Raw genomic sequence first — 135,738 nt, 5'->3', positions numbered from 1 at the left:
GTGGTACTATTTGTTGAATAAACCAACATCACACCAAGCACTGAAGCTGGGCCGGGACGAGAACCCGGGTCTCCCACATCCCACTAGGGCATCACCAAGTCCCCAGCACACCAGCGGAGGGGGAGGCAGTCCGGTCCCGGTGGTGTGTGTACAAGTGCTGGAATGTGAAACCGGTGGGGATCGGCATGGGCCCCAACTATTTCAGGGAATGGCGGGTGGCTTCTCTCAGCAGAAGCTGAGATCTGGCCATTTTCAGCCCCGAGTGGCCACACCCCAGCACAGCTGCAACTCCGGGCAGGGCAGGTCCCTGATTCACAGGCTGTCCCCGGGGAAGAGGAGGATTGCCCCCTTGCAGGCATGTTCCACCCCGGTCGGCTGACACGCCCTAGAGCTGGACGTGAGCAGCCCTCCGGTCCCTGTGTCCTCACCGAACCTGGCGTGCTCTCCAGCCGCCCGCCCCACCCTGAACCAGAGCTACTGGCGAACACGTGACTTCCCTCAGTGAAGAGCAGGAGTTGGGAGTCTGGAGGGGGCCCAAGGGGATGGGGCCCCGTGCTGGCCTCTGGCCCTGCCACGGGCTCGCTGGGTGGACTGGCAAGTCCTTGTTCCCTCTGGGCTAGTTTCACCATCTGAGTGATTCTAGCTGTGTCCCCACCCCAGGCCTCCACTGCCCAGCCTGGCTCCTGCCTCCCGGGTCAGCCCAGGCCCGCAGCTGCCCCAGCAGAGGGAGGAAAGAGAGGAGACTGAGGAGTAAACACAGGTGCCTGCAGCTGGCACGGCCTGCGGATGAATGTGGGGCCACGGCTGCGGGTCCAGTCACCGGGCTTGGCCCAGGTCCACGGAACCAGGGCCACCCACAGCCGAGGAGCGCCATTCAAAATTCCCGAGCAGCTCCAGGGACAGGGAGGGGCCCCCGGGACTCTGCTCCCAGAGGCTCGGAAGAGAACAGCACGAGGGGTCCAACTCAGCTCTCCAGCAGAACTGGCTGGCCCTGAGGTCCTCAGAGGGAGAGTTTCAGAGACGACCCTCCCGGCAAGGAAGAGCCATAGCGAAGGCACCAGGGGGTGGGGTGGCGGTGAGGAGAGCATCTGTAAGGACAGACTCCTGTGGCGGGGAGGCGAGGTCCTAAAGCAGGGGGACCAAGGAGACTCCAGGGGGGCTCTGGGCCCACCACGTGAAGGGTTAACCCTCAGAAGATGGCACTGGTCAGCACTGGGTGGGGAAGGGGAGCCGGCAGCCTTGGCAGAGGGCAAACACGTGTGCACCGGAGCCAGTCTGCAGAGCCGGGGTTCCCACTGGCCTGCGTGCACACAGGTAAAGCGGAGTGCTGGTTCCGGTGGCCCAAGGACAGCCAGACACGCACCTGACACGCACCCCACCCGCAGTTCCCAGGCTCCTCCACTCACTGCATTCCTCACACACCGTAAGCGTATGGATGAGCCTGACCCGCGTCTCCTGGACACGGGGGCCAGCAGGTCCACCCAGGACAGGGCGCACTGCAGGCCACACTCACACCTCCTGCACTCCACCAGGGTCTCAGGACCACCCCCCCCGCCCCCCCCCAATATGCAGCAAGAACCTGTGGGTGGGGTTGGGGTGGGCGGGTGTTTCATTCCCTCTTTGGAGTCATATGACCCCCAGATATCAGTCCTCCCAAAGCCAGAACGATAACCCCATGGGAAGGGAAGGGGTAACCAGCCTAGATGTGGACTCGGTTTACTGTGGCCGGGGAAGGGAAGGGAGGGGAAGGGATTTTCATCCTGCATCAGATGAACCGGGTTTAAGAGGAGTGCAGAGCCTCCCGTCTCTTACCCCCGCCTCCTAAACCCAACCCCAGGCCAGAGGAAGGCGGGCAGACATGCAGTTCGGGCTCTCCTCCCCCTGCTGGGTCAACTGTGTCCCCTCCCCACAGCCCCCAGCCCTGGCTTGACAACCCTGCCTTTCCCTTCCCCTGCTCACTGCGCTTCAGGTTCCCATGGCAACCTCATCCTCAGCTCCAGGCAGGAGAGCGGGGAGAGCAGACAGAGAGAGAGGGTCTGTGGGGGTGGGGAGGAGACAGGCAGCTAGGGTGTCCTCAGCTGCGGAGGACCCCTGAGGACAACGCCAGGAAACTGTCTGCAGACAGTGAGGCGAGGAGGACAGGTTTCCAGGGGTGGACACAGCAGCAGCAGAGCTGCGCCCCTCCCCCGCCAGCATGGCTGCCCTGGAAAGGGCTCCTCTGACCTCCTTCCAGAAGCAATTGCTGGGAATTTTACCTTTTCCCTCCCTCTCCGTCCTCAGGTTGAAGCTCCGCCCACCCCACTACCCGCACATCCCAGTCGAGATGAATGGATGTGTGTGTATGCCATTGTGGGCACCGAGGCAGAAAGAGGGCCCCCCCCCCCCCCCCCGGCCCCAGCGAGTGACCCCACTGGAACCCCAGCCCCACCACCAGACGAGGGAACAAGGGGCCAGCATGGGGAGAGCCAGGCGTCCTCACCCGGCCCAGAGCGGGGTCCAGAGCACAGCTGCTCTTTGTCCCCTCGTGGCCAGCCTCCCTGCTGCTCGTTCCCAGCGGCGGCCCTCCGCAGGGCCCTCCCCGCCCTCGGTGGCAGGATCGGCTGCTCGGAGGGAGAGAGGCTCAGGGACAGGGAGTCTGGGGGACAGGGGACGGGATCTTGCATCCATGAGGGCAAGAACAGGGACGGGGCAGGGAAATCAGGCAGCTAAGCCTCCCAGAGAACCGACAGGCACACGAAGCCATTTCCGGATGGACTGTGTCCCGTGCACATGCCCTCTTGAAACCTGCCACAAGGCCACGGACTAGAAACGTCAGTGTGATCCATGTGCCCATTTCACAGGGAAAGAAACGGAGGCTCTGCCGAAACCAGTTTGGTTCAGTGGATAGAGCATCGGTCTGCGGACTGAAGGGTCCCAGGTTCGATTCCGGTCAAGGGCATGTACCTTGGTTGCGGGCACATCCCCAGTAGGGGGTGTGCAGGAGGCAGCTGATCGATGTTTCTCTCTCATCGATGTTTCTAACTCTCTGTCCCTCTCCCTTCCTCTCTGTAAAAAATCAATAAAATATTTTATTTTTTTTTAAAATAAAGAAACGGAGGCTCCGAGTCCAGGAGCACCGCCCAGTGCCTTCTCCCCTCCACCACAGCTACCCGGCCAGCAAAGGGCCAGCGGGCGTCTCTCTCTCTCAGGGGGACCCGTCCAGCCCCCGCTCTCAGGCCTCTGGGGAGAGAGGTGCTTGGCAGGGTGGGTGGAGAACAAAGGAATTCGTCTTTCAAACCCAACCTGTTCCCAAGCGTGGCCATGATGAGAGACCCTCTGGGGTCTCTCGGTCTCCACCAGTCAGGAGCCACCTTCTCCTTTTCTAAAGAGGGTGTCTGAGGCCAAACAATGGCCTGCAGGGATGCAGGACCCGGGGCCTGCCCCGGAGCGGGGTTATGCCTGAGGACCTCTGAGCCACCTGTGAGGACAGGGAGGATGCTGCGAGGCGGCTGGGCTCCGGCCCCGGGCCTCCTAGGGACAGGGACCGCTTGGCGGGCACCGCCCCACGCCCAGGCCTGCCATGAGCTGTGTGTTCCAGAGGCAGAGCTAACACTGACCCGCGCCCCCTTCTGCACGCACCCTCGCCTCTTCCAGCCTCAGACTCATTCAAAACCACAGCTTTTTGTTCAAAGAGGAACAAAAATACATCAACAAAAAGCAACAAGGAGGCTTTGGTTTTACCAAAAGGGGGGGGGGGGGTAAAACACCAGTCCCGACATCCTGCCTCTGGAAGGAGCCGCTGATCCCCAGCTGGGAACACTGCCCAGGGGCGGCAGGGAGGGCTCCCCGCTAACCCAGTTTCTCACCAGTCCCCCAGGCCTCTGGGCTGAAGTGGTGGGGATAGGAAGCAACAAGGAGGCATTGTCTGGCCAGAGGAGAAAAAAACGAGCAGCCAAGAAGATCAAGGCTAGACATGAAGAAGAACTTACCAGCCCTCAGGGGCTGGAGACGAACCGTAAAATCAAAGCCAGCTCCTGCCCCTGATGGCAATACATAGAAAGGAATGATTCTGCCAAGTTGGCCAAGGGTTGGAAACACGGGGCCTCGCTTTCCTCATCTATGAAATGGGAGTATGAGGAACCCTGAGCTTCCTGGAGGCCGTGGCGTCTCTGAGCGCAAGGATTTGGGGGTGAGAGTGAGGGGCCGGGGCTGCCCAGAGGCTGCATTTGGCCGCTGTGGATGCCCCTTTGAGAATGTCTCCCTGTCCCAAACACACACCACACAAACCCTTCCCACTCCTGGCGCTAACCTGGCTCCCTAAGACATCTGATCCCGTTTGGCTCAGTCAGAGGCAGAAAATTCTGGGGAGATGGGAAAGCCCCACGCCACGGACCTCGATTTCCCGCTACTGCCCCCTCCCCTAAGAGCAGCTGGGAGTTGAGAGTCCGCTAGAATCCGACACTTGGAGTCCCACACAGGCCCGCCCCACTCCCTGAGGCCTGGTGGGAGGCGAGGGCCACAGCCCCTTGTTCCCCAGAACCAGGCACATCTGCATCCTGCTCAGCCCCTCACCCCACAGCTCAAGGACACGGAAGGATGGGCCCAGATATCTGCAGTCCGTGAAGAGGGGAAGGATACAATGGAGCACCCCTCCTCCTTCCCCAGCCCATGTCTACTCCCCCCCTTGACACCCCAAAAGCTGGTTCGTTCCCCTCTCGGCCTGCAACTTCACCCCCGGTCTGCAGCCTCCATGAGTCATGCCCCCAAGGAAGAGAGAACAGCACATTTCTCCCCAACCCCCACCCTGCCCCTGCCCCTGCCCTCCAGACTCTTAGACTATTTGCCTGAAAACAAAGCAGCAGGTTTGTAGTGGGGACAGATCTGCCACCTTTCAGAAAATGTAGCTTAGAAAACAAAGCATCAAGGGTGTAACGATCCCTCTAACCAAAATGGAGCAGACGCACCCCACCTACCTAGACACGTCAAGAAAGAATTCAATTAACGGGCCTTCCCGCCGCTGGCTGTTGTGCAAAACCTGGCATGCACGCCTCTGCCTTGCCCACAGCACAGCAACGCCGGGGCGGCCGCGGCCTGGGAAGCGTGAACACGAACACACCCTATCCAGTCGACCTCCCTGGCTTTTCTCCCCAGCCACACGTCCGGCAGCGCGTGCGTCTGGATACACACCAGGCACATGTGTGAGTGCATGTCCATAGGGGTGCGCCACCGCCCAGCAGCCCAGCTGGGAGCTCTGGCCTGTAGGCTCCCCCATACCTCACCCTAAAGCAAGGAGAGGAATAGAAGAGGCCTTTCTGCTGCTCGCAGTCCCTTTCCAGAACTTAAATTAGACTTGAGGTGCCTCTGGGAAAAGACAGACAGTCTTCTTCTGTCTTGACCATCCCCCCCCTGCAAGATCCTGGCCGAGGGACGAGCCAGAGCCGGGCAGAACCTCGGAGGCCTCACACTCACTCACTGGGTGGGCCCAACTCCCTGGCAGCGTGCCAGGAGAGACCACCTGCCTCTCTGGCTTCTGAGCGGGAGGTGCTGCTGAGAAGGAAGCCAGCCAGGCCTGGTCCACAAAGCAAAGGGCAGAGCTTCACCCTGGACACCCCAGGATTCGGAACCTGGGTGTCCCTGGAGGATGGGGCCAGAGGCAGGAAGAAAACAGGAAGGAAGGAGAGTGAACACCCAGCACGGTGCCTGGCACAGGGCAGGTCCTCAGGAGCCTTTGGTGTCTGGTCCCAGGGTAGGAAGCTTGAACCCTGGGGAAACCGAGGCTCGGGCAGGTCTACAGGGAGCTCTGGCAGGCCAGGCCTGCATCTGGTTTATCCTGGAATTCCCCTGTCTGGATCGCTGGCACAGACAACTGCTCGGCAGAAGCTGGCTGAGGAGTGCGAACGCCTCGGGCAAGGTGCTACTGCGCTGCGGCAAAACACAGCTGGACCACAAAGCCCCCACCATGTCTTCTCCTTCCCAGGTAACATCCCAGCGGGGCCAAAGGTCAACTGGGCCCGGCATAGGCCCAGGCTGTAAAGGCTGGGGGAACGGAGAGGGGTCAGCCGCTGCTCTGGCTAGAGGCCAGGAGACAGACCTGCCGAGGCAGCTTGGAAGCAGCATCCAAGCAAGGAGGGGCGTTTAGTCCTCCGCCTCCTCGGGAGCCCCCCACCGATGCAAGGAGCCCCTCCCCCCCTTTACGGCAGCCTCCCCAGAAGAGAGGGGGAAACGTAAGCTGGGACTGTGGCACTAGGCTGAGGAAATACAGAGGAAACAAGGACACGCCTCTGATTTCTTTCTCCAACTCCCAACGCTCCCTGAATTCTAGGCTACTGCGGTCTGAGGGAAGAGCCGCAGAGAAGCCCCGGTCCCTGCCGCCCACGGGGCTGCCTGGAGAGGCTGAGGGTCAGAAGCTGCCCCCAGGGGAGCCTCAGTGCCCAGAATCCGGCCTGAGGTGGTCCAGCAATCAAGGGGTTAAAACTTGCCCCAGCCTCTGGCTTTGCTGAACCCCACCCCACTCCCCAACAGAGGGAGGAAGTGGCAGAGAATCAGGGCTTGTGTGAGTCCTTAAGAATTCGAGGAATGTCCCATTTCCCTGGAGGGGGAGAGGGGGGAGGCTGGGGGGAGAGGGCCAGAGTAAGTTAATAGAAGAGAAGGCGCAGCTGAGGGAAGAGAGGGGGACCCAGGCGGCCTTCCCCGTGCCCCGAGCCCGGAGCCCTCCCAGGAGGGAGGACACACATGTTGTTTCTTGAGTGTAAGATTTTATCAGGAATCTGTCTTCCCGGCACCTGGCACAGGTTAGAATGCCGCAGCGGGCAGGCCATACTCACCTAATGAGTGAAAAGAACACCAAGGAGAGGAGGCTGTGGAATTAGCAGGGCACTGGGGGTGCATAAAGGGAGAGAGAGGCAGCCTTCCAAAGGGGTCTAAGGCGGCCACCGTAGGAGGGCCAGCGGCCAAAATGAAGTTCAATCCCTTTGTGACTCCTGACCGGTTCGGAGCAAGAACCGTAAAAGGCATTTCAATGCACCTTCCCACATTCGAAGGAAGATGATGTCGTCTCCTCTCTCCAAAGAGCTGAGGCCGAAGTACAATGTTCGGTCCATGCCCATCCGCAAGGATGGTGAAGTTCAGGTTGTTCGAGGACATTACAAAGGGCAGCAAATTGGCAAAGTAGCCCCGGTTCACAGGAAGAAATATGTCATCTACACTGAACGAGTACAACGGGAGAAAGCTAACGGTACAACTGTTCATGGGGGCACTCACCCCAGCGAGGCGGTGATCACCAGACTAAAGCTGGACAAAGACCGCAAAAAGATCCTTGAACGTAAAGCCAAATCTCGCCAAGTAGGAAAGGAAAAGGGAAAATACAAGGAAGAAACAATTGAGAAGATGCAGGAATAAAGTAATCTTATATACAACTTTCATTAAAAACTTAAAATGAAAAAAAAAAAAAAAAGGGAGGGTTTAAGACCCCAACCCCACTTAGACAAGTCCCAAAGCTCCCCTCCTGGGTAAACTTCAGCTGCAAAGAGCCTCCTGACCAGGAATTTTAAAAGAAAAACTGGACTCAAGTCAGAGTTTTGCTGAACTGTTTTGAATACTGATCTTGCCACCTACGTGAAGGGACGTGACCTTCTAAAACCCCTACCTGGCAGGTGGCTGTGAGGTGCCGCATGCGCCCTAGACCCCGCAGTTTGCACCTGTTACCCACACAAGGTCTCCCTGAAGACGGAAGGTGTTGCACTCTCTGGAGCAGCATGGGATGAGGGACCCTCCCCTCCCCCCGCTCCCCGCAGCAGGCCAGGCTGCAGGTCCCAGGGCAGAGGGAGCAGAGTCCCAGCCCACACCGTTGGAGAAGACTGGAGGTCTCCACCGCCTCCTCACCAGACAGGGAAGAGCTCTGCCCGGAGCCAGGCCACCCCTTCCGGCTGCCCCACCAGGAAGGGCTCGGCCAGGAGCCCCCAAAGAATTAGTGCCCAGGCTCTAGCAGGCGGCAGACAGAGAGAGGGAGACAAGTCAACGGCTATTCTGAGGAGAGAGAGGAGGAAAGGAGAAGCAGAGAACACAGACGGGCAAAAACAGGGCCGCTCGCTTTTCCCTCTGGATCCCACCCTCCCAGCCGGGGGCAGTGGGAGAAACATACTCATTTGACTGGGTTTGAACTAGCCTCTCCCCAGACATGTCATCTCGAGGAAGTCCCTTCCCTTCCCCGAGCCTCAGTTTCCTTCTCTGTGAAATGGGAATAAGAGCCCTTACTTCATCCGGCTGTGGTGAAGGTGACACGGGACTGACACTAATCAAGCAGAGAGCATGGACGCGCTCGGCGACGTCCCCTTGTGGTTGTGAGCACAGAAGGAAGAATGAGGAAGGGAGTCCGGGGATCCGCCCGGGGACCCGCCCAGCCCCCTGCCCCAGGCAGGACTCACGCGTTGCAGTAGGGCTTCTTCTCGTAGCCCTTGTAGTTCTTCATGTTGAGTGTCATCTTGCAGGTCTCGCAATGGAAGCATGCTTTATGCCAGAACTGGGGACAGAGGCAGAGGGCGGACACCCGTCAGACACAGGACTTCAGGACGGGGGCTCAGGCCCTGGGAGGGAGCACTCCAGCTCCACCAGGTGAGCTGGGGACATCGCAGGTCACAGCTCCGGCAGCTAATGACACGCTCCCCCTTTTTACCGCCCCCCCCCCCAATCAGTCATTGGAGCTGTAAGGATGGGGAGAAGAGCAGATGTGTAGGGTGAGTGGGGAAGAGGCCAGCGATAGTAGTGCTAAGCTGTCCCCAAAGGTCAGCTCCACCCCCCAGACCACTCCTGCGGCCCCCAAGCTGGAGTAGCCTCATTGCTTGTGCGAAGCTGGACCAGGGTTGCTAAGAGACCGCTGTTCAACACGAGGGGCAGTTCCTCAGCATTGACAAGGCCTGGAGAAGAGGAGGAGGAGGGCCTGGCCCTGAACCCCCAGGCATTCCCAACTCCCACCCCAGGGGCTCCAGCTCTGACACCTCCCACTTCCTGTGGGACCCCCAACCAGAGGGTAGGAGTGGGTGCTCTAGTTCTATCCACCACTCCTGCACCCTTCCTCCCTCCCTCACCCTTCTCCCAGCCCTCACCCGGGAGAGCACCCAGCAGCTCTCTCTCTCTGAGGCCCTGAAGGGCTCTGCTTAAAGCCTTGGAAGGGGAACCCCCATAGTGGACATCGGAGCGCCCCGCTGACTGGATATGTGTGGCCTTGGTCAGGGACCACACGGCTGAGCCGTTTCCAGATCGGTTCCTCCTGGGACTGTCGGGGATTCAATGAGAAATCACCTGCAAAGCCCGCAGCGCAGCACCTGGCACCTCTAAGCACCCGGATGTTAGATGCTGGGCACAGCGGCTCTGAACCTCAACCAAGGGGGCTGGGAGACACACACGGGAGCTTTCTGTGTGTGGGCGCAGGTGGGGCTTCACTGTGCCCAGCCACAGCTACAACACGGGGGAGGGTCCGTGACAGGGAAGACTCCAGCAAAGCCGAGAGACCCAGACCATGACCCACTTTCACACACAGGCCAATCCAGGAAGGCCAATGGACGGGATCGGGAGGGAGGGGAAAGGAGGCAACAGAAGGGAACTCCTCCTCAGCAATGGTGACCTGGGCCAAAGCCATGCACCTGGGATCGAAATCTGGCCCTGGGATCTGCACTGACCGGGAGTCCAGCTTCCAGGACCCCAGAATCCAGGCTGCCTGGGTGACCCGACCAGCCGGGTTCTGCCCCATTTCCCAGAAGTCACGGGAGACACTGCTAAGCCCTCAGGGAAGGCCAGAAGCCAGGGGAGGGCCCAGGGAGCTGTTTGAAGGTGACCAGCACAGGGCTGGCTCTTGGCCATCTGCCAAGGAATTTCCCCCAAGGCAGTGCCTTTCCAAATGTGTGTTCCTGCCACTCCATTTCCCTGGGACACCTTGGAGGAGGGGACAGGGAGAAAAAGAAGCTGGGAGGTTGGGATACCATGGCTCCCTACCCTGGCCCACTTCAACCAGAGGCCCAGGGGTAATTTGGGAGGTAATCACCTTCTAATACAGGGTGCTTCCCTGTCAGGGGGAGCCGAAGGCATCCCCAGTGGCACAACAGTAAGTGAAGTGATAGGAGAGCCACTGTTCTGGGAAGAAGGCCAGCTGGAAGTCTGGAAGCAAAGGGATGGCTGATCTAAGCTTAGCCCCCAGCCCAACCGAGGCCTATCCCACAGCCCAGCCCAGACTCCAGGTGCAAAACCCCAACACATATAGCCCACCAGGAAAACTAAAAGAGGGTAGTCCTTGTCCTAGCTGGTTTGGCTCAGTGGATAGAGCGTCAGCCTGTGGACTGAAGGGTCCCAGGTTCGATTCCGGTCAAGGGCACATGCTTGGGTTGCGGGCTTGATCCCCCAGTAGGGGGCGTGCAGGAGGCAGCCAATCGATGATTCCCTCTCATCATTGATGTTTCTATCTCGCTCTCCCTTCCTCTCTGAAATCAATAAAAATGTATATTTTTAAAAGTAAATAAATAAAAAATGAAGGAGGGTAGTCCCTGCCCAGTCAGTGCCCACAGTGGCAGCCCCTCTCCTTCCCCCAATACCTGGGAGGCACTGGCAGAGCGCCCCGGCCCTGTCACCACCCAGCCTGCTGGCCTCTGCCTGCTCAGCTGCCCAGGCCCCTGCCTCCCCCCACCCCCACAGGGGCCTGCCAGGAAAAATATTCTCTGGAATCCAGACCATGACCCACTTTCACACACACACACACACACACACACACACACACACACACCTGTAGGAATACACACTGTCCTAGGACTGGGGACCTCCAAAGCTGCCTCCTGATGAATTTGGGGGAGACAAAGGGAAGGAGACAGATACCCCCCAGCCGATGGCTAGGATCTTACCCTGGTGTCAAGCCCCTTGGAAAGGGACAGGGTATACTGACTGGGCTGGGGGTTCAGGGCCAACACCCAATCCAGGGGTTCCTTCCACAAGACCCCTCCCGGCTGCCATTTGAAGGGGACCCCCGATATGAAGGGATGGTACCCATTTCCATCCGTAGCTCTTCCCCACCTCACCCCCAGACACCCCTTGCTTTCAGCTAGATAGATATACTAGGGTCTGGGGGTGATGCTCTCTGTTCCCTAACAGGGGCTCGAGAGCAGAATAAGAAAAGCACAGGTGGTCCAAGTGGCTTCAGGGGCATGAGTAAACTCTGCAGCTGTAAAGTGGAACTAAAACCAGGGTCCCACAGAGGTGCGGGAGGAGTAGTGAGATGACTCACGCCCCGAGCTAGAGCTAGCTGCACTCCGAGCTACTGCGTCAGGTCACTTCCCTCACTGGAGAAGGGCTCCAAGGCTCAGGACAATCAGCAGCGCCTGCCCCTGTGTCCTCTTTATAGTGGGCAAGTGGAGGGCAGGGAGGACAGAATATGGCGAGTCACTCAACAGCCCCTGGGCCCAGCCTGGACCAGGAAACCCCCTCCCTGTCTCAATCAGGTCGGGTGAACAGCTCAGTCAGGGACCTAAGTCAACAAAACCCCACAATGACCCTCTCGGTCTGCCTTCCTCCTGTCCCCCTTCCCTAGAGGCCCCAGGAAGATGTCAGGGAAGCATTCCTGAGACTCTGGGACTCAGGATCTGGAGCAGAGTACACCTCTGGGCAGGCAACCCTAATCCTTCCCACTGCCCTGAAGTCCACAGTTCCCCTTTCACAAAAAATCAGGCCTCTGTTCGAAGCTTCTCAGCCCTTCCCCCAAGGCTCCAGCCTGCCCTCCAGTCTTCCTCGCCTGCAGCTCCAAAGCTGAAGCCCAGTCCACAGAAAACCCACTCCACAGAAAGACAGACAGAGGCTGGCGGGCAGAAGTCAATCTCCCGCGCGTGGGCGTGGCTTGGACCAGCTCCTATCTCTCGGTAATCATGGTGGAGGTGGGGCAGGCGCTGCTCTCAGCTCTGGGTGAGGGGAATGTGGCCAGCTTCAGGTCACTGTGCCTGCAGCCTGGCAGCGTGCCCTCTGCACCCAGGCTACCTGACTCAGGGTTCGAGGATGAGACCTTCCTCTCCTTTCCTGTGCCCCAGGGTTATGGTTTTTCCCTTCTCTGGGGGTAACACCAGCTCCACCCTGGCTGGGTCACCAACCTAGTTCAGTTGGTCACCTGGGCACGGGTTTAAAGTCATAGACTTTGGCTGCATCTCCACAAATTCCCAGGGGAGATGATTATTCCTCGTATCCCAGCTCCTGGAAAGGCCCAGGCCCAGAGCATTCCTCAGGCCAGGGTCAGGGACACTAATGAGATAGTGTAAATAAAGGTACTTAAAAATGTATATATATTTTTGTTAATATATATATATTTTTTTACCTCAGAGAGGAAGGGAGAGGGGAAGAGGGATAGAAACATCAATGATGAGAGAGAATCATTGATTGGCTGCCTCCTGCATGCCCCACACTGGGTGTCCAGCCCACAACCCGGGCATATGCCCTGCCCGGCAATCAAACCAGGACCTCCTGGTTCATAGGTCAACACTCAACCACTAAGCCAAGCTGGCTGGGCAATAAAGTACCTTCTTGCCAACATAACAGGCAAAAGAGCGGAGCACAAAGAACTTCAGGTTTGAATTCCACCTCTGGCTGAGAGGGAAATGAGCCACATACACAGTCTGAGCCTCCGATGATGGGGTTCCTCATTGACGGGAGCAGCCACATCTGTTGTGTGGAGCTGCTGCGAAGACCGAGCCTGGCACCTCGCAGTAAGTAGCAGCTGCTATGAATGGATGGCCACAAGGTGATTGTGGGGCACTCTCCGCGTTAGCCAGTAAAATGGGGCACCTCCGCTACAGGGACTTATCTTTTTAGTGTGTCCAGCCCCGTCTCCTTCCATCTTGCTGGCCCCTGTGGAAGCGAGGGGGCAGGGTAGGGGGGGCAATTTAGACAACCAGAGGCAGAGAGCCCTCCTCCTGGGGGATTCCAGGGAAACTGGCACGCCCAAGCCCTCTACACTTCCAGAATGACTGTCTCCGCCTGCTTTCAGGAGCCCAGGAGAGCAAGCCCAGGGGCAGGGGCAGGGCAAGAGCCTTGACCACAGAGGCTCCCAGATACAAATGCTTCCCATCAGGGTCTGGGATACAAATCCTCCTCTTTCAAAGCCTAGAGGACGTTTTGAGACACAGCTCCTCTCGCCCTTCCCAAAGGCCTTGCAAGGGAAACCCTTCAGAGTGCCTGGCACAAAGCAGGTACCCAATAAATATTTGTCCAATGAATGAGCCAATGAGGTCACCCTGTTTCTCCTCCCCCCCCCCCCAACTTTAATCCCGGAAGTCCTCTGGGGAAGGAAACCTCGATCTCCTTGCTCAAACACCGTCATCAGCAATACATATTTATCCAGCGTGCAGAACACACTGGGTACTGCACGTTGGGGGCAGGGTGGCCATCAGGGGTAACATGGCCTTCACTCACCTAAGGCTTTGGGAGATAAGGCTCAGGGAGGAATAAAGGTTAACACCAAGGATATAGCTTGTGCTTTGGGTCAGATTGTGGGCTGAGTGCTGTAGGGAAATTACAGGGAGCTGGGTGGGTCTAATTTGACTCTCTCCTATTGTAAACTGAAAGCCTGGGGAAGTGGGTTAGCAACCCTGCCTATGGGACTAAATGTTCTGGAGGTCTCAGCCCTTGGGGCACCAGTTACCCCAGTAGGAAGTGCCAATCCTTACTGCCTGGAGAGAGTTGGGAGGAAGAGGTCTGATACCTGGCTATTCCAGGCCTCCAGCTGGGTGCAGCGGGTGAGGATTCCCCAGGACCACCTCCTCTAGGGAAAGCTCTAAAAGAGGGAGGATGCCCGGCAGGTATGGCTGAGAGGTTGAGTGTCGACCCAGGAACCTGGAGATCTCAGTGTTCGATTTGAGGACAGGGCACATGCCCAGGATGCAGGCTCGATCCCCAGAAGGGGATATGCAGGAGGCAGCCGATGGATGTTTCTCTCTCATCGATGTTTTTCTCTCTCTCTATTCCTCTCTCTCTAAAAAAAATCAATAAAAGCATATTTAAATCCCCACTTCCCAAGGCAACCCCCACCTGACTGTCCCCTTCAGCTGGGACAAGAGAACAGCTCCTGGGAAGGACACCTTGCAGGATTGCTGCCCTCCTCCCCTCTGACACACAGCACCAACGTTCTTTACCAGAGGAACCAGGTGTGGGGCTAGAGAGAGTATCCCGGGAAGACAGGGAAGGCACAGCCCATACCACATCCCGGTGCTTTAGCGCCCTGCCCCTCCCCCAAGGAAATGACATCATCATGCCCATCTGACAGATATGGAACACTGAGGCCTAGAGCCATTCATAAAGCTGGTGGGAGAACACCTGGAATGAGGATGGGCGAGCCATCTCTTCATCTCATTGCTTCTGCCTTATATGGGAAAAGTGCCCACAGCCTCTTGCCAGTCCGTGACTCTGGAGGAGAGCAGAGGGAACGCAAGTTACAGAGGCCAAGATCCCCACCACCAGGGAAGGGCAAATGGACCTGTGTGCAAGGACAAATAGTTCCCCAGGTAGTGCCTCCAAGCTCAAGTCCTACCCTCCGGAGCTTGGCATGGTCGTGGGGAAGGTCGGGGCCCACATCCTTTGTGTCCACAACAGGGCCCTCCTTTCCTCCTGTCTGGCCAAGCCCACGAGAGGCAGGGAAACAGCAGCAGCCCCCGATGCCCCTTCCTCCGAGAACAAGTTCCAAAGTATTTCAGAACCTGGGAAGCCCACACCCTTTCACCCTGACTCAGAGGCCAAAGGTCACTGAGGAAGCTCCAACCCCACGCGGGAGAGTTAAGTATCCAATGAACTGTCCTTTCCCAAACAAACATGGCGTAGGGTGAGCAATGAACTTGGCCCTGGGGCTCTGCACCCCTCTTCCATCCCATGCCCCCCATTCCTGCCATTTCAGGAAAAGAAAAAAAAGAAAAAAAGAAGAGGGAGTATTTGGACTTGGAGCCAGCTTTCGGAAGTGGCCCGGATGAGGAAGGGGACAAAAATCACAAAGCCCCTCCTCCAGACCGAAGAGGGACGCAGAGGAGACACATTTTGCCTCAGGATCTAAGGAAGCTAAAAAGAGGACCAGATCCTTCCCCAAGTTGCTGGAAACACCCAGTTCTACTCTCCACCCCCACCCCCTCCAAAAGCATAATGGCAACCAGATGAACAAGTCCAGCATGGGTGGGGGGGGGGGGACGACATCGTAAGGGCCCCAGGGGACAGTGAATTTCCAGAAGGCCACCCTCCCCTCCCCCCACACACCTCCCCCTGTTCTTGCCTTCCCCTGAATTCAGCCAACCCCACCCTCCATTGGGTAAACCTGCTTTGAAAAGTTGGCTCTTTGTTCTACAAGCCGGTCTCAAGCTCTGAGCACAATTTCAGGAGATCTCCGCGAAGCACCCGCCACCCGCCCCGCTCCGGCACCCGACCCCGCCCCGCTCGGACGGAGCAGCCCCGCACCGCGAGGTGGCCTCTCATTTGGGGTGGGGGCTGGGAAGCTACCATTAACCCGCGGTCTAGGAGCCGCTGAACCGCCCAGGGGACCTCAGATCGTCCAAAACAGGGGGTCTCGCAGCGGGGCTCAGGTCCTCATCCGCAGCCCAGTTCACCAGAGGCAACACTCGCCCGCCGGAGCCCCCAAACCCAGTCTCCGGGCCAGGAAGCCCAGCCATTCGCGGCCACAGCGGACAGTTTCGCGGGGCCCCCCAGCCTCTGCCCCGCCCCCCGCACCGCCGCCCCCTCCCCCAGAGCCCCGCGCTTCCGCCTACTTGGCGTTCCGGGCGGCGGGGAGAGGGAGCGGCCGTCTCTCTCACTCTCCCGGGCCTAGGGGGCGGGACGGCACCCCTAACCTTCCCCCAGCCCCCACCCCGTGGCCTGGCTTCCCTACCCCTCTTCCTTCTCCCAACCCCGGGGCACAGAGCCCACGCTTCAATCCTGGCTGCCCGCCACGCGTGGACTCCTTGCCTCGCCTCGGGTCTCCTGGTTTCCAGACTGGGGTCTGTCCCCCAACACCCCATGACACCGCCCTCCCTCCTCCTCCTCCCGGGATCGCGGGGACGAGGCGGCGTGGACCCGGCCCCTCTCGCTTCCCCCCGATCTGGAGCACTGGTCCGGAATGGCCAAGACGCGTCTCCCGGTCCCGGGCTCACCTTATCCAGACAGTTCACCTTCTCCGTGGGGTACACGATCTTGCCGCACCGAGCGCAATTGGGATTCATGGCTCCGGGAAAGGCTGGGGCGGGGACGCCCGGGCTCGCGCGCGCACTCTCTCCCCGGAGCGAGCTGGCGGGAGACGGCCGCGGGTGCAACTACACAGGCGGCGGAGGCGGCGGCGGCGGCGGCTGGAGCAAGGGAACTGGCCTCCGCCTCCGCCCTCCTTCCCCTAATAAACACCGCGGGGAGGAGGGGCTGCACCGGGGCGGGGACGCGCCGCGGGCGCGGGCGGGGGCGCGCGCTCGGCCAGGCGCGCTCCCCGGGATTCGGGGTGCTGCGCGGAGGCGGGTTCCGGTCGGGGGTGTGGGGCGCGGGGAGCGTGCCTAGGTGAGTCCCGAGGGCTCCAGGCGCCCGGGTACTCCCAAGCTGGAGGCGCCCCGGAGAGACGCCGGCTGTGCCCACGGCCCTCCCCGCGCTGAAGGCGCCTCGGAGCCGGGGTGGCGGAACCGCTGGGGCAGCCGGGCTTGCGGGAGGCCGTCGAGGGTGGGGTTGGCACCCTCCTGAACGCCCGAACTGATTCACCACATTCGGGGACTTTCCTTTGTACCCGTCGCTACCTGGCATGAACCTACGGACGGAATGGGAACCCCTTGCCCCACGCCTACGTTAGCCTCCCTTCCCCCTCAGATCTTTCCCCACTTTTGCGGGGCGGAATCTGTCCCTCCCGCCTGTTCTCCGCGCCTCGCAGCCCGGGCTCGTTCTTCCCTCTCCGCGCAGCTTTGCCGGAGTTCCCCGGAGTCGGGCACCTTCCGCTTTCTGCCTGGCCCCCTTTTCCCCTTTATTCCTTTCTTCTTACTACCTACCCTCGGTGTATCCAAAGAACCATCTCCAGGAACCAGAACGGCGCGGGGGTATAGCTCAGTGGTAGAGCATTTGACTGCAGATCAAGAGGTCCCTGGTTCAAATCCGGGTGCCCCCTCGGTGGTTTTTCTTCCCTGTAACTCATAGAGTCCCATCTTCCTTGATTCTTTATTTTAACATTGAGTCCTGGATTAAAAGGAAACAGAAACGATTTTTCAAAAATGCATTGCTCTTTCCAACCTTAGCGGAAAGCTTTCGGTTTTGCTTTGTACCTAGCAGGAGGAGGAAGGGTGGATGTGTGCGCAAATCAGGCGCGATTGCTGGCGCCAGAGGTGTCGGGATTTCCGCGGCCACGGGTTCCGGGGACAAAATGACTACCCCCAGTTGGCGTTCCGTTTCGGATGGGGTGTGGGTGGGTCAAGGGGAAGAAACCCACAGCCTTTCTCCAAACTTCCACTTTTTTTTATTACCGGTGACATGAACGTGCTATTGCTCATAACACAGGTAGAGAGAGAGAGTTAACGCACTTTTGAGAAGGTTAAAATGCCCCAGGCACATTCATAAGCTCATTTTAATTTACAAAAATAAAGTGACCTCCTAATACAAACTGACACAAACTAATGCAGTGGTTCTCAAACTTGAGTGTGCATCAGAATTACCTGGTGGGCTTGTTAAGACACCCCCAGTTCCTCATTCCTTAGGCCTGGGGTGGGCTCCCGAGAGAATTTGCATTTCTGACAGGTTCCCAGAAGATGCTGATGCTGCTGGTCAAGGGACCACACTTTGAGACCCACTAAACGAGTAATACAAGGCTATCGAGTTCCATAGCCTAAAGGTAGGGACAGATATTTGTTGGTTTCGTCACTGACGGTATCATTGCTAAGCCAGAGGAAAACAGTACATGTGAAGGGAGTAAGGACGGCCCGTTCGACAAGGTTTTGCCCCAAAAAAGGAAAAATAAAGGAGAAAGGAAGAGGCATGCTACTGGGGTCAGAGGGCACCTGCGATATTTTAAACCCGGAATTTGGTTGTGTCATCCCTCCAGGCCCCTGGGGAACACTCCAGTGCATTTTTCCCCAGGGCTCCCATTACTGTTCCATGTGTCTGAGGCTGGACATGGGCAAAGCTGTCGTCCTGGTGCAAAACCTACACCCTCCTGGACACTAGGCCTCAAACTTACCCCAGGCCTAAGGCTTTTCTTTGTACTAATATGAAGGAGAAAGCTGTCCACTTTTCACCTTTTATCTGTGTATGTCTTTTTTTTTTTTTTTCCAGAGGGTAAGGGAGAAGGAGAGAGAGATAAAACATCAGTGATGAGAATCATCGATCAGCTGCCTTCTGCACGCTCCACACTGGGGATTGAGCCCGAAACCCAAGCATATTCTCTGTCCCTGAATGGAACCAAGACCTCCTGGTTCATAGGTCGATGCTCAACCACTGAACCCCGCTGGCTTGGGCTATCTGTGTATGTCCTGTTAAACTTTGCAGTTATATAAACCTACTGAACTTTGGATTCATTCTCCTAGTCTTCCCTGTCAGAGTATAAAGTAGGCAAAATAATACTGCCCTGCCCACCTCCAAGACCAATAGCTATTGAACGGTCTCAAAGAGGGGGAAGAGTTGGTTGCTTTTTTTCCACCTATTGAGAGTAGGCTTCTCCCTAGTGAGTGGGGGGGATAGCTTGGAAGTGCCATTGCATTCATGTTATTATGGGGTTACACCTGAGTGAGGGGAGGAAAACGTCAAGGATATGTGAGGGGGCACCCGGATTTGAACCGGGGACCTCTTGATCTGCAGTCAAATGCTCTACCACTGAGCTATACCCCCAGGACATGCTTTGTGAGTCCTCTTTGTCCACTTGTGGTGACTCAGTACAATTAGGTTCCGCCCACACCAGAGTACTGGCAAGCTTTGTGTTCTAAAGCCCCACCTTCTTTTGTTGGTAAGTGTTTGATAAATTCTTTTTATGCCAATCCTAATTTATTGTACTGAAATTGTTTACTTGTTCAAAATTAGGTACTTCTTGCTAAATTATATCGAATTCACTTATGATGGGGAACAAAATTAAAAGACCACCTGAAAATATGGCCCTTTGAAAACATGAACTTAGGTACCAAACCGCCTTTTCTAGGTATGGAACATGCTTTCAAAAGAAAGACACAAAGGTTCTGACTCTTCACTGACAGACAAGAAATAAGTGTACAAGTGAATAAATAAGAAAATGCACAGTAGTGATAAGGGAAATATTAAAACTATTTTTTAACCCTCCCCGAGGATATTGTTTTTTCCATTGATTTTTAAGAGGGAGAGTGAGTGGATGGAAGGGATGGGGGAGGGGGAGGGAGAGACATGGATTGGTTGCCTCCCATTGGCACAACTAATCTGGGACAGGGATCCAACCTGCAACACTTTGGTGCGTGGGCCGACCTTCTAACCACTGAGGCACACCAGCCAGTGCTAAAATAACTTTTTATTTATTTTTAAAATATTTTTTGATTGGTTTCAGAGAGGAAGGGAGAGGGAAAGATGGAAACCTCAATGAGAATCATTGAACGTCTGCCTTCTGCACGCCCCCTACTGGGGATCAAGCCCCAGTACGAGCATGTGTTCTTGACGGGAATGGAAACTGGGACCCTTCAATCTGCAGGCTGGCACTCGATCCACTGAGCCAAACCAGCTAGGGCTAAAATCAATTTTTAAAAATTACGAGTCTGTATTAGGAAGATATAAGGGGTGCTATTTCAGGTTGGAGAGTCATGGAAGGCCTCTCTGTGCAGGTGAGTTTGGAGTTCAGACCTGAATGAGGGCATATTCCAGGCAAAGAAAATGGCTACTACAAGGGCCTTAGGCCTAGAGGGGCTGGAGGAAGGCGGACAAGCAGAGGGCAATTCAAGAGAGCTGGAGAGGGCCTTGTACGATTAGAAAAAGAATCAAGCATTTCTTTTCATTTATTTTTTTAAGATTTTGACATTGATTTTTAGAGAGAGAAAAAGGGAGAGAAAGAAGTGTCCATGTGAGAGCAAAACAGGGGGTCATCTGCCTCCTGCATGCCCCCTTACCAGGGATGCAGCCCAAAACCTGGGCATGTACCCGGCCCGAGAATCAAGCAGTGACCCTCCTGCTTCATAGGCGTGATACTCAACCACTGAGCCCTGCCAGCCAGGCGCCAGTTGACTTCTCTTTGGTAACTTAAACCTGACAGGTAGGAGTATCTGCACCGTGGGAAGTCAGGGCCCTCAAGACTGGTTCTTACCCATTGACCACTCTACCATTGCTTCTGACTGGTTCTGACTTTCTCTAGAAAGGAAGAGTCAAGCTCTTCAGCTGAGAGCGTGAGGAGGAGAGATAAGGTGTGGAAGATTTGAGACAGGAGAAAGTCTGTGAATTAGTCACTTTGGAGAGGGGGAAAGTGAACCTAATCAGCCGTTGGAGTACTAGACAAGAGAGAGCCTGGAGGGACACAGACTTGTAAGCTTTCTTCCAACGACATCCAGCTGCTTTGGGCGCAGGCTTGGTGTAGTCAGATAGCTGAGTTTAACTAGGATTGTGGTTTGGCCGGCAAGCACAACCCAAGGCTTCCTAGTAGAGTGAACGAGGCACTGTGCCAACTTCTGTAGGGAATACAAAAAAGAATGCAACATGATCCTACCCGAAAGAAACCTACAGTCTAGCCCTAGCTGGTTTGGCTCCGTGGATGGAGTGTCGGCCTGCAGACTGAAGGGTCTCGGGTTCAATTCTGGCCAACATGCTGGGGTTGCAGGCTCGATCCCCAGTAGGGGGTGTGCAGGAAGCAGCCGGTCAATGATTCTCTCTCATCATTGATGTTTCTATCTTTCTCTCTCCCTTCTCCTTTCCTCTCTGAAATAAAAATACTTTTTAAAAAAGAAACTTACAGTCTAGTTGGAGAAACAATGCATATACATACAAGCAGGGGAGAAAGAGAACTGACACTCAGCACTAATACGGAGAGCAGCAGAACTGCCAGACAGGTAGTTGATAATGAGAAAAATGAAGTATAGACTTCCTTAAAAATCGGTGGTGAGAAAGAAGAAACGGACAGGCAATCACAGCTAAAGGGAGAGTTTTTTTGAGGAAGGATTTTTTTTTTTAATTTAAATTTAGGGGAAGCCTGTTGAAAGTTGAAGGACTGGAGGAAGTGACTGGAGAGAACAGGAACAATAGGGGCACCGCTGGCACAGGGGCAGAGAGGGTCTGGAGAAAGACAAGGGAAGCACTTCCGCTTGGGCGCAGCGGACGGGGCTGCGACTCAGGTTGCAGGCAGGCAGGATGGAAATTCATCTTCAAGAATTCCCAGATGCCAGAGGCAGAGAAGGCTGTAGTTGATGTAGGAGAGGAATCCCATCGCACACCCCGCCAGCACCTTCAAGCACGGGTCAAAGCGGACTTCGCTCTTTTCTCCTAGCACTTGAGTCCTGATTGCCTCTGGAATCTTTTCTTAGTTCTTTAGTATCTCTCGGGGAAAACCGAAGCAGTTGATCATAAATACCAGACTGCTGTTAATCAGCTGAGACATGGCTGGTCAGTCAACACTACAATTAAGCTGTAATCTCATACCTTCCAGCAGAGGGGGTATAGCTCAGGGGTAGAGCATTTGACTGCAGATCAAGAGGTCCCTGGTTCAAATCCAGGTGCCCCCTCACTGTGTCACTTTTAAACCTTACCACCCATTAAGATGGTGAGAAGTAAAGGTAATGTTAACTACTAATTCATAATTCATTCTGGGATGAGTCCTACAGATTTCACAATCAGTATCAGGGTCAATTTGCAAACAAAAGGAGTACTACTGAGCAATGTGATATCCACAACTTTAGATCAGTGGTTCTTATACATCAACTTTAAAGAGGTGACAAGACATTTGATATCACAACAAATGAAATGTAAAAACACGAAGATCCAGCTGTCATTCATTAAGCCAGATATTAGAGGGATTTTCAAAAGCATGTCATGCAAAGCCATTCTTCTCATTAAATTTTATTGTTTGGGAAAGCATAGTTATTTTCCAGGCTTATTATTTTAAATAAATTAACAAATAATTAAACATTCACTATTTTAATTTCTAATCTGGTAAATGTCAACAGATAGAACCTATCTAAAAAAAAAAAATTGGGGGGGGGGTTCCTCGATAATTTGAGAATGTAAAATAGTCTTCAGATGAAAATATTTGAGAAGCACTGCCCTCAGTAAAGAGGTGGCTCAGGCCCTAGCGGGTTTGGCTCAGTGGATAGAGCGTCAGCCGGCGGACTAAAGGGTCCCGGGTTCTATTCCAGTCAAGGGCATATGCCCAGGTTGCTGGGTTGATTCCCGGTGGGGGGAGAGCAGGAGGCAGCCAATCGGTAATTCTCTCTCATCATTGATGTTTCTGTCTCTCCCTTCCTCTCTGAAATCAATAAAAATACATTTTAAAAGAGAGAGAGAGACAGAGAGAGAGAGAGAGAGAGAGAGAGAGAGAGAGGTGGCTCAGGCCAGAGAATGTTGGGGTTGTGAGATGACCCAGAAAAAGATAACATTTGAACAGAGTTTTAAAGAATAAATAGTGGATAAAGCAAGAAAGAGTCCATAAATCCAAGCAGTTTGATATTGTCGAAGTGTGAAGTGTAAGAGGCAAGGTGACAGCAGATGTTACCACTTAGATGCTGTTGCAATGGCCTCTAAAAGGCAGACGTTTGGATAGAAAAACTTAGGAAGTAGAGTTAAGTCAGTAGATCTTGCTGATTAGGTCCGTGAACTTGGGAGAAGAAGAGAATGCATTGTGCCCTGTTTTCTGGTTTAGACTCTGGTGGTAGCACCAACCCAGAAAACTAATACGGGCAGAAGAGCATGTTTTCTGAGAAAATTATGGTTTCTGTTTTGGACAGCTTGGGTTTCAAGTGCCTGTAGGGTGAAGGTAATCCCGATCATCAGTTCAGATGCAGATGTTCCTCCACTTACAATGGGATTACCTCCTGATAAACCCATCATAAGCTGAAAATACTGTAAATTAAAAATGCATTTAATACTACAATTGTAGCGTATGGTTGTTTACCCTCATGAGCACACGGCCCAGCATCCCTAGAGCCTCATACTGCATATCGCTAATCCAGGAAAAGATCAGCATTCAAAATTCAAACTACGGTTTCTACTGAATATGGATCACTTTTTGCACCATTGTAAAGTGAAAAGAAAAAAAAACTTAAATGGAACCATTGTAAACATGGGACAATCCTTATTGGCCACAGCTAAGCAGAAATGTCTGGGCTGGAGCTATAGACTGGAGAGTGATCAGCATATGGACAGTAATTGAAGCTATTGGGTGGGTATTATCACCCAGAGAAAGACAATGAGAGGGGACCATGAGTCAGGAGGAGAGAGCAGTAGAGCATAGTGACTTAGTGCCTACGCTTTGGAATCAACCAGATTGGGTGGCATTCCCGTTCTGCCTTTCAAGATCTGTGTGATCTTGTACTCCTGGCTTGACCTATTGCTCAGTTTTCTCATCTGTAAAATGAGAATGATACCTATATAACCGGGTTGTTGGGAGGATCCAAGAAGGCATCCTCTATAATAAGAGAGAAATATGCAAATTAGGCCAGGACATCACGACCAGCTCAGGAGGCTGCGTCACAACCAGCTCAGAGCACGCCCCCAGCCCCAGCAGACACACACCACACACCAGGGCTGGGGGCGGGCTCCAAGCGGCCGCGGCCCCAGCCCCGGCTCCACCCAGCTCCAAGGCCATTGCCTCCTGCCCTGGGAGCAAGGCCCCCAGCGGACCCAAGGACCCACCCAGGGGGGAGGGCTCTGAGCTGCAGAGGCCAGACTGTGGCTTGTGCCCGCTCCCGGTGAGGGCTCCCAGACTGTGAGAGGGGGCAAGCTGGGCTGAAGGACACCCACCCAGTGCACGAATTTCATGCACCGGGCCTCTAGCATTCCTATAAAATGCTAAACTCAATGACTGGCACTTATTAACACTCCATAAATAGTATTTTCTATTATTAGTAGTATCATGGAAACCATGAGTGAAGAGTGTTAAAAAGGTGGGAATATTCTCAGTGTGAAATGCTGTGGGTCAAGTAAGATAAAGACAGAGGGGTGTCCTTGGGTTTTGAAAACAAGTAGGTCATGGTGACTTTTCTAGTACAATTTCAGTGTATATAATTCCTAGTATAACTTCAGTCATACAGGGAGTATAAAAACTAGATTACAGGTCTTTAAGGAATGTGCAAATGCAGGAAGGGAAGAAGTAGAGACTGAGAGAGACAAACATCATCTGCCTCCTGCATACCCACAACTGGGGATCAAGCCTGCAACCTGGGCATGTGCCCTGCCTGACCAGGAATTGAACCAGTGACTTCTTGGTGTATGAGTAGATGCTCAACCACTGACCACACCAGTGGGCACCTTGGGAACATTTGGACTCTTCTCTTTCTCCCACACCCCACAAACACATCCGGAATCTGACGACATCACATTACCTCTACTGCTACCACTTGAGTCCAAACCACTATCATTTCTCTCCTGGGTTACTGCCAGAGCTCCCTAACAGATCTCTTTACTTGTATCTTTGTGTCCCCTCCCACAGTCTAGTCTCAACTAGAGAGATCCTTCTGACATATTAGTCAGATCGTGGTTAAATAGGGAAATGGTTCCTCTTCTCAGTCCATGTGGAACACAAAGCCCGACATGATATGATTCCATTACATCTTAGCTTCTGACCTTGTGTCCTACTATTTTCCCCTTCACTTACTCTGCCCAGACACACCTGCTTTTCTTTCTGTTCCTATAGTTCAGGCACACTCCTGCCTTAGAGCTTTTTATTAGCTGATGACTCTAGACCAGCAGTCGCCGACCCCTGGTGGTCCGTGAGGTCCGAAAGGTTGGCGACCGCTGCTCTAGACTGCTCCTCCCTGGACATGGGTATTACTAACTCACTTATCTTAAAAGTCCTTGCTCTAAATGTCAACTCCTTCTGTGAAGCCCACACTAACCATTCTATTTTAAATTGCAATCTGCCCCTCCTCCCACTTCCGGATGTCGCTTACCTTGTTCTGCTTTTATTTTTTTCATACTACTTAACATCATCTAACATACTACACATTGCAATTATTCTATCTACTAGAGGCCCAGTGCAGGGAACTCATGCACCGTAGGGTCCCTAGGCCTGACCAGCGAGCAGGGCCGATCTGGGCCTTCCGGCTGCCAGCGGGGCCTTCCTTCCTTCTGCGCCGCCCCCTGGTCAGCGCGTGTCATAGCAAGCAATTGAACCCCAGCGTCTCGGTCAAACTCCCAAGGGGACACTTTGCATATTAGCCTTTTATATATGTAGAAGATATATAAAAGGCTAGTTCAGTGTCTAATATCCACCTTCACCATCACCCAGCAGTGGGCTCCATAAGGGCAAGAATGTTTTTTGTTTTTTTTTAGGGCAAGAATGTTGATCTGTTTTGTCCTCTGATGTAGCCTAGTGTATGCCCAGGACAGTATCTGGCCTAAAGTGGGCACTCAGTATTTAAATGAATGTAGTATTGACAGAAAGAAACCAGGAGAATGGAGGAGGCTGAAGCTGTGAAAGGGGTAATTAAATAAAGCAAGATATCTAATACAGATGGGTATGAGGCCAGGCACGCATATATTTGTAATTATCTGTAGTGCTAGAATGGCACTTCTCAATTAAATCACATCCTAATGAAACCATGTAGCGTTTTTCCCCTAGCCCTCCCACACCCTGATCTTTGGGGGCCCCTACACAGCACAGCTGTTTTAACCATTTCAGAACGTAGCATCCAGCGAGGTCCCTGGCACTAAGTGCTCAAAAAAGGGGTCGTGGGGTAAACTAACAAACCAACGTTTCTGTGTTCACAACCGCTTTCGAACTCGTCGAGGGGAGACTCTAGGTTTCCTTCCCTTCCGCAGCCCTCAACCCCGTAACCGCCCACTTCCAGGGTCTATTACGTAATAACACGTCGCGCTGGGGGGGGGGAGGGGCGGGCTGAGCAAACTCCGGATCACGTGACGACCGTGGGCGGGGCGTAAAGGTTCATATCCCAGCATCCTTTGTAAGCACTTCCTTTCCATCCCTTTCCGGCGTCCAAGATGTCGAAGAGAGGTGAGGTTTTGGCCCTGGGTGATCCTTCTCCATCTGCTGCGTGGTGGCTGCTGGCCTCGCCGGGAGCGGCGGCCATGGGCAGCTGGGGCGCTTTGCTCTCGTCCGAGCCGGAGAGGGTGAGGAGGGGCGCCGCGAGAGTACTGGCTGGGCCCCCGAAAGTGGCGGTCGGGGGGCCTGGAGAGTTGAGCTGCGGGATTCCGACATGATGCCGACATGATGCCAGACCGCACCCCGCGCGATCGCTGCGCGCCCGGCGCTGCGGGAATGGGGTTCAATCCGGGTTGACTTAGGCCCGAGAGTGGGGGGACTTTCGCGGCCCCCCGCCTTACAGGGAGAACTCCGTGGTGCAAAAGGCCGAGCGAGAATTGAGTCGTACAGGCCCCTGAATCGCAACGTCAAGGTGGTTGTAATGAGGAGTTGGCGATTTGCCCTGAGAACTGGTTGGCACGTGGGGAAGGGAGTGAGTGGAGCCCTAGAGAGAGCGAGTCTGTAGTGTGCAGTTTCCAATAAATTCATATGCGCGTGAATTTAAAGCCTAGAATGTGGAGGGAACCCCGAACCATGAGCGGACAGTGAGCGCTCTCCTGTTTCTCTTACCCACAGGACGTGGTGGGTCCTCCGGGGCGAAATTCCGGATTTCCCTGGGTCTTCCGGTAGGAGCCGTGATCAACTGTGCTGACAACACAGGTGAGCCCTGCGGCTGCACCCGGCCCACCTACCCCTTTGAAAAGCACTCGTTGGGCCTTTTGCTAATGACCCACTGAGCCGTCAAGAAAGGGCAAAGTAAAAACACCGCTTTTGGGTGAAGCGGCAGCATGTTGTGCTGTTTTGCTTCAATCGGTGGTGTGACAAGGTGCTCCGCCTTGGGGTGGGGGTGAGTGTGACTGGAGGGAGAGGCTTTGGGAGTGTTGGGGAAATGTTACAGCGGCAGAGCTGCCTGATAGACCCTCAGAAAAACGTCACTTCTGCTTACATTTCTTTTCTAGGAGCCAAAAACCTGTACATTATTTCCGTGAAGGGGATCAAGGGACGACTGAACAGGCTTCCTGCCGCCGGTGTGGGTGACATGGTGATGGCCACAGTAAAAAAAGGCAAACCGGAGCTCAGAAAGAAGGGTGAGTCGAGTAACTGAGCCCTCATGGCTTATTGGACAGCTGGAGACTTCTCCCTTTATTGATAATTTTACCATTCTCCAGGCCTCTTAAAGCTTGACTTCCTTTGAGAGGCCATGTGAGATCAATATTCTAAGTTCCTCATCGGCTTCCCATGTAAACTAGGGGCTCCATCCCCCAAATGTTTACTCTGCCATTTCCCCAGCAAGTTCAGCTGGTAATTATAGGCCACCTCGCATACCTACACACATGGGAACAAAAGCCCTGAGTGTGTGACATATAGGATTGTCTCTTCTACTTAAGGTCTTTAGTTCATTGCTCATTCCCTTGGCTACAGGTGAATATGGTGGTACTTAGTAAATAAACTTTTTTAAAAATATATTTTATTGATTTTTTACAGAGAGGAAGGGAGATAGAGATAGTTAGAAACATCGATGAGAGAGAAACATCGATCAGCTGCCTCCTGCACACCCCCTACTAGGTATGTGCCCGCAACCAAGGTACATGCCCTTGATCGGAATCGAACCTGGGACCCTTGAGTCCGCAGGCCGACGCTCTATCCACTGAACCAAACCGGTCAGGGCTAAATAAACTTTTTTGATGGCTGGTTTAGAGCTCAACCAGGTGAGATCACACCCTTAGGACTTGATGTGTCCTCAGGCAGGTCTCCTTTTCTGGAACTACTGATTGGAAAGGGGATGGTGATACTTCCTCCAGTGGGTACAGTCAGGCAATGTGCTAAGCATGCAGAGCATCGGGCCTGTTACCTAGCACTTTGTAGGTACGAGTATCACATGGTATTTCTCCTTTAAGACAGGTTTTTTTTTTTTAGATGAGATGAAGAGTTACACGTGGTTGCTTCTAAATCTCTTCTGATAGAAACTAAAACGAGCTGCTTGATGCTTAATAGTGGGCTATTTCCCAGAAGCTTTCCTGCTAATGTGAATTAGAGGGGATGGTCTCAGAGCCCTTACGACTTGTGATGCCCTGTCTGGCTTTACTGCTTCTGATACTTGGTGCGCTTTCACGGTTCAGCTCCTGATTTTTTTTTCCCTTGTGTGTGTCTGCTTAGTGTGCCTCTGCCATGGGGTGCCTTGCTTTTCCTGAGAAGTCCTAGCCACCTCTTAGAAATATGACAGGTCTCAGACACATGTCCCAGTTACTCCCTGTAGGCCTGCCTATGCCCCTCCCTATTCCCGTGTTTAGCTTTTTGGTCAGAAGTCTTACTTGGTTCACTTTCAATGTCCTTTTGAGGGCTTGGTAGCCAAGCAGTAAGTAGCATTGTGGTTACGTCTTGATTAATCAGTGTGTAGATTGGGGTGGTATGCACCTGGACAGGCTTCCCTTTTAGAACACTTGCTGGGTCTGATGTGTGGCCCGGGGGGCTGTCAGGGAAGGGCAGAGCGATTGGCCAAGGCTGTGGGTGAGCTGGCAGCAGGATGTGCTGTGGGTCTCCATCAGTATTGGGACAGACCAGAGAACACTGCATGGTTCCAAAAGTAGTTGTGCATTTTCAACTCTGTTAATGTCTTCTTTGGTCCTTATTTTTGCTACCAAATACTTCTCCGCACCTTAGACTGAGCATGTAATGCAGAAATGTGCAAGGGGCAGGACTGGAAGTCCAGGATCCTGGGTTAGATCTGTAGGTTCATCTGGGATCCTGTAAATGGTTTATAAGTAGATGAGGGTCCAACAGGTGGTGCTCAGTAAATACTATTTGCCTGCCGCTCTGTGTGTTCTTGTTAAGAACAAGAGGCTATGTCCATAGAACTTGTCTCAAGGATTGTCAGGCTCCCTGATCATGTGTTTGTGTGTCTTGATTGATTTCAGAGAGGAAGGGAGAGATACAAACATCAATGATGAGTGATAATCATAGATCAGTTGCCTCCTGCATGCTCCCTACTGGGGATCCAGCCTGCAACCTGGGCCCTTGACCGGAATCGAACCTGAGACCTTTCCGTCCGCAGGCTGATGCTCTATCCATTGAACCAAACTGGCTAGGGCGCCTTATTATGTTTAAATAACTGGAATATCTTGAGAGTTACGAGGAATGCCAATGCAAATCGAATCCAGCATGCAAAAACAGATTCTGATAAAATAACAAAAATGTGTGGTACTTTTGCTGACAAAAAAGAAAAAAGCCCAAACTGGAACAGACAGCAGTGGCTGCAAATAAAAAGCCTGGTCACGGAAAAGCAACATCAAATTCTCACTCGGGTCCCTGATTACCTCCAAACTATATTTCATTCCTTAATAATTTAGCAAAAGAGACTAATGAGATGTTATCTACGCTGTTTAATTGGTTCCCTGGTTTCAGGGAAGTATGTTTGGTGCCTGAGAGGCATGGCATTGCATTTGTTGAATTTGGAGACAGGCTGGTGCTTCCAAGGATGCTTTACAAGGATTTAATTAACATCATGCTGTCCTGTGCCACGAAGAGCGCCTATGCTGAGAAACAACATTTGGGATAGTTGTCTTTCAAGGATTTGGTGTAATATTTATAGTGTTGTTTTTTTAAACCATTTGATCAGGCCATTTTAATGGGGGTGGGGTAGTGATAATGAACTTTTTGTGCAGGTTTTTAAAAGAATTAGCTAGACTTTCTCTAGCCTTAGTGAACTATGAAATATGAAGGCCTCATTTTTGTGCAATAAACTTAAGAGTTTGTATTTGGAAAACCTAAGGTATGGGACGTACTTAATTCCAACAAATTCTTGGAAGCAGTAATTTTTAGATCAAGGTATGTACTTTCTTGAGGGTTTGATTAAGTACTGGTTGGAATATTGCCTAATGAATTAACAGTTTGTCCTCTCCGCGTATTCGCTCTGGAGTGTGGGGAGGGGACAGGTTATTCCCACTTTTATGATACTAGGATCTTGACAGTTTGCACCCATTGGGTGAAATGGGAAAAGTATAGGAAGCGTTTAGCGAGTGTCCTGCATACATCTGTCCAAATGGGAAATGTTGGGGAACTAGACGATGTGTAAACTGCTTTCTTACGGTGGCACTGGGACCTGACCTGACAGATTAATGACTGCTGTCCTTTTTTCCTCCTTAGTACATCCAGCGGTGGTAATTAGACAACGGAAGTCATACCGGAGAAAAGATGGCGTGTTTCTTTATTTTGAGGATAATGCGGGGGTCATAGTAAATAATAAAGGGGAAATGAAAGGTAAGAAAGGATCCACATTGTTGGGGTGATTTGATTCTTGGGTCTAGGAGTACAGGCAAAGGAGGGACCCTCTGATCTTACCCGGCACCTTTCTTCTTTTACGCAGGTTCTGCCATCACAGGACCCGTTGCAAAGGAGTGTGCAGATTTGTGGCCCAGGATTGCATCCAATGCTGGCAGCATTGCATGATTCTCTGGTGTATTTGTAAAGGAAAAACCCATTAAAAATTGGTGACATGAAATGCTTGCCTTCTGTTCATTTCTACATGTCACTCTTCTTTTTTTTTTTTTTTAATTGATTTTTTACAGAGAGGAAGGGAGAGGGATAGAAAGTTAGAAACATCAATGAGAGAGAAACATCAATCAGCTGCCTCCTGCACACCCCCTACTGGGGATGTGCCCCCAACCAAGGTACATGCCCCTGACCGGAATCGAAACTGGGACCTTTCAGTCCGCAGGCCGATGCTCTAGCCACTGAGCCAAACCGGTTTTTTGTAAAACAAACTACTTCGCAAACTTTCCGTGGATGTATGTTAAAAAAAAAAAAAAGATACAGTCTTTGCACTGTGGTGAGTATACAGAACTTTTGGAACATCCCAATTTCTGCTATTAAAAAAAAAAACTAGATATTTGGGTTTTGAGTCCGTAAATAAGTGGCAGGTACTTCTTGATGACAGGAAACCTCAGAAAACTGGCGTGCAGTGAGAAAGATATTCAAGATTAGAGGCCTGATGCATGAATTCGTGTAAGAGTAGGCCTTCCACTGGCTGCCAGCGCTGGCTTCATTCGAAGTCTGGTCTAATTAGCATATTATGCTTTTATTATTATAGACAGGTAGAGTGACCGCTCAGATCCTAGACATGCTTATGGAGCCCAAGGAGTGATGTCAGTAGGAACCATGTACACACTTCTATTTATGCACACTTGGATTTACAGGTTTTCTTGGAGATTTGCATGTAAACCAGTGTATTTGTAAAAACACATGGTAAATGCCATGTAAATTGGCTCTTGTGGTAGATGATTAAATTAATATCTTCAGTTTTTGCCATAATTTTTTTAACATCTTTATTGATATCAGGGAGAGAGAGAAACATAAATGATGGGAGAGAATCATTGATCAGCTGCCTCCTGCACACCCCCTACTAGGGATCAAGCCCACAACACAGGCATGTGCCCTTGACTGGAATCAAACCCGGGACCTTTCAGTCCGCAGCCTGATGCTCTATCCACTGAGCCAGACCAGCTAGGGCTGCTGTAATGTTTTGACAGGATGACCACATATATGCCAAACTATGGTTTGAGAATAAAAGGAGAGGATATGATTGTGCCAGCACAATAAGTATAAATCCTGGCAAGTTGTGCCTGAAGGTATTCACTTTTATTGTAGCTTTTCTTTCCAAACCGTGAATTAGGTGAAATATTTAGGGTATGGGGAAAGAACACTTAGCTGGTTTGGATCAATAATGCAGCTTCATATCTAGTATATGAAAATACTCTGCCCTGAATGTTACCTGTAAGTTGGATATAATGTAAGGCTGAAGCTTGAGTACACCCTGCCTAGCTCAGTCACTTGGTGAGATGACTACCTTTTGTCCAAGATGAGGAATGTACCAGGACTAGAGAGCAGTGGTTGTCAACTGGAGGAATTTTTTTTTTTTTAATATATTTTATTGATTTTTTTTTTTTTTTTTTTTATGGAGAGGAAGGGAGAGGGATAGAAACATCGGTGAGAGAGACATTGACCAGCTGCCTCCTGCACACTCCCTACTGGGTATGTGCCCGCAACCAAGGTACATGCCCTTGACCAGAATCGAACCTGGGACCCTTGAGTCCCCAGGCCGACGCTCTATCCACTGAACCAAACCGGTTAGGGCTGGAGGAATTTTTTTTAATGTGGCCAGGCCATCTCCCAGACCAATTAAGTTGGACTGGAGGTAGGACTGGATAGCACCAGTATTTTTTAAAGCTGCCCAGATTTCCAAGGGGTAGCTAAGAAAAAGATCCAGTGCTCTGTTCAGACTGAGCCTTGGTTTTCGGAATATTGAAGTCTCCAAAACAGACTTTTCTGCTACTGTATTCCCCAGCCTGGTGAACTTCAAATCTGTGACAAGAAGCCCCCAGGTCCTTTATTGAAAAAATCCTGCTGCAGGCATGGCTCAGTGGTTGAGTGTTGACCTATGAACCAGGAGGTCACAGTTCAAATCCTGGTCAGGGCACGCCCAGATTATGGGCTTGATCCTCAGTGTGGGTGTGCAGGAGGTAGCCGATCAATGACTTTCATCATGGATGCTTCCATCTCTCCCTCTCTGAAACCAATAAAAATATATTTATTAAAAAATGTTAATAGTGAATAAAATAATCCCTCCTAGAGCCTGTAAAAGGATGACTAGCACCTCAGAGCTGGTGTGAGCAGTCCATATAGTGTGCTTTGATATATAAAGCATCTTTATAAGGATTTGATCAAGGGGAAAATTTGGGAAGTAAAAAGTACCTGAAGCCATACTAAAGAAAATCATGGTTCACGTTTTGCTGTATCCTATCATACATTAAGTTTGCCAGAGAAAAACTATGGCGATATATCAACCTGTTTTTTTAGGGGGGTTAACAGGAAGAGATACTAACTGATGAAAAGAATTGGGTGGGGAGGGAGGAAGTGCACTTAACTGGAAGTCAGGAGACCGAATTCTGGTTCTGGATCCACCAGTAAATGGATTTAGGGAATGTCACAACGTTTCTGAGCTTCAACTTCCAGTTCTGTAAAATGAGAGTGGGAAGTAGATGCTATCTGAACTCTTTCTGATCCATCTGGGCACAAGATTTTCAACAGAACTGAGTTGGGAAGATGCATATGATAAGGTGGGAAGAGAGAACCTTGCTCTTAAAGGAAAGCGGGAAGCTGGGCCCGGCCGCACTCACAGACACACTTCTCCCCTTCAATCTCTTGCATGGCCTCCTGCTCATCCCGCTGGGCCCAGCAAGCAACTTCCCCCACAGCTCTAAGGGCCCACCCGGTTGGATGGGGACAATGGGGTTTATGTCGCAGGGGTCCTGAGAGCACGTAACAATGCGCAGGGGAGCCCCCTGCCTGGGGCCTCCCACTCCCACCAGCGAGGTCCTTGGAGGCTGCGGTGGTTGGGATGGTGCACTTGCGCGAGTATCCCATGCGGTTGGAGAAGGGCTTCGTCTTGGATGGGGTGGCCCTGAGCACCATGGCCCGCAACTATGAGCAGTTGAAGCCCAAGGTCTGGTCTGCGATTCCGCCGTACAATGCGCAGCAGGACTACCACGCCCGCCGGTACTTCAAGAGCCGTGTGGTTCCGCCCATTTTGCAGAAAACTGGTCAGGTATAGGAACTCCCCAAAGCACCCCGCTGTTTGCCTGCAGAGGTGTCCCTGGCGGCGGACTGACTTCCCAAATCCCGGCGTCTCACTCAAGCGCCCTCCCACCAGGCAGGCTCCCCGCCCCCACGCCTCCCCCCACACACACACCCCTCAGTTTTCTTCATAAACACACGGACCTGGCCAGGTTCTATCCCTGAACTTAAGAATGATCTCATTTTGGGTTTCTGCAAGCCTAGGGAACCGGACTCAAAGTCCGCTTCTCCCAAACCGATTTCATTGTCCTTTTTGACGTCATGGAACCTCCCTTTAGGGTGACCTCACACTGCAAATTCTCTGAAAGCACGAAAATCTATGTGACCTCAGTGAACAAGACAAAGAACTGAGTCTAGACCCACCAAGTGCCACGCCTTCTGTTCGGTGACGTCATAGCTACAATGGGGCTCACTCCAAGGAACCTCCCAACCCTCCTTGGATCTCCCTTCTCCCCAGGCCTTTCCCTGGCAGGGGGCGGGTTGCCCCTCCCCAGCAGACTACTTCCCTGGGGTCAAAGAATCTGAGGCTATTTGCTAATGATTCCATTTAAAAAAAAAAAAAAATATATATATATATATATATATAGAGAGAGAGAGAGAGAGAGAGAGAGAGAGAGATTTTAGAGAGGACAGGAGAGGCACAGAGAGGTAGAAACATCGCTGAGAGAGAAATATCTATCGCCCTACTTGGGGTCGAGCCCGAAATACCTATGCCCTGACCAGGAATCGAACCATGACCACACTCTACTGAGCCACACTGATTGGGCTGGTTCCATTCTTTTCACCACTTTTGCCTCCCATATTGGTGCCTATGTCGCAGTGGTATGAATACGACTTAATGGGGGTTATTCCGTGAACAAATCTAGGGTATTGTTTTTTTATCCCAGGTGTTTGTGTGTGCACATGCATGTTCAGTACAAGTATATATGGACACACATCTGTACATGCCATGTTTGAGTGTGTACTTGCTGTTGACTCATGTAGCTTTTAGGACAGAAGGAGCCAGAGTATGGGGAGGGCTTGGGAAAGAATATGGCATACACACTTTTGAAATTTTCTGTTCCGTTCTGTTTTGTAAGTAGTTTAATTGTCACAACCACCATTTGTGGTAGGTATTATTTTCATTTAAATGAAGATAAGGTTTAAAAAAAAAGATGAGGTTTACTGAACTTTACTATGCCAGGCCCTTTATTGGAACCACCTCACTTAAAGCTCACAGCAACCCTCCTTTTACTGATGGGGACCCTGAGGTCCAGAAAGGCTGTGTCATCGGCCTGGGTCACACAGCTTGTTCGTGGCAGAGCTGGAACTGGAAACTGGCAGCAGACACTGAGCCCCTAAGGGCCAAGCTACACAGCCTCTCCCTGAGAGGCAATAGAGATCAGAGTATATTTAACCTTTCTGGCCCTCTGACCCCTGGCTGTGACCTCTAGCCCCTCCCCACAAGCCACAGGGGAGCCCGCATTGTGCATGTCTCAGCACGGTGGTTGACAGTCCTTTTGTTCCCTAACCGTCTTCTGTATTCTCTCCCTCATGCTCAGGATCACGGAGGTACAGGAAGGGACGGCTGGATAGTGGATTATTTCCACATCTTCGGAGAAGAACAGAAATACATCAACAGGAGAAACTGGTCAGGGGCAGGCAAGTGGTCCCCCCTAGGAAGAGTGGTGTGCATCCCACAGATCAGAGAGAGAAAGTGGGTGTAGAGAGACCTGGTTGGGGAGAAGAGGGCCAGGTAAGAGCAGAAGCTGTAACAGTACTCCCCATATTTAGTTATTGAGCACCTACTGCCTGTCAGGTGCTTTTTACCCTCACACTGCCCCCATGTTACAACCTGGGAAACTGGGACTGAGGGAGTTACAGTGATTTGCTGAGAAGGGCTGAGCTAGAATTAGGATTCCACTTTTCTAACTCTAAAGCCTTCATTCCTCTCATTGCTTCTGGGCAGGCTGTCTCCTGCGTATGTTACAGGCACAGTTAAGCAGCAACAGGAATGGAAGAGTTGAGCCAAAACCGGTTTGGCTCAGTGGGTAGAGCGTCGGCCTGCGGACTGAAGGGTCCCAGGTTCAATTTCGGTCAAGGGCATGTACCTTTGTTGAGGGCATATCCCCAGTGGGGGGGGTGTAGGAGGCAGCTGATGGATGTTCCTAACTCTCTATCCCTCTCTCTTCCTCTCTGTAAAAAAATCAATAAAATATAAAAAAAAATAGTATCTCATTAGGAGATACTACTTCATAAGAATGGGAGAGTTGAGAGGTATTTTTCTGACTGGGTAAACACTCCCCCCACCCCAATCCCCCCACCCTTTAGCCACACTCTATAGTCACAGGACCCTTTCTAACATTTGGCCACACTGAGCACATCAATGTTCTCCAGATGGGTCAGAGGCAAGGATGGAATTTTCTCAATTCTGGGAGCAGAGCAAGTTTGGCCAAGCCCAGAAGTTTCTGACCCTCATGGACCATTCATACTCTTGCACACTCTTCCTGCTGTGAGGCTGGGTTTCTAGGAAGCCATCGGTTTCCTTGACTTCACCAACCCTTGGCTTTTCAGTCAAGAGGCTTGAGACATTTGAGGATTGAGGGTTCCGCTAGACCTGGGGAGCACAGCCACCGTAGCTGGGTTGGTCCTAATACCACCTGTGGAAGTGGAGAAAGCAAGCGGGCGCTGCATGCAAGCTCAGGCCTCTCTCTCCACCCGCCAGGGCATTCCTGCCAGCAGGTGATCGGGCATGACTACTACAATGCTGATGTGAAAACGATCAGGGGGTTCAATGGGCGGTTTGGCTACCGCAGGAACACCCCAGCCCTCCGCCAGTGCCCATCTGTCTTCGGAGAGGTCACCCGACTCCCTCTCTTCTAACGGCAGCTCTTCCTTTCATACCCCTTGAACTGAATTTCTATGACAGTTGCTTAGATGAACTCCCAGTATTGTTTTATATAAAAATTGTTTTTATCTGTGCCTCCAAGTGTGCTGTTTCTTCCCCGAGTTGCGGTGGGGGTGGGGGGGTGGGGAGACTCGTTTCTCTATTCTCAGCTTTTCTCCCCAGTGGAGAGGAGGTGAGAGGAGAAAGTGCATCTCAGGTTTGTGCCTTTACACTCCATGCCAACCAGTGCCAGCTTGTTGCACGCTATTCTGCCTCAGTTCTCCCTTGCCAGTGTGATGAGGAACCACCACACTACCCAGCCCTCAACAATTGTCCCCCAGACATCCGCAGGGCTGGGTCAGAGCTGGCTACCGTTTCCATCAAGAATGGAGCAAGCGGGGTGGCCACAGGGATGGGCCGTTGGTTGCCCTAAAAGGATTTCCTGAATTTCCTGAGAGTAATCCCATCCAAAAGAACTGACATTGTCCTTCTCCTTCCACCTTTCAATTCAGAGGCAGGGCAGGAACAAGGTGAAACCTGGAGTGCTTTTTTAATCCAAGGATTCTGACACAGTAATACTGTGCTTGTGGACACTTTCCCTACAAACGCGATGTCAGTTTCCCTTCCAGCTACTCTCCAGGCCATTTTTTTCGTGTGCTTCAGCCCAGTTTATGGGTGGCCAGGGGAGAAGCCAAAGCGGATGATGGATACAAAAGAAGGTGGGGCTTTAGAACACAAAGCTTGCCAGTACTCTGGTGTGGGTGGAACCTAATTATTTTGAGTCACCACGAGTGGACGAGGACAAATAAAACAGGTCCAGGGGTATAGCTCAGGGGATAGAGCATTTGACTGCAGATCAAGAGGTCCCTGGTTCAAGTCCGGGTGCCCCCTTCCCATTGTTTTTTCACTTCCATTATAAGTACTATAAATACCCCTCAACTCCCAGCCACAAAGTTACTAGAGAAGGCAATGAACTCTCATGTCCTGAAATACTAGTAGTTCCTCTACATTCCAAATGACCAGTTAGGAGAGACCGGTGGAACATCTGTTGGGATTCAATTAAGACACGGTATGTCATCCCAATAAATTCAATAAAGTAAAAATAAAAGGACACAGTTCCTTAGGAAGTTCTAAATCTAAGATTAAGTCAGAGCTGCGAACACAAATTTAGCAATCTGATGTATGAGAGTAAAGATAAAGGCATTCATACAACATGCATTTTATGAGAGCATGCGAGGCCATAGTGAATTAAAAAATGAGCCTTTCCCAAGCCGGTTTGGCTCAGTGGATAGAGCGTTGGCCTGTGGACTGAAGGGTCCTGGGTTCGATTCTGGTCAAGGTCACATTCCCGGGTTGTAGGCTCCATCCCCAGTAGGGGGCATGCAGGAGGCAGTCAATCAATGATTCTCTCTCATCATTGATGTTGCTATCTCTCCCTCTCCTTTTCTCTCTGAAATCAATAAAAATGTATTTTTAAAAAATGAGCCTGGCTCAGTGGTTGAGTGTTGACCCATGAACCAAGAGGTCACTGGTTTGATTTCTGGTCAGGGCACATGCCCAGGTTGTGGGCTTGGTCCCCAGTAGGGGGTGTGCAGGAGACACCCCGATCAATGATGTTTCTCATTTCATCAGTGTTCATCCCTGTCCTTGGGAAGCTTTCAGTGTGGTGAAAGTTGACACATTCACACACAGCTGTCAGAGGAACACCATTTCTTTGTATCTCAAGAAAGAGATATCTTTTGAAAATACCCACCTTTTCTAGACCTAATTTCAAACTGAAGCTATCCTACAATTTGAAGGGATATTTCTGTCTAATCTGAAAAGTATTATTAACTGGTTGCTCATGTAACTGCATAATCCCCTTTCTACAGGGTTAGTGGCACTGTCTTCTTAGTTCTTAGAATGGAACAGATATCCACTCTGGCAGAAAAGGAGTCTATGGGAGGGTAGTGGGGACTCACAGTGTTGATGGAAAGCTGGAAAAGCTAACTCAGATAGCAGCTAACTATGCGGGACTGCCAAGCAGGGAAATCCAGCTCAGGTCACGACCCTGGAAGTGTCCACTGTTGGTGCCACCAACCCTGGGCTCTCCTCACTACGCCATGCCTATTGTTCCAGCTGCTCTTGCATCTTCAAGACAATTCCTCAGGTTTAAAAACATGCCTAGTGGAATCATTTGATTGACTGAGCTGTGGTCTGATGCATGTGCTGATTCATGCCAGGTAAGGGAGGAGGGAGTGCTGCCTCACCAAGTTTGACAACACAGGGCACTCCCCCAGAATTGGAGGAGTGTTTCAGAGCAAAAATGAATATGTCATCACAACACCTTTCCTCCTCGAAGGAACCATTAAAGAGAGAGAGTGATGATTTCCAGTTCCAGCAGTCAAGGATTTCCATTCTTGCACCCCTTTATTTCCCATTTGCTAAAATATCAAAATTTTGTATGAAATAATGTTTACATTATCATGATCATTTAAATACTAATTATATTGAGTCAGTCTATATGTACTCTGATAGTATTTCCTTCCTTAAAATTTTTTTCCCTGAAGATAATTACCTCATTTTTTATTTGCATATATTTCTTGGTGCCTATTGACAATTATTTTCAAATTCAATAGCCTCACAGAAGTATTCACCTGGTTCAAACCTACCAAATTAATTTTTTCTTTTATTTAATATTTTTAAAATATATTTTTTGTTGATTTCAGAGAGGAAGGGAGAGGAGAGAGAGATAGAAACATCAATGATGAGAGAGAATCATTGATTGGCTGCCTCCTGCACAGCCCCCCCCCCGCCCCCCATTGCGGATTGAGCCGAAACCCCGACATGTGCCCCACCCATGTGCCTCAATGCTCAACCACTGAGCCACACCGGCTGAGCCTTTTTTTTTTTTAATCAAAGAGAGCAGACATATCTAGCTAGTGTTTAATAATATTCTATTTGTTTTCCATTCTATTTATGGCAAGTGATACTGATTTTCTCTTAAGTAAAAGCTTTATTGATATAATTCACACATGATGAGGGAGAGGTCCAGAACAATGTCTAGATGGAGAAATGGTGGTAATAGGGGAGAAGAATAGCTGGACTGGGGGAGTAAGGATAGGGGAGATAATGAGTTCAGTTTTAGTATCTTCCAGATATTCCACTGAAAATGCCTAATAGCCAGGCTTAAAACCCCGGAACTTGAAAGAGATACGACTGGAGATGATGAATTTGGGACTCACCAGCACAGCTGATAACTGAAAGCCCTGTGTGTTGATGAGGTCTCCCAGGGAGAGAACTGCGTGTGAAAAGAACTAAAAAAAAAAAAAAAAAAGAAAAGACCTAAAACAGAACCTAAGATGCAGGATGATGAAGAAAAACATGATCCCTGCTGAAACTGGTTTGGCTCAGTGGATAGAGCGTAGGCCTGCGGACTCAAGGGTCCCAGGTTCGATTCCGGTCAAGGGCATGTACCTTGGTTGCGGGCACATCCCCAGTAGGGGGTGTGCAGGAGGCAGCTGATCGATGTTTCTCTCTCATCGATGTTTCTAACTCTCTATCCCTCTCTCTTCCTCTCTGTAAAAAATCAATAAAATATATTAAAAAAAAAAAAGAAAAAAAAAAAAAGAAAAACATGATCCCTGTGAAAAGTGTTTCCAAAGGAGGGGGTGTCCTCAACACCAAAGGCTCAGGGTGATCAAGATGAGGATGAATGTGTCATTTATTTTTTTCATTTATTGATTTTAGGAATGGAGGGAGAGAGAGACATCAACTTGTTGTTCCACTTACTTATGCATTTACTGGTTGATACTTGTATGTGGCCTTGACGGGGGATCGAACCCACAACCTTGGCTTATCAGGATGCGATGTTCTAACCAACAGATACCTGGCCAGGAATAATTTGATTTAAATACAGGGGCATTACTTAAAATCTTGGGAAGACTAGTTGAGTGGGAGGGGTGACATTAAGCAGATGAAGTGGAGGCATCTTGTCTTCTGAGTGGAGACAACTCATTTCAAGTTTGTTAGGACGGAGAAGAGAGTGCAGTAGCAGCTGGGGGAGAGATGGGCCCTTCTTACTTTTTTAAAAAAGGATCAATTGAACGAATCTAAAATGCTAATGATAAAGAGCCAATACGAAGGGAGACCCAGGAGAGAGGAAGAACTAGAGGAATACCAGGCGTGAGGGGTGGCATCCAGAGTGGAATTTTGCTCCCCAAGCAAGGAATCCCTCTTCCATAGCAAACTAAGGGAAAGGAAATGGGGAAGCTGGCAGATTCCGAAGGTTTGGTGCAGGGTGGGCGATGGAATTTCGGTTTGATTGTTTTTACTTAATCTCCATCAAGTAGATGTGACTTAAGGCAGTCGGCGCTGTGTCGAGGTTTGAGGAGAGTGCGGTTTTTAAAAAATCCTTTATTTACTTTTATTTTTTATTGTTTAAAGTATTACATACGTCTCCTTTTCCCCCGATTGACATCCCCCCCCCCCGCCCCCCTGAGAGTGCAGGTTTGAAAAGCCGTTTGGAAAACCGGGATGTGTGGGGGAGGTGCAGGGGCCAGGCTGCCAGAGCTGGTCCACGCTGGGGCCTCCCTCGGAGACACCCAGGTCAGCTCCGAGAGGGACGCCGCGGCGCGCTGCCATGACAACCGAACTGCTGGGCGAGGCCTACAAGCAATGTAACGACTACAGCAGCGGCGCCTGCACGCACCTATCGGGTTAGTAGATGTGGCGCCAACCCGAGGACCGCGGGCGCCGCGACCTGAGGGCCTGGAACTGCAAAACTACCCGTGACGCTCCTGCTACGTTGCGTCACAGGGTAACAAACGTCATCACCCCGCGACGCCGTCGCCGTATTTGAACGCTCTCCCGGAAGTGGAATGTAGATCCGGCTGTGAAAGTGGCAGCCGGTGGCCCCCGAGAACAGACGTGGGGAGGTCGCACCTGAACTGTTTCTCTACGTTTCCTCTGGATCCTTCCTGAGTCTTCCAGGTCCACGGAGTGAGGAAACGTCTCCACCATCATGGGAGGCGGAGACCTGGTAAGTGAGGGAGGCCTCGGCCGGGAGGACTGAGGCGGGAGACGGGCCGGGGCTCCGGACGGAAATTGGTGGGAGTGGGTAACCCTGGCAACGCAGCCTCGCTTTCTCGGGGGTGAAGTGTGTGTGTGTGTGTGTGTGTCGTAGCCCTGGAGAGGGGACGGATCGCTAAGGCCACGAAAGGACTGAGCGGAGGCTTGGGGAGGCGTGCCAGGTGTGTCCCCAATGGTGGCAGGTGTTGTTGGTGTGTTTGTTAGGGGGGCCCTCTTGGCTGGAAATTCCGGGGGACAGGGGTTGAAGTCACGGGTAGGAAAGAAGGCAGATATCGAGGACAGGTCACGCAGGCATTATTCTGTATGTCTTGTCTTGGGACACATCTGTCTTTCTCAGCTGGGAGTTCAGAGCGACGTCCTGGGCTGTAGTAGGCGTGGTTTATGCCCCATTCTTTCCCTTGAGCCATGTCCTGGGTCCATTTTAAGCCTGAAGGGATCTTCGTGTCCACCTTTTCCGTTTCTCCTTCAGTGCTGCATTCTTACCTATAGTGTCAGTTTTCTCCTGAATTTATAGCACTTAATATACGTTAAGTGGCAATTGCTCTTAAACAGAATAGTTCATTTGTAGGGGGCTGAGGCCCTAAATTGGGCAGTGACCCACAAGAGCTTGGTGCAACATCAGAAAAATGCTAACTTCTTGAAAGTTTAGTTAATCGAATCAGCAAATCAATTAAGTCACCTGTCCAGGAGCTGTAAGAGTTTCAATACTCCATCAAGGTTCCTCGAATTTGTGTATTCTTCGGAAAACTGCATTTAGAGACAGGAAAGCTCTTTTTAATGGAAAATGCAAATTAAAAAAATATTGTTGAAAGTATTACATATGTCCTCCTTTTCCCCCCATTAACTCCCTTCAGCCCCCACCGCCCCAGGCTTTCACCACCTAATTGTATGTGGAACAGGAAAGCTCTAATCCAGGGTTTCCCAGCCTCAGTGCTATTGACATTCAAGGGTGAATATTTCTTTGTTGTGTGTGTGTGTGTGTGTGTGTGTGTGTGTGTGTGTGTGTGTTCCTGTGCATTGTAGGATGTTTACCAGCATCCCTGGCTTCTAGCCACTAGTACCACCCTTCTCCCCCAATTGTGCAAACAAAATGTCTCCAGACAGTGCCTCCTCATCAGCTTACACTCCATCTCCAGCCACAGTGAATTGTTTGTGCTATATTCTTTCTCACCACTGTGCCTTCACCTGTGTGTGCTATTCTGTTTGGAAATCCTGTAAATATTTCTCTCTTCTCCGCGTCCAGCGCGGCTAGACAGAGGTACGGTTCCTGAGTAGGGGCTGCTGGGGATTGAGAAAATGAAAGAAAGAGACAGACACAGAGATGGAAGGAAAAAGCTGGGGCCGGGTGGGACCACTGTCCTCTGATGGAGAGACAGGGACCCGGAGCCAATACAGCGTGTTTATTTTATACAGCAAAAACCAGGAAGTTTTACTAAAGATCAAGACAAAGGAGATTATGTGCATTCTTGAGTGAGCCCGAGTCTTCTTCATTCCTGATGCTTGGCTGGATTTAGATAAGGAAACCCACCTCCTGGCGCCTGGACTGAAGGTCCAGCTGACAACACTCCTGCCTCTGGCAAGGCGTGTTTCCAGGATGTGGCTCTCACCACTGGATTCAGCTGACAGTAATTAAAGAAATGCTCATGTGCCTTCCCAGGCGCTCTCTACAAAATCCTACCCTGCCTCCCCTCTTCCTACATTATCAGGTTAATTTATAATTGTTCTGAGATGCCATTTCTTCCAGGAAACCTTCCCTGATTGGGAAAGCTGGACAAGAGCAGTGGCTCTTGGGGAGGATGGAGAGGAGAAGGATGAAGGGTAGGGGGAGATCAGAACCAAGGGGAGATTCCTGGGAAGGAAGGTTGGAAGAGGTACTCGATTGGCTTGTAAACCATGCAAGTGTAAGGCAGGTTAAGTGAGCTGAAGGAAAAGAAGGCTGTGTTCATAAGAATGAATGTTGCTTTACAGAGTCTATACTTTTCCATCTCCTTGCCCCATTCCTCCTATATTGTCATCACCAACCCTCACTTCAGACATAGCCAATGGAAGTCAGATTTATATGCATTTCAGGCTAAAAGGATTAGAAGGGAATTCAGGAAGGGCCTTTTTTTATCCTGAAGCTTTATGCACTTGACCAAAAACCCCCTGGTGTGTGAGAGATTGTGGGTGCCAACCTTGTCATTGTTAAAGGCAGTCTTGACCTTACATACGCCTGCCTTGGTGTGGTTAGGGTACAGAGGGGCTGGGGGGGCAGGGCCAGTTATATTCACTGCCCATACACTCCCTGAACTGTTTTCTCCCTCCTTTCAATTACCACAGAACCTGAAGAAGAGCTGGCACCCGCAGACACTCCGCAATGTGGAGAAAGTGTGGAAGGCTGAGCAGAAGCATGAGGCTGAGCGGAAGAAGATTGAGGAGCTTCAGCGGGAGTTGCGGGAGGAGAGGGCCAGGGAGGAGATGCAGCGCTACGCGGAGGATGTTGGCGCTGTCAAGTAAGCCAGGAGCTGCGGGTGGGCGTTGGGGGCTGAGGGGGTCCTGCTGTGTAGGGAGCTGCAGGCTGCCCCGCAGGGGCAGCATCTGGCTGTTGCACAATAGCTGGTTACAAGCATGGGTTTTGGAGTCAGACTGACCTGGGTTCTGAGGCTGGCTTTGCATGTTCGGCCTCACCATGTAATTGGGGGCAAGTTTGGGAGCCTTGGTTACCTCACTAGACCCAGGAGAGCGCGAGTTCCCAGTTTCTAAGGTTTGTGGAAGATGGACTGAGATAACATGTAGAGGGCTCGGTGTAGGCCGAGCTCATGGTAGATGGTTGGCAAATAACCACAACTGAGGGTGATTGCTACCACCTGCCTCTCGGCATGTGTCAAGGCCTCGTTCCTGCTTTTGTTTGTTTATATATTGCAGGCTCGTCTTAGGGGGGCAGTGAGGTCTCATGGAAGGAGGTGGATAGTGTGTCTGTCAGTAAAAGCTGTGTGACTGGACAGTCCCACTCGATGTTACGCTGCTTGTTTCCTCTTGTGTAATACAGGACAGGAGTAGCAGATAATAATTACCCTACCCGTCTTGTGAAAGGAGGTGGGAGTAAATGTGTTCTGAGAAAAAATAAGATCATGAAATATGCAGTGCATTTCTAAATCAGAATTGAATACAAGCTACAGTAGACTAAAATTAAGTAATCTATCATCTTTCTTTATTTTTTAAAATATATTTTTATTGATTTCAGAGAGGAAGGGAGAGGGAGAGAGAGAAACATCAATGATGAGAGAGAATCATTGATCGGTTGTTTCCTGCACGCCCCCTACTGGGGATTGAGCCCGAAGCCAGGGCATGTGCCCCTGACTGGAATCGAACCCAGGACCCTTCAGTCCGCAGGCTGGCGCTCTATCCACTGAGCCAAACTGGCTAGGGCCATCTATCATTTTTCTTGTTTATGTCCTCGTGGGCATGTCTCCTGGGTAGTGTGTAGCATGTGTCCCCCCATTTAATTTCATGACAGGAGGATTTGTGACATTCAAGGTTGTGTGCATGTGAGACTTAGTTTCAGTTAATGGAAATGGAATTGTGAAACTGGTTGGGTATCAATTATTCTTATTAGCCCGGCTGGAGTGGCTCAGTGGTTGAGCGTTGACCTATGAACTAGGAGGTTCATAGTTCAGTTCTAGTATATTAAAAAAAAGAAAATGTCCGGCCCTAGCTGGTTTGGCTCAGTGGATAGAGCATTGGTCTGTGGACTGAAGAGTCCCGGGTTTGATTCCAGTCAAGGGCATATGCCTGGGTTGCTGGCTCAATCCCCAGTGTGGGGCGTGCAGGAGGCAGCCGATCAATGATTCTCTCTCATCATTGATATTTCTCTCTCTCTCTCCCTCTCTCTTCCTCTCTGAAATCAATAAAAATATATTTAAAATAAAAAAATAAATGTCCAAAGGCCCTGGCCGGTGTGGTTCAGTTGGTTGAGCGTTGTCCATACGCCAAAAGGTTACTGTTTTGATGCTGGTCAGGGCACATGCCTAGATTGTGGGCTCGATCCCCAGTAGGGAGCATGCAGGAGGCAGCCTATCAATGCTTCACTTTTGCATTGATGTTTCTCTCCCTCTCCCTCTCCCTTCCTCTCTCTCAGAAATCAGTAAAAAAAATATTTTTAAAAATGTCCAAGGATGTAACCAAGAAGACATTCTTTATGCTCATAGTTGTTATATAATCTTAACCAAAAACAAATACACAAAATCATATTCAAAAAACATTTAATTTAATGTTATAGATAATGCTGTTTTGATGAAAATACATTGCTGCTTTCAGTGTGAATGGGGTATTAGCTGCTTTAACATAAGCTTTTATGAATTCAGTGTGCCTTATTGTCTGTTGTATGAGGATTCAGTTTTCTCACCACTTTTTTCTCTCAGAACTATAGGGAAATATTTGTTTGGCATGATACTGGGACATGATTTGGCTCCTCTCTTTGGCTTGAAAGCATAATTTTCTTGCCAGGTTATCTCTGGTCTTTTTTCACCACCTCCATAAATGTAGTGTCACTGCTTGTGCCAATATGACAATGAGCACCAACACACAGTGAACACACTGCATATGCGGCCACTGAAATTGGTCTTGGTAATGAGATTATCAGAATATGCTTGTTTCAGATTATTCTAGAAATGAAAGGATAATTTAAAACTTTGTAGAAGCCCTGGGCAAAGGATCTGTGCCCCAAGTTGAGGAACATAGTTTTCCTCATAAATGGCTTTAGGTGGTGAAAGTGATCTTCGCTAAATGGTAAGCTTCATGCTGGCAGGCACCATTCCTCCCCGGGTGCCATGGGGAGAACTGTGTTAGCCCATCTTAGGTGCCTGTAGAATGAGTGCTGCTCTGACCAGCTGTGGTTATCCATCCTTCGTGCTCAGGTTTTGTGTGTAGGTGTCTACATGTCCTTTTCTTGATCTAGGAAAAAAGAAGAAAAATTGGACTGGATGTACCAGGGTCCTGGTGGGATGGTGAACCGTGATGAGTACTTGCTGGGGCGCCCCATTGACAAGTACGTTTTTGAGAAGATGGAGGAGAAGGAGGCAGGCTGTTCTTCTGAGACGGGACTCCTCCCAGGCTCTATCTTTGCCCCATCGGGTGCCAACTCCCTCCTTGACATGGCCAGCAAGATCCGGGAGGACCCGCTCTTCCTCATCAGGTGCTGAGGAGGGGCTGGGAAGGGGTTCTGTTACAGAGATGCTGCGGAGACGTGTTATTTAGCTTCTCACTTCACAGTCGGTTTCCTCTTAGCTTTTATATATCATGTAAAAGAATTTCTCTCCATTTGGGCTGCTGGATGTTGGGAAGGAGGCTCCATTATGGGTGCCTGGTATAGGCCATATGGGAAGAGATTGGCAAGTGGACCAGACCAGATTTATTCATTTACTGTTGACCCTTAATAAAAAATATGAGGTATAAGCAAGGTGAGAAAGACGGCAGCTTCTTGGGAATTTGGAGATACACGGCAGTCAATTGACACACAGGCTGACCCCGTTTACCTGACTATTTGGGAAGCCTAACAAGAAACACACCACAGGGAACCAGTGTGGACTGTCCTCACAATATTCAGTCCCTTGTGCAGATTTGTATGCAGATTTGGGGAAGGTTTCTGGCTTTCACACCATCATGTAGATTTCAACATAGGACCTGCCTACATGCCTTTCGAAAAAAGATTGCTACATAGAATTGTGGAGAGTGGAATGAGTGACTTAATCTCCTTTCTAAAATAAGTTGTTAAGATTTTTATAATTTTCTCTCTTTCTTTAGGAAGAAAGAGGAAGAGAAAAAAAGAGAGGTATTGAATAATCCTGTGAAAATGAAGAAAATCAAAGAATTGGTAAGTAGTGCATCAGAGCACCAGGAGTATCTTTTAGCTACTTTAACATGAGAACTTCACTCCATTTACTCTTACTTTACGAGAAGGAAAACAATGGCTTTAAAATATTTTGATTTTTAGAGACCTTTTCCTGGTGATTTTATGCAGTCTCAATTTATCAAGCTTAATTAAGCTTGATTTTCTGTTTTATGTCTTTTGGTTGGGAAAGTACCATGTGATGGCATGGTTCCAGAAAAAGAGGGGTATGGGTTATGCCTGTGGAAAGCATGATCATCCAGTGTGTTCAGGAGATCAGGTGGCAGACTTTCTAGGGTCCATGCAGCATTCACATGTTATGTGATTATTTCTTGGATCAGTTGGTAAGGAAAATGTAAAGATTGATCTTTCAGTTCCCACATGCTTTCAATGAAGTTGGAATTCTTTTGACAGATGAATGTGCTAGGCAGTGGGTCCAGGGACTAGTTAAAAACACAGATTCCTAGCCCCACCCACCAGAGATTCTGTTCACTAGTCTGCGGGCATTTGTGTACAACCAGGGGTAAGCCCCTCCGCTGTTGACGGGGCTACTCTGATAATGTCCTGGCCCCTGTAGATCCAGAGGCTTGGAGTCAGGTAGTTTGTGCATAACCCAGTCCACTCAGAGGATTGACAGGGGTCTCAGTAATCTCGTGTGGTTATGTTCTGGGCATTTTCTAGTTGCAAATGAGTCTGGAAAAAAAGGAGAAGAAGAAAAAGAAGGAGAAGAAAAAGAAGCACAAGAAACATAAGCACAGAAGCTCCAGTAGTGATCGTTGCAGCAGTGAGGATGAGCGCAGCTGCGGGAGGTGAGCATGTGGAGGCGGGCCTCCCTCATTGATTCATTCACTCATTCATTCCACAGACACTTCCTGAACGCCTACTCCATGCCGGGAGCTGCCAGGGCCTGAGGTTTCAGTGGTGAACTCAGACACGGGCCCTGTGCCCACAGAGCTGGCCAGCTAGCACTAGAGTTTCTTGGGAGATCTTGGCGTGACCCCATAGCCCTGCGGGTCTTCGGTCAGACAGTCTGGATATGACTTTCATCTCAGCTGGTGATTTCTCCGAGACTGAATCGAGTTTTATGTAGGCTTTTTTTTAATGCTTTAATGGACCCATCTGGGCCCATTCTGTATATCTTCTCTGTGGGAGCAGTCAGCATTGTCACTGCTGACTCACTCTTAGTCCCTGGAATAGCAGCACGAGGTGAGAGGAGAATGTGTTCAGGCATCGGCTGAAAAGCTGGGCCCACGTTTTTTTCACAGGAAACACATGACTGTGCTGATGCATCTTCCAGCAAAGACGGTCCAATGGAGAGACACACTCCCAAGTAAAAGCTGGGAGGTGGGAAAGGTCACCATTGAAGCACGAAGCACATTTCAGCACGAGAGATGTAGACTGGACCTTTTTGCATATTTTTTTTCAATGAGTGTGTGTTTTAATCTTTTAGATCTCAAAAGAAGATGGCAAATTCTTCCTCTGTTTTATCCAAAGTTCCTGGGTATGGTTTACAGGTAAGGACGTGGGCTTTGCAAAGGGAGTGGGACTATTGACAGCCTCTATATCTAAAAGGCTGTCAATGCCAACCTGACAGCCTTTTAGATATAGAGCATTTTTAGCAGCCAATCAAATGTGGGAAGGAGGGAGTTTGAGCAGCTAAGACTGGGGCTGCTGGGGAACAGGCCCATGCGTATCCCTGAGCTGAGGGCCCTCTGAGCAGAGAGGCTAACCCACGAGGGGAGTGTTTAGGCATTCTGTCCATCCCTCTGCAAATAATGTACATGAAATGCATGTATTTTAAGTGTACAGGCTGGTAATGTTTAACAAATGCACACCCCTCTGGATTCCTTCTCTTCCCTCAGTATGTTTAACTTTAGGCCCTGTCCTCCATGCTCTGCCTCTTGCGAGGATCCTCCTTAGGCTGCAGTGAAGAGCCAAGCCAGTGTAGGTGGTTGGGTGGGTACTCTTAAATAATTCTGCAGATAACTTGCCTAAGTTTCGCTGGGAAGGGATTGGTTTACCCACTTGTCTCCTTACAGAACCTCAGTGCTCATTCATTTTCTTGTCTCACTGCATTTTCTCTTGAGCTGCTGGATTTTCCTGGGAATAGCCTTTCTTCCTTTCCTTTATGATATAGATCAGGGACTCCGACCATAGCCAGCGTCTGCAGGGCCCTTTGATGGCTGAGCCAAAAGGAGTGCATGGGTGGAAGAATCACTCCGGGTCCAGGAGCTCCTCCCCCTCCCCTCCCAGACATGCCAGCAAGAAGAGCACCAGAGAAGTAGGGTCCCGGGACAGGAGGTCTCCATCCCCGGGCAGAAGGTCCCGGTCCCCAAGGCCAAGCAAAGCGTGAGTCTTGGAATTCTCTGTGAAATAACCTGTGCGTGCCGGGGGCTGGTCACAACAGGTGATTTGCTTTTGGTGATATCTGTTCATTAATTTTCCCAAATGTCTTTGCTTTGTTACTCCCTTTACATCATTTGCCCTCACCTCAATGTAAAGCCCAGGCCCCTAAAACAACATATTTTTTTAATGTTTTAAAGTGGTTGTAATCCACTTTCTCAAATATATATATACATATTTTATTGATTTCAGAGAGGAAAAGAGAGGGGGAGAGAGAACCATCAATGATGAGAGAGAATCATTGATTGGTTGCCTCCTGCATGCCCCCACCGGGGATCGAGCCCGCAACTCGGGCATGTGCCCTGACCGGGAATCGAATTGTGAACTTCTTGGTTCATAGGTCGATGCTCAACCACTGAGCCATGCTGGCCAGGCTCGAACTACATATTTCCATATTTGGAATCTCCAGAGCAAGTTTAATATCAAATCTTATGTACCTTTATGCCTTTGTTTTCCTTCCACTTCTGCCCTCCGTTTTCTTCAATTTGGATTATAATTCTAACACAGTTAGCTTTTCTGCCATCGTTTGAGGAACGTGATAAAAGCCCTTGTGTTGAAAAAACTTTCTCCTCTCTGCCCTCTGTGCTGTTACAGGCACAACTCTAAGGTAAACAGGAGAGAGAGAGGCCGAACCAGGAGCCCATCACCTAAAAAAGAGGTCTACCAAAGGCGGCACGCACCTGGATACACCCGGTGAGTCAAGAGCCCAGCAGATCAACTTCAGCCCTGCAGGCCTGCGGCTAGGAGCGGTTCACACCTGGGCAGGAGGACAATCTCTATCGCCTTTTTGCCCCACCAGCTTTTTTTCTTCTTCTTGTCAACTTTTAAACGTCTGCCCCTCACCGTGGGAGGCACATTGAAGGGACAAATTGTCTCTCAACATCTGTTAATTCTCTCAGATTTCCATAGAAAAGCTTTTCTTGAGAGCGTGTCCCTTACTTGAGGCATCAGCTGGAAGGGAAGCAGGGGACTCTCCTGAGGGCAGACAGGACTCTGTCTGAGTTGGGTGTGGAGTGGGTCAGACAGAATATAGGCGTGAGCCCTGGGATCCGAGGCTGTGCCCGTGAAAGGCTGTCCGTAGGCGGTGCTGTTGCTCTTAGTAGAAGTTTAGATGAATGAGCAACTTTTATGAACTTCCTTTTACTGCCCCTACAGATTGGCTGCACATTAAAATCACTTGGGAAACTTAAAAAAAAAAAAATCCCATTACCTAACTCAGTGATGGCGAACCTCTGACACGTGTGTCAGTGCCATTTCTGATGACATGCGGCCACTAAGGCGGCCGCATGCCGAGGATGAAACATTTATGTTATTTAAACTATAAATATCATGAAATAATGTTTTTTTCCTCAAAGTGACACACTACCCGAGTTATGCTCGGTTTTTTGGCGAAGTTTGACACACAAAGCTCAAAAGGTTGCCCATCACTGACCTAGCTACACCCCATCATAATCTTTGGGGGCCCAGACATTAGTATTTTGTTGTTGTTGTTGTTAATCCTCACTAGAGGATATTTTTTCATTGAGTTTTAGAGAGAATGGAATGGAGGGGGAGAGACACACAGAGAGAGGGAGAGACACATTGATTGGTTGCCTCCTGCACATGCCCTGATTAGGGCCAGGGATCGAACCTGCAACTGAGGTATGGTATGTGTCCTTGACCGGAATCGAACCTGGGACTCTTTAATCTATGGGCTGACGCTTTATCCACTGAGCCAAACTGGCTAGGGCCAGACATCAGTATTTTTATTTTTTAATATATTTTTAATGATTTCAGAGAGGAAGGGAGAGGGAGAGATAGAAACATCAATGATGAGAGAAACTCATTGATCGGCTGCCTCCTGCACACCCCACACTGGGGATGGAGCCTGCAACTCAGGCATGTGCCCTTGACCGGAATCGAACCCAGGACCCTTCAGTCCCTAGGCGGATGCTCTATCCACTGAGCCAAACCAGCTAGGGCCAGACATCAGTATTTTTAAAGCTCCCTGGTGATTCTGATGTGCAGCCAACGTTGAGAACCACTGAGAGTCTACAACATCTTGTATTCACTATCCTACCTAATAAAATAGTAATATGCAAATTGATTGCTCATTTGCTATGCCCAAGCCACGCCTACCAGCCAATCAGGGTGAGTATGCAAACTATCCAATAAAGATGGCGGTTAATTTGCATACGCTGAGGGAGGGAGGAGTGAAGACTGAAGACAAATTAGAAGGAAGAGGGAGGAAAAGCGGAAAGCTAGGTGGCTGCCAGAGGGAAAGCCCGGCGGGGCGGAGACGGCAGCAGCAGCCCGTGGGTGCAGGCGCAGCTGCTGCAACAGCGGTGGCCGCTTATAGGATTCTTCCTGCAAATGGGCTACTAGTGTTGTTAGAAGAGAGGTGGACCCTAGGTCCCTTTTAACTATTAATTGCCTGATTCTCTAAGTTTCCAGGGAACAGAAACTTCTAAAAAAAAGTTTATTTTAAAATATATTTTTATTGATTTCAGAGAGGAAGGGAGAGGGAAAGGGAGGTAGAAACATCAATGATGAGAATCATTGATCAGCTGCCTCCTGCACACCCCTTATTGGGGATCAAGCCCACAACACTGGCATGTGCCCTTGACTGGAATGGAACCGGGGACCCTTCAGTTCGCAGGCCAATGTTCTATCCACTGAGCAAAACTGGCTAGGGCTAAAAAGATTTATTTTTGACTGGTAACTTCCCGCCTGACCAAGCAAGGTATTTGGAAGGAAAGAAACTCATCCTGAGTTTGACAATAGGTTAGGCATGTCTGTGGAAAGAGCAGTGAGGTGTAAACCTGAGGTCCTACCTGATTCCTGTTCTCCCGGAGGTGGTTCCTGTTTGTTAGGAGAGAAGTAGACATGTTGGGATGGTTTTTGTGTTCAACAGAAAGCTCTCATCAGAGGAACTTGAGCGAAAACGGCAAGAAATGATGGAAAATGCCAAGTGGCGGGAGGAAGAGAGACTGAACATCCTTAAGAAGCACGCTAAGGACGAGGAAAGGGAGCAGAGGCTGGAGAAGCTGGACTCTCGGGACGGGAAGTTTATCCAGTGAGTGCATCTTCTTCCTGCCCAATGGCTTTCGTTCGTAGCGATGGTCCCAAGAAGGCAGCTGGGCAGCTGGTCCATTCCTTGTGCTCCCAGTATTTCTGTGTCTGTGTAGAGGGAACATGGAGCTCAGTCTCCACACCATCTTTGTTACCACTCGTAGCTTCTGGCCAGAGCTGGCCAGAGAGTAGGATGTTTTTAATTTGAGGGGAGGAGAGGTGAATTGGTATTTTCTTTTTTTTTTTTTTTTAATATATTTTATTGATTTTTTACAGAGAGGAAGAGAGAGGGATAGAGAGTTAGAAACATCGACGAGAGAGAAACATCGATCAGCTGCCTCCTGCACACCCCCTACTGGGGATGTGCCCGCAACCAAGGTACATGCCCTTGACCGGAATCGAACCCGGGACCTTTGAGTCCGCAGGCCGACGCTCTATCCACTGAGCCAAACCGGTTTCGGCTGAATTGGTATTTTCATTGAATCTCCTTTTAAATAAGAATTCATGGCTGAGGAAGTCTTTTTTCCAGTGAGGCTTTGACTATTTTCCAAAACAGATAAATTTTCCCTTTGAATCTGGTTTAAATAACTGAGTTCCAGATGGAGGCAAAAGTAATATATGTGGGCTTAAAAGATGATGTGTTTTTACAGCTGTTTTGTGGCTAGCAACCTGTTTCTTTTAATTTTGCTAGTTGACACGTTTGTCACTTACATTCATCTGTCTTCTCTCCGTAGGCGCATGAAGCTAGAGAGTGCATCCACCTCCTCCCTGGAGGATCGGGTGAAGCGCAATATCTACTCTTTACAGAGGACCTCAGTAGCCCTGGAGAAGAACTTTATGAAAAGATGAAACCATCCTCTCTTGCCGATTTTCCTGAATTTTCCAGGGAAGCTGCTGACCCCTTAAAAATTCTCTTTATAAGAGTTCAAGTGACTTCTTCCACAGATGTCAAACCACCACTGTTCAAAGTGACTGTCCTCCGTGGATCCTGAAACAGCTACTTCCTTTGAGAAGTAGTGTGACTTGCATTATGGGACCCTCAGCAGCTTTTGCTGGGTGCAGAGTGGGTTTTGACTGTTTTTAGTGGTGGGCACTGGACCATCTAGGTGTGAGCACTCCTGCCACTCTGGAGGGCTGCTTCCTGTGGTTGTGATTCGTATTATGCCACTTTCCTCCCACTTGTGTGAACACACCTATTCCACCTCCTCAGCATATACCAGTCCTTCTAGAAACCCCATCCAGAGTCACTGAGATAGCGTGTGCTTACTAGGGTAAATGAACATGGACTTGATTTCGTCGATAGGTGACAGGATGATAGCAGGTTAGGGCGGAGCCAAGGGAGTGACAAAAAACCTGGAAGGGGAAAATGTTTTTAAAGTCCCTAAGTGAACTGTTGGAACCATTGGACTACCTTTCAAACTGTAACAGTATAGTGTGTGTGTACATATATATACAAATGGTAATTTTTACATGCTTTTTAAAAAAAACGTTAGCTTTGTGAGAATATCTTGTTTCGTAAGCGACTTTACTATGTAACTGAACCACATTGTATCTTGTTATTGAGTAATACAGTAAGGCAGGTCAGCTTTTTTCCCCTTTGCAAATCCAGCTAGTTTAGGAGGGGCTGGGTTTATTGATAGGTTCTAGGGTATCCATCCTTTTACACTGCTTAGAGTCTTCGATGTGAGAAGTGCAATGATGAAGTCAAATGATTTTATGAGTCAGGACCAAATTGGCAGTATGCTCCCTGGCTCTTAAAAAATAAATAAAAATGGAAGCTGTTTATATTTTATGGCTTCCTTTTATCATGTAGTAATCCTATTACAATAATTCTAGATTTCCTGAAGTTGTTTGCTACTATTTTTTAGTCAGTTATTAAAAAACCCAAAAAGTTATGGTTCCAATCTCCTGTCTTCTTTCCCTTCTCTGTTCTTTGACCACAAGCCCTCATTTGACCCATGAACTCTTTCATAGGCACTCTTGACCCACACATTAGCTGGGCTATTCCTTTTCTACTCATTCCTAATTCGGCTTAAAACAAATTTGGATTTATATTTTTGAGCGCTTATAATGCAAGGCTCTGTAATATTTAAAACCTAGTCTTTCTCCAGAGAGAAAGTAACATACACTTGTTACTTATTTAATCACTTCATCCTCTTCCCCTATGATAGGGTTAATGATGTATTTTATTATATTACTTGGTAATAAAGGCTACATTTATTTTTGTAACTGTTTAAAGAGCTACCATGTGTTGAGAAGCAAATTTGCATATTTCCATTCAGAGCACTATGTCCCATCATTTAGGTCAAATACCTGGAGATCCTTGGTCCTAGAGGAATTACGTAACAGATTTCATGAAGTGAGCCTGAGACTAAGGTGATTATGACTGTTGTAGGACAGGTGTCTTAAGGTGCCAGCAATCTCTGAACTTGACCCTTTGGCGGGAGGAGGCCCGGGCAGCAGGTGGGTGGGTGGGGAGCCCATTCATAAAACCCTGGGCTCCCGGCCGGCTCTTCTCATTGGCCCTGGGGCGGAGGGGCGTGTCCTGTGGGTGGAACGCTGCCCTGGGCCCGGGGGAGAGGGAAGACCCACGCTTGGGTGGGGCGAGGGGGCGTTCCTCGGTTTTCCCTGCAGGACTTCCTTTTCCCTCTGCCGTGCTCCTCCTCTCTCCCCCGGGGTGCGGATGGTACGCCCCACCCTCGCCTTCCCGCCCCTCCTCCCCGCCCGAGCGCCGCCATCTTGGCACGTCAGGTTGCAGGAAATAGCCAAACCCTGGCTTTGGAGGCCCGAACTGGGACCCCTCCCCTCCCAGCCCCTCTCCCCTCCTCGCTCCGGTGCGGGGTTTTGGGGCGCGGGGGCCGGCCGGGTTCCCGTCAGGCCCGGGGAGGAGGGGCGGGCGGGGCGGCCGCAGCCTCCGGGGAACGGGCCGTACCACCCAGCAGGGAGCTTTGGGGACGGCCGCGCGGTCGCACCGCCCGGGGGCGGGGTGCCGAGCGGGCCGGCCGGCTCCCTGGGGGCGGGGCGGGGAGGGCGGAGCGTGGGGCGGACGGAACCACCAGGGCGGGGTGGGGAGGTAACGGGACGGGCGCGACCATGGAGCGGTGAGGGAGCGGGGGTGGGGATCGGTCCGGGGGAGGCCTGGGGCCGCTGGCTTGCGCGCTGTCTCGGCCGCCCCCCCTTTCGCCGCCGCCGCCGCCGCCGCCCCGGGCATGTCGTCCAACTGCACCAGCACCACGGCGGTGGCGGTGGCGCCGCTGAGCGCCAGCAAGACCAAGACCAAGAAGAAGCATTTTGTGTGCCAGAAAGTGAAGCTATTCCGGGCCAGCGAGCCGATTCTCAGCGTCCTGATGTGGGGGGTGAACCACACGGTAACCAGCTCCCCGGCGCGCTCCCACGCCCCCGGCCGCCCCCGGCCTCCGCCCCGCGGGCCCCGCCAGGGACGCCCGCAGCCCCTCTCCCGGCCACTTGCACGCCCACCCCACCCTTGCACGCCGTCCCGGCCGGGTGGGCGCTCCCCGTGCGCCACGCGAGGCCTGGCGTCTCCGTGCAATGCCGTCGCCGTCCCCCCTTCCCTCCAGCCCCTCGGGCTTCCTGCGTCTGGTGTGCTCGCTTCGGGCCGGCCCTGGAGCGCGGAGGGAAGGCCTGGGCGCGGCGGGATCGCCTGCATCCCCCCTCCCTCTCTTTTCACCTCACCCTGTGGGTTGCATGTGTTTTACCCCCGGCTCCTTGTCCCCCGCCGCCGGCTCACTGTCTAGTTGACAGGGCAAGTGGCATTGGCCTGCCTGACGGTACCTCTGTGTCTGGTCGTTTGGTTGGTGTGGCTCCTCCAAGTTTCCCATCCTCCTGACTCTGGAAATCCTCCCTGGGGTTCCCTTTCTCCCACTTGAACAAGATGTACCCACTGGAGAAGCTCAGGCTTCCTTGAACCGCAGACACTTGACCAGGGTCTTCCTTAGGGAGAAGAGAAAGGTGAGGCCGGATTTTAAGGACCGTTCACAGTAGAAATAATGTCCTCCTGCCTTCTCCTATATGCTGTTCACGTCAAAGCCTTGGACTTCTCCTTCAGTTAGCTTTCTATTGTATGGGCATGAAGGGTGTGGTAATGGACAGTGATTAGGATGAGAGAGGGGTCCCCTGGATCCTTGGGGTGCTTTGAGATTGCCCAACAGTCCGTCAGGAAGTTGGAGCCCAGGCCAGTGTTGAGCTGGGAGGGCTTTGTTTATGTCCTGTTCGTTTAGGGTGTTTTTTCTTCCTCTTCCCATCACTTGCCCCCTGCACTCTGACCATTTCATGGTGAGTCCCTAGGTCAGGAACGAGCAAAAGAAGTAAAAGGACCCCGAGACAACCAACTCCAGCAAGTAAAAGTTTGCAGTGAGGAGGGTGAAGCTAACGGCTTGGGTTTCAGTCCTTTAGCCCCCCTCGCTCTGCTGAACACCTGAAATGGCCAATAGACCACATGATGATGGAGGGCCCCAGGGCCGCCAAGACTTTGTCTTGGTTTGGAAGATTGATTCACCATAGTCTGAGCCATGGTTTTAGAGCTTTACATCTAATATGGAGAAGCAGCTGTGCATGGTGAGGTCTTTCTTGGTTCTTGGTCTTGGGCAGGTTACTGTTTTCAGCACCGAGGTGAGGAGGTGAGGGTCCTGGCCAGGGCAGGGAGCACCGCCGATTTAATGCCCAGACCTCTGGGAACGGCTTCTGGCCAGTAGCCCAGCAGAGTTTGTTCCTCCTGCTTCGTGCTACCTCAGGGGTCAGTTGACATCAAAGTGTGAACCCCGTGTCACTGCCTAGAAGTCAGTCCTTGATTTTGTCCTGCTGCCTGCTTCTCACTAGAAAGCATCCTTTCTGTGCAGAGAGCTGGGAGAGATCCAAGAGTCGGGATCTCTGTGGTCACACCAGAGGACGCAGCTCGTTTGTCCAGCACTGTGGGCTGTGCTGGCCCGTGGTGGTGCTTGAGCGGCATGTCTCCTTTGCCTCCTGTTCCTTGTCCTATCTCTCAGCCAAGGGCCAGGGACAGCTGGGAACGACAGTCTTGTTAGAGGACCTGAATGTATGCTCAAGTGTGTGCACCTGTGCAGGGGCGTGTGCGTGGGACTTGGCTTTCTGATAGGCAGGTAATCTGCTCCCGTGGGGGCATCAGGTGCAGGCCTCTGAATGGCAGGTGGCTGGGTATCGCTGTGATTCCTCCTCAGTGGGATGCAGCAGTCACCTTTCTTTGCTAACTCTCAGAAAGTTTGTTGGAGGGCCAGCTGGGACGGCGTCGACTGGAAGCAAGAACCATGCCTCTGGGCATAATGAGCAAGCCCCTCAGGGGAAATGCTATAGCACCACAGCCCTGGACGGGCTGAGTGAGCTTCAGAGGTCCGTTAGTCCCAAGTTTTGTTGCTTCCACTCAGCCTGTAATAAGTCTAGTACTTAAAGGTCCCCATTGGGAAATGGAGGCATCTCCCCAGAAGAAGGGTATAAAATTTTGCAATTCTCTAGGGCAGTGGTCGGCAAACTCATTCGTCAACAGAGCCAAATATCAACAGTACAACGATTGAAATTTCTTTTGAGAGCCCAATTTTTTTAAACTTAAACTTCTTCTAATGCCACTTCTTCAAAATAGACTCGCCCAGGCCGTGGTATTTTGTGGAAGAGCCACACTCAAGGGGCCAAAGAGCCGCATGTGGCTCGCGAGCCGCCGTTTGCCGACCCCTGCTCTAGGGGGTCAGGACCATATTGTTCTTAGTGGATTGCTAGCCTTCCTTGGCGATTACCTTACTTCAGAAGCCCGCTGTTGCAGCCTTTTGCAATCTGAGACTTCAGATAGCCCCTTTTCTTTGATTCTTTAGTTTCTCGCCCATTTAGGCAGTTAGGCCATCCATGATGGTCTGTGGCTGATGGTGTATGAGATATGAAGAATGGATATGTCTCTGCCTGTAGTAGAATGAGTTACTCTCTCATGAGGTAGATGATTTGCTTCTAGGTGGGAAAGAGAGGCCTTTTGTTCCAGTGTCGTCACATGAGCTGCTCTCATGGACTAGGATGAAGCCCATGGGTTTGGTGGAGGAAGACTGTATAGGAAACAGAGAGAAAAATCAAAAGACTTTGGGTTTGTCAGGGAGAACCGATGTTTTTTTTTTTTTTTTTAATATATTTTATTGATTTTTTTATAGAGAGGAAGGGAGAGGGATAGAGAGTTAGAAACATCGATTCAGCTGCCTCCTGCACACTCCCCACTGGGGATGTGCCCGCAACCAAGGTACATGCCCTTGACCGGAATCGAACCTGGGACCTTTCAGTCCGCAGGCCGACGCTCTATCCACTGAGCCAACGGGTCAGGGCGAGAACCGATGTTTTAATGGATGAAACATAGCTCAAAGGCTGTGGAATTACGGAAGAGGTAGCTTTTGAGAGGGGGGTGGAGACCAGAGGAGAGACCTGGCTTGATAACATGTCGCCCATGTTAGGAACCAGGTGTTTGTGAAGCCTCACCCAGGTGATCAGAAGGAATAGGAGCAACGGATGGTAACTGTGTTTAACCGTCAGCCTTGTTCTTCAAAGTGGCTGCACCATCTTACATTTCCACCAGCAGAGCGTGTGTGTGGTCCTTGCCAACACTTGTTACTGTCTGTCTTTTTTTATTGTAGCCATCCTAGTGGATGCGAAATGTTATTATGATTTCAATTTGTTTCCTTTGTAACTAGTGAAGTTGAACATCTCTTCGTGTGCTTATTGGTCATATTTGTGTTTTCATTGGAGAAATGTCTATTAAGATCCTTTGCAAAAAAAAAAAAAAAAAGACCCTTTGCCCATTGAAAAAAAAATTTTTTTGCATCTTTTAATTGGGTTATTTGTCTTTTTATTATTGAGTTGTAAGAGTACTTGATATATTCCGGATGCAAGTTACTTATTAGATATATGATTTGCAAATATTTTATCCCATTCTTTAGGTTATCTGTTTCACTTTTTTGGTGTTTTCTTTTGAAGATCAAGTTTTTAATTTTGATGTACTCAAACTTACTATTATTTTGGTTGTTTGTGCTTTTGGTGCCACATCTAAGAAGGCTTTGCCTAACCCAAGGTCATAAAGATTTTTCCCCTACATTTTCTCCTAAGAAAAACTCTTTAAAAAAAAAACCTCCTATAGTTTTAGCTCTTATATTTAGGTTTGTAATCCATTTTGCATTAATTTTTGTGTATGGTGTGAGAAACAGATTCATTCTTTTTTTTTTTTAAGTCTTTTTTATTTTTATTTTTTATTGATTTCAGAGAGGAAGGGAGAGGGATAGAGAGATAGAACCATCAATGAGAGAGAATCATTGATTGGCTGCCTCCCGCATGCCCCCTACTGGGTGGGGGAGCGGGATTGAGCCTACAACCCAGGCATGTGCCCTTGGCCAGAATTGAACCTGGGACCCTTCAGTCTGCAGGCTGACGCTCTATCCACTGAGCCAAACCAGCTAGGGCCAGATTCATTCTTAAGTTTGCTCATTCCTCTCCCACATTTCACCCCCATTCTGTCCGTGCAATTTATTTGCTCAGTGCAGACCCAGAACCTACTTTTCCTCTTGACCTGTTTCTTTAAAAATCTTAGGAAATACTTCTGCTCTAGTGAGGCCTTTGGATGAATTTGTCCTTTAGCAGGCTTTCCGACCTCATAGAGGACAGTGGGACTCCACAGGAGAAGAAAAGCCAAGGTATAAAAAGAAGGAATAAACTCAGGGGTGAATTTGTTGGCCCCTGTGGCTCTCTGTTCTTGCCTTTCCCTCTCTGGAGTTCCAGGTCTTGCTGGGGCTCTTGGTCTTGAGAGTGTGGTTCCCAATACGTCATGTTTTCTGACGGTGGCAGGTAACAAATGTTTGTCAGTGGTAGCCAGCCCATAGCTGAGTCACCCACGGAACCCTGGGACGTGTCAGGAATCCTGTATGCCCAGCCCACACCTCCTGGGGAACAGTTCCAGTGAAGGTCACACAGGGAAGTGGAGGCTTCTGGAATCAGCAGTTCATCAGACTGGAACTGGTGACTGAATTTTCATCTCCAGTAGGATCAGCATAGAGTGAACGCTGCTTTTAAGTTGTTCCTCATTCAGCTTGGTTAGCCTCCTCATTATTTATGCTAATGGCTCATGGAGTTAATCGTGTGGATAATCCAAAAACCACTTCTATGATAAGAGATACAACAAACTTACCATCCTTACATGTAACTAGAGGCCCGGTGCATGAAATTCGTGCACAGGTAGGGTCCCTAGGCCTGGCCTGCGATCAGGGCCTTCCAGCTGCCTGCTGGGGCCTTCCTTCGTTCTGCACTACCCCCTGGTGGTCAGCACACGTCATAGAGAGCGATCGAACTCCCAGTCACCCAGTCACCCAGTCAAACTCCCGAGGGGACACTTTGCATGTTAGCCTTTTATATATATAGATATTGAGTGTGACATTCGAATGAGTTAGCATTCCACAGTGCACTGCTGCTGAAGGGGCAAGAGGTTGGTCCAGAAATGTGTAGATAGTGAAGAAAGGCACATCTTCCTGTGACGTTGCTTTAGTCATGCTTCAAAACGTTCAGTCACTCCCCTTTGTCGACCAAATAAAGTTTATTCTCCCCCTGGCATTTAAGATTCTTTACAGTCTGGTCATAGCCTCAATGACTAACGTTAATCTTCTTTCCCATCCTCCAGACCATGACCCCCTGGCATGGTCACACCAGCTTTGCTGTATCTTTTTGTCTTTATCCTAATGTTAGCCATCCTTCAATCCCCTTTTTCTAGCCATCCATCCCTCCACCCAGCGTCTGTTGTGCAGCCACTGTGTGCCAGTCACGGTAGGGACAAAATAATGGGTAAGATAGTCTCCTCTTTTGTAGGGGCTCACAGCCTAGTGGAGAAATTAAACATGTAAGGAAATAATTACCAAAGTGAATGTGACACTTAGAATGTAAAGATGCACAGAGGCATGAGTAATTAAAGCAACCTAGGGCCGTGGTCGGCAAACTGCGGCTCGCGAGCCACATGCAGGCTCTTTGGCCTCTTGAGTGTGGCTCTTCCACAAAATACCACGGCCTGGGCGAGTCTATGTTGAAGAAGTGGCGTTAGAAGAAGTTTAAGTTTAAAACATTTGGCTCTCCAAAGAAATTTCAATCGTTGTACTGTTGATATTTGGCTCTGTTGACTAATGAGTTTGCCGACCACTGACCTAGGGAGAAGAGACAGCAGAGCAAGTGTAAGAGACAGCAGAGCAAGTGTCATTTAGCCAGATCTTAGATGATTCTCTTAGCTTTATTCCTTCTTCTACTCTTGCTGCCACCTGAACTATTGTAATGGCCCCATAAGTGACCTTACTGCTTATTGTTTTTGCCCTTTCCAGTCCTTACTTACTTTGATTCCAGAATTACATTTTTGTATCACCCATCTGATCATGTGAATTCCCAGACTTGAACATGAGAGGACTTCCCATTGCCTGCGTAGTTGAGTCCAAATTTATCATATAGTGGACAAGCATAAGTTCAAATCCAGCTCTCCCCTTATTGTTGGTTTAGCTTTTGAGTAGTAATTTTTCTCTCTTGAGTCTCATTTTCCCTTTCCCTAAAACGAGCACAACACTCTCCCTGAAGATTGTCAGGAAAGAGGCAAGGGAAGGGAAACACCACCTTAGTCCACAGGAAGGACTGTACAATACAGTGTGGAGAGCCCAGGTTTTGGCACCACACAGGCCTGGGAGCAAATCCTGAGTCTACACACATTATCTGTGTGACCTTGAGCAAGGCACCTTGAACCTCTTTTGCAAAATCAAATTAATAATACCTTATGTAACTATTAAGTATAGAAATAATAGCAGAGACAGAATATAAATGATATTATGACACGTAATGTAATATACAATAATATAAAGCACTGGCCACTTACAGGCATCTAATAAATAGAAGCAGATGTTATTTATTAATTAATAATATGCTAGACCATTCACCTATCTTTCCTGTATTATCTCTCTACTTTTTAAAAAATATATATATTTTAAAAAATATTTTTATTGATTTCAGAGAGGAAGGGAGAGGGGGAGAGAGAGAGAAACGTCAGTGATGAGAGAGAATCACTGATTGGCTGCCTCCTGCACAACCCCTACTGGGGGTCAAGTCCACCACCCAGGCATGTGCCCTGACTGGGAATCGAATCTTGACCTGGTTCATAGGGCAACGCTCAACCACTGAGCCACCTTGGCCAGGCACAACTCTGAGTCTTGGTTCCGACTGTTCTCACAGCCTGGAATTCCCTTCCTCTCATTTTTTTGAGATTTACCATTCTAGACCTTTCTTATGTATATTTCTCTCTGACTTCCTCTAGCAACCAACTCTCTCACTCTTCAGTCAGAATCAATCACTACTTTTTTTTTTAAATCCTCACCTGTGAGTATTTTTTCCATTGATTTTTAGAGAGAGTGGGAAGGAAGGAGGGAGGGGAAGAGACAGAGAAACATCAAATTGAGAGAGACACATCAATTAGTTGCCTCCCACACTCCCCCCAACAGGGGCAGGGGATTGAACCTGAAACCCAGGTACGAGCCCTTGACTGGGAATGAAACCCGAGACTCTTTGGTTCTTGGGCTGATGCTCTAACCACTGAGAAACCTGGATCAGGGCAGAATCAATCATTTCTTTTCTTTTTTTAAAAACAAAAAAACATTTTTATTGATTTCAGTGAGGAAAGGAGAGGGAGAGAGAGAGAAACATCAATGATGAGAAAGAATCATTGATCGGCTGCCTTCTGCACACCCCACACGGGGATCAAACCTGCAACCTGGGCATGTGCCCTGACTAGGAATTGAACCGTGACCTCCTGGTTCATAGGTTGATGCTCAACCATTGAGCCACGTCAGCCGGACGAATCAGTCGTGTCTTAATCTGTTTTCCCATCTCCCTTTATTTATAACTATAGCATCCTCACATTGTATTAGCTACTTGTCTGTCTTCCCAGCTAAACAGATATGTCTTTCCACTTTTTGTGTCCCCAGCTTCTGGCACAGTACTGGCCTAGAGTAAGGCCCTCAATACATTGAGTAGAAAAGTAAACTGAAGAGAAGTTTGGCAGAGTCTGAGCCAGATCAGGAAAGACCTTAGAGGGGAAGGAGTTAAAACTACCCTGAGGGTGATGAGCCAGGGGAGACTTTTAAGCTGGGGTGTAACACGATCTTGTAGATTCTTCCAGTGTCAAGTGCTCTTGGCAATAGCAGGAGGGGCATGAGGTGCCCTGTTTCTAGCCTGATGTGTGAGGCTGGGAGTCTGACTCTGCCCACACTAGCCTCACCCTTCTCTGAACTGAACATCAGCTGTTCCTGATGCCCGTCCCTTTCTCACTGGCTCGTGTACTCCTTGACTTCCACTTTCACTGGAGCTTGGGTTTGTCTCTTTCCCTGAGAAGAGGATCAGCCTCCTACTTTAGTGTGCACAGCGTTTACCCCCCTGCATGGCCCCTCTCCCCTAACATACATGAAGCATGTAGTAGGTATTTCAGTAAGTGCTTGTTCAATTGAAATTGGATAGGACTCTGGGGATAAAAAATTTAGCACAACTAAAATAAAGAGGTACAGCTAATCCCTAGAGTGAATCATCTACATGTGGTCCCGGGGAAATGAGGGGTGAATCTACATAGTTCAGATGTGTGGATTGTTGACCAATATATTATCTCAGAAATTTCCCACTAGTAGGTTGTGTAGTCAAGAATAGAGAGGGAATGAGAGCCAAAAACTAACCAGCTTAACAACCATTCAAACTATGCTGCACTAAGAGTTACAGAGAGGATTGGTGAATAGAGCATTCCTGAATAGCTCCTGTTAGAATATTTCATCCTGGCTAAGGGGCCATTGACCCCTCTCAAGCAAATGCTTTAGTCTTTTTTAGTTCTCCAGTATCAAGCCCTGGCCTTGGCACCGAGCTTGGACATTAGACCAACCCAGAATCAATTAGTAGCACATGCTAGAACATTTTGGTGTAAAACCATACTCTTTGAGCCAGTGGTACGTTCTTTCTAGCATGATGATATGAGCTAGAAAAGGCAGAATTGCATAAGAGCCATGAACTTCTTTAACTCTCAGAGCCAGGCTTACTATGCCAGGAAAAAGGAAGTGGAACAGCTACCATGAATTGTTTCTGTTGGCAGAAAAGCAAGGAAGTGGAATGGTTTCCTCCGTAGGCACGCACTTAACCATCAGGCTCCCTTGTGCGCAGCCCTTGGAGTGGGACCTGGTGTGGCTGTGTGTGTGTGTGTGTGTGTGTGTGTGTGTGAGTGTGTGTGTGTGCGTGTGTGTGTGTGTGTGTGGCCCTTTAGCCGATGGCAGGCATCACAGAGCTGGATGCTGGACATTTTAAGTATAGGTTGATGAGTTTCCACAAACGCATATCTACCCATGTAATCATCACTCCAAACAACATAGAGAACATTTCTATCACACCTCTCAGGTTCCTTTACAATTAGCTCCCTCCCAAGCCAGCCCAGGCCACCTCTTAGTGGATTTCTCCCACTGTAGATTCCTGTTCTAGAACTTCATATCAGTGGAATCATACAGTATATACTCCTGTATCTGTGCTGGTCAGTTTCCCCCAGCCCCACTGCCAATGCCCACTACCTACTGTCCCTCCTCCTCCCCATACGCTCTGCCTTTCTTAATTTCCCCACGTGTCCATTGGATATTCCAACTCCAGATATACCACTCACCAGCCCAGTTACTGCATTAACTTGAACTTCCTCTATCTTCAGATATTTCTAAATAAAAATGGTTTGGAACATAAAAGGGGCAGCAAATTAAATGCCATTTCCCCCCATTTATGGTTCTGGAGGAGTCCTAATTAATGACTCTAGGTTATTCCCTCGTTGCCACCTGGGGCCTCATTGACATAATAGGATTTGCAAGGGAAGTATCTGGGAGACCCAGGCTATGCTCTCCCTCCCCACTATCCATTAAGTCAGGACTGAGGTTTCCGCTGTAAATCCTGAATGCATTAGTGGCAACTGGGTTGAGGGTCAAATGTCAAATACTCTGCTGTGATGGGAGAGGACATCTGGGTCTAATTAGCCCACTAATTGGCAAACTGGGAATGGGGAAGTGAAGGGTTTGCCCTCAGTTCTGCACCAATGGGAAGCCAGCTCCCTGTCCCAGCTGCAGCTCCCTCAAGGGGGATGAAAGACAATGAGAAGGTATGTTTGCCGTGGGGGCAAAGCACCCCACCCCGGCACCCCCCCCCCCCCCGGTTATCATAAGGCAGGACACAGCCTTAAGAACTGGCCCTGCTTTAATCAGGAGAGTCAGAGTGAGCCCGTGGCCAGCTATCTCTTCCTCTTCTGCTCACTGTAAATTGAATCCTTTATTTTGGAGATGAGTTATACACCCAGTTCTTTTCCTGCCCTAGCTGATTTCTCTCTTTTTTTTTTTGAGAGAGAAAGAGAGTGTGTGTGTGTGTGGGGGGGGGGGCATTTTCCACTTATTTATGCATTCATTAGTTGTTTCCTGTATGTGCCCTGACTGGGGATTGAACCTGAAACCTTGGCATATTGGGATAGTGCTCTAAACTACTGAGCTACCTGGCCAGGGCCCAAGCTGATTTCTTGAGTGACCCACAATTTGTATGAAGGTGTTCAAAGGCCTCAATACTCACGTAGGTTGGGTGACATTTACTCATTGATCCATTATTGCATTTGACAAATATTTATGTAGTACCTGCTATATGCACATCCTGGGGCCAAGTACTACAGAGCCCCCAAAGATCAGTTAGATGATATTTGCTTACAAAGATCAATAGTCTAGCAGATGTATGAGGTTTATAAGCATTAACTACAGATGAGGGCGGCTGTGAGATGGCCAAAAGATGGACACACCAGGAAGTCTAACATGGGAAAGAACATTTATGGTCTAGAATCGTGGAAAGATTTATGGAAGAGGCGCCTTTTGAGCTGGACCATGTCAGGTGGGGAGAATTTCAGTAGATGGAGATGAGGTTGGGAAGAGAAGAGCAGAAATGAAGACAAGGAGGGAATCCATGAACATGTTTTTGGTGAGATGGTGGCATCCACATGGTAGCATATTGTCTGTCTGAGGCAGGAGGCCTCCGAGCTGCGAGCCTCACTTTTCCTTTGCTTTGCAGATCAATGAGCTGAGCAATGTCCCTGTTCCTGTCATGCTGATGCCAGATGACTTCAAAGCATACAGCAAGATCAAGGTGGATAATCATCTCTTCAATAAGTAAGTTGCCTGTTGAGTGGACTCAAGTTTTGTGGGCAATCCTTTCCCTTAAAGCAGAGAGCTTCTGAAACCTTGTGTAAGGTGGGGCAAGCCAGCATCTGGCAGGGTGTAATAGGGACACCTGGGTCACAGAGCTGAAAAACTGGCTGGAAAAATGCATTCATTATGGGCCTCTCTCCCAGTTGTCTTGTCATCTCACTCCTTTATCAGCCTACCTCCAGTGTCCCGGAGGGCATGTGGCTCTGCCCGGCGTGATTCATCTAGGGCCAGTTTAAGAAGTGAGCTGCTCAGGAGCTGAGCTATCTAGTATGAGGCTAAAAGTAGTGGCCCTATCTTGATCTTAGTCTGAGGCAAGAAGCTGCCTGCCATGATTCTGGCCTGGGATGCACCCAAGCTCTTTTCTCTCCAACTGTGTGTGATCAGTAGGCTGAGCATGGTGCCCGAGGGCCCTATCCAGAGTAATTCTCACTTTTGTTCCTTGTGGCTTCTTGGATTAACACTGGGGCCTGAAGGTTGTCTCAGGCTTTGTTGAAGCAGCCATCTCACCTGGCACAGATTGGGGTCTACTCTAAGCCCTTTGGAGACCTTGCTTTATATCCTACAACTAGAGGCTCGGGGCACGAAATTCGTGCATGGGTAGGATCCCTAGGCCTGGCCTGCTATCAGGGCTGATCCGGGCCTTCCTTCATTCTGCACTACCCCCTGGTGGTCAGCGCACATCATAGCAAGAAATCGAACTCCTGGTCTCTGGGTCGAATTCCTGAGGGGAAATTTGCATATTAGGCTTTTATATATATAGATGGGTCACCCCAGAAACTGTTTGCTGCTCACACTCTCTTCGTTTCTGCATTTGAATCCTGGTTCCACTCTCATTGTTCCACAGTCCTCACCACCTCACCAGCTGGGCTCTGTCACCACACCAGTCTCTCACTGTTAGCTGGGAGGAGAAGCTTGATTTGAAAATGTCCCTTAGTGACCTCTTTCTGCCATAGTAATAACATCATCTTATTCTAGAAGCTGGGGGCGTACAGGAGGCAGCCGATGGATGTTGATGTTTTTCTCTCATCGATGTTTCTGTCTCTCTCCTTCCCTTTCTCTCTGAAATTAATAAAAATATAATTAAAAAAATAAATTAAAAAAAAAGAAGCTTTCCAGGCTCACCTCCTGAATTTCTGGAGGCTAGAACCTTACATTTTGAGCACTGCAGATTGTTCAGATCCCGGTGATCCATGGACCACACGTGGAGAGTTCTGATGTGAGAATTAAGATAAGCAAGATGTTCACAAAGACCTGTCTCTGCTTTTCCCCAGGGAGAACCTCCCCAGCCGCTTCAAGTTTAAGGAGTACTGCCCCATGGTGTTTCGAAACCTCCGGGAGAGATTTGGGATTGACGATCAGGATTACCAGGTACAGGTGTCTTTGCAGAATCGGGAGGATTAGCAAGTGGAGCGGGGCCAGGAAGCCACAGGACACGCAGAGAAGAAAGTGTCCACTGTTCCTGGGCTGTGTCTCCCTGTCATGCTTCTCTCCAGCCCAGGCAGGCTTTTTTCTGTGTTGGTGGCTCTTGGAGGGGTGAGGGCCTTAGAAGTGCTGCCTGCGATACCTCAGGCTCCTGGGAGGGAGAGGGATTGCAGAAGCTGCTCCATGTTAGTCTGACATTCCAGTGTGGACTGAAGAAGCCTTCTCCTTCATAATTTGACTTAAAAGAGAGAGAATTGTTGCCAGCGGGAGATGAGGCCTCTTAAAGCACGGGAGACAGATTAGAAAAGGAAGACTTTAAGGGGAGTGTAATCTCTTGCCAGGTTGGAGTGCCACCTCCTAACCTTGTTCCCTGTCCTGATGTTGGGAGGGGGCAAGGCATGGCAGGAAACTGCCCCTTCAGGGGGTGATACTGTCACGGAGGACTTTGTCCCATTGGGAGGAATGAATCCCAATATCAGGGACATTTTAGTGTAACTTACAGTCTGTGGTTTCTGTCACGTCCCCACCTGGCACCTTCCCTGGACCTTCCTCCCTCGGTAGACAGCCTTTGGTGGAGAATCCCCCTTCACTTGTGTAGCAGTAAGACATTTGGCTGACTTTCCATTGTCAGGGGAAGGAGTGCACAGCCTGGGGAAATCTAAAACGGATGCCCCAGGCTTTTAAAACACTGTAACTCCTCCACCCCCCTCCCTGTCAGCCTTCCCCAGGACAAGCAGATGGCTGAGTCTCCCTCCCCTCTCTCTTCCACGCTGTAAGGCCTCCTGCAAAGATGTGTGTTCTGAAGAGGAGGGTGAGAGGGTGTGAGAGGAGGAGATGCCAGGGGCTTGGGTGAGCAGGAAGGTCTGAGAGGTACTGGGAGGTCCCCCCAGCCCCCTCGGCTGGGAACAAATCTTAAATGAAATCATGACCTGATTGCAGCCTGAGACTTTCTGAAAATTTCTTGCCATGGTTGCAACCCAGGTAACCTGCTCGGACCTCTTCCTTCCACTGTGGCTCCTCCCCCTCCCCTTGGCCATCTAACCACATCCTCTCAGTGTCTGCATTTTTTCTCTAATAGCCTTGTGGGCACATGATTGTGCTCACAACTGAAATCGGGGCAGGGAGGATGGTGTTCAACGAGGGACTCTGTACTCTGGGCCTGCCAATGATTTAGAGTCAGAAAATGCCGCCTGGAAAGAGGCAAGGGTACAGCTAGTCTTCCCACTGGGCCTGAGGCCTCTCCACCTTCCTGGTAGAAGGACCAGGCTGGGAGAGCGAGGCCCTCAGTCACGTAGCCTGCTCAACACTTCTGTTTTGGGGGGTGCTCCTTTAGTTTAGAGAGCCCCTCACCACTTCACACTTAGTGGTGCTCCCTTCTCATGAGGAGGCTTTAGTGAAGGTAGAGTCGGGTCCCAGGTAAGAGACGAGCCAAGGGCTGAGAGGAGGCGTTTCTGTGAGCAGATCACTGTGTTTTCTTGGCATTTCCCTCCCTGCCTTGCTCCCAAAGCCCTTCCCCAGGGTCTGCCTGGTGAACACACCCCCTTGGTTGCCTCCTTCCCCTTCTCTTCTGGAGGCTCCCCCAGCTCTCTGATCCTGATGGGATGGGGCCTCGAGGAGGAGCAGGTACAGACCAGGAAAGCCCCGCCCTGCGCAGATAAGCAGGAGTCTGAGGTGAAGGCAGAGGTGTTGGGCAGAGAGGTAGGACCAGCTTCTGCTTTGGGAAGGGTTTCCTAGCTCAGGGCACACACAGGGAAGAGAGGCCGCTGTGTCCATGGCTTATTTATGCTAGACCTCTTGAATATTTCCCGAGCTTTGTTTTTGTCGTCCTAAGAGACCAGGAAGATCACTTCGCTCTGCCTCCTGGTGTTCCAGGTGAGGAAACGGGGGAGTAGAGAAGTTAAGCGGGTCACATCACGTGCGAGTGGCAGATGAGAACCCAGGTCCCTAACGTCGGAGGTAGCTGTCTGGGATCAGAAAGAAAGGAAGTATTTCACAGTAAACCCTCTTCCCATCCCAGTCAAAGATTGGGACCAGCCCTTGTCACTCGTAAGGAAGGCTTTTGGGAGAGATGTGACCTTCCCAGGAGTAAAAGGGCGAGAAAGGTCCCATCTGTCTGAGTGTCCTTGGCTTTAGAGCAACGGCCCATAACAGAAGACTCAGAGTCAGAGTCCTGTTCCCCTCCCAAGACCAGCTCGCTTTTGTCTTGGTCCCTCAGAACTCAGTGACACGCAGCGCCCCCATCAACAGCGACAGCCAGGGCCGGTGTGGCACGCGTTTCCTCACCACCTACGACCGGCGCTTCGTCATCAAGACGGTTTCCAGTGAGGACGTGGCAGAGATGCACAACATCTTAAAGAAGTACCACCAGGTACGGTGAGTCCCGAGCCTGGACAGTGGAGGGTGGGTTGGAGGAGGGAGAGAGCCTGGGGGAGCTTCTTGGAGAGAGATGGGTCCTCTGGTAACAGCAGATGCTTCCTGACCACCGAGCACTTGGCCCTCCTGGTCCCTGTGTCTGTGAGGAGGAATTTAAAGGGAAGGACGAAGGCATGTTCCTGACTCTGTCCCAGTTGAACAGCTGCTGCTTTTTTTGCTGTTTGTTTTCTTTATTGATTAAGGTATTACATATGTGTCCTCAACCCCCTGTGCCACCCCCCTCACCCCACCCCCCGCTCATGCCCTCACCCCCCGGTGTCTGTGTCCATTGGTTATGCTTACATGCACGCATCCAAGTCCTTTGGTTGATCTCTGCTGCTTCTTGCCAGAGTTGGGAAGTTTTCCCACTCGTTTCTTCTGAAAGAGCTCCCGTCGGCCCAGCAGGGCTGCTTGTCTTCCCATTCCCACTCCCCGCTCCTCTGGAGCCGTCCATGAGAAGAGCGGGAGTGCGGCGGCATTATCCGAGTGCCTGCCCCCAGCCTGCTTGCGTCTTCAGGGAAAGCTGGCTGCTCTCTGGGGCACCTGAGAAGCGGTGACAGGGCCGTGGAGTCTTGGGGGAATTACAGTCGAAAACCCTGGGGCATGGCCGGGGCGAGAGCTGGTGGTCGGGAGCGTTCTGTTTTCCCAGACACAGATCACAGCCCCCCTCTGCAGCCCCCTGCCCTGTGGCTTCCCACTTCAGGCCGCAGAGGAGAGCCAGCCTAGACTAGAGGAGCCCCAGCAGTACAAACCGCAGGGCTCTGCACTGCCGCTCCGCCTCTCGCTCTGGTATGCCAGTTGAGGGTGGGGGTGGCTCCCGCCGGCTGTAAGTCTAAGGAGCCCCGTGACTTCACATAACCCAGTTTAGAATCCCAGGCAGGGAGCGTTTTAGCCTGGCAGAGCCCGTCCATCCCGGCACCTTCCCGCGCTCCTTAGCCTCCTGCCTTCCTTTCTAGTTCATCGTGGAGTGCCACGGCAACACCCTTTTGCCACAGTTCCTGGGCATGTACCGCCTGACCGTGGATGGTGTGGAGACCTACATGGTGGTCACCAGGAACGTGTTCAGCCATCGGCTCACCGTACACCGCAAGTATGACCTCAAGGTAAAGGGCTCTGCGTTTCCCGCTCTGTGGCTGCTCTCCCCCCGGGGCTCGGGAGCGCCAGGATTCCAACTGCCACCTAATGGGGAAGCCAGAGCATATGCCGCATGGACAGGTGGCTCTGGAGTTGATTGTCTAATTCTTGTGGGCCACAGGCTGTGTGAAGTCCAGGTGACAGTGACAGGAGGTTACTTAGGCCCCCGCTGTACCACATTTATGTAACAACTAGAGGCCCGGTGCCCAGATTCATGCACTGGTGGGGTCCCTCGGCCTGGCTGGTGGGGATTCTGCCGAAACCGGCTCTCCGACATCCCCCGAGGAGTCCCGGATTGCGAGAGGACGGTTCTCGGGTGACGCACCCCGGAATCGGGCTCCCTCCTCTCTGGTTCCAGGTGCATCACCCAAGCACTGCAGCTGCCAAATGACCGCAGCTCAGCAGCTCCTGCGTTGAGCATCTGCCCCCTGGTGGTCAGTGCGTGTCATAGCTACTGGCCAGTCGGCCAGTCGGCTGGTTGCTTAGGCTTTTATATAGAGAGTTGGATGCTCTGGGACTCCTGGCAGTGGGATGGGACAGGCTGCTCTAGATGCACTCACACTGGCATCTGTCCAGGCCCCGTGACTGACAGCACAAGTGCATTTCTAGGCACTGAAGACAGCACACGGCCTGCAAACCACAGCGCTTGCTGTTCTTACACCTCACTTCCTGACGTCACCAGTTGCCTTGCACCACTGTCCCCCTGCTGCAGCGGCACCGGTTTCCGGTCCAGCCTGCAGAGTTTGTGCTGCCCTCCTCCCCGAGGTCCCACATAGGCTGCCTGAATTATTTCCCTCCCTGCCCTTTCTCTCCCTCCACCTTCCCCCACCTAATTACTTCCTACACCCCCTTCTGAGCTCAGCTCAGGTATCACTTGTTTCTGGAAGCAGGCCTTGGCCACCGTCTCTCTCCAATCCAGGCCCCTCCCTGTGCTTCGGGCTCTCAGAGTATCCTGTGTCCTCTCCCGTACCACTCGGCACCACTGTGGGTAATGGATTAATTCATTGTGTAGCTACTGCTTGATGCCTGTCTCCCCTGTTGGAAGGGAAGTTCCTCCAGGGCAGGCTGAGACTCTTGGCACAGTCCTGTTTCCTGAGCCAGACGTGGACGTAGTCAGAGCTCTGTGAACCGTCTGTGACAGGAAGTGAGCAAGTTGCTGCCTCCTGGCCCCTCTAGGATTCTAAGCACCTACTTCCCTTCACCTGCTGCCTCTCCCCAAAGACTGGGGCATGTTTTCCCGCTCAGCGGAACTTGCCTCAGCTGGACTTCTGATGGCTCTTATCCTTTCAGGGTTCTACTGTTGCCAGAGAAGCGAGTGACAAGGAGAAGGTAAGCTGGGCCCAGTGCTGATCAAGTGGGCAATGGGTTGGCTTGGAATGCAAAACCCCTATTGGCCATCCTGTCCCTTCCTCCATCACAGCCCCCAGTCCACTTCCCAGACGTGCCGTCTGCCAGAGCTCGGTGTCACTAAGCACCTGCCCAGCCTCAGCCTCACTTCCCCTCAGCCTCGCCTTGGTCTCCAGCCTTTGAGCTCGGCCCTTGCGGGGCTCCTCATCGTCCTGGAGGGCTGGCGGTATCCATGTCATGGCCCATCCTGAATCAGTGGGTGGCTGCCTGACCCCCGAGGTAGCCCAGGCTCAACAAGAAGGCATGCTGTGGTCAGTCCTCCCTGTTGGACATATGCCGCACATCCGCCATCCCTGTCTGCCCGAAGCCTGGGTCTGCAGCCTCCTGTGCTGAGCTGTTGACCACCTGCTGTATAGACCCTTCCCCTTTCTGTGCCGTTGCCCCCAGCAGGGATCCTTGGGGTGAAGGAATCGGGCTGCTCGGCTAACACTGCTGCTGTTCTCCCAGGCCAAGGACTTGCCAACGTTTAAAGACAATGACTTCCTCAACGAAGGGCAGAAGCTGCACGTGGGAGAGGAGAGTAAAAAGAACTTCCTGGAAAAACTGAAACGGGACGTAGAGGTACTGATTAACTCGTTTTCACCCTGGATGAGCAGGGTCTCCTCTTGTCCCCCGAGCAGGAGCCTCTCTAAGAAAAATTGAATTCACTACTTTCCAAGAGTTTAGACAGAAGAAGGAGTGGTGATTTGAGCAGAGGGGGTAGTTATTTGCACCTAAAGCTAGTGCACATGATCCTTCCATTTGGGGACACAATTTGTGCCAGTAGCACCAGGGTAACTTAGTTTCCCTCATCTGCTCCAACACCGTTTTCAAACTCCTTCAGAATTCCTTCCTGGTGGTTCCCATAGTGGAGGGGGCAACCGGCCATCAGAGCAACAGGAAACCAGCTCGTGAGATCCACCAACCATGCCTGTTCCTGGCTCTGATTCTCCACTTACCTAGGCACCTGATTAGAGTGGGACTTCTGTGGAGAAGCTCCGAGGACATGTGTTACATAGTGACTGCGATGTCTGGACACATGATAACTCGGTCTCCTTCTAGTTAAGTAAATTGGGAGCCTGTTCATTAAAACCAAACCCTATAAACTTTAAAAAATTGTTTTGTTTTACTTTTTTATTATGGTAAAATATGCATAAAATTTATCATCTTAACCATTTTTAAGTGTACGTTTCAGTGCCATTAAGTGCATTCACATTGTTGTTCAACCATCACCATCCATCTCCAGAACTTTTTTTTCTTCCCAAACAAAAACTCTATACCCATTAAACATTATTTCCCATTTCCCTTTCTCCCTAATCCCAGTCACCATTCTTTCTGTCTCTATGAAATGGACTCCTCTAGAAGCTCATATAAATGTAGTACTTGCTCTTTTTGAGTGGCTTAGTTCACTTACCATAATGTCATGAAGGTTCGTCCATGTTGTGGCCTGTGTCAGAATGGCCTTCCTTCTTCAGGCTGAGTAACTCCATTGTGTGTGTCCGCACAGCACAAGTGCATTTGTTTACGCATTTATCCACCGGTGGACATTCGGTATATTAGTTAAGATTCTCCAGAGAAACAGAACCAGGAGAGTAAATAGATAGATAAATTGATTGACAGATGGAAAGATGTTTATTACAAGGAATTGGCTCACATGACTACAGAGCCTGACAAGTCCCAACACCCACAGTTGGCCAGGTAGGGCCCCGGGAGAGCTGATGGTATTGTTTTAGCCTGGAGGCGGGCAGGCTCAAGGCCCAGAAGGAGTGGATGTTTCAGGCCACATCTGGAGAGGAAAAAGGATGTCCCAGCTGAGAGGCAGGCAGAGGAAGTTCCCTTGGACTCACTGGAGGATCCGCCGTTCTGTTCTGTTCAGGCCTCAGACCCACCCACCTTAGGGAAAGCAATCTCCTTTACGCACTTTACTGACTCAAATGTCAGTTCATCCCCAAGCATCCTCACAGACACACTCAGAATGACATTTGGTCAAATGTCCGGGCCCCTAGTGGCCCAGTCAGGTTGACACATAGTATTAACCATCACACTTGAGTTGCTTCATTGTGACTAATGCTGCTGTGGACATGAGTTTTACAGACTTAGAAACATCAGTGATGAGAGGGAATCATTGACTGGCTGCCTCCTGCAGGTTGGACCGAGCCCGCAACCCAGGCATGTGCCCTTGACTGGAATCGAACCTGGGACCCTTCGGTCCACAGGCTGACACTCTATCCACCGAGCCAAATCGGCTAAGGGTACAGACTTCTTTTGCTGGGAAGCTTTTCCTTAATCATTCCCTACTATGTTTGTGCCTTTATTCTGATGTTCAGTCTTCCTCTTCCCTTTTCTGCTTTTCTCCTTACTCTGCTTCTAAGAATTTTTAAAGGCAGTTTACAGAATTCGTTTACACTTACATGTTGCTTTATAAATGTTCTCAAGCGGATAGGAGGGGGTATGGTTCAGGGGCCCCTTCTCCCTAGGCCTTGAGAAGGCTTTGTCCAGGTGCTTGGAGCGGTGCCCCCACCTTTCTCCACCGAGGAGATTCTGCTGATCGCTGTCGTCAGGGCTTCCTGTGCTTTTCGCTGTGTTCTGGGCCTGTGTGCAGAGCCTCTCTGGCCCTATTGTCAGTCTCCTCCTAGTCCCATAGTCACAGCGGTCAGTCAGACAGGTTCAAGGTGCTGCAGGCTCAGTTTGTGACCTGGCATGTGGCTGCTGGTGGCTGCTGGCTAGTCCATGGAGGATTTGGACCAGCGACTCTGGTCTCACTATTAGCCAGACTGGAATGCTGGCTGACCATTTCCATCCTGTATCATTCCCACACTCTTTGTTCTTCTCCAAGACCTGGAGTCCTACATCAGGAGACCTGAGACACCATTCTACTCACGACACTCATGGATGGGAGGCTGAGAACCGGCAAGGGGAAGCCCCGGTGGAAGGGGCGGGCTCCAGCATCCTCCCCCTGCACCACACAGCCTGTTGACCTTGAGGGAAGAGTTCAGAATGTTGGTTGGCTCTGTCATTCTTATATCGTGTTTCCTTTAATTTTTCTCCCCATTTTTACCCTGAGTAGAAAGAAGCTGAATTGCATATTTTTTCAAACTTTGCCTATTACCCCGTTAGAAGTACATTTTACCTGCAACCCAAAACACACACACACACACACACACACACACACACACACACACACAATGAAATACTATCTACCTTTACTTCATGTTATGTACTCTATTTTTCATTATTTTTAATTTTTTTAATTCATTTTATAGAGAGTGGAATGGAGGTAGAGAGGGAGGGAGGGAGAGCGAGCAACATTGATTTGTTGTTCCACTTATTTATGTATTCATTAGTTGTTTCTTGTATTGTGCTCTGCCTGAGGAGCGAACCCACAACCTTGATGTATCAGGATGATCCTCTAACCAACTAAGATACCCGGCCAGAGCTTTTTTTCCTATTTTATAGTATTTACTAATAATTTAAAAAGTCCTAGTCTCAGCCCACTACATTGGATGTAGGACTCATAATGGATTGAGACCCATGATTTGAAAGACGGTGCTGTGTTGCATCCATCTGGCCTCTTCCACAGAGCGGCATTCCGTCCTGTCTTTCCTCACACTGGCCACGGCCTCTGGTCCCAGGCCGCACGGCTGTTCCCTCTTCCTGCGGTGCTCGTTCCGCCTTTCCTTCCACAGCCTCTGCCTGCCTGACTCTTCCTCGTCCACCAGGCTGTCTCGGCCCTTTCCCAGGGCGGCCCTCTCCACTGCTGTGGACTCCGCAGCTCCTGCCCTTGTGGAATGACTGTCTTCCCCACTGAGCACAGAGACGCCGATGTCTCATTCTCTGGTGTTTCCAAATTGGAGAGCTGAAAGGGACGTTTTCTCCCCTTTCCAGCTGCCACTGCGATGTCCTGTATAACTTCTGTCTTCCTTCCCCTAGTTTCTGGCCCAGCTGAAGATCATGGACTACAGTCTGCTGGTGGGCATCCACGATGTGGACCGGGCAGAGCAGGAGGAGATGGAGGTGGAGGAGCGGGCAGAGGACGAGGAGTGTGAGAACGACGGCATGGGCAACCTGCTCTGCTCCTATGGCACACCTCCGGACAGCCCCGGCAACCTCCTCAGCTTTCCTCGGTTCTTCGGTCCTGGGGAATTCGATCCCTCGGTTGATGTTTATGCCATGAAAAGCCATGAAAGTAAGTAGGAGCCTGTGCCCGCCCTGCCCACTGGCTCCGCCCTCCCACCTGGGCCCATTGTTAGCTGTCTCTGTGGGCCTCTGGGTTTCCACCTCATTAAATAATTGCTGACTTGGGCCTCTTTCTGCCTCCAGGCTCCCATACTGAGTCACCACCAGTAACTTTGTCATCTGGGCCCTGGGGTTCTTCTCCGTGAGGCCTTTCTTATCGTCTCTGCTTGTCCTGGATATTTGAGGCATAGTTCTCTGACTCATGGATGAATAAAACTTTATAAATACCCTCATGTCCACCCCACAGGGAGCTGTGAAGATCAAATACGATAAGAGATATGAGGTCCTGGCCGGTGTGGCTCAGTTGGTTGGAGGGTGGTCTCATACACCAGAAGGTGGAGGGTTCGAGTCCCAGTCAGGCTGCTGATCGATGTTTCTCTCTCACATTGATGTTTGTCTCTCTTCTGAACTCTCTATGGAATCAATAACAATAATTTTAAAAAACTATGAAAGCTTCTGAGGATTCCATTAACCATTTTCCCCCTCAGATTCAAGTGATAGGGATCGATCTGGATCTCACATCTGAAGGGTTATGGACCCAGCTACTTGCTGCTCTTCTCTCTGCCACCTCTTCCTCCTTGCTTGCTTCCCCTCCAGGTTCCCCCAAGAAGGAGGTCTATTTCATGGCCATCATTGATATCCTCACACCATATGATGCCAAGAAGAAAGCTGCACATGCAGCCAAAACAGTGAAACATGGGGTGAGTTCTCCCAGTCTCCAGCCAGGCCCAGTGGGTGGGCCCTCTGACTCTCAGGCCTCCTGCTTTACGGAGACCCTCCCCCGGCCCCTCTCCCAGGGCAGGGGACCGGAAGAGCAGCCTGCCAGGTTGCCTGGTGTTCACTCTCTGCATCTATATTCCTCCCCTGGATAATATGCCAACTTGTTTTTCCCTTTGTTCTCTGGCCCTCGGGACTCTGCGCCCACTGGTGCCTCTTCCCAGGGCTGCTGGGCATGTGGTGCATCTTGTTGACTGCCAGTAATAGCTTTGTTTACATGTCCACACTACGCCCCAGAGGCCCACTTCCCCGTAGACTTCAAGCTACTCTTCTCCAAACAACAGCTCCCACAGAAATCAGGAGTCTCTCTGCTACCTCCCCACCACTTGCCTCTACTTTAGTGGGTGCATCCCTGGGGTTGGAAATCAGAGGAGGGGGCCAGGGCAATCCTGAGACATAGCTGCCCCCTCTCCAGGTCGCCTGCCCCGTCCACGGGGTTGTATTCAGCTCTAATGCTGATCCAGAGGCTCCTGAACACCCAGGCCCGTCCCAGGAGCAGCTGCTGCTGAGGGCCAAGGAGCTGGACCTGAATCAATCTCTGTATTACAGGCCGGGGCCGAGATCTCGACTGTGAACCCTGAGCAGTACTCCAAGCGCTTCAACGAGTTCATGTCCAACATCCTGACGTAGTGACCTTCTGCCTTCAGCCACAGCCAGAGAATGAGATATGGGGTTGGGGATCGGAAGGGGGAGAGGGTGTATTTGGGCTAGATGGAGGGGTGGGAGCAGAGTGGGGGGCCGGGGAGGGCTTTAGCAGTGAGACTGCAGCCTGTGACACTGAATGGTTCTCGGGAGGGGGATGTGCTGTGTGTGCTCATGCTCACAGGATGTAGCCTCACCTCCTTCTTACCTTTGATTCCCCCACCCCATTTGACCCAGGTTAAAAAGGGGTTTCCTTTTTGTTACCTTGTAGCCTTTTAAAATACCATGGGGCAAGAGGTGACTGTGGGTTTATTTGGGTTTTTCTGATTTCATTGCCCTAGGTTTGTTCTTTATAATGATGTATGTCATCACCCTATCCACCCTCCCATCCCTGCCCTAGCCCCTTCAATTACAGAGACACCCTATAGACCCCGCCAAGGGTCCTCTCAGAGCCGAGTGCTCTGACACCAGAGGAGAGGTCAGCCGCCTCATCCTCGGGTTAACTTTTAATTTTATGAAGTATTGTGCACAACCTCCTTCACCTTTCCTCCTCGGATCCAAGTGATTCCTCCACCTAAACGCTGTCCTCCTGAAGGAACACTCCAGGTCAACGCCGGTCATTTTGGATCAGAATCAAAGCTCTCGGAGGGAGCGAGTTCGTCCTCCTGGGCTGGCGAGGGTGGGTGCTGCTGGGCTCTCCGACTGCTGGGTCTCAGAACCCGGGATCATCGCTCAGCCGCTGGGCTCTCTGGGCCCTGGAGTTCAGATGTCTTCTCGATAAAGCCTGCCTCCCACTTGGTCAAAAGGAACAAGCAAGGACCCTTGCGCTTAAATGGTTTTCTTCCTCTTGGAGAAACCCCAGAAGCTGATGTGCCCTCCACCCACTTACTTCCTTTTGCCCTTTGCCCAGGCACCCTCACTTGTAGGCGAGCTTTCAGCGGGGGGCAGATCTCCAGGTGCCTGGGGTGCTCCTGGCTGAGATTCCTCCTTGGCTCCAGGGCTGCCCTGTAGGTAATCTGACTCCCTGTGCCCGCGTTTGCCACCCGGATGTATGGCCAGCAGGGGGTGATGCCTCCCACCTTGGATGTGGTGCCCAAGCCTGAGGTCCTTTCTGAATCACTTGAGGATGTGACCACGTAATCCAGTGCGGAGGCTTGAGGTGGGATTGGATTTGGATCCATCCTCGGGGCTGTTTTTCCTCGATGCCCCATCTAGATTTTTAACAGATCTGCCACCTACAGGCTTCCTCAGGAGTGGCATCCTGCGGCTTCCTTCAGGATCTCTACCCACCTCTGAGCCTTGCTGTCCAGGCCTCAGAATTGAGCTGTGTCATTCTGTGGTGACATCAGAGCTGTCTGGTCTGGCTCGCAGAGAAAACAGCCCTGTGCTGGGGGAGGTACATTCCCTTATCTTCTCAACCCCTCACCAGGAACTGGGGATTTAGGATGAGATATGGTAAAACACAGATTCGAAGGAAGTTTGTGGAAGCATTTTGAATGAATGGATTGGTTTCCTATGGTTCCTTCCAAACTTGGCCAAGCTCAGCCTCTGGAGCAGGAACCATCACCGCCTCTGTGCCCTACCTGCAGCATTTAGGTCAGGAAGGAATGGAGACAGCATTCTGGACTCCTCTGGAGCTGCTGGGACCCTTCTGGAAGAAGCAGATGGGTCAAACAACTCCCCTGGCCCCAGGAAGGGGCCATAGGGAACTAAACATCAGCAGTAAGACCACAAAGGGACTTGAGCAAGGACTTGAAACCAAATGGCACATGGAGAGAACAAAACTGACTTAGGGATTATATAGGAATAATGTTCGGACTTGATTTCCCCATCTTCTAATCAAGAATAGAAATTTGGATCTGCTCATAGGCCCAGCATCTCCAAAGGTGGGCAGGCTGTCTCCCAGCAGCCTCCGTAGCCTCGGGCTCCCACCGGCTCCCTGCATTTGGTCTGATCATGTTGCCATGCTGTGTATGAATCATGTAATAATCCTATCAGTGAGAGATGAGCTACCAAGTATCTGACTTAACAATGAGTTTTTGTGATTTTGTGCGGTTTATTTTTTGTATATTGTTTACATTTTGAGAGGTAGCATCCTATTGCAAATGCTCTTTTGTGTTTCTGACAGTGTTGTTGATTGGGTCGGAACATTTAAGCTGTGGTTTGGTGAATTGTAGATTTTTTTTTAAAGGTCATTCTGTGCTATTTTCAAAACCTTGGGTTTGGCCCTCTAATTCTTTTGGCATTCAGATGTTTAAAAGCTATTTATCTTGGTTTATGCAAGTTTTCTTTCTCTTCTTTTTATAATGATGAAGATATTATATTTGGTTTGCAGTCTGAATGTAGAGAAAGTGAACTGATCCCCAAGCTTTTGTCTGTCCCCACTTTTCTTCCCCAAATCCTACCATTCCCCTTCTGAGGGGATGTAACTACCCTCAACCTCACTCTCTGGAGCTATGAAACTCAGCTGCCTTATGGCATCCTAGACTAGTTTTGGGTCTCCCAAGAGCAAAGGTATAAGAATAGGACATGGCTGACTGGGTGAGGTCTGGAGGGCAGGATTCGTATCCCAGTCTCTCCCATCCTGCACCTGTTCTGAAAGTCTACAGATAAGAGACTAGTCTCCAGGTTTCCCAGCCAAAACGAGGGGTTGTCTGAAAACTCCAGAGACTACTAGATGAAGGCCTCTGGCCCTTGTTCCTGAACCACTGAGTCTTATCCTCCCAGTGGGAGCTCCTTCCCATGCCCCACAGTGGGAGTAACGGGAGGGTTGGGAAGCCTGCAGTTCCAGGAGCACAGCTGAAGCAGTGCTCCATCGTTCCTTATCTTGCTCAGGAGCTACTGGTCTGTGGCAAGTGCCATAGGTCGCCCCTGTGGCTATTCTCAGAAGCACTCCCTAAGTTCCCATCACAGGCAGCTCTTCCTACTTCCCTTGTTCCTCTTGCCTGTGCGTTAGGCCTCAAGCAGGCGCCCTGGTAGTACTCAGGCCTGGGGCCTGCAGACCCCTGCCCTAGTGCTTTCCCTTCTTCAGTCTGCCAGGATCGGCCCTGGGGAGGTGAACCAAAGACCCAGGACTTTCCTCAGTAGCCAATCCCACCCCCAGTTGTCTTTTTACCAGTTCAAGTAGGAGAAAGACCAGCACTCCCCAGCATTTGAGCTACTAAAACGATAGGGGCTGGGAGTGTTGAAACAACCCTTAGAGCTCTGGCTCCCTCAGCACAGGTCCCTCCAAGTCAAGGGACCTCACCTCTTTCCGTCAGAAATGTGTGGAGGGCGAGTCCACTCTAAGCACAGGAATCAAAGGGAAAACATTCAAGTAACTGCCCCTCAATGTACCAGCCATCTGCACGGTGGGAGGGGGCAGGGCCGTGGCCCTCCCCTCCCTCTGAGATGCGCCACTCATGAGGGTGCCTCCAAAGGGAAGAGACTTGGCTTTCCCAGCGGGCTGTGCTGAGACCCTCGGAGGCTGGAGAGGAATCTTCCAGAGGAGCCCCTTCCTCTTGCTCAGGAGGAAGTAGGAACCAACCACCTTTGGGGGAAGGCCTGGTGCTGCTCAGCACACCCAAGCATCAGGTCCGGTCATTGTAATAAAAATGTGAATTAAGTCTAGACTCAATTTCGGGGGGGGGGAGCAGGATAAACTATCACCCCACCATATGTGTGTGACCTCCATTTCCCACTGCAATTTCCATTTTTTAAATAGGAATTTTCAGCCCCTGTGCTTGTCTAATGTCTGCTCGGAACAGTTCGAGACCCTGTTACTGTTTTAAAATGCATGCGTGTTACGATGAATCTTCAACCCGAGGAAAATAAAACTTAAAAAGCTTTGTGTACACATCTGTTATGTGTGAGTCCTTTGAGAAATGAGCCTTTCATTTCTTTTTTTCAAAATTAAAAGGTTGTAGTCCCAGTGTCAGAGGCTGCTTGGGCTAAATTAATGTATGGCTTGAGTTTGGAGAAAGACCCGATTCTGGTCACCCACTTTCAGATGTGGTTAAGAGCAAGGCACTGGAGCTGGTCTGTGAGCTGCTGTCCCCACGCACATGGAGAAATGGACAGACCCCGCCCTCCCTTCTGCAGCTGTGTAGAACCACACACACCTGACACACCAGCTACAAGGCTGGCTTTGAACAAGTACCTCTGTGTTGTACCTACTAGTAGACTCTTTCATTTGGGGAACTCAGAAAAGACAGGTGCTCAGGCCCCTTTAAAAGACCAATTAAATAAGAATCTTGAGGGATGGGATCAAAGTATCTGTTTTAGAAGCTCCCCAGGTGACTAATGTGCAGCCAAGGTTAAGAAACACGGATCTACAGGATAGTACTTGTGGGTACTCGGCCAAATTTCTTCCTGAAACAATGAAAGGAGATTTAAGGGGTTTCTAGTTGAGTTGAGTGAAAAGGATTCTAGTCTTTGAAGGCAAACGGAATGTGGGTTTTTACACCTTTGCACCACCACTTACTAAAGTGGCCCTGCGCAAGTTATTTAACTACCTTAAGTCATTCTGATGATTAAATACCAAAATGTGTAAAGCACTTGTGCAGGGCCTATAACAGGCACTCAGATGATGAGTAGACATTATCCCCTCTGGTATACCAGTGGAGATGCTGTAAGTCAAGACCACCTGCGGGCTGAGCTAGACCCTGAGTAGCTATTTGTAACTTCCCAGCCTGGGACAGAGATCAAAGAAACAGGAGTGAAAGAAAAACATTTACTTAAAAAAAACACAAAAACAACCGTGGGCTCTGGAAACGGGAGTTAATCCATTCGGGCCTTCAGGGTCCTGGTGGTGATTTTGTCCTTCTCACTGCAGAGGGAGAAAATCATAAGACCGCAGAACAAGTGGCGTCCTAACTGGGTGTAACTGTCTTTCTCACGTACATTAATGTCTGCCTGTGTCCTCAGCCTGTGCTGAGGAAGGGGAGAATGGAGAAGTGGGGAGACTGGTGGCGGCTCCCCATAGGTGGTCCATCAGGAGCTGAGATGACTCAGGGCTGGACTGAGAAGCCCTCCAAAGAAAGGAAGGGCTCCCCCGGGCCTAGAGGACATGTGGTGGGCTTCACGGAGGGACATAACGTTCTGTCGGCCCCAGTCTGTTTTTCACGGTGATTAAGCAGGCTACCCCATAACAAAGGGTCCAAATACTTGTTCTGGGTTGTACCTAAGGGAAGCAGTTGGGAGGGCACCTATTCCATCCAGTTAGGTTCCTGGTGACAGCCCCAAACAATTAAGAGGAAAAAGGGGATGGCAGTCAGAGAGCAGGACAATAGTTCCCAGGGCGTAGTGCTTCACACATCGAGTTGCACACTGGTGGGAACTGGGGGAGATGAGGGAGCCACCCAGTATTTCAAGCTGTCTGCAGTAGCTCTGCTGTGGCTCATCACCACACAGGTCCCTGAGCTTTTGGGGGCACTTAAAGGGAGAAAGAAATATCTACTGTGAACAAGGGGAGACTCGGGGTCATGGAGCCTCACCTGACGGAGGCCAGGGGAACCTGGGTAGGCTCCCAGCTGCCACCTTTAGGGACTTCTGCTATCCCGCACCTGCCAGGGGGCTGCGATGGGGTGTTTGTGCGGGAGGGAAGAGGGAAGTGTCTGCAAAGCTTCTGGACTTCCAGCTCATACTCACATGACGTGGACGATGACTCCCATGCCTGACACTGCGTCACGGTCCACAGCATTCAGCATGGCTTGTGAGATGGTTTCAAATAGGTGTTCTGGATCCTGCCAACGGAGCAGAAGCCTTTCAATCCCCAGAACCTCGGACTCCAACGTGGTCTGGCTCCTCTATTTTTCTAGGCCCAAGGACCCTAGCTGTGGCCCTCCTCTGCCTGAAGTGAAAGGCCCCAGAAGGGAGCAGGGTTCTATAAGGGCAAGTTCAAGCCCTGCACTTCCTCCACTAGTCAGCAGTGTGACCTTGGGCAAGTCAGACTTCCCTCACTAAGCCTCAATTCCTCTCCTGTAAAATGGGGGAGAAGACTCCCTATCTGGCTCCCATGTGCTCTGTCAGCTGTCTGATGGACTCTCCCCCTGGGGGTCCCATTCGTACCTCAAAACGCAACCCGTTCAGCCATGACAACACATTTCCACCCAAACCTGTTCTTCATTCTCTGTCTTTGTTGGTTTAGTTAGAAAAGTCAGGAGTCCTTAATATCTCCACCTCCCTCATTTCTATTTTAAATGAGCAAGTCCTCTAGACTATGGCTGCCCCACCCTCCCACTGCCACAGTCTTTGCTCAGGACCTTAGAGCCTCCTGCCAGTGACCACAATAGCTTGTCCCTCCTACGTGCAGGCCTCTGGTTCCCTAAGGTTCCTTACTGCCCTTGACACCACACCAGAAGAAAAAGTTCAAACTCCTGGGCATGGCGTTCTAAGTATTTCAAAGTCTCATCCCAACCTCACGCTCATTCATCATCTCACCCCACATCCCACTCACACTCCAATAGCCACAGCGAGCTCTGAACACTGGGCCTCTCCCACACCTTTGCACAAGCTGTTCCTTCTGCCAACCAGGCCCTTTCTTCCCCCCTCTTCCTAGCAAACGCGCTTTAACAAGTATTTGGGTGTCTGCCTTGCTTCATTAGGCTGCAGAGCCCTTGCAGACAGACTACCTGGGTTCCCCAGAGTCTGACCAAGCCGGCACAGCAGACAACCCTCACTGCCAGGCACTGTTTCCATCTTCTCGTGTTTTCCTCCACCTCCGTGTATAAGACAGGTTCTATTATTACCCCCATTTTACAGCTGAGGAGATGGAGGCAGAGAAGTAAATTACCCAAGAAGAGAACTAATTAAGTGGTTGGTGGAGCTGGTATTCCAACCCAGAACCCATTCTGTTGAGCTGCCTCTAAACCTACACTTTACATGTTGTTAAATGTTTGTTAAATGAATGACTGTGAGAACCCTGAAAACCCAATGTGAGGAATTATTTGTTGTAGCAAATATCTGATTGGGGTCCCTGGAGCCAGCCAGGCCACACCAAGGCCCTGGCGGATGGAGTTTCCGGCTCAGCAGCTGTGGCTTTCTCCCCTTCCCACACTATTTCCCCCAATATCTGCAAGGTAAACACATTTCCCCCTGATGGTCAAGGAGAGGAGGGTACCTCAGATCCCAGCCCCACTTCATGCCACCGACTCACCATGTCGGGCTCCCAGAGGGACTCGCACATCCCATACATTTGTTCGGCACAGGTGCCACTGACCACAAAGTCGTCAGTCACCATGGGGCAGCCAATGAGGTCTAGAGAGCAAATGAAGGGCTTAAAGGTCTTCGGGTCCAACCCAGCAATGACCGGCTCAGTGTAGTAGGGGCCAAACCTGTAGGGCCAGGAGCAGAGAGAAACCAGAACTTAAGAACAAGTACCTTCCTGTTCCGCTCTAGTCAGACAAGGCCCTGGCCCAGACCCAGGGAGGAAAACAGAGGGCCTGTTTGGGAAAATCTCCTTTATTTGTATTTTTATTGACTTCAGAGAGGAAGGGAGGAGAGAGAGATCAAAACATCAATCAATGATGACAGAGTATCATTGATCGGCTGCCTCCTGCACCCCCCATACTGGGGATCAAGCCTGCCACCCGGGCATGTGCCCTGACCGGGAATCGAACCATGACCTCCTGGTTCATAGGTCGATGCTCAATTACTGAGCAACAGTGGCTGGGCCTCGATGCCTTTTTATTATTTTCAATAAACATGAGCCATTAAATATATACCTTAATGTGAGTTAAATTTTATAATTTTATAAGACACCCCCCCCCTCATTTGAATCAGTTTAAGAAATCTTTCGTTAAGCTTTTCTCAATGTGGGATTTTGATAAACGTGGTTACCATATATAGCAGACAATTCACAGCTGAGGATATGAACTTATGCCTAAAAACAAAATGGCAGTCCTGCCAGGCTAGCGTGGCTCAGTGACTGAGCGTCGACCTATGAATCAGGAGTTCACGGTTCGATTCGCGTTCAGGGCATATGGCCGGGTTGCGGGCTTGATCCCCAGTGCGGGCGTGCAGTACAGGAGGCAGTCAATCCAAGATTCTCTCTCATCACTGATGTTTGTTTTTTTCATTTTCAGTAAGTTTTATGTGATTTATTTCTGGGTTAATTTTTTACCAAACCGCTAGGAACGCACTGTGCCTATCATGGCGGAAATGACCTTGTGCTCAGGAGGCCTTGGTGAGGGACACCAGGCAGGCCTACCATATGCACCGTGGTGGTTCATCACTGATGTTTCTATCTCTCTCCCTCTCCCTTCCTCTCTCAAATCAATAAAAATGTATTCTAAGCCCTAACCAGTTTGGCTCAGTGGATAGAGCGTCGGCCTGTGGACTGAAAGGTCCCAGGTTTGATTCCAGTCAAGGGCATGTACCTTGGTTGTGGGCACATCCCCGGTAGGGAGTGTGCAGGAGGCAGCTGATCGATGTTTCTAACTCTCTATCCCTCTCCCTTCCTGTCTGTAAAAAAAATCAATAAAATATATTAAAAAAATAATAATAAATTCTAAAAATAAAACGTTTCGAAAAGAAAAAAAAGCTTAACATGTGCTCTTGCCACCCAATTTTGTCCAGAGGTGGGTGGGGAAAGTACCTGTGGGTTCTTTCTCCAACTCCACCCAATTCCTAGGTTCCCTGCTATTCCAGGGAATCCATGTCACAGAATTAGCATTGGAGTAAGGGTGGCTCCTGGCAGCAAGACTGCAGGACACTCTTTGGGGGCGTTAATTCTGTTGCCTAGCAGCAAGTTTTTTTTCTATTTGTATTCTCTACCTTCTGCAATAGCCCTTTCTTTCCTATTTGGTGGTCAGGCTCACAGAAAACAGACCCCTAAAATAAAGATGTTGTCTTGCATATAAGAAATGGGAGCCCTAGCCAGTTTCGCTCAGTGGACAGAGCGTCAGCCTTAGTCTGAAAGGTCCCGGGTTCGATTCCGGTCAAGGGCACACGCTGTGGGAGGCAGCCAATCAATGATTCTCTCTCGCCGAAACCGGTTTGGCTCAATAGATAGAGCGTCGGCCTGCGGACTCAAGGGTCCCAGGTTCGATTCCGGTCAAGGGCATGTACCTTGGTTGCGGGCACATCCCCAGTAGGGGGTGTGCAAGAGGCAGCTGATCGATGTTTCTAACTCTCTATCCCTCTCTTCCTCTCTGCAAAAAATCAATAAAATGTATTTTAAAAAAAAATGATTCTCTCTCATTGTTGCTATTTCTATCTTTCTCTCCCTCTCCCTTCTTCTCTGAAATCAATAAGAATATTTTTTAAAAAAAAAAAAAAGAAAAATGGGAGAATGAGGAGGGATCTCTTTCCTGGGCACCATACTCTCCTACATGCCTACTTAAAGAATCAAAGGTTCCCGGGCCATACAGGAAGTCCTCACTTACATCATAGATAGGTCCTGTGACTTTAAGCGAAATGATATATAATGAAACCAATTGTGCCATAGACCAACTGATACAAACAAGTTCCTATGTCACTCATTGTTATTACAAAACGACGTTGAACAAAATGTCATCCTAGGACCTGCTATATTTCCACTCACCGTTTCTCATACAGGAGGTTGGCCACCATGCTCATGAGGGTGTAAGGCTTGATCTGCCGACCTTCCTTCAGCTCATACAGGTTCAGTCGGAACTTAAGGCGCTGGGCACTGTAGAAGGAGCAGAATTAGTAAGCCACTGCCGAATGTCCCCGAGTGCCCAACCTGTGGAGTAGGAGGTACATAGGAAGACACACATCTCGGCCCTGCCATGACTCCCCTCTTCCCCTCCCAGGGATTTTTCTCACCGGAAGTCCAACCTCATGTCCATGTTTCAGGACTTGCCCAACACAACACCTGGACACACCACTCTAATAACCTTCCCCCGCCCCCGCCATACTTTTTAGAGGAGAGATTCCCCCCCCTTCTTCTTTTTTTAACATATACATTTTTTATTGATTTCAAAGGAGATAGAAACATCAATGATGAGAGAGAATCACTGATCAGCTGCCTCCTGCATGCCCCCTACTGGAGATTGAGCCCGCAACCCAGGCATGTGCCCTTGACTGGAATCAAACCCACTAAAATGCACAGCAGAAGAAGCAGTGGACTGAGAGAGCTGACCTGGGCTAAGCCTTCATCCTCCACCTTAATTTTTTCATCCACAAGACGAGGAAAAAGTAAATCACCTGGCGGTGAGATAATGCATGGGCATATGACAAGGTGCTTGGAAAACTGCCAAGTCTGATATGTCTTCAGCAGCAGCCACCACACGAAGGGACCGGAAAGTAACTAAGAACAAAAGGCCACAAATCCTCCAGTGCCATCTGCGAGCCCAGGAACGGGCCCCTGCAGGGAGCAGACTGATGCCATCCCTGCCAGACGCAAAGCGAAGAGCCAGCCACAGGCCCCCAGGACAAAGAGCCTCAGACACGACCTCAGCTTCATCTTACAGGTGAGGAAGCAAAGGCCTCGCAAAACGAGCCATTACTGCCCACAAGCAAGCAGACTCGGTGAGGAAAACCTCCCGAAGAAAAGGAAAGGGTGTGGGAGAACGGCAGTGGCTGGAGAGAGGAAGCTGATGGGGGCCTTCAGACTGGAACTCGCCGCTGTCATTCCTGACTCCACCAGAACCGGGAAAAAGCCGGCTGGTTCAGGCAGATCTCAGGAAGAACTTCCACGTTCTATGTTCTGGAGCCGTAGGGAGCTTTAAGGGAAATGGGACAGGACATTGCTGCCATGCGTCCACCCACGTTAGTGGACTGGTCTCTCGGTCTTCCAGAGGCAAAGTCCAGGAGCCGCGGCTTCTTAGGCCACCAGCTTGTTGCAGGGCCCGTCCCCTGTGACCACACCTTCCCTCCGGAAACCCCATCTCCGTTCTTTTCCTCTGGCTTCTCCTCTCACCCCGCTGCTAAAAGGATGGCGTTCAGCTTATTTCCCCCCCTTTGTCTCTCCAAAATCTGTTCCCACAGATTTAACAGCTCACCAATACCTCTCCAGCCCGGAGATACCATTTCAGACCCCAGATGCTCACAAGATGTTTCTACTTGGCATGCCTTGTCCCCTCAAAATTAGTGTCAAAATCAAAGTCGTCACCTCCCTCTAAAATAAGTCCTCCCAATTCCTACACGTCAGTCAACAGGCTCAACGCAGAAACCATCTTTAAAACATCTCTGGACTGCCTACATGCCGGGTAAGTAGTTTACACACTAGTCAAGATAAAGGAAAGGAACCACAACCTCAATGAAGGGTTCTTTGGCCTCACAATACCCAAGTAGCCACTACGGCTGGCCAGCAACAACTCTCAGAAATGCTTTCCAAGTTCCTTTCCCACCACCACCACCCCATTAGGACCATACCGAGCACACCTGGGCGGTCCCAACAGCTACCTGTGTCATCTCCCAGACCCTCCCTTGTCTCAAATCACAGAACCACTGCCAACCAGCAGCTAATCTAGCAGCTAATATGCACCGGAGTCAGTTCTCTTTCTGTATGCCTGCCTTGTCTCCCAACGAGACCTTAGGTTTTCCAAAGACTGAGTGCGCAGGCCTTCGCTTCAGAGGGGCCTGTGTGGGATCTTGGCTGAACCTCATTAGCTTGCATCTTGGGCAAGATGCTCTCTGAGAGCCTCGGTTCCCTGACCTGCAAAATAGGACGGCACCATAGTGAGGTCATGAAATGAACCCACGCAGGTCAGGCACAGAGTAAATGCTGGTTGTAAGTCACTAGGATACAACGGTGTCCTTTATGGTGTCCCGCCAAGACTCACATTCACTGGAGCTTTTGGTGGGTGACCGACAACCCAGGCCACTCACGACGCCAGGCAAGGCTGGTCCATGAAGAGGCCGGGGTGTGGGCGGGGGTCCCCGACACTTACACGGTCTGGACGTCCGTGGCTAGCCCGGCCAAGCCGATGTATAGCCGGTCGCCCATGGGGAAGATCTTCTGGAAGTCCGTGGTCACCATCTGGGCCTGGATCCCGAAGCGCCTGTCGGCAGCGATGGCCACACAGTCCTTCCCCTTCATGGCCATGACGGCCCCTCCGTTATAGGACATAATAGACTGGGGCAGACAGAGTGGAAGGGCTCAGCGCGAGAGGTCAAACGCGGCCATAGAGCCCGGCCCAGCCCCTGACCCGGAGGATCCTGTACACACAGTCCTCCCCTCTGGAGGTGCGTGGAGGCCTCGAACTCCGGGTCTGCAATCAGCCCTGCCCGGCTGCGAGGAGCCGCATTCACCTCACCCACCATGGTCCTCACCGCTCCCCTTCAAATTTGAGCCGCTTCCTTCAGTCCACCACCAGGCCCTCTTCGCTTCCCAAATCTCCCATGACCCCCGTTTCTCAATCGCTACCCCGAGTCCCTACTCCTCGCTTCCAACTCACCATGATTGCGGTGTAGTAGGACCTCCGGCCGCCACAATTCCAGCAAACCCGCTCCGGACCTCACTGCGCAACCACTCTCGCTGTTCTCTCTCTATTGGCTGAAAGGCCGACCTTTCCGGGACATCTTGGCTTTCTATTGGCTGAACATCTCTGTCAGTCACCAGCACGGGAAGTTTGGTTGAGACGTCAAACCCGAGGCCGTAAAGCGAAAGTGAAAAGTCACGCTGAGTGCGGAAGGACCTGGCGTCGCGGTGCAGGCTGGGATCGCGGCGGACCTGGTCTCTGGACCCGAGAGACGGGAGACTGGATCTGCGTGCACTGGGGCTGCTGAAGCCGTAGAGACGCGGCCGCAGCCGCCGCGGAAGGGCCACAGTGTTGCTTGTCGAGCTTATTACTCATCTTAGCTTGTTTCGTGTATTTATTCCAGAAACCCTTACATCTGTTGTGTGCCAGGCATTAGGCTCTGGATATTAACTGAGCTAGAATGGTGCCTGGTATTGAAGAGGCGCCATTAAGTGCATATTTAATAATGCGAGGAGGGGAGGGCAGTAGGTGGGCGTCGCGAGTATTCAGCTGCAGGGGTTCAGCCGCAAAGGGGAGGTTTGGAGGCCGAACATTGTTCTGCTCTGGGGTCGATTTCAAGTATCCCAAATCTCAGGTCACTCTGAAAAGGGACGTTCCGAGCTTTCCCTTAGCTAAGATCCGTAGGCAGCCGGCGCCCACCCCTCCAGAGCCAATGGAGGAAGGCGTGCCGGTCCGGCCAGCTTTCCTCTGCGAATCTAGACCCTCCCCTTTCTCCCTCGGGTTCGCTTTGGCACCTCCGCGAGGGTTTCCGTTCTGACTTCTGCTTCGTCGCAAGCTCACTCCTATTGACTCGACTCACCGCCACCTCACCAGCCACTACAGTCTCTGTGGCGCAATCGGTTAGCGCGTTCGGCTGTTAACCGAAAGGTTGGTGGTTCGAGCCCACCCAGGGACGCTCTGTTTTCCTCCCTCCTCGGCGTAATTACCCCAACTGCTGGAATCCTAAATTTGGCGTTGAGATGGCAGAGATACACTTTTTCTAGAGCACATCACGGGGTCGTTGTGATTGAAAATTTGTTGTTTGCTCAGTGATGGGATAATTTCTCTGGCGCTTGCTTCTACCACTCTGCCCCAAAACTGGGCTGCAGGAATAACAGACAGATTTTTGTCTCACCGGGCAATACCAATACGTTCCAGGTTGCATTTTTTAGTAGGATTAAGAACGAATTTCCAGTGGAGGTTGGAGAGTTTTCCATTGTCGGTCTCAGTCGATGTTACCATCTCGAACTATTACACTTGGAAGGGAAGAAAGCGTGTGAGAGAAAGGCAGAAACAAGCTGAGGGATGAAGAGGAAGGTGAGAAAGGGAGGACATCGCTGTGACAGGCGGACACAGAAAGAGGGGATTTGACAGAGGAAATAGGCGAGGTCAGAGGAAGGAAGACAGAGGAAATGGAGAGAAGGAAAAGAGCAGTTAATATGAGAAGCATTAGAAAAAGGAAAACAACAACACAGTTGTTTTTTTCCTAGAAATACACCCACATAAGTGAGAATTGGGAAATAGCAGTAGAGACTGACAAAGGACATTGTTTTGGGGAGGCAGGCACAGGGAAAGGAAGGAAAGGGACAGAAGGAAAGGCAGTCATACAATCCTGAGAGGGGCCACTCTCATCTTCAAGGGGAGCTGACCTGGCTCTTGGTATGTGCCCGAAATAAGCACCCAGATTTCCAGGGTTCCTGCCCTCTGTAAGCGGATTCCTCTGATGAGTACTTGTCAGGTAGAGAATCACATGCGATACTACAACTAAGATTGAGATAAAGCATTGGCACCTGACCTCCCCCAGAAGCACATTCGAGGGCATGGGGTAGGAGCCTCCACTTTTACGAAAGAGCTAAGCAAAGGATCTCTCAAGCAATTCTCTTCCATATCTGGTCTCTTCTCAAGATCGGCCTCCCAGAGGCCTCTTCCGAAAGCCCTCGCCAGTGCGCACCCTCCCTACCCAGCCCTCACACCGCTGATGGGGGACACCGGAGGGTACACAGTGCCATGGGAGCTAACCAGACAGGCTGTGGAACCCTCCGGATTTGCCCCCATCGGTCTGTGAGTACCCTGCCCGGAAAGCCCGGCTCATCAGCGTTCTGTGCCCCGTGCCTGGCACAGCACTTGCATTGACACATGACAGGTGCTTCTTTGTCCGAACACTGGACACATTCAGAGGTGGGGAAGGTTGGGTGGGAAGATTCTCCTGCTAAACCAGTAAGGCCAGGGATATGGGGACCTGTTGCCTAGGACATACATGATGAAAGTGGGTAATGGGGTCTTCAGCACGTTCCTTCTGTCTTGTGGTTTGCTCCTGGCCGGCGCTTGGTAATTGAGGAACAAGTGAATGGATCCCAGGTGAGCACGGTGATCCCTTCCAGCAGCACTCCGGGATCAAAGCAGCAGGACTCAGAGATAGTAGCAGACCCCCCCCCCCTCACCCCTATACACACACAACCAAGGGCAGCCCCTGGATGCTGTGTGCACTGTGGGAGGGACTGTGATATCCGAAGCCCCTACGGCTTTCTCTGGCTCCGGATCTTCCAGCCCAAAAGGAGTGGCAGACCAAGAGTTCCTGCTGCGCTCCCCTCCCCAAAGGGCGACTTCAGGACAGAAGAGGATGCCTGGGTCTTCCCTGGCAGAGCCCAAGGTCCAGGCGACACCCTTGCCCTAGGGACAGTGCGTGTATCCATCCCCCGAACCGAACCCCCTTTCCCAGAGGGGCGGCGAACTCCTGGTCTTTGCGTGCCAACAGTGTGGAGCAGGGGACCAGGTCCCCCCCTGGCCCTTCTCCCTGGGGTTCTCAGACTACCCCGCTCCGGGCGGAAACCCCTCTCCCCGCCCCCATTCGGCCAGGGTGGGCTGAAGGCTGCAGCTGGGGTCACTTGGCGGCCAAAGGGTGACCCTGGTCTCTGGCCAACGAGTGGAAAGCATGCAGTCCGCGGACGCCGGCTTCGGGTCGGGTCGGAGGAGGAGGAGGAGGGGGAGGAGGGGGAGGAGGGGGAGGCAGGCGCCCCGAAGCTTGCCGAAGACTCGTCTCCTCATTTGCTAACTCGAGCGAGCCACCGCCAGCGCACTTAATGGCGCTTCTGGCCGGACGACCGAGCTCTTTGAAGGGACAGACACAGCGACCATCCCAATAAATCCTGACGAACGAATAAGCGGATCGACCGTCTTAATGAGGCAGGCCCGCGGCCGCCGCCGAAACGTAGTATCGATCAGCTTCCCCGGCGCCACCCGTCTCCCCGCTCTCCCCGGCTGGTCCAAGCCTTCCTCCTCGTCCTCCCCCCCCCCCCCCCCCCAAACCCGTGGCGGGATCCACCGGGGACGGGAGCCCGCACCCTGGGCGGGTGCAAGGTCGCGGCCGCCAGGAGGGAGGAGGCGCACCCACCGCGCCGAAACCTGCGGGGACCAGCGCGAGGCGGGGAAAGCGCGGGCCCGCTTCCCGGCCCCAGCGCCGGGGTTTCTAGTTGATTCGGGCCTCTCGCATTCGGCCCGGTTTGGTGTCCCGGGCCTGGGGCCTGAGTCTCCCCGCCCAGGTGGTGTCCCACTTTCCCCCACACCCGGGGCGCCAGGCTCGGCCACAGCGACCCAGCCCCGCGCCCCCGAGACCGCCCTCCTCCCCGGCCCCCCGCGGCCGCCTCTCCCTCCGTCCCCAGGCGGTGTGCTCCCTCGAGGCGCCCCGGCTGGGGGCCCGGGGGCTGCGTTTCGGAGCCGGCGATCGGGCGGCCGAGAGCGGCGAGGAGCGTGGGGAGGCCACGCGCGCCCAAGCGCAGGGGCTGTTTAAGGGACGTTGTTGGAGCGAACGAGCAGGACCCGGGCGCGTGGACGTGCAGGCGTCGCGTCCCTCGCCCGGGCCCAGCGCCCTTTCGCCGGGGCGGGAGGACCGCAACCCGAGCCTCATTGCGCGGAGCCCGGCCTTGATTTCACCATTTTCTAGGCGCCCCAACTAGGGGTGGGGATCGCCGGGTCAGGGGGTGGGGGGCGCACACGCATTTTCTGGGCGGAGGAGTGAGCTGCAGAGAAGAGGATCCTTTCTCCAGGGTCGGGGCTGTCTGGGAAGGGTAAAGGGCTGTCCTACTTTGGGGGGCCTGGTGCCCGGGGGCGGGGGGGGCAGCCGCGATAGCCTCTACCCCCCTCCTCCTCTGCCCCTCTCCGCAAACACCCTAAAGGAATGAGGTCACGTGGGTGGGTAGTGGGCGGGACCTACTCTTGTCTGGAGGAAAAAAGCCATTTTGTCCCCCCCCCCCAGCCCCGGTCCCTCCCCTCCCCCTCCATCCCCTCCCCCTCCCCTCCCCTCTCTTCCTCCCACCCCGAGCCGCTTTCGCAAACTCCTTTCTTACCGAAGGTTTCTCCCCTCCCGCCGCCCGAGCGAGCGACACGGCTGGGGTCCCCCTCCCCTCCCTTCCCTCCCTCCCATCCCCCCCTCCCCGAGACCCACAGACCCCGAACCCAGGTAAGCGGACACGGACTGCCCTTCCCTTTCCTCCCGCCGCCCCGTCGCCGTCCGGGGATTGGGACGGGGCCGGCGCATCCCCCCCCACGTCCCCGCGGGAGGAGGGCGCTGCGAGTCGGGCCTGCTGCTCGGGTCCGCGTCCCACCCCCGCCAGCCCCGATCCAGCTCGCCCGGCCCGCCTTGCTTTCTCCCCTTTTTCTCTCCCCCTCTCCCTTCTTTCCCTTCCAAGATGGCCGAAGCGGATTCCCCTTGGAACAGGGGATTTGGCGTCTCCCTGGACCACCCCCTCTTTGTGCCTCCGCTCCGTCCCAAACCTGCTCCCGAGGTGGCGAGGGGGAGGGTCCGAGCATCCACAAAGGCTCTGGGGCTCCGTGTGGGGTGGGTCTCGGCCCCGCTGGCCCTCCCCCAAGACCCGGAGCCGCCCTGGCTCTCCCCCGCTGCCCCCCTCGGCCCGGGGAGGGGTCGCTCTCTGTGTTTTTTCGGGGGACACCCGGGCGTCGTGGACGTGCAAAGACTTGAGGCCGGGAGGAAGGGGACATGCTTTCTTATTGCTGCGGGGCCGGGGGAGGGCGCTCTTTCCTGCCCGGGTCCCGGTGCTCTCGGCACCTCCCCCAGCCGGTCCCTTTCCCCCCCATCCCGGGACTGGGCGCCCCGCCCCCGCCCCCACCACCTAAGCTGGGCCCCGCGGAAAGTTTGGCTCTGGGGAAGCGAGGAGCGGCCCCCCGGTAACTGGGGGCTCCGATCCTCTGACCCAGCTCCGGGGGCAGCCGGGGCCGAGGGGGTGGCATGGAAACGCGGGGGAAGACTGACCGCGGCATTTCCGATCCGCCAGCGGAGGCAGGAGGGCGACTGGCTGGGGTCCCCCTCCCCGCTGACCGACTGGCCCCTCGCCCACTGGGGGGCCGGGCTGCCCCTTCCTTCCCCAGGTCCTCCTGCTGCGAGCTCTGGCGGGGAGGGGGACCCCTGGGCGAGTAGACACCCCTGTCCTTCCTGTCTTCTCGTTGGGCCCAGGCAGGCCTCTCCCCCTCCCCCCCGGCCCCCATCTGCCCAGAATTGCTCCGGATGGCTGGAAGAGGCCCGGGTGGTGAATCCGCCTGCACACATTGTGGAGCTGCCCCTGGTCTTTGTCTCTCAAGAGTTACCCCTTATCCCCCACCCCTCACCCCTGTTGCCTCAGTCTCTCCAGGGCTTCCTGTAGGGGGGAGGGGAGGGGCGGGGAGGGGGCGTCCCTTGGTCGTCTCCCACTTCTCTCGGATGCCTCCTTCTCTGGGCCTCTTGCAGTTTGCATCTGTTCCTGAAACTCTCCTTTCTCTCCTTCCTCCGCCTTCCGCGCTGTTCCAAGGTGTGAGTACTTGGAAAAGAAGCATAAAGCCAGCTCTGTGGCAGTGTTTTGGTGGTGAGGTTTTCCCAGGGGTTCCCTCAATTGCAGTTGGGGGTTGTGTTCTGAGAGCTGTCTTTGGAATGAGGCAGGAAGCAGACCTGGGACTTAGCATCCAGACACTGTGTAGCTGGGTGGGGTTCAAGTTGAAGTCCTGGGGGGGGGGGGGCGGGGGGGGGGAGGGCAGGAAGGGGACTCTCTGCTGACCTGGCCTTGCCTGAGAGATCCTGGTGGATGGAGCTGTTGCCATGGGAATGGAGACCATCTGAAGAGGAAGAGGTTATATCTGTGTGCAGGTCAGATGCCCACCCCACTCTTCCAGGCTCTGGCCCCCAGAGGGGAGGTCAGGAGCCGCACTGTCTTTGTTGCCAGGAGACTTACGTTATAATTTACACTGGGTGGACCAGGGATGCACAAAAGGCTAGTGTGTGTTTGCAGCTCTGGTTTCAGCCAGGGATGGATGTCAGGCTGTGCGCTCCTGGATGGGGGTGGAGGTGGCTCAATGCATCTGGCAAATGTGGGCCGGGCTCTGGTCTGGCTCTGTGTGTGGTGGGGTGTGTCTGTGTGTGAGTCTGGCCAAGTATCTGTCTGGCTGTGTGTGTGTGTGTGTGTGTGTGTGTGCGTGTGCGCACGTGCTGTGTCTCTGACCTTGTGTGTAGTGAGTGTGAGAGAGATGGAGGAGGTGTGTCTGGCTCTGTGTGTATATTTTGGGTTTTTGTCTTTGTTTGATCCTCGGAAGCTAGGAGGTGGGGAAGGGAGGGAGGATGGAGTGAGCCCAGCATCAGGAGGCCAGAAGCTGCTGGCGGGGGAAGCAGATCCTCATCCAGGGAAGACTGAGAGGTTGACAGTGCTCCCAGGTGGACTGCCCATGTTCCTCCCAAATCCTCGGGGCTCACGCAGCTGCACCTACGCCGCTGGGAGAGGAAAGGACTCCTAGATCCTACGGTCTGAGTCTTGACAGTACACTCTGGCTCGCTGTGCTTCTGGACAGCCTCAGTTTCCCCATCTGTACCATGGAAGTGGGATGAGGGCTCTGCTCCCTCTTCGTACTTCAAGGTGAGAATGTGTGCTGATTGTCATCTGTGGCCAGACTTTGACCCCTCCGAGGGGGCTCACTGAGTGGTCTGTCTTCTAGGGAACTTGGAGTCCGGCTTTCCCCCTTCCTGGAGGGAATAAGGCCAGGCTTACTGGCCTACGTGCCAGTGTGTAAAGAGCACTGGACTGGGAGCCAGGTAGTTTCTCGTCCTGGGACTGCCACTGTGTAACCTTAGACAAGCCACTTCTTTCTGAGTTTCTTCATCTGTAAAATGAAATGACGGACAAGATGCTTTCTAAGACTCCTTCTACCTCTGCGATTCTAGACGCCTGGATGTGTGACCTTGAGTGACTTTTCCCAAGACCTGGAGGTTTTCTGTTGAGGGAGTCGGGCTAATTTCATTTGGAGGAAAAGAAGAGCGAAGAATGCTGCACCTGTGCATCCAGAGGAGCAGAGGGACCTCTGGGCTGTCAGGGATTGGCTCTCTCTGCTGGGGAAAGTGAAAAAACAACAAAAAAAACCTGACAGCAAGAGAGGCCTAAATCTCGGGGGAGCTTCCGGAAAGAGCTTGGCTAAAACAAAGAGATGCAGGGTGGTCTTTATTAGTAGGGGACTTTGAGGATGAGGAGAGACAAATGCCAGGCTTGATGGCAAGGAGGAGTAGGAATTGGGTGCTGATCAGTCTCCTTTCCTGCCGCGATAGCCGAGACCTGGGCTCCAGGGGCTCCAAGGCCAGAAGCATGGGCCGCCCAGCTGTTGTGCCCTGTACAGTCAGTGGTGCGGGGACAGGAGACACCGAGGGAGGAGGGACTTGGCCCCCGGTTGGGGGAAGGCATTGGAGGTGGGTGATGGCACTCAGGTCCACTGTGGGGATATGGTTGGGGCTGACCTGTTAGAGCCCCCAGAACTCCACACAGGCCACTTCCCAATGGCCCTTGGTTTCCCTTTTCTGCTTCTTGGATCTGTCTCTCCTTCTGTGTTCCCCTTGGGCTCTTCCCATCTCCCAGCCTCTTTCTGAAAGTGATGATGCTGACAGTGGTCCAGCCCTATCACCCCTCTTCCTCCTGCTTCTCACAACACACCAGCCAGTTGCAGCTAGGGAGGATTGGGTGTCAGTTGTAGGGCCCTGAGGCTTCCTGGTGGGGGGGGATGAGATGGGGAGGAGGTCCTTGGGGGAACAGGTAACCATGGCAATCAGGTGAGGAACCAATCCTGGCTTCTCCCCAGCCCCAGAGGTAACAGTCTGGAGCTTCTGGGGATGGGGTGGGTGGAGCAAGGAGAGTCACCAGGGGGCTCATTTCTTTTTTTAAAAATATATATTTTATTATTATTTTTTTTTACAGGGAGGAAAGGAGAGGGATAGAGAGTGAGAAACATCAATTCAGCTGCCTCTTGCACACCCCCTACTGGGGATGTGCCCGCAACCAAGGTACATGCCCTTGACCGGAATCGAACCTGGGTCCCTTGAGTCCGCAGGCTGACGCTCTATCCACTGAGCCAAACCGGTTTGGGCAGGGGGCTCATTTCTTAAACAGGAGCTGCAGGAACATTTCATTCCTCCATAAGCACCACAGCTCTTTCCTTCACTTGCACATCTAGAAAGGACCTGGAGGGATACTCTGGGTCTGAAAGCTCACAAATGCTCATGGAAGGGGGAGGGGGAGGGTGATGGCCATGTGCCCGGGAGCTCCTGTGTGTTGAGGCCATCGTCTGCTTGGCAGCAAGTAGGTGGGAATTCTTAACAGCAAGCGTCTGGAAACAAGTGTGTGAATGAGGCGGCCAAGGCAGTGTGAAGAGCTAGGTGTTTGTGTGTATGTACGTGTGTATGTGAGAGAAAGGGAAGGGGGTATGACACTCACGGGTAGCAGCCTGGAGCCCCCCAGCATTCTCGGAGCCCAGAACGTCTTGTTTCTGCCTGTGCACGCACACAGACTCATTGGGACACGGACACAGACAAGTAGGTAGTCATACCAAGTCCCTTTGGAGGCCCAGACGGCACGTATGCGTCTGATACTACACACGCCCAGGGAGACGGCCACTTGGAGTTTGTTCTTTCCCCCTGGATGGTTGTAATAATATTTGGGCATCTTGCCAGGGACGAAGTTACCATGGAAACGACCAAACAGTGGAGTCCCTAGCAAGGCTGCTACATCGTTGTGCAGGGGGGGACCCGTGCAGGGAAGGCAGGAGGAGCCCACCCTGTGTGTGGCCAGACCCGCTTGCCTCGGGCTGGGCCTGCGGGTCTCGGCCGCTGCCTCCCTGCTGGCTCTCCGGGCTGGCTGGCTTGTTCCGCTCTGTCTGCCCTGCTGGCTGGTGTTTCTCCCATGTGTGGCCTTTGTGTCTCTGGCCAGCCTCTGTTGGCTGCTTGGGTCCTGGCCAAACTCATCCTGGGGTCTCTATAGAAACTGCTGATCCCGGCTGTGAATTTCTGGTCCTAGAAAACCCAATGCGGTGTCTTTAGAAATGCTTCTGGAAAGGAGAGGACGGTGTACGTTGTAAAGGAGCCGTTGGGACCTGGCCACCCGCTCAGGCCCCACCCCTTGGGCTTTTACTCTGGGAAAGAGGAAGAGGGAGGGGCCGTCCCGTCTCTGTGCAGCTGTGATGTTTTTTATATCAAGAAGTGAGAACATCAGCCAAGCCAGAGCTGGGCTTTGCCTGACCTCCCGGGCCCTGCCAGAGCCGGGCTGGGGACAGGGAGCTCTCCGCCCAGCCTGGCAGGCGTCTGCGGGCCTGTGGTCTGTTGCTGGACAGTCTGTGGCAGGTTGCAGAGGAGGTGTCACCAGGCGGGAGATGGCGGGTGGCAGTGCCCACGGGGGGACATAACTGCGTGTGCCTGGGCCGGGGGTCCGGAGGTGTGTGCTTGCGGGCACAGGGGGAGCGGCGTGCTCCTCAGTATTTCTTGCGTGAGCGTCAGGCCTGGAACCTGCGTGGTCGGCAGATGTCCAGGTTGCTGCTCTGGGGCCGGAGCTGGATGCAGAGCCAGGGAACAAGTGACGGGGTGCCCCTCCAAACTTAAAGCTGCGTGGAGGAGGAGCAGAGGGGCTGGAGGGAGGGTAGCAGGGAGTAGAAAGACCAGGTCGGGGGCCTTGCATCTGGAGGGGGTGAAGGGGCAGAGACAACTTATTCTTTCTCTTCTTTTATTTTCTGGAGGTCTAGCTTATTTGAGTTTCCTCCTAGCTCCTGGCACTCACTTGAATTGGGATTATGGAGACATTTTAAAAGTCTGTTCTCTTCCATTTTCTTTCTTTGTTTTTTTCATATATATTTTATTGATTTTTTACAGAGAGGAAGAGAGAGGGATAGAGAGTTAGAAACATCGATGAGAGAGAAACATCGATCAGCTGCCTCCTGCACACCTCCTACTGGGGATGTGCCCGCAACCAAGGTACATGCCCTTGACTGGAATCGAACCTGGGACCCTTGAGTCCGCAGGCCGACGCTCTATCCACTGAGCCAAACCGGTTTCGGCTTCTCTTCCATTTTCCTGCCTCCCCACATCCTTTGGAAAGTTGGGTAGTACTTCCTGTGGTCTAACCTCAGTCCTTCCTGCTGCTCCTGAGGCGGAGCTGATCTTGCTGCTCAAGGTGGGGTGAATCTCCAGAGCCGCCGGCACCCAGGAAACACTCAGGGGGCCCAAACGAACCAGACCCTCCCGTGCACCCCACCCAAGGCACAGCGGAAGGGCCTTGGCCTCAGAGAGGATGTTGGGTCTTGGGGTTTCTAATTCCGCTTTTACTTCCCAGGGTGACGCTCCCCGGCCCCCCAACCCCCTCCCCGGCATCATGCATCGGACCACACGGATCAAAATCACGGAGCTGAACCCTCACCTCATGTGTGCCCTCTGCGGGGGGTACTTCATCGACGCCACCACCATCGTGGAGTGCTTGCATTCCTGTGAGCTGGGCGGAGGGGCTGCTTCTCAGGACGGGCCGCTTCTGCCTAGGTTGGGCGGGGCCGGGGGCGGGGGGGGGGGCACTGCCCAGGGCAGGGCAGAGCACAGACCCTGCCCTGAAAAGTGAACGTGTCTCTGACTGGTGGGGGTCCCCAGGTCACAGAGAGGCTGCCTGGGAGGGGAGGCTGGAGGTTTAGACCCCGAGTTCTTCCAGGGACTTGCATCTGAAATCTCTGTGGCTAGAAATGTCTCCCCCTGAAGACGCAGGTGCCCCTGCTGTGCACTGTGGCCTCAGGGGTAAAGGTCGAGGACCCCGGGAGATGGGTAGCAGGCTGGCTGTTGTTTGTACTCCACGAGGGGAGCTTGGGACTTGGGGCGCACCGTGTACATGCCACACGACACTGGCCTAATCCACACACACAGACACCCAAGATTGTCCTCTCCCAAGGACGGACCCGGGGCATTTGTCCTCTCTGAGAACAGGACCACGTTGGCCCTCTGAACAGGCCTAAACTGCCGGACAGGGTGGAGAAGGGAGACCTGAACCTGAACAGAGGGGCGGGGGGCTGGGCCTGGTTACAAAGGGGGGTCTGACTCCTCCCTCTCTCCATATCCCCCAAGTCTGCAAAACCTGCATCGTGCGCTACCTGGAGACCAACAAGTACTGCCCCATGTGTGACGTGCAGGTCCATAAAACCCGGCCGCTGCTGAGCATCAGGTGGGCCTGGCACAGCCCCGCCAGCCCCTGCGAGCCTCCGGGTCTGCTCCCCTCTGTCCCTCAGCCCTCCTCGCTCCTGTAGCCAAGGTGGCAGGTCGGGGGGAAGCCCTGGGCCTCTTCCCTCCCTCTGGGTTGTATCCAGCTGAGAAGGATTGGAGGGGCAAAGACCAGGCTCTGAATCTAAGGAAGGGAGGTGAGAAGTGGGATCCCTGGCTGGGGAGATCGGGGTAAGAGGGTTGTTGATTGGGTCCTGTATGTTTTTCCCCAGATCTGACAAGACCCTCCAAGACATAGTCTACAAATTGGTCCCTGGGCTTTTTAAAGGTATCCACACACCCTTCCTCCTCCTGTCCCCTGCCCTCCCCCCTCCTCCCCCCCATTTCCCAGCCTATTGCTCCCTCCTCACCCTGTTTCCTTCCCTCCTTCAGATGAGATGAAACGGCGGCGGGATTTCTATGCAGCGTACCCCCTGACGGAAGGTGAGTTCGTGTGTGTGCTCCCAGGCCTGGGACCATGTGAGTGTGTGGCTCTGCCCAGACATGAGGGCTGGATGCACTGGGCTGTCTGTCCATCCTTCATGCACGACCACGCCATCTCCTTGGCTCAGAGGATGGCTGGGCTCACCCCACTGAGCGCTGAGATTCTGGATCCTTGGTGGGGCTCCCTTCCCCCATCCTAGGCAGCCCCTGTTTTCTCCTTTTGCAGTCCCCAACGGCTCCAATGAGGACCGTGGTGAGGTCCTGGAGCAGGAGAAGGGGGCTCTGAGTGATGACGAGATTGTCAGCCTCTCTATCGAGTTCTACGAAACTGTCAGGCAAGTCTGTCCTATGCCTGGTCCTTTTGGGGTCCTGAGCTGGGTCACCCCCTTCTCCCACCCAGCCCCATTCCCCTGGAGGGGAGGGTCTTCTGGATGTGTGTGCTGGGGAATCCTGCCTGAACCAGGGTCTCCCTAGCTTCATCCTGTCTCCTCCCCCAGGGACCGGGAGGAGAAGAAGGGCCCCTTGGAGAATGGAGATGGGGACAAGGAGAAGGTGAGTGCTGGGGGCTGCCCAGGCGTGGGACGTGGGCTGGGAGAGAGTGCCTGGGTGGCCCATAGCCCTTGGGTGCCTCTCCCCTGGCAGACAGGGGTGCGCTTCCTGCGATGCCCAGCAGCCATGACCGTCATGCATCTCGCCAAGTTTCTCCGCAATAAGATGGATGTGCCCAGCAAGTACAAGGTGCGTCCCGGGCCCTTTGAGAAAAGTGAGTGTCCGTGGGGGTGTGTCTGACAATGTGCATCCCAGCCATTGTTCAGGGCGGGCTGGGTGTCACCCAGGGCCTACTTGGTTGTGTAATTGAGCCCAAGCAGACAGGTAATTGAAACCAAGAGTAGGGTGGGGCTGTCTGCATCTGTTGAAACCAGTGTGCAGACTACATGGGAACAAGGTGGGGAGTGTGTGTGTGTGTGTGTGTGTGTGTGTGTGCACACGCAGAAACACAGGGTCTTATCTGGGGCCAGCTGGCTGAAGGAAGGCCGGTCTGAAATTCCAACCGAACTCCAGGGCATTGCTTCTTAAACTTGAACGAGCCTGAGAGCCCTTAGAGATCTTGTTAAAATGCAGATTGATTCGGCAGATTCTGCTTTTCCAGCAAGCTCCCAGGTGCTGCCGATGCCACTGGTCTACAGAGCACGTTGAGTATCCAGGGTCTAGGACCGTGGATCCCCAACGTTATGTCAGAATCACGTGGGGAGCTTTAAAACTCGGCTCCCATCTTACCAGCTAAACAGAATCCCTAGGTCGGAGCGTTGGCATTGTTTAAAGCTCCCTGGGTGACTGCTCTGTGCAGCCGGGTGAGAGCCGGCGCTCCACCAGATCCTTCTCACCTGGGCCTTTCCTGGGCCCGTGGTGTCCGCCCTCCCCCTCCAGGTGGAAGTTCTTTACGAGGACGAGCCGCTGAAGGAATACTACACCCTCATGGACATCGCCTACATCTACCCCTGGCGGCGGGTGAGCAGGGCTGGGCGGGGGCCCCTGCAGGTCTGGCATTGGTCTGTGCCCACAGACACCGCCTGAGCACCCTGCTCTCACCACAGACAACTCACCTCTTGTCCCATGAGCTGGCCTTGACCGGGGTGGCCCGCCTCGGGCGCTCTCTCTCCCGGAGCCCCCACACTCAGGAAAGAAGGACCTTTGGGCAGATGACATGCCCCAATTTGGGGTCAAGAAGGAGGGCCTGGTGGCTGTGGAGTAAATGTTGCTTTCTGCTCTTTGGCCTCCCTCTCTTCCCTCCAGTCTCCGGTCTTACACGTTCTCTCTGGTCTGTGTGCCCGGCCTCGGCCTTGCTCTCTCACTCGCTTTGCCCTAGGCCCTAGGTCCTCCTACTCTGCTGGGTCTTTCTCTCTGGGGCTCGCGCTTTTCCTTCCTTCCTCTTTGGGCGTGATGGGGTGAAGGTGGGTGGCTGCCTGGTTAGCCTCTCTCCCCACTCTCCCTGCAGAACGGCCCTCTCCCCCTCAAGTACCGGGTTCAGCCAGCCTGCAAGCGGCTCACCTTGCCCACGGCACCCACCCCCTCCGAGGGCACCAACACCAGCGGGGCGTCAGAGTGTGAGTCAGTCAGCGACAAGGCTCCCAGCCCTGCCACCCTGCCGGCCACCTCCTCCTCCCTGCCCAGCCCAGCCACCCCCTCCCATGGCTCTCCCAGCTCCCATGGGCCCCCAGCCACCCATCCTACCTCCCCAACTCCCCCTTCAGCAGCCAGTGGGGTCAGCACAGCTACCAACGGGGGCGCCTCGAACTGCCTGCAGACGCCATCCTCCACCAGCAGGGGGCGCAAGATGACTGTCAATGGAGCTCCTGTGCCCCCCTTAACTTGAGGAAAGGGACCTTTCCCTCCTTTTCCAGCCATGCCTCTCCACCCCTCCACTTTTTCTGGGCTTCTGTTTCCACCTCTTCTACTTTTCCCCAGCTCCTCCCACCTTAGGGGTGGGGGGTGGGTTTTATAAATAAATCTCTCTCTATATATATATGTACATAGGAAAAACCAAATATACATACTTATTTTCTATGGACCAACCAGATTAATTTAAATGCCACAGGAAACAAACTTTATGTGTGTGTGTGTGTGTGTGTGTGTGTGTGTGTGTAGGGGATGGGTGTTAATTTTGAAGGGGTCTTGTGTAATTTGCTCTACTCTATTCTTGGGGGTGCCTGAAAGTGGACTGGAGGGGCCACTTGAGGCTCAGTAAAGCTTTGCCCCATCCTCCTTCTGTTTCCCAAGGCAGATGGGGTGTTGCAGGGCCCGCCAGCCCCCAAAGCTTTAGGCACAACTCTAACTGGCTGTGTATGGGTCCACCCTCTCTCTCTCTCTCCCCATCTTGGCTGCTGTCCTGCCCCGACCCAACCAGCCCCCCACCCCCTCATGTTGAATGTGCAGAGACTTGCTAAGACAGTGCCTTTTACAAACGCAGTTTATCCCCTGGTTTTGGGGAGCGAGTGGGTGGTGGAGATGGTATCTGCCTTACCTCCTCCCCTTGCAGTGGAAACTTTGTGCAAAGCATAGATAGTGCTGCCCTTTCCGTGTTCTCCCTGTGTGTGTGTGTGGCCTTCGCATCGTTTTCCTTGTGGAAGAGAAGATTCAGGCCATGGGAGGCCTCCGCCCTTGAAATTCCACTGTGGCTCTAGCATTGTGAACCCCTCTACCCCCTGTGCCCCTCCCCCCACCCAGGAACCCACATCAGCAAGCCTGGTGATCAAGTCCCCCTTGGGGACCTGGAGTGGAGAGGTGGAGTGGGGTTAACCTCAGACAAGCACAGACCCCAGATTTTGCTCAAGGCAAACAGCCCTCCAGTCCTCTCCCCACCCCCAGCTGAGGCCCAGTCAGGAAAGAGCCTCAGGGGCAGCTGAAAGCACAAGACAGACACACTTGTAAGCTCTGTCCTCAACTCCATCCCGAGAGGTCAGGGGACCACCCCTGAGGGGCAGGCCCCCATAGCTCCCTGCCTACCTCTTTTCTTCCAATGTACATAGGTCAGATCGGGGAGGAGGCAAGACGCTGTCACAACCTAGGTGTCTGGGGTTGGGTCCCCACAATGGGTTTGTCTGTGTTTGCACCTTGTCCGTTGTCTGAGGTGCCATGACTGTACCCTCCTCCTACCCTGGGACATTTGCATCTCCTGGCTTTGTAATAAATGCTGCATATTCTCCAGAGCCTCTAGTTCTTTGGGGCAGAGGGGACTGGGAGAGGATGGGAGGGTCCCCAGGCCTCCTTGTACCTCTCGTCTCTAGGCTCAGCCTGCCTTGGGAGACCCCATATGGAATAAACCGGAATGGCCTCTATCCTGTGGCCGGTCTGGTGCCCCCAGAACAGGGTTAGGAGCCAGAGCGGGGGTATGCTCCGTGCCTCACCAGTGACCACAAGAATACCATTCTGGATGGGCAGGCTTGTTTAATGCCACCTTCTCCACCAGCGGGTGCTAAACCAGGCACCTGTTCCTGGCTGCCCCAGGTTCGAGACCTCAGGCTATGGGAGCAAGTCCTTTATAAGCCAGCTGGGTACTGGGGTCCCTGGATGATCACTTCTTGGCTCCTCACGCACTTTCCTTCCCCACAAAGGGGGTGCCTGTCAGAGAGGCCTGGGGCTGATGAGCAGCCACCCCTCAGAGTGGGGAGCCCACTTCTGCCTTCTGCACCCTCTCGCTCCTGTGGGTGCCGTCACAGTACGGGGGCTTCTGAGTGGCCTTGCAGGTACACAGGGCCACCATCCGGGTCTCCTGGGCTTTGAACTTGAGTGGGGAGAGGCCGGTGCGTTGGAAGAAGTGGGAGCCGTCACAGAAGGGCTGGTGAGGGAAAGAGACGTTAAAAGAGCTGGCCCCACCTGATGGGGTGGGCAGGTCTGGGAGGAGCAGGGCACAGTGGTTAGGGCTCAGGCTCCCGAGTGACACTAGTTTACCTCTCATTTGTAACGTGAGGATAGTAAGAGCTGAGTTGTCCTAAGGAAATAATAATCATTTATTAGGCACTTTGCATACAGCAAGTGTTCAGTAAGTTTGAGTCATTACAGCGTTAGTCTCAAGGGCACAAGGACAGAATTTCCAAGGTGAAATGGGGCCTTAGGTTTTACACCAACAGTTTTTTTTTATTTTTATTGTTGGTGTTTTTTTAAAAAAATATATTTTATTGATTTTTTACAGAAAGGAAGAGAGAGGGATAGAGAGCCAGAAACATCGATGAGAGAGAAACATCGATCAGCTGCCTCCTGCACACCCCCTACTGGGGATGTGCCCGCAACCAAGGCACATGCCCCTGACCGGAATCGAACCTGGGACCCTTGAGTCCACAGGCCGACGCTCTATCCACTGAGCCAAACCGGTTTCGGCTATTGTTTTTTTAATGGCCCAGTCTCCACTGGTTCATTACATTCATTTCTTTCCCCATACTGGTAAAAACTGGGTTGGAGAGAGCCTGCATGCATCACAGGGCTTTAAGACTGGGGTATCGATTTTTTGGCTCCAGGAAACCACTGGGCATATTATAGGGAGTGGGTGTAACAGGGAGGAAGGGGATGTCCTATAGTGACCTGGCTGCCTGGTGCCAGCACACACTCCTCATCCATCCTGGCAGGTGCTCCAGCAGAACTGGGTAATGGGAACCGAGGCCCATGGAGGTGCTGTGACTTCTACTGGTGGGCCTCTTGACTTTGGGGCCAGGGTGGGGGAGGAGGAGGGCTGAGGGAAATAAGCTAATGGAAGTCAGCCACTCTCCGCTGACTTCCCTTAGCCCTGCTCCAAATCACACCAGGCCACACTGCTTGGAGGAACACAGTTCGGAGCTCAGCGCAGGGAGGAAGGGGCCCTGGAGGCTAAGAATGTGGACCGGGTGCCGCTGGATGAAAGGCTCCTGGGGCGGAAGGGAGCAGGCAGCCAGGCTGCGGCCCTGCAGCCAGGAAAGTCAGATAAACAGAAAGGGAAGGGTTTTCAGCAGATGGGGAAGGGGCGCTGGGGGGCAGCAAAGCTGGACAGTCTTCCCAGTGATGGGTCCCAGGGCTGGGAACCTTTGGCCTCGAGACAGGCAAGCCCCTCTGCTTAGAACAGCCTGGAATGAGCCTCCGAGAAGGGAGCCCCAGAAGCAAAGTCCAGAACCCTGGGCTGGGGGTGGGGGGGCGGGGGTGGTAGAAGAGGTCAGTGTGTGTAGGGGGGAATGGGACATGCTACACTTTCAACAATAAAGATGTTTACAATCTAAAATAAAAATAAATGAAATGTAAACCAACAAAAACCAGAAGCCTGGGTCCCACCCGCCTGGCTGTGTGGACTGAGTTTCTGTGTCTGGACTCAGCTCAAAGGGTTGATTCAGACAACGGAGCTCAAGGCTATGGGTGCGCCAGCCCGAGTGTTTCTTCTCGAGAGGGAGCGCTCAGGACACACCCTGCGTTCCCAGCCCGGAGTGTCATATGTCATATGTCATATGTCAAAGGGGGGGTAGGTCCTCTCACCTGCTTCTTGCTGCGGCCACACACACACCACCTGTAGGTTTTCCCTGCCACCAGCTCCACCTTGATGGGCGTTTTCAGGGCCACCACAGACTTGGCTGGGGCTTTGGGGAACCATTTGGCCTGTGGCAGGGAAGAGGAGGGGCTTGGGGTCAGCCCGGGGCCTGGAAGCACTTTCTTGCCTATGGCGGCCGGTGTCCCGCTGGCCCTGGCTTGTGGCAGGCTCCCTCTGTGATGAGACCCAGCAAGGACATCCCGCCCCCCCTCCCCCCTCCCAGACACCATAAGTACCCGGAGCTCCAGACAGGAAAGATTTCGAGGCCATGCAGGCATTCAGGGCTGGAGACCCGGCTGCTTTCTCTGAAAAACCCTGGCTCCACCCCGGTGCTTGGGAGGGGCGGGCTGGGATCCTGCCAGCCTAAGCCGCCGCGGGCACCTGGGGCTTGGTTTATCAGGCATCGCTGGCTCCCTGCCCGGTGCCCTCTGGTCCAGCCTGCCTCCCCTGAGTCATCAGGAGGTGGCTGCAGGCAAGGCGATGGCAGGCTGGAGTCCAGAAGGCAGGGCTGACTCTGGTTCCCTTCTCCGGCCTCTACCTTTCTCTGGGCCTGGGGTGGGGGCTTGGGCAGAGAGAAGGGGAAACTGGGGGTACGTACCAGCCAGGAGGAGATGTCACGCCTCTGGTTCAGCTGCTGCAAGGCACGTAGTCATCACAATACAGTGATTTGGAAACAGAAAAACAATGTCAATGGAAAGCGGAAGGCGTCCAGAGGGGAGTCCTCTGGGAAGGAAGAGATGACCGCTTACGGATGGAGGAGAAATGAGAGGGTAAGAGAATGGGGTCACAAGACAGGAAGGAGAGGCCCCGGGGAGGTGCTAGCACGCAGCAGGCGCTCAGGGGGCTGCTCAGCGAGGGGCGGGGGCCCTGGGTGCGGAGAGGAGGGGCCGGGCAGCGCCGGGGCAGGGGATGCTCACCGAGGCCACTGGTCGCAGGAGCGCGCCCACGCCACCCATGCTGGGCCTCGCAGCCACGCCACCCCGGCTCCGCCCCGCTCCCGGGTCACCTTTCCGCTTACTCCCGCCTCCGGCCGGCCCGGCTCCGCCTCGGCCGGAAGACGCCGCGGGATTCCGCGCGGGTGGGGGCCGGAGGTCTGCGCGGTCCGGTACGGCCCCGACCGCGGGGAGCCCAGCCGAGTGCCAGTCCCGCAGCCTCCTCGGGCCCCCGGGGTGTGGACCGGCTGCCCCCGCGCCCTCTTTGGTACCCGCAAGTCTGCGGAATGAGCCGCGGGGCATCGCCTTTCGTTTCCTCGCGTGCGCTCCCAGGCCACACCCCCACCCCACCCGCGGGCGGGGGAGCCGGTGCCCCCTGGGAGCCGTTTGCTCCTGCCGAGTCTGGCAGGGTTTCCAGGAGAGCGGGGCGGGCACACCTAGGGAGCTTGTCGGTGAGATCCCAGCAGCCCGGCCTACACATCACACCCTGTGGGGGGCGCAGGTACCCCTGAATGCTCACCCTGCAGTCTCGGCATTTTGTGCTTTCTGGTGCATATTATTCCGAGTGCTTGCAGAACTGTAACAGACCCTGCCCCCCGCCCCCCAAGGCTCCCACAGCTGGCAGGCCACCTCCCTTTCCCTGCAATAAAGCCAGACAAAGCAGGGTCTCTTTGGAGGTTTTTTTTTTTTTTTGTAAAACATTCTTTTATTAAAAGAACAAGTGCTGTTTACGAACTGCCCTTCGTACAAATAACATCCGTTATACAAAGATACAAGATCCGGGTTATGCACAATTCCAGGCTTGGAGGTGGCGGGTGTTGGGAGCGGGGGGCGGGGGGGGGGCATTGCCTTTTGGGGTAAGAATATAAAGGAGGTTTTAGAAAGAATGAAAAAGGAGCCCTGGGTTTGCAAACCGTGGCTTCCCCTCCCTGCCCCCCTGGGAAGGGTCTGCTACATTGAGACAGGCTGGGACGGAATGGGGGTGGGGTGGGTCAAGGCTTGGGTCTGGGGTCCTGCCACCTCAGTCCCACGTTGGCCGGAGGAAGCAAACAAAGGGCAATGACGACACCTCAGCCCCCAACTTCTCAGTAGATCAAGTCAGAGTGGTCAGGAGCTGGGCGCTCTAAACCGGTGGATGTGACTGTAGAGTCAGGGTGCTGGGTCCCAGCTTCCCAACGGAAGGGACTTACATCCCCCCAGACACGTCTCCCCAGGAAAGTAAGCTGGGATGAAGGAGAATGGGAGTAAGCTGCCTGCCCCTAACCCTGGCCTACCGCACACCAAGGAAGATGCTGGAAGCTGGCAGGGAGAGGCTGTGCCTTTGAAAACCTGTCTGCATTTCTAGCTCGGGGAAAGAGAAGTGTGGAGATGACCCTTCCTCAGAGCGGGCCCCTCGCGTGTCTGGGCTCTTCCTAGGACTTCCCAGGAACTCAGAGCAGGAATGGCGGGGGCGCTCTCATCAGCCTCAAGGTAAGGGCACCTGGAGGGAGCAGTAGACCCATGAGCCTGAGGGAAAAAACTCGCACACAGGAAAACCTTTTAAAAAGCAACCTTTAAAGTGTCATTGTCCGTGGAGAGGATCCATCAGCTCTGAGCTAAGACAGTCAGTGCTACACAGATTACCCCCCCCGCCCCCCCCCCCCCCGCCCCAGCACAGCCCTGCACTCACACCGTACATCACATACACAAGGACAGCCAGAAGCCACATGGGGGTGGTGCAGTGGAGGGGGAGATGGGAGGACCAGGAGGCCAGTGTCCTGAGGGCTGGTCCTGGCTCTGCCAGAGCCCCTGCCCCTCCTGGGGTTGGAGGTATCACCTTTGAAGTGAGGATCTGGCTCAAGCGACCCCTAAAGACAGGTCCCTTCCAGTTCTGACACTCACGCACCAGTTGTGACCCCCAAGGCCAGACAGTGGCTCTGCATGCACACCCCACTCACATCTCCACGCTGAGGGTGATGACACACAAAGCTCCTGCATGCATTTTCAAACTCCACTTCCGCCCTGCAAACCACATCCTTCCCCTCCCCTAGACAGAGCGCTCTACAAATCTGCATCCCTTCCCACTCCCCATCCAAATTCCCTGGAAAAAGGACCGAGTCTGGGAGGGGAGGGTTAGGTCAGTAGAACCATCCCCCACATTGGGACCCTGCTCCTTCCTGACGATCTCTAGACCTTTCTTAGGATAAAGCTCCCTGAAAGACGAAAATGTACTGCCTCTCTCCAGCCCCCTTCCCATCCCCAATCGGGGGACAGACCAATCCACAGCCAGCCTAGGTCCCATCTTCACATCTAACCTGACTACCTGCTGCTGCACCCGCCTGGGGAAAGCTGGGAAACAGACTCCCGGGTGCCGGGAGGGAGGAGGCGGCCTTGGTTCCAGTGCACTAAATCGGGTGGACCTCTCCCCGCCACAGCAGCCTTGGGTGGATTTATTCCCTCGCCATCCAGAACACAAGTTGACTTCAGCTCTTAGCGGGCTGGCCTTGGGTGAGGGCGTGGGTGTGAATGAACAACTCCTCTAAGAATCTCGGAAAGTTGTTTTTCTTTTCAGTGATTGGGGGGCAGGGAGTTAGACAGCTTAATAGATGAAGATTAATACGATGCTGAATTCTACCATTTCTTCCTAACTGATATTTAGCATTAATAAAAAGTGAGTATTTCTGAGGTCATCACAACTGCCACCCCTCCCCCCAGGCCCTTGCAAGGGCCTAAGAAATTGCCTTGGACGGATTCCCACCCACCCCCTCCATTATCAGCTCCCTAACATATGACAAAGTCTTATCAACAGTAATATTAATATTATTTTCAGTATCAGAAAAAAACCAGTTGAGCAGCACAGGCAAAAATATATCTGCACTACGTTTCTGTCATTGCCAAAAATATACACATCTTCTTTTCTTTATTAAAAAAAAAAAAAAAACCCACCAACAACAAAAACCCAAACAGGAATACACACACACACACACACACACACACACACACACACATGCAAAGAGACTGACAAGACATGAGCATCAGGGAAAGCTGGACATGCCTTCTCCTGGCTCCAACCCCAGTGCAACTGAAACAGACACAGGCTCCAACCTCGCCCCGCTCCCGGCTGTCCCCCTGGCTCCTGGGCCTTTGCCACCAAAGGCTCTGGGCAGGTGGGGACTCTGTAGGGTGAGAATCTAAGCATTGCCCACTGTACCCCGAGGGGGAAGAGCTGGTGGGTGAAGGGACAGTTGTTAGGTCAGCGCTGGTTGGTGGAGGTGGCGGTGCGGTGCAGGAAGTAGCTGGCTAATTCTGGGAGGGAGAGCTTCACCAAAGGAAGTGGCACTTGACCCTCCCTTGCTCTGTCCCCCAGTCCCTGGGGCTCCCCTTGTGCCAGGGAAGCAGGACCAACTATCAGTGGAGGGAGGGGAGCTCTGAGGGGTCTGGGGAAGGGAAGGCAGGATTTACCCTGATTCAAAGCCCTCAGCCCCCCCCGTTACTCTCCAGTATTGGAGTACTGTTCTGATTTTTGTTAACCATTCATGCCCCAGAAAGGGACCAAAGTTGGTGAGGGTGCAAACAAGAGCTGGGAGCCCCCCTTCTGAGCACTGCTCCTATCCCTGTCCTTGGCTGCCCCAGGTCGAGGGAGACAGACGTACACATGTATACACACACACACACACACACACACACACACACACACGCAGCTAACTCCATCTCCCCACCCTCGGCACTCCTAAATCCAATATCCAATAGTGCAAAAAGGGGCAGGGCAGCCAGGGGGCTGGGCCTCCGCCCCCCCCACCCCCCCGCAACCCATCATTGGGCTTCCCCCAGAGGTGGGGAGGCTTGGGCTGAGTTTGAGGCCATCCCGCCCCTTCCTCAGCCTCCTCATCTGTGGGCTTTTACAAGCTCAGCTTGTGACCCTTGTTGGGGGGCAGGGGAAGACGACTGGTGAGAAACAGCCTAAGGGATCCCTCCTGCCATCTGCCCAAGTCGGGCAGAAGCTGCAGGTACAGTAGGGCCACCCCTTCTTCCTTAACAGATTTCTGCGCAGGGGCAGGCCCAGGACCCGTCCCATACAAGTGCTGATCCATTTTATGTGGTGGGTCCAACCAACCCCCCACTTAAGCCATGGCCCACTTTGCTCCCTGGAGGACCTCAACACGTTTGCTGAGCAGGGGCTCCTAGGTCAGCGTGGAGCCCGTCCTCCCTCTGAGCCCCCCGCAAAGGGTCTCTGCAGAGGGGAAGGGGCCAGAGAGAAGGAGCTCCCTTCTCGGTGGTCTCAGTCCTCAGCACCAGGCGCACCCCACACTCCCCAGGTCTCAGCGCGGGCTCGGGGCTGGGACTCTCCAGGATCTGGGCGCAGGTGCCTGCTCCAGGCTAGGACCCCCTCAAGCCAGGATTGCCCCCTCCACTTTGGGGGTCAGGAGGGGTGCGGATGGGTTTAGCCTTTTTCCTGGTTGGCTGAGGCTCCTTTGTCAGCGGTCTGGAAAGAGAGGAAGGGAGGCTGGGGGTTTGGGAGGTGTCCAGTCCTAACACCCAGCTGAGAACAGCTCTTTGGGTTACGAAAGCTTTTGAAAGGTGCAGTGAGGGAGCCCAGCTCAAGTTCCTGACATGGGCTCTGATGGCTGTACATCAAAGTCAACAACATGTTGTGTGTGTGGGGTGGGGGGAGAGGGGAGTGTGCTCTGCACAAGGGTGCCTGGCTAAGCGGGCATGCTCCAGCCAAAGCCAGCACCCTGTGCTGTCTTTATGCCCTCAGAGTGGCATCAAGTGGGCATTTCCAGAAAGACCCACCCAGAGCATCATCTCTTTCTACTCAGAGAGGAAATGCCTTTTCTAATGGGTCTTCCCAGAGGAATGCTGCTTCCTAATTGGTGCTTTCACTATTAGGCATGCTCAGAGTGCATCTTTCTTGGGTCTGCAGGAGGGAACCCATGTGCCTGCAGAGGCCCTGGGGTCTGGAGCAGGGAGCTTTGCCGACCTAGGGGTCACCTCCTCCTCCTTCTTAGGGTGCACCTGATGATGTACCTTCTGACGCCGCCTATCCCAGAGCAGGGAGACAGGACAGCCCCGGACCCCGTACTCACCCCTCCTTTGGGGCCACTGCCACTGCTGTCCGTCCCCGACAGGCTGAGGAAGGGGTTGGTCTGAGCAGTCAGGACTGGAGGGCCGCCTGCTGCTGCCACTGCTGCGGCGGCAGCAGCTGCTGCGGCCATGAGACTTGTGTTGTTGCTGAGGGAGGGAGCCACCAGGGCTCCGGCGGGCAGCAGGGGTGGGGCCGATGCCGTGGGCAGCAGGCCAGGAGTGCCCGCAGACAGCAGGGGGGCAGAGCTTCCTGCCAGCAGGCTGGCCATGGGCAGCTGAGAGCCCCCGGCCATCTGCAGCCGCTGCAGCTCCCGCTTCTGCTGGATCTGCTGGATCATCTGGTAGACTACGGTCTGGTGTTCCTGCAAGTAGGCCAGGCTGCTCATTGGCCAGGGGCTCCCACGGCCAGCTTGCCCTGCTTGGCCCACGCCCCATCCCATCACAGTGGAGGCAGGAGAGGGTCAGGGTTCTCCCGTCTCTAACTCCCCACTCTGGGCCTCAGTCTCCCCATCGGGACAAGAGTGGCTGCACACCATCAGTGTTTGTCAAGTGGGGCAATACTGGCCAAGCACAGGGTGTCTGACGTCCCTGGCCCCGCTCCACTCCGGTCAGTTCCTCAGTCACTATGACAACAACAAATGCTCCCAGGGGTGGTAAGACCCCAACTTGAGAAACATTAAACTAGGTCAATAGTTTTCAACGCCCCCTCTTTTTTGTGTGCTTTTTTAAATTTAAGATTCATTTGTTTTTGCTTTGAGAATGCAAAGCATTTTCGAGTATTCTGAAAACCAAAACAACGTATCATGGTTTACCTTAGGAAATTTTGCTCCTACCCGTTCCCATCTGGCCCTTAGAGCTAACCAGTTAAATTGGTTTCTTGTGTCTCTTTCTAATGTTTCTTTATGTGAAGATGCCTATTGTTTATATAGTCCCAGCTCCCTCCTTTTTGAAAGGCACAACTCCTTTTCTCCCAAGGAAATCTTACAGAGCCCAACATACAGGGCAGACCCAAACGGGGCTGCTCCGGTTGAGGGGTGCCACCTGCTCAGCCGCCTCTCCACACACACTCTGAGGTTCCCCCTGAAGATCCTTGGGGCTGGGATTGGAAATGCTCAGTAACCGAGGACTTGCCACCCTCTAGACCCGCTCTCAGAGAAGACGCTCCAGTCCCACAGGTGCCCTCTCAGCCCCGCCTGGAGCTGTTCGCCCTCCCCACACCCTCTGCCACGGGCCCTTCTAGCAGAGCGGGGGCGGGGGGGGGGGCCGGGGGAAGGAGGGCGTTACCGGGGTCAGCTGTGGGGAGGCGAGGAGCTGCTGGAGCTGCTGGAGCTGCTGCTCTTGCTGCTGCAGGAGGTGTCTCTGCTGCTCCGTGAGGCTGAGGCAGGGGGACAAAACACAGACCATGGGAAGGGACAGGGAAACACCCCCGCCCACGAGCTCCCAGACTCCCTCAGACCCAGGTGGGGAGAGGCAGGGATGTCCGACTTGAGACTAGAGAGAGACAGACTGAGCTCAGAGAGTACAGCGGGAGATACGTTAGATGGAACTTCCCCAGGAGGGAAACCTAGATTGGGGTACAAGAAATAGACAGCTTGGTCCTAGAGAGTTGCCATCCAAAGGGCACTCACAACTAACATCTAGGGAGTACCCGGGGCCAAGAGGTGACTGGATTCTATCCGATTGGAGGACATTTTCCCCTTTGGGGGACTGTGGGTGTTTGGGGGGAATCCCTCCCATAGCCAGCCTCCCCGTTCCCTTCCCCAGGCTAAGCTTTCCCTCACCTGTTGAGACAACCTGGCAGCTGCAGCGTGGGGGCCCCACCAGCCTGGCTCAAGCCTGCAGGGTTGGGGGCAGCAGCCCCATTCAACCCCCCCAGGAGCCCATTGAGGGGCAGGGCCCCGCTGCCCGCCAGCCCCCCCAACAGCCCCTCAGCCATGGGCATAGCCCCCAGCCCCGCTGCCCCAGGGGCTCGGCCCAGCCCATTCTGTGGCTGGGTTGGGAGTGGGGCAGGGGCTCCGGGCAGGGCCAGGGGCAGAGTAGCAGGGCTCTGCTGGAGCAGGGGCAGCGGTGGGGGCGTGCTGTGGAAGGACAGCGACGAGCTGCTGCGGCTGGGGCAGCCTGAGTGTGGGTCCTGGGGAGGGAGGGGGAAGGGAGGGGTCAGAGGGGCAGGGGGCCAGCATGACATTTCTGGCCCCCAGCCCAGCACCCACCAACATTCTGATAGCGCACAGCCACCCCCACCTCACCCCCAGGCAGAGCCACCCAGGAGGGAGCAGCAAGGCCCAGGGGTTAAGGCTAAGAATCCTAAATGTCTTCACAAATCATGTTTACAGACCACTGCCTGGGGTCCAGCACCCGCCGTCCTTGTTTAATACTAAGCATCAACGATGGTCGTGAGAATCTAGTAAGCCAGACTCGGGGTTCAGTGCTGGACCTGCACTCTCATTCTTCCCACTGTCTAGTCTTAGACAGACTAAGTAACTTGGTAGACAGCTAGGGTGACAGGCTCAGGTTCAAACCCGGTGTCCACAATTCAATGGCTTGGGTGGCTTCTCTGCCTCAGTTTACTCATTCATAACATGGGGGTAACATCGTACCTATTCCATGAGTACCTATCCCACAGTGAAGACTAAACAAACCGATGCTTTAAAAACCTCAGCACAGGACATGACAAAGGGCAAATATGCGGTTAATATTAGTTATTGTGATGATTATTACTGCCCAAGTCACACAGTTAGTAAGCGGCGGAGAGAACAAGAAACTAGCTTGCTTGATTTCAGTAATAACCACAACATAACAATAGTCACTGCTTCCCCAACCGCCGCCAATTACACAGGAATTCTTTGTGTGAGGCCCTGTAATGAACCGTCACAGACACTCACAGAGGCCTTCCCTCCCCCCTTATATCCACAGAAGAATCCCAAGCCCCATTCTTCCCCACAGCCCTCAAATTATTTCCATTTTAGCATTTCCCCCACAGCTTGTAATTACTGACTGTTTTCTTGGATTTCGCCTATCTTCAGGAGCAGGACTGCGTCCATTTTGCTCACTAATTGCTTTGCCAGTGCCTGGCATTAAGTAGAAACCTCATAATTATTACTTATCTAATGAAGGAATGAAAGGATCAATCAACTCATTGCTCTGCCAATCACTCCACTGTCCAACCTCCAATAGCTGCAAGGTGGAGGTGGGGCCAGGAGGCCCTTGCGCCTCCCCTCTCCCGCCCTTCCCCAGTGTCCACGGGTGCCCACCTCCGAAGACGTGGACAGCGAGTTGTCCAGGCCGAGACTGTTCTTCCCGGGAGGGCTCTTGCTGGTGCTCAAGGAATCGCTGCTGCCGGCTGAGGGAGGGGGATCAGGGAAGGCGGTCAGGCCTGACATCGGAGCTAGTTCCCACCGCCCGGCGTAGGCCCCCACTCCCGGGCTGGGTGAGCTCCCTTACCTTGGGGAGGCAGGCCATAGGGCCCAGGGACAGGGCCATTGGCGGCGGGCAGGACGGCAGGCAGGGCGGGGAAGGGCACAGAGAGCTGCACGTTGAGAATCTGCAGCCGCTCCTTCTTGGCCGTCAGGCTCAGGATCTGCTCCTGAAGCCGCTGGTTTTCCTTCTGCAGCGCGTGCAGCGCCTTCAGCATCTCCACGACTGCGGAGAGAGGACCGGGCGCCTGAGGGAGGCGGGGCCAGTGCTGGGGGCGGGGCCAGCGGACCGGGGGCGGGGCCAGATGGCCGGGGCGGGGCTGGGGGCGGGGCCTGGCGGAGGAAATCGGAAGGGGACCCAGAAAGAAGGCGTGGGCTAGAAAGGGGGGCAGGTGAGCTCGGAGAGGCGGGACCTGGGGAACCACAGGTGTGAGGACCACAGGCGGGGCCTGGGGCTCGGTTTGAGGCCACGTGATTGGGAGGTAAGGGGCGGGCGAAAACTCGGGGCTCATAAGGTTAGAGGAGTCCGGGAGGGCCAAAGGCAGGGTGCAGAGGCTCCGGCGCCAGGTACCGGGCCTCGAAGGGGCTAACGGTGAGGCTAAGGTTGGCCAGAGTTAGGGCTGGGGTAGGGTCTAGGGGAAGAACCTGAGAGACGTTTGGGAACTTCAGGGAGAGGGGGGACCGAGTCTGGGGGTCCTGGGGCAGGTCTCCCAGCCCTGAGCCCCCCTCCTCACTGTTGACGCCGGCCTCGCCGTCGCCCTGCTTTTCCAGCAGCTGCTCCATGTTCGTCGTTCCGGGGGCTGCTGGGTCTAACTGGCCGCCCCCACAGGGTGCGGACGCGGTCTGGTCGAAGAGTGCGGGGAGGCTGCTGATGGGGGACCTGGGATCAGAAGGGAACACCGGGCTCAGGCTTACCTCCCACTCCCGTCTCCCCCTCTCCTCCCCTCCCCTCCTCAGGGGTTCCAGTCACCCGCGTCTGAACCCCACCCTCTTCTGGTGCCCGCTTCCCCGCCCCTCCTCCCAGAGCATCCCTCCGGCCCCGCTCCCAGCCCCTCCCTCACATGGAAGACAGACTCTCCTGAGGGGAGGTCCCCCGACACCGGAAGCTGCAGTCCTCCAGGTCTGGCTCTTGGAAGGAGAAGGGAGGCAGGGGTCAGCGGGGGAAGGATGCCGGTCGGCCGCTCGGTCCCCGCCGGGAAGTGGGCATGGGATCTGGAACCTTACGGCAGACCCCTTCCCCCAGGACCTCCCAACCCCAGTTCTAGCTCCGAAGGCGCGGGGAGCCCTGGCATGGAAACTCGGCCCTTGGGAGGTAAAGCCACGGATCTGGTCTCTTCCCTTCTCTAAGCGGAAAGACCCCCTCTGCCTGGCTATTTCCACACCTCCCAATTTCCTTCCTGGAAGCTTAATGCTATAGAAATGTTGGGTCCAGACAGCCCTGGGTCAAACCTGGATTTGATACTTGCTCTGTGAACTTGGGCTTGCAACTAACCTCTGAAGTGATTTATGAGTCTTAAAAATAAGGCAAATAAGTGTGAAGAGTTAAGCTGCATGCCGGAAGCCCTTAGTAATTGTAGCTATTATGTTTTGTATGACTTTTTATATGCATAAACTCACAACTTAGATGGCAAAACCCTTGTGTGGGACACAGAATTCCTATTTGGGTTGCGGGGGAGGGGTGTGTCACCCTACGGTGTCGGGTCTTTAATTCTGGATTCGGTCTCTTTAAGAAGGCCTACCTGAACTGGTGGCGGGGTGGTAGGCCCCGCCCCCTGGCTGGCCAGGTGGTGTGTCTGCACCAATCAGCTTCCTGGGGCTAGGTTGACTCTCAAGGGGGAGGGTGGGGCGCTTATGACCCGCCCCTTTAACTCCTATAAACCCGGAGAGCAGGTTGCCCAGCTGGTTGGGATCGCTGTAACCGCTGATCCCAAAGACTCACTATGAGGCCAGCTGGGAGCTATACTTCGGCGGTAAGAGAACTGGGGTCAGAGTCAGGAGACCAGAATTTCCCTACTTCGACTGCCTCGAGCATTACTCTCTCTGCGTTTCTCCCGTGAGTTGGCGCAGTAATTCTTTCCTGTCCTGTCCCAACCCCTCAGCAGGTTTTAACCTGCAGTGTCCCCTGGTTTGTTGTGTGTGAAAACTTTTTTTGCAGGGTGGGCAATGGCCAGAGGGAGGGGGCAGCCAGAGAGCCCTCCCATCTTTTTTGGGGGGAAGACATGCAGGCGATGGGTGCCCTGACCTTTGGGAAGAAAGGGGGATGGGGTCAGAGACTCACATACCTGTGTGGCTGCTCTCAGCTTGGGTAAGGAGGGGGTTAACGACACCCATGGGGGTTCCAAAGATGTGGGTCGAAGGGAGGCTAAAGGTAGAGCCAGCCAGAGAAAACACCTGAGGGAAAGGAGGGAGAGTCCAGCCTGGGGGTTATTCTCAGATCTAGGGCACGACTGTGCTTACTGGGTGGGGGGGACCAGGCGTGCTGGGGAAGAGAGAGGGCCAGAGACAAGGAGATGTTCTTGGGATCAAGCCCAATATCTCAAGTTCCCATGGAGGGCTGGGGTCTTCAGCAACCTGTCCCCCACCTGCCCCGGGATGGAGGAGCCCAGGAGTTAAGTCCTCACCTGAGTGGTGGAGATAGAAGCAGAAGAGGAGGGGAGGGTGCTGGTGAATGGGGAGCGGCTGAGGCGGGGCAAGGCAGAGGTCCCAGGGGGCCCCAGCAGGCTGGAAGAGAGGGGGGTGCTGCAGACAGCCCGCAACATTCCACCACCGTGGGAGATGGGGTCCTTATTACTGGTGTAGATGCCTACAGGCACAAGGACACAGAGGGAAGCAGATAGTCACCAAACCCCCCCCCCCCCCCCCCCTGGCAGGTGGCCGGGGAAGCCCCTCCCCCAGGAGAGCGTTCCAGGCATCTGGCACCAGTCTAACCTCCTCCTTGCACAGATGTCACTTTTTGCCTGGGTGGTATCTGCTTGACATGACTACCCACTGGACTGCCCTGCCCGGGCCTGGGGGATTCCCAGCTATTCTAATATCCCAACCATAACTTTTTATGTCCTACTGACAATCTAGCACAATCTCTCCTGCTACAACCATGCAGAAGATGGGTATAGAGGAGTGTCTTAGAGGTGACTGTCACTTCCATCCTTTTTCTCTGTCCTTCGGTGTAGTTTCTATCACATTCCCTTCTAACTACATGCTTATTCCTCTGTTCCATCGCTAGACTGGCTGGGCCCTCCGATGCCCACCATCCCAAAGGGTCACTAACCTGCCCCTAGCAGGGGGGACTCCAGGCTCAGGCTGGGCAGGCTTCCGGAAGGCCCAAAGGTGCGGGAGGCCAGACCCCCCAGGCCGGCGCTGACCAGGGAACCTCCTGAGAAGGGTGAGGCAGCAGTGGCGGTAAAGCCAGCCAGTTGGGCACCAGGCAGGGAGGGCGCAGCTGGGGCCCCAACACCCTCCTCATTCCGGCTGCCCTTGGGACGGCCTGGCCCGTGTCGGCTCCTCTTGCTGGCTTTGTGCTTCTTCTCCTTCACGCCTGTCTCGGGGGTCTCTTCAGCGGGCGCAGGGGCAGCGCTCAGTGTGGGCATCCGCTTGTGGGTGCCTGCTGAGGTCCCAGACCCTGAGAGGTGAGGAGACTTGTAGTCTCCGGGGGATGGGGCCCGGGCCCGGCCTGAGCTGGAGGTGGTGGTGGAGAAGCGCATGATGGGCCCAAAGCTAGAGAAGACCACCTTCTGCTCAAAGAGGTCAGTCTTGGGGGGCTCAGGAGCTGAGGGAGAGGGGGGAGCTGAAGGGGTGGAGGCTGCGGGCTTGGAGTACTTGTCCTCCTCTGGCTGCTCCAGCTTGGGGAAGGCAGAGAAGTCAGGGGAGCTCTGCAGGGACGAAACTGCACAGAAGGAAAACAGAATTACAGCTGCATCCCAGATCCCTCCCTCCCTCCCACTCCCAAAATGCACTAGCGGGAGAGCTCTGGTCAGGGGACGGGAAGCTGGTGTCCTGTCCCAGCTCTGCCACTATCTCTGTGTCCGGGACGAGTGGCCTCCCTCCCCCACTTACAATCAAGTGGGAGGAGAGGAGAGTTCCAGCTCAAAAGGGAAGGGTGGAGGGAAGGATTTGGAGAAGTATAATTTGGTGGGGGATCCCCCATCTTTAACCTGAACCAGTTTAAGAAGCAAATGACAGCCCTAGCCAGTTTGGGTCAGTGGACAGAGTGTCAGAGTATGGACTGAAGGGTCCAGGTTCGATTCCGAGCATGTGCCTCAGTTGCAGGCTTGATCCCCAGCGCGGTGTTGGGGGGGTCCATGTGGGAGGCAACTGATCCATGTGTCTCTCTCACATAGATGTTTCTCTCTCTCTGTCTCTCCCCCTCCCTTCCACTCTCTCTAAAAATCAGTGGAAAAATGTCCTCGGGTGAGGATTAAAAAAAAAAAACACACACACACACACACACAAAAAAAATGAGATGCAAACTAATATGCAAAGGCCCTTGCTAGAAAAGCTCAGGGCCACAGGCTGTCCCATTCCCAGCCTCCTCCAGGAGGCTCACCTGCCCACACTCACCTGCAGGCTGGAAGGGCCCCCCAGAGGAGGAAGAAGAGGAGGAGGAAGAGGAGGAGGAGGCGGAGGTGAAACTGCTCACACCTTTCCCACTGCTCAGCTTCTTCCCCTTGTGACTCAGGCTATGGCTGGAAGACTTTTTCCCCTTTGAGTCCCTGTTGCTCTCAGAGGTCTCCTGAGTGCTGGCCTCATGGTGGGAGGAGGAGGAAGCTGAGGAGGAGGCCTAAAGAAGGGAGGAGAGAGGAAGGCTTGAGACCAGCTGCCTGGGCCTGGGTGTACCCTGACTCGGGAGTGGAGCAGGAGCACGCAGGACCTGGGCTTTACTGGGAGAGTCCAGAATTAGCTTCCAGAAGGATTCCGGGTAGAGAGGTGGTGCTAGGAGTCCCTAGACCAGGAAGAGGGGGAAGCAGCTGTGGAACTTCTGGGTGCGAGGAGAGCTGAGCATGCTGAACCCCAGAAGCTGTCTGTCCTTCACCTCGGGTAGGAGATGAAAACAGTCTCAGAGTCTGTACTAACATACCCCCTCGTTCATTCATTCCTTCATTCATTTAAGAAATATTTGCTGGGCTTGTGTTGGGAAGCGGTGAGGGCCTGGCCTCATGTATGGGCCCTCCAGTCACCACCCTTCCCTCCTGGCTCTCCCCAAGATGCAGCCACCCGGCTGACACCCTATTCCCTGGCCCTCGGTGCCTTTCCTAGACAACCTGAGCTTGCAGTGCCGAGCCCTCTGCCAGGAGGGCCTGTTACTCTTCTTGGAAAACTTCTCCTCCTTCAAAATCCAGCTGGGAAGTCCCCTCTTCCACGAAGCCACCCTGGACTCCTGGGGCGGAATAAGCCACGCTGTCCTCTTATTTCCGGGGCACCGTGCACCCACATCAGCCATGTCAACAGTTGCCACCCTATACTGGAATATACTGTCCCCATTTCTGGGGCCCCCCGTAACCTCTCTGAGGGTGGCAGGGCAGGGGTGGGAGGAGGATGGGCTCTGCATTTACTGCCATGTTTATGTTGCATGGTCTCTCCACTTCGCTGAGCTTCGGTGTCCTTCTGCGGCTAATTACGCCTGTTTGGAGAGTGACGAGGAACATGATGCCAGACACATACTGCAGGGTCAATAACGATGATTCTGATGGCGGTGGCTGCTAGCAATATACTGCAGAGACTGACTGTGGTGGTTACGAGTATAGGCCTTCAAGTCAGACTGCGTGCGTTCAAATCTTGACTCCACCACGACCTAGCTGTGCACTTTGAGGCAAATTAATTAACCTCTCTGTACCTCAAGTTTCTTCATTTATTAAATGGGGTTAATAAAATTGGACTCTTTTGAGGATTAAACAAGCGAATCCCTGTACACCCTTGTAGATCCCCGTTCTAGAAGGGAGGCTGGCATGTGGTGGCTGAGTTAGAGCATCGTATTACTGCCAGGGATGGCGCTTTTCCTCCCGGTGGAGACCAGGTATTCGTAAACCTCTGCTAAACCAACACATGCCAGAGGGAGGATGGATGGGGGAATGAGAGCCACCCTGTGCTGCCCTCCCTGGGGGGAGCCCTGGTCTCCTCTTCTTCTTTGTTCTTTTCAACAGCTGGAGTTCTGAAGGGAGCCAGATGTGGTTCTGAGAGCAAGGGAGGAGAGGGGGATGGGGGGAGGGGCAGCAGCAATGCTGGGGTGGGTGGAGGGGATGAGCAGAGTGCTCCAACACGTCCAAGGGAATACCCAGCCACTGGTTACTCCCAGTAACCACTGGTTACTCCCAGATCTCTGCCCTCTCTTTCTGCCTGTCTGCAGGCCCCGGGGAAAGGGCAGGGCAGAGATGACAAGCTTTTCCAGGTGAGTCCTGGAAAGCAGGGCAGGGAGAGGGTTACTGGGGTAGTTGCCACAGCAACATCCCCCTAGAAACCTGATACCTGAGCCTCCTGCAAACAAGATGCCCAGAGCTCTGCCAACCTCCATAGGCAGTGGGAGTGGACAGAGAGATACTGGCCACGGAAGGAAGCAGTTTCTCCAGGCCCCTCTCACCTTCCCTGGGGAGGGCAGGCTGGCAGGAGGGGCAGAGAAGGCTGCTCTGGCTTGGATTAGGGACTCCCTGGCCTCGGGGAAGGGCCTGCTATTTGCTCATCCTGATGTTGCCCATTTCTGGAGACAGGCCTGACATACCACGCCCCTCCTGGGACGGTGGGATGAGGGGGCTGGGGTTTCGGGGTGTTGTCAGGGCCCTGCCTCAGGCTACACTTTCAGTCCCTCCAGCATGCAGAGTGGGATTTTGGTTAGGCCACAGGCTGGGGGCGTCTTCCTGACCGGGAGAAGAGGTGCAAAGGGGAGGGGGTGAGAGAGATGGGGTCCTCTCTACCTATCTCTGGAGAACAGGTTCCAGAGCTTGAAGAATTGGAGACCTGCGTGTGTCTCCACAGATGAGAGCCCAGGGCCGAGGCTCCGTGTCTGGACAGAGGCAGACGTGGACATCTGGCAGCCAGCAGGTAGGGCGGTACTCCCCACCCACCTCTACCTTCCTGGTGGTAAGTGACTGGTGGGGCTGAGGAGCAGAGGGGGTGGAGGTGGGGAGCAGAGGCACATGAACCTGAAGCTGTGGGGGTGCCCAGGTCCCTGGCTCACCCTGACCCCTCACACCCAGCCTCCCTCCCGCTGCTGTGGCCATCCCTCCGGGGTGTGGGCGGCAGTACCTTGTCAGCAGCGGGGACCACGGGCGGGGTGAGGATGCTGGAGGGTGAGTCAGGCCGCTTCTTGTGCTTCTGTTTAAGGCGTTCCTTGTCCTTTCGACTCTGGGGAAGGACAGGTGAGCAGATACTGGTGTTGGGGGGCATTTGGGGTGAAGATGACACGTGCATGTGGACAGTGGACCCCTCTCAGGGATGGGCTTTGTGGATGTCACCTCCCCCTCTGGTGGGACTGGGGGACTTTGGCTGGACAGGAGTGGCTCAGGCAGGGTCCTCTGAGAGCCAACAGCCCCTCGTCCATTCGGCCTGCTAAAAATAGCCTGTCCCATTATCACGCCAGTGACACAGAGCACCACACACGTGAGCACACACCTGCCAGGGTGTCCACCAGGGACACGGAGCTGTGCAGAGGGATGGGAGCCAGGCACACTGTGACATGAGGCACAAGGGGACGCAGGCATGTACACTTACAACCTGGGCTGACACAAGGCTAGACCGTGGAGATGTGTGCAGGGCCATGTACTGGGGGCTGTCGGGACAGTGCCGTGTCACGGGGAGGACAGTGCCGTGTCACGGGGAGGACAGTGCCGTGTCACGGGGAGGACACTGCCGTGTCACGGGGAGGACAGTGCCGTGTCACGGGGAGGACAGTGCCGTGTCACGGGGAGGACAGTGCCGTGTCACGGGGAGGACAGTGCCGTGTCATGGGGAGGACACTGGAAGAACCACACAAACACGAGAGCCCCAGGGAAGCCAGGCCCTCACTTCACCCTCTGTGATCCTCACCTGTCACTTCCGCAGCCCCTCCCTGCCCTCAGTGGCCTCAGAGGAGGGAAGGGGCAGGCTCCTTGGCCGTGGGGCACCTTGTGTGGCTTCTTGAAAGACGTGTGAGTTTGTGAATGGGGCAGGACAGGGAGAGGGGGAAGACCTTTACCTTCTTCTGTGCCCTTTCATGGTGGGAAGGGTGCTTCTCCTGCTGGGTGGATGGGGAGGCTGACCGGCTTCTCCGGCCGGCGATGAAGCCACTGCCACCTCCCCCTGTGCCGCTGCCTCCTCCTGCTGCCGCTGCTCCTCCGCCGCCCCCACCGGTGTGCCGGGAAGTCTTCTGGGGAGAGAATTGAGAGGAGTTGCCAAACTCTCCTCTCATTAGCTTAGAAAAAGGTTCCTGAAGGTCAAGTGACCCTGGGGGCCACTTCCCCTGGCCCGCCCGGCCCTAGGCGGACCTTGTGTTCTCAACGATGCTCTGCTCAACGAAGGGCGCTCCTTAGAGCTTCCCCAGCGTGTCCAGCGCACAGATCTGACAACTGAGGCCCAGAAGAGGCCAGGCTACAGCAAGGCAGGCTGGAGGGAGGACTGGGGCCCAGGTCCTTGCTCTCCACCCACCTCTTGGCCCATCTCAGGCAGCCTGAGCCAAGGCCCACCTCTGCCTCTGTTCCGGGGGTAGAGGATGTATGGGGGACCCTTGTGGGAACCCCTGCTCCTCTACACTCCACACCCCAGCCATCAGCCCTTCTCCCTCGTTCCTAGCCCCGCCCCCACCCCCAAACACAGTGGTTCCTTCCTTCCCAGAACTGCTGCCCTGAAGAAGGGGGAAGTCAGCATCCACAGCAAAAGCCCAAATGACCCTCACGCTGCCTCTCCCCCAGCCAGGGCCTGCTCCTTCCTTCCTTCGCTGCTAACAGACGCCCCAGGCCCAGTGTGATGGCTTCCGTGTCCCTGACTTGCAGCTGCTCCCTCTGAGGTCACCCACTGCCTCCCAATTGCCAAACCCAAGGACTAATTTCAGACCTCGTCTGACCCAATCGCTCCCCCGGGCACTGATCTTACTACCATGCCAAGCTCTTAAGACTCTCCCATTCACGGTTCCCTTCACACCTTGACCCTCCCTACCCTGATGGGCACCTGGGGATTCCAGCCCCAGCCTCATACACCTGGGATTGGCACGACCACCCTGCCCAGGGTGTCTGACAGCCACCAAGCCTCAACATTCCCACTTGGCCCCGCCTGTAAACCAAACCGACCTCCCTCCCTCGTCCTAAGTCATCGTCAAACCCTGAAACCAACGTGACCATGTAACTTACGAACCAAATCAGGACACGGTTGAAATTTAAAGTGGGAACTATTAATGATTACACCGGGGCAACAGGCACAAACTGGGGCTGCCCGGGGTAGACCAGGGCAGATGCTAACCCTACACAAGCCTGTTCCTAACATCCCCGGTGCTCAAGCCCATCCACCCAGCCTTGAGAGCCTGGATCTTATCTGCCCCCCTCAACTCCTCCTCAGCTGCTCCCACACATGGGCAAGTCTACCTAGAAATGTTCTCGAGCCCCGCCGCATCCCTCCGGCCCCCGCCTGTGCAGCTGTCTCCTGCCCCTTTGGGTCCAGCCTCCCCGTGCCTGCCAGGGTAATCTCCCCTAAAAAACAAATCTGATCATGTTACCCTCCCGCTCACAAGCAGCCTTACAAGCCTGTGGCCTGGGGGTGAGGTCCAAGCTGCAATTCTAGTCCGGCCACAGCCGACCTCTCCAGGACACCACAGCTTCTGGAACACGCAGGTCTTTCCAACAAACATGAGAGAGTACCCCTTCTCTAGCCTCTCCGGGGCTCCCTGAAGCCTGGGGCGGAGGGAAGCCCAGCTCTGGCCCTGCCTGGGCTTTTTTTTTTTTTTTTTTTGCCTCATCTCCTGCTTTGTCCCCACCCAACACCCTGCTCTGAAAATTCTTTCTCCTCTCGGGACTTCTTGGCCCATGCCCGTCCCGCTGCCTGGGGTTCCTTTCTTTCTGAGGAGTTTTCAAATCAGACTGTCTGTTTGAACCCCATACATGCTGTAAGATAAGTTACGTAACCTCAGTGGGTCTTAGTTTACTCATCTGTAAAATGGGAAAATACAGTACATCTAGTTCTTAGGGTCGTTGGAAGGATCATACAAAATGATACAAGTAAAGAACTTAGTACAGAGGCCGGGGCACAGTAAGCCCCACCCCCACATGTCGGCTCTTGTGGTTCCCACCTCCATTAGCTTCTGTGCTGCCTCTTCTTTGAAGCCTCCCAGACTAACAGGAGAGCTCTGTCTTCTGGGCGGGCTGCTAGGCTTAACTCTGATTCACACCCCTCAGGCTCCACTTCAATTTACTCTTCATTCAATGAAGAGTTCCTCAAGGGCAGGGACGGGTTCCTTCCATCTCCGTCTTCACAGCAGCAGGCACCAGCCTGGCCCCGAGCCCATACCCTCTAAACCGTGGCTGACTGACCCATTCATGCCCTGGCGGACGAGACTCACCATCTTGCTGAAGTGGTATTTGCAGTAGCCGCAGTACTTGACATTGTCAACCTCCAGCACCTCTTCCTCACACAGCAGGCCTGCCATTTGGGCACTAACCAAGAGAGGTCAGCCTGAGAAGGGTGTGGCCGCAGACCAGACCCGCCTCTGCCCTTCGACCCTCCTGGACCCCCACGGGGGCAAAGCCAAGGCCATCCGAGGGAAGCACTGTCATGATCACCAAAGAGATCAGCCCATTGGGTGGCCATCCATGGCAAACCTCGGAGGGGGTTGCTACAGCTGGCCGGGGACCCCAGAGAACCCCGGAGTGGGAGGCGAAGGGCCGGTCAGGGTCTCACCAGGTGACATGGAAAGCTTGTCGACATCCATGGCGGTTACAGGTCATGCAGGCTCCCGAGGCGGCCTTGCTCTCGCGGCCCTGCTCCTCGCAGATGTAGCATGTCTGCAGGACACAGTGCATTCGGCCCCTCCTCCCTTCCACCTAAGGGACCCCCCTCCATTCCATCCTTCCCCCATGATCCTAGGTTAGTGCTATCCAGTAGAACTTTCTGTGAGGATGGACATGTATGCTGCACTGTCCAATACAGTAGCCACGAACCACATGGGCACCTGAAATGTGGCCGAGGACCTGAACTTTAAATAGGACTTGATTTTAATTTGCATAGCCATGTGGCTGGCGGCTACCATAGTGGAAGCACAGTCCTTGGGGACTGCGTCTGCCTTGCTCACTGGTGAGCTTATTCTCACCTCTGACTTGAACCTGGACCCCCCCCCACCCTACCCCCTTCGCAAGGCTGACTCCTTCTCCTCCTCCTGGTCTTAGCCTGTCTCTTTCCTTTACTACCTTAAAGAAAGCCCCCGCCCCACGAAGTATTCTTTATTTCAGTACTTTGTTTTCTTCACAGCACTTATCACAAACTGCATTTACGTTATTTGCCTGTTTATTGATAGTTACAGTCTTCCCGCACAAGAGTGTGAGTTTCATGGGGCAGGGAGCCCCTCTGTTCTGGTCAGTACCGAACACGGCGCGCCTCGTGGTACCTCGCCCCGGGTCTGACACACAGTCAGCCCGCTGACACACAGTGACTGCTTGCTAAGGTCTACCCTCTGACAGTGCTTGAGTTCCAGAGTATGAGCATGTCTGTCAGTGAAAGGTGCCTACTCACTTCCTGAGTTTCCTGAAAGTGTCTGTTGGACAGAATCAAATTACGCTGGATGGAGAGAGAGGTGGAGGGACCCAGTTAGGGAGGGGCGAGCGGGAGGGCACGGCAGGGGCCGCTGACCTTGTTGAAGCGATCATGAGGCACGTACTGCAGCACGATGGGCTCCATGGTGAGCACGTTGGCGAACTGCACCTCCGGGATGTAGAGGGCACACACCACGTGGGCCCAACCTGGGGCAGCGTGGGGCAGGCCTCAGGCAGGTCCGAGACCCGGACCCCTCGCAGCCCCGCACTGCAGGCAGCCCCCGCCTCCATGGCCTTCCCATCAGATTCCAGTGCCAGCCAGGAAGGGGAAATCGAGCACCCCCCCCCCCTACACAGACACACACACCCCTGCCTTCCCAGACCCTTGCTCAGGGGGCCTTGCTGACCTCAGCAGATGAGCCCTGGAGCTCAGGGACCCCCTCACCTCCATTGTCAGTCCTCTTCAATGCCCCGTCTTTGTGTGGGCACAGCTCACACCTCTGCCAATGCAAGGAGGCACAGGGATTGAGGGGGGCCTTTCCAAAAGGGGTGGGCACCTGCTGATAGGCCTCCAGACGCAGAGGGCCCGGGGAGGAAATGACACGCTGTCTATGGGGGAATGAGTTGGGGTCTAAGAGGAAACAGGATTGGCCACGAGCTGGTAACTGTTGAAGGTGGGTGATGGGAACGTACGGTTCCTTAGACTCTTCCCTCTACTTTGGTATAGGTTGGAAATTTCCCATAATAAAAAGTTCAAACAAACAAGCAAACAAAAATAAAAGGCCCCTTGCCTGAGGTGGGGCAGAGTGAGTAATGAGCTGAGAGCGAGATGGGGTAGGCGATAGGTGTGCAGGAAACAGGAAGTCCGCTGTGACAGTCCTCCCCCCCCCCTTCCTCCGTCTCATGCTCGGAGTTCCCTAGCTTAATCAGGGGAGATGTTCAGGTGTATGGGGGGGAGGGGGCAGGGGAGTCTCAAACTCACCACCCTGGCTGCTCGCTCCTGAGATTCACATTTCCGGCAGAACCAGGGTCCTGTGGGCACCTGGACGATGCCATAGCAAGCTGGGGGTGGGGGAGGAGAGTCATGGAGCAAATCTGTCAGCAGTGGCTTTTCCCAGAGTAAGGGGGGCGGGGGAGGGGGTGACTCTAAAGGACTACAGCCAGTTCCAGTAGCGGGGGCTGCTCCTCTGTCTGGGGGTCACTAACTAGCCAGCAGGACCACAAAGAATGCCCCACCGCGCACAGGACCGCCTTCAACCACAGAACCAAGCACTGCAAGTAGGGGCAGGAAGTCTGAGTCCTTGACCTTAAACTCTAGTCTAGAAGACCCTCCTTTCCGGACCTGTTCCCCAGTTTCTGCTGGAGATCATCGGGAATAGAGAAAACTAGAGGGACAACATTACCATAGGCGATCACGTTGGTGTTGTTATGGGGGGGAGGGGGGTGTCTTAAAGGGCCAGTAAAGGAAGAGGCGAAAAGTTGGGGGTCCAGGGACCTCATCTTCTGCCTCTAACTATAATAGGGCCGGTCAAAAGCCAAGGCTGAGGGTAGGTGCCGTACAGGTAACCTATAGGAGAGGGGCGGGAAGAGCCGACAGCGACAGCCCTCAGGGCTGTCCCAGGGAGGAGGGGGGCCGCCGCTGTGCCAGACGGGCGGGCGATGCCAGCCTGCGCCCTCGGCAAGATTCCTCAAGGAGTTAACTCCCGAACCATGTGCTGCTGGGGGAAACTCCAAACCTCCCTCTTCTCCACTCCGGCCCCTCGCACAACCTCTCTCCTTCCCGAAGCTCTTCCCGGGAGGGTTTTAGGAGTCCCCTCTCCCCTGGGACCCTTCTCCTCCCTTCCCAATACGCTCCTCCCAGTCTCCGGAAGCGGGAGGGGGGATGACTCCCCCTTGACCTCTCCCTCCGGGAGCCGGGACCAAAATAACCCGGCAGGAGGGGACACCTCGTAGGTAAACATTCCCGCAACAGCCCGGACACCGGCGGTTCCGGGCGCTGAGAGTGTACTCACTGCCCCCGACTGTCTCCAAACTCCCTCAACTTGGGGTGGGGGGCGCGGGACTGGAACAATAGGCTAGAAAACAATGCCTGACCCGGTCCTCCAGGACAGGGCGGGGGGAGCCCCCCGACGCCTCCCTTCCCTTCAGGTGGGGTGGGGGAGGGGCGCCCGAGCCCCGGGAGGTCTCCGGAGGGCGCGGCCGAGGGCGCCCTGCGCGCGCCGCCCCCGGGGTCCCGCCGCCCCCCGCGGGCCACCCCTGTACCTTGGTGGACAGCCACGCTGCACGCGTGCCCATCACAGTAGACCAGCGGGTTCTCGGCCCAGCCCCTCTCGTCCGAACATACGCAGCAGCCTCCTACCATCTCCTTCATACTCCCATGAGCTCCCTTCGGGGCTGGGGCGGGGGGCCGGCCGGCGGGGGTCGGGGGTCAGGGGGGGAGGGAGGGAGCGGGGGGCCGCGCGCCTCCTCGCTCCCTCCTCCTCCTCCGCCGCCGCCGCCGCCGCCGCTTCTTTTCTTTGCCTCCTCCTTCCTCCTCCTCGGCGTCCTCCTCCTCCTCCTCCTCCTCCTCCTCGCTCGCTCGGTCTGGCCGCCCCCCCCGCCGTGCTCTCGCCCTCATGCCCCGACGGGCCCCCCCGCCCCCCAACAATGAGAGTCGCGCGCCGGTTCGCCCCCTCCGCGCCGCGCGCCCAGCTACCAGGGCCGCCCAGCCGCCCAGCAGCCCGGGCCCGGCGGGGGAGGCGCCGAGTGGCACATCGCGGGCGCCCGCCCCGCGCCGCCCGCTCACGCGCCGCCCTCCCGGCCCCCCTGCCCGGCCGCGGCAGCCATGGCCGCGCGCCTCCGCCTGCTCGCTCCCGGCCCGCCCGCCGCCCGCCGCCCGCCGCCGGGTAAAGTCTTAGGTTCAGGGAACAAAGCCCGGCTTGGTAGGGAGCTTTCCGCCCGCTGGCTCCACGCTCTTCTTCCCTCTTTCTTTCCCTCCCCGTAGTTCTCACTTGGCGCTCCCGAGCCCGCCCTCTGCCTGTCTTTCGGTCTCGGCTCCGGGTCCGAGTCTCCGGACCCCCCCACCCCCCCCGCCCAGCTCTTGGTTTCTGCGGCCGCTCTCCAGCCCCAAGGACATCGGGAGTGGAGAGCAGGGGAAGGGGCGCTCGGAGGAGCGGGAGCGACCTGAGTCGCTCGCCCCTCCGGATCTGGGGCTCTTCGGACGGCCGCTCGTGCGCTCTTCCCGCAGAGGCCATTCTGTAGGGTAAACGCTCCAAAACGCAGACGTTTGTTCACTTAACAAGTATTTATTGAATGCTTACTATGTGCAGCCGCTGGGTAGCGCAGTGAATAACACAGGTATTCCTGCCCTCGGGGAGCTTCCGGTCCAGCTCACAGACGCGCACGCACTAGGACTCCTCACCCTTACAGACACCCCGAGGCACCCAGGCACACACCCTCCCTCCCAGCCTCCTCCAGCCGCACCCCCTGCCCCTCCCAGGGAGAGACAAACCCCAGGGCCAGTCCCACCGGAGCGCTTAGAGACCCACGCAAGTTAGAGACTCACGCCTACGGAAGCGGTCACCGACAAGCTACCCTTGACCTTTAGGCACGCACACAAACACACAACAAACTCACACACAGCCCCCCCGACATGAAAGCCCCTGAAATTGGATCTGGAAAGAAGAGGGGGGTGGGGGTGTCAGTTTGAAGGCTTCATCCCCAAGACCCGTGTGGGCAAAGGGGACGAAATCTGACCGCCCCCCCCCCCCGGTCCCCCTCCCGCCCAACTTCCTAAAGGGGTGTTGACGCCCGCAGAGACCAAAGGTCACACGCCCTCTTTGGGCGGTGGGGTGGCGGGGGAGAGAAGGCAGCTCTGGGGGGGCATCGGCGACACTTCAAAGACCCCTCGGCCGGGAACGCTTCCTGCGGGGGATGGGCAGCCGGAGAGTGGAGGGGAAGACCCGCAGGGGATGGAGGCTGGCGGAGACTGCCCCCCGCCCCCCCCCCCCTTTCCGCGCACTGCCCCCCCGGCCGACTCTTCCGCCGGGACCGCCTCCTTTTCACCAGCACCTGTTCAACCGGAACATCAAGGGGCCGGGGCCCGCCGGGTCCCCGCCCTTCGCGTCTATTTAGTACCTTTCATCCGGGAAAGGGAGGGGGTGAATCCCAGCCCTGGAGGGGGGTGCAGGGCGGGGGAGAACTTGTCCTTGACCCGGTCTGTGGCGTCAGGGATTTACTCCCTTAATCCCGGCAAAGCCAGGGTTTGAGGAGGTTGGGGAAGCTGAGTTCTGGGCTGCGGCCACCGCCTTCCCTCTCTCCTGCAGGGACGCGGGGATTCCGGAGGGCTGCCGGGACGAAGAGGCTCTGTCTACACGGGCGGGGGGTTGTCGGGAGCCGGGGGGCGGGTCTGCCGTTGGGGATCGCTGCGAGGACCGCCACGCGCGGGCCTCGGGGTCTGCTCTGTGGACTTCGCTCAGACGAAAAGTCAGACCAGACACCGACGGGAAGTCCCAGGAAACGACCTTGACGGACAAGAACAGAACGTCCAAGAAAAGGAAACGCCAACACGTCAGCCCCTAGCCATTCGCCAGTTTCGGGATATTTGAATGTTTGCTTTCGGGACCGGCCGCGGTCGGCCGAGGTGGCCGCAGTTTCAGGGTTTCGCGGGATGAGGGTCACCCGAAGGCCCGTCGGTCCCGGCGACCAGGAGTGGGCGGCCTGGAGACGGAGACCGGGGAGCCTTTGTCTCGGGTCCGCACCCGGCGCACGGGCACCGCCGGGAACTTGTGGGGTGCACGCGCGACGACACCTGCGCGTTCAGTAAAAGTATTGGGAACCTCGTTTCGTTCACTCCTTCCCACAGCCCTTTGGGGTGGGCACTCATATCCCCGTTTCATAGGTGGAGTAACAGGTCCCCGCGGACGAAATGACTTGCCCACAGTCACACCGCCTAAGAGAGGCAGGGCGGGGGTTTGCACCCAGTCC

At 53.3% G+C, this 135,738-nt stretch overlaps 8 protein-coding genes, 1 long non-coding RNA gene, 5 other non-coding genes and 1 pseudogene across 30 annotated transcripts in view; 11 read left to right on the top strand and 4 right to left on the bottom strand.

Moving 5' to 3' along the window:
* The window catches only part of LASP1 (LIM and SH3 protein 1), a 47,253-nt gene extending 30,924 nt beyond the window's left edge, over positions 1 to 16,329 (bottom strand). Inside the window, exons 1-2 of one of the 2 annotated variants that reach the window (XM_008153790.3) lie at positions 16,122 to 16,329; positions 8,403 to 8,497 (exon numbers count right to left, since the gene is read on the bottom strand). In XM_008153790.3, coding sequence (XP_008152012.1) covers positions 8,403 to 8,497; positions 16,122 to 16,190 — 164 coding nt within the window. In that variant the 5' untranslated portion in view covers positions 16,191 to 16,329. Of the gene's footprint in view, positions 1 to 8,402; positions 8,498 to 16,121 lie in introns of those variants that run through there. The other variant, XM_008153791.3, reaches the window with a different exon arrangement.
* On the top strand, positions 6,929 to 7,426 carry LOC103297125 (60S ribosomal protein L26-like; annotated as a pseudogene).
* Positions 16,330 to 17,032: 703 nt separating the features above from the next.
* TRNAC-GCA (transfer RNA cysteine (anticodon GCA)) lies at positions 17,033 to 17,104 on the top strand. Its single transcript has one exon. It is a non-coding gene; the product is annotated as a tRNA-Cys (tRNA).
* Positions 17,105 to 18,741: 1,637 nt separating this feature from the next.
* Positions 18,742 to 18,813, bottom strand: TRNAC-GCA (transfer RNA cysteine (anticodon GCA)). Its single transcript has one exon. It is a non-coding gene; the product is annotated as a tRNA-Cys (tRNA).
* Positions 18,814 to 21,572: 2,759 nt separating this feature from the next.
* Positions 21,573 to 21,644, top strand: TRNAC-GCA (transfer RNA cysteine (anticodon GCA)). The gene has a single exon. It is a non-coding gene; the product is annotated as a tRNA-Cys (tRNA).
* Positions 21,645 to 25,989: 4,345 nt separating this feature from the next.
* RPL23 (ribosomal protein L23) lies at positions 25,990 to 30,614 on the top strand. 2 transcript variants are annotated; one of them, XM_008153789.3, is made up of 5 exons: positions 25,990 to 26,089; positions 26,693 to 26,776; positions 27,076 to 27,204; positions 30,260 to 30,373; positions 30,480 to 30,614. In XM_008153789.3, exons 1-5 carry the CDS (start codon positions 26,077 to 26,079, stop codon positions 30,560 to 30,562), a joined length of 423 nt encoding a protein of 140 aa, XP_008152011.1. In that variant the 5' UTR covers positions 25,990 to 26,076; the 3' UTR covers positions 30,563 to 30,614. The 2 variants fall into 2 exon arrangements, with proteins under 2 accessions (XP_008152011.1, XP_054565638.1); XM_054709663.1 differs by lacking the exon at positions 26,693 to 26,776 and having other exon boundaries at positions 26,062 to 26,089.
* Positions 26,808 to 26,943, top strand: LOC114227163 (small nucleolar RNA SNORA21). Its single transcript, XR_003613258.2, has one exon. It is a non-coding gene; the product is annotated as a small nucleolar RNA SNORA21 (small nucleolar RNA).
* Positions 30,615 to 33,458: 2,844 nt separating the features above from the next.
* C20H17orf98 (chromosome 20 C17orf98 homolog) lies at positions 33,459 to 36,706 on the top strand. Its single transcript, XM_008153788.3, has 3 exons — positions 33,459 to 33,716; positions 35,287 to 35,386; positions 36,450 to 36,706. The coding sequence occupies exons 1-3, from the start codon at positions 33,510 to 33,512 to the stop codon at positions 36,605 to 36,607; spliced, it is 465 nt and encodes a 154-aa protein (XP_008152010.2). The 5' UTR covers positions 33,459 to 33,509; the 3' UTR covers positions 36,608 to 36,706.
* Positions 36,707 to 41,455: 4,749 nt separating this feature from the next.
* On the top strand, positions 41,456 to 54,905 carry CWC25 (CWC25 spliceosome associated protein homolog). The gene is made up of 10 exons (XM_008153786.3): positions 41,456 to 41,631; positions 44,001 to 44,173; positions 46,618 to 46,854; positions 47,463 to 47,532; positions 48,229 to 48,356; positions 48,998 to 49,061; positions 49,685 to 49,896; positions 50,545 to 50,643; positions 52,844 to 53,005; positions 53,736 to 54,905. The coding sequence occupies exons 1-10, from the start codon at positions 41,614 to 41,616 to the stop codon at positions 53,848 to 53,850; spliced, it is 1,278 nt and encodes a 425-aa protein (XP_008152008.2). The 5' UTR covers positions 41,456 to 41,613; the 3' UTR covers positions 53,851 to 54,905.
* Positions 54,906 to 56,142: 1,237 nt separating this feature from the next.
* Positions 56,143 to 79,298, top strand: PIP4K2B (phosphatidylinositol-5-phosphate 4-kinase type 2 beta). 3 transcript variants are annotated; one of them, XM_008153785.3, is made up of 10 exons: positions 56,143 to 56,369; positions 67,114 to 67,211; positions 68,522 to 68,618; positions 70,888 to 71,040; positions 72,041 to 72,187; positions 73,509 to 73,547; positions 74,073 to 74,186; positions 77,535 to 77,790; positions 78,438 to 78,541; positions 79,167 to 79,298. In XM_008153785.3, the coding sequence occupies exons 1-10, from the start codon at positions 56,211 to 56,213 to the stop codon at positions 79,245 to 79,247; spliced, it is 1,248 nt and encodes a 415-aa protein (XP_008152007.1). In that variant the 5' UTR covers positions 56,143 to 56,210; the 3' UTR covers positions 79,248 to 79,298. The 3 variants fall into 3 exon arrangements, with proteins under 3 accessions (XP_008152007.1, XP_054565150.1, XP_054565149.1); XM_054709174.1 differs by lacking the exon at positions 56,143 to 56,369 and adding an exon at positions 66,150 to 66,169; XM_054709175.1 differs by lacking the exons at positions 77,535 to 77,790; positions 78,438 to 78,541; positions 79,167 to 79,298 and adding an exon at positions 74,449 to 74,696.
* An 81-nt stretch (positions 79,299 to 79,379) lies between these two features.
* On the top strand, positions 79,380 to 81,294 carry LOC129147440 (uncharacterized). The gene is made up of 2 exons (XR_008554795.1): positions 79,380 to 80,418; positions 80,501 to 81,294. It is a non-coding gene; the product is annotated as an uncharacterized LOC129147440 (long non-coding RNA).
* A 2,662-nt stretch (positions 81,295 to 83,956) lies between these two features.
* PSMB3 (proteasome 20S subunit beta 3) lies at positions 83,957 to 91,710 on the bottom strand. Its single transcript, XM_008153784.3, has 6 exons — positions 91,604 to 91,710; positions 91,097 to 91,281; positions 88,783 to 88,890; positions 86,395 to 86,572; positions 84,888 to 84,982; positions 83,957 to 84,066 (listed from the first exon to the last, which is right to left on the bottom strand). The coding sequence occupies exons 1-6, from the start codon at positions 91,604 to 91,606 to the stop codon at positions 84,018 to 84,020; spliced, it is 618 nt and encodes a 205-aa protein (XP_008152006.1). The 5' UTR covers positions 91,607 to 91,710; the 3' UTR covers positions 83,957 to 84,017.
* A 798-nt stretch (positions 91,711 to 92,508) lies between these two features.
* TRNAN-GUU (transfer RNA asparagine (anticodon GUU)) lies at positions 92,509 to 92,582 on the top strand. The gene has a single exon. It is a non-coding gene; the product is annotated as a tRNA-Asn (tRNA).
* Positions 92,583 to 95,551: 2,969 nt separating this feature from the next.
* Positions 95,552 to 107,324, top strand: PCGF2 (polycomb group ring finger 2). 8 transcript variants are annotated; one of them, XM_054709807.1, is made up of 11 exons: positions 96,041 to 96,122; positions 102,280 to 102,430; positions 103,050 to 103,146; positions 103,415 to 103,470; positions 103,575 to 103,625; positions 103,852 to 103,960; positions 104,123 to 104,177; positions 104,268 to 104,388; positions 105,054 to 105,134; positions 105,622 to 105,730; positions 107,153 to 107,322. In XM_054709807.1, the coding sequence occupies exons 2-11, from the start codon at positions 102,319 to 102,321 to the stop codon at positions 107,250 to 107,252; spliced, it is 891 nt and encodes a 296-aa protein (XP_054565782.1). In that variant the 5' UTR covers positions 96,041 to 96,122; positions 102,280 to 102,318; the 3' UTR covers positions 107,253 to 107,322. The 8 variants fall into 8 exon arrangements, with proteins under 8 accessions (XP_054565780.1, XP_054565779.1, XP_054565782.1 ...); XM_054709806.1 differs by lacking the exon at positions 107,153 to 107,322 and adding an exon at positions 105,878 to 106,194 and having other exon boundaries at positions 96,042 to 96,122; XM_054709810.1 differs by having other exon boundaries at positions 96,043 to 96,122; positions 104,268 to 104,363; positions 107,153 to 107,324.
* A 226-nt stretch (positions 107,325 to 107,550) lies between these two features.
* Positions 107,551 to 133,198, bottom strand: LOC103297117 (MLLT6, PHD finger containing). 6 transcript variants are annotated; one of them, XM_054709802.1, is made up of 22 exons: positions 133,036 to 133,198; positions 131,756 to 131,835; positions 131,219 to 131,273; positions 130,871 to 130,980; positions 129,926 to 130,029; positions 129,588 to 129,681; positions 127,239 to 127,409; positions 126,311 to 126,409; positions 123,635 to 123,854; positions 122,346 to 122,960; positions 121,699 to 121,880; positions 121,360 to 121,468; positions 120,139 to 120,205; positions 119,812 to 119,957; positions 119,106 to 119,303; positions 118,916 to 119,004; positions 117,446 to 117,795; positions 116,949 to 117,039; positions 115,667 to 116,026; positions 110,267 to 110,302; positions 109,617 to 109,736; positions 107,551 to 107,961 (listed from the first exon to the last, which is right to left on the bottom strand). In XM_054709802.1, exons 1-22 carry the CDS (start codon positions 133,142 to 133,144, stop codon positions 107,782 to 107,784), a joined length of 3,585 nt encoding a protein of 1,194 aa, XP_054565777.1. In that variant the 5' UTR covers positions 133,145 to 133,198; the 3' UTR covers positions 107,551 to 107,781. The 6 variants fall into 6 exon arrangements, with proteins under 6 accessions (XP_054565777.1, XP_054565776.1, XP_054565772.1 ...); XM_054709797.1 differs by lacking the exons at positions 107,551 to 107,961; positions 109,617 to 109,736; positions 110,267 to 110,302 and adding an exon at positions 110,940 to 115,062; XM_054709799.1 differs by lacking the exons at positions 107,551 to 107,961; positions 109,617 to 109,736; positions 110,267 to 110,302 and adding an exon at positions 110,940 to 115,062 and having other exon boundaries at positions 123,716 to 123,854.
* Positions 133,199 to 135,738: the final 2,540 nt, after the last annotated feature.

Source organism: Eptesicus fuscus, chromosome 20 (assembly GCF_027574615.1).
Source record: "Eptesicus fuscus isolate TK198812 chromosome 20, DD_ASM_mEF_20220401, whole genome shotgun sequence".
Classification (NCBI taxonomy): domain Eukaryota; kingdom Metazoa; phylum Chordata; class Mammalia; order Chiroptera; family Vespertilionidae; genus Eptesicus; species Eptesicus fuscus.
This window is presented reverse-complemented; position numbering and strand designations above follow the sequence as displayed.

Excerpts from the sequence above, each read along its gene's own strand:
- CWC25 (XM_008153786.3), top strand. Across the intron at positions 46,855-47,462 it reads GACCCGCTCTTCCTCATCAG|GAAGAAAGAGGAAGAGAAAA; the intron begins GTGCTGAGGAGG and ends CTCTTTCTTTAG. Across the intron at positions 49,897-50,544 it reads TCCCCAAGGCCAAGCAAAGC|GCACAACTCTAAGGTAAACA; the intron begins GTGAGTCTTGGA and ends GTGCTGTTACAG.
- LOC103297117 (XM_054709802.1), bottom strand. The coding sequence starts at position 133,144 with ATGAAGGAGATGGTAGGAGGCTGCTGCGTATGTTCGGACGAGAGGGGC. Across the intron at positions 121,881-122,345 it reads GTCCCCCCTGCTAGGGGCAG|GCATCTACACCAGTAATAAG; the intron begins GTTAGTGACCCT and ends TTGTGCCTGTAG. Across the intron at positions 110,303-115,666 it reads GCAGTGGCCCCAAAGGAGGG|CAGCTGAACCAGAGGCGTGA; the intron begins GTGAGTACGGGG and ends CGTGCCTTGCAG.
- C20H17orf98 (XM_008153788.3), top strand. The coding sequence starts at position 33,510 with ATGGTGCACTTGCGCGAGTATCCCATGCGGTTGGAGAAGGGCTTCGTC. Across the intron at positions 33,717-35,286 it reads TTTTGCAGAAAACTGGTCAG|GATCACGGAGGTACAGGAAG; the intron begins GTATAGGAACTC and ends CCTCATGCTCAG. Across the intron at positions 35,387-36,449 it reads GAGAAACTGGTCAGGGGCAG|GGCATTCCTGCCAGCAGGTG; the intron begins GCAAGTGGTCCC and ends TCCACCCGCCAG.
- RPL23 (XM_008153789.3), top strand. Across the intron at positions 26,777-27,075 it reads CAACTGTGCTGACAACACAG|GAGCCAAAAACCTGTACATT; the intron begins GTGAGCCCTGCG and ends TTTCTTTTCTAG. Across the intron at positions 30,374-30,479 it reads TAATAAAGGGGAAATGAAAG|GTTCTGCCATCACAGGACCC; the intron begins GTAAGAAAGGAT and ends TCTTTTACGCAG.
- PCGF2 (XM_054709805.1), top strand. The coding sequence starts at position 102,319 with ATGCATCGGACCACACGGATCAAAATCACGGAGCTGAACCCTCACCTC. Across the intron at positions 103,626-103,851 it reads AGCGTACCCCCTGACGGAAG|TCCCCAACGGCTCCAATGAG; the intron begins GTGAGTTCGTGT and ends CTCCTTTTGCAG. Across the intron at positions 103,961-104,122 it reads GAGTTCTACGAAACTGTCAG|GGACCGGGAGGAGAAGAAGG; the intron begins GCAAGTCTGTCC and ends CTCCTCCCCCAG.
- PSMB3 (XM_008153784.3), bottom strand. Across the intron at positions 88,891-91,096 it reads GCCACGGACGTCCAGACCGT|TGCCCAGCGCCTTAAGTTCC; the intron begins GTAAGTGTCGGG and ends CTCCTTCTACAG. Across the intron at positions 86,573-88,782 it reads AACCTCCTGTATGAGAAACG|GTTTGGCCCCTACTACACTG; the intron begins GTGAGTGGAAAT and ends CTGGCCCTACAG.
- PIP4K2B (XM_008153785.3), top strand. The coding sequence starts at position 56,211 with ATGTCGTCCAACTGCACCAGCACCACGGCGGTGGCGGTGGCGCCGCTG. Across the intron at positions 56,370-67,113 it reads TGTGGGGGGTGAACCACACG|ATCAATGAGCTGAGCAATGT; the intron begins GTAACCAGCTCC and ends TTTGCTTTGCAG. Across the intron at positions 68,619-70,887 it reads TTGACGATCAGGATTACCAG|AACTCAGTGACACGCAGCGC; the intron begins GTACAGGTGTCT and ends TTGGTCCCTCAG.